The sequence below is a fragment of the Leguminivora glycinivorella genome, chromosome 26 (assembly GCF_023078275.1).
Source record: "Leguminivora glycinivorella isolate SPB_JAAS2020 chromosome 26, LegGlyc_1.1, whole genome shotgun sequence".
NCBI classification, from domain to species: Eukaryota; Metazoa; Arthropoda; class Insecta; order Lepidoptera; family Tortricidae; genus Leguminivora; species Leguminivora glycinivorella.
The window spans coordinates 3941308-4065416 of record NC_062996.1 but is presented as its reverse complement, the minus strand read 5'-3'; the positions used below and the strand labels follow the sequence as shown (position 1 = coordinate 4065416).

Below are 124109 nucleotides of genomic sequence, written 5' to 3'. Positions count from 1 at the left end.
AGAGGAGTCGTACGAGTGCGAGATATGCGAATCTTTATTCTTCGATGAAGCCAGTTTAATAACTCATGTTAATACTCATGCGGGCAGAGTAGCTAAAATTTAAGGAGTAGGTTGTTAGGTAGGCAACTCTGCATAAGTATGGATCTGTTGGTGGAGTATTGTGGTCAATCACAGTTAGGGCTTGCATTCCGGAATTCCGGAATCTCGAAATTCCGGAATTTCGGACAATTTTTCCAATTGAAACACATAATCTCAAAAATTCCGGAATTGAAAAAAGATATATTTTTGGACGAAAACGTGTAATATCAGCCTGGTTATTTTACAAAACTACCACCGCGTCTATAAAAGATATTATGTAAATTCATTAAGTTAAGACACTCCTCGGATTCAGTAGTGCCTATTTTATGACCAAAAGGTTGCATCCAGGGCTAGTTAGAGCGAGATAGTGTAGTTTTAACCCGCTAATATTATACCATTGTCACTTTCTGGTTTTGCTTTCAATTGTTTTAGCTAATAAGTGAAATATAATCATTTTAAAGTAAATATTTGCTATCAAAAGTTTTGTTTTGTGATAATTTAAAATTACTAGACGGGAGTTGAGTGTTATGCTCGAATACTGAAGGACAATTAAACATGAATAACATTAGGTACATTATTAATATTATTATTTTATTGGCGTTATTTATGCTCAATTTATTAGATCGAACTTAAATTTCAGTAATAATCTAAATTAATCGGTATTAAAGCGGCATAAAATTTTACTTCTTTTCTCATAGCACTGAATATTTTAGGCATAAAGTATTAAGTTCAGAAGCAAATCGTAGTATTTGGTATTACATTCATTCACAAGCATAACGTCGTAGTTACTTTATTCACTTTTCACAAAGACGTGTGCATATTTTACTAAACTCTATAAGTCTATTACCACTTACCACAAAATCAAAAGATTTGAGAAGCAAATGTATGGAAAATTATGAATATAAAAGAATGATTATTTTTGTTTTACCTAGGAATAAATCATAAAATCTGTCTTTTTGGGATAGCTTGGATATCTTTTGTGCCTACTCGAGTCTGATAAAGGTAATTTGATATTACTTATATTACAGTTATGTGAATAAGACGTTATGCAATTCTTGTAAATTATTACTTTTATATTATTTCGATGCTCAATGGATAAAAAAAAAACTTTAACGTTGACCACTATCAGAAAACTGGCACTAAAACCTCGTTGGTATCGTTAACTGTAGTTCGAAATACCTTGCAAGACCGATTTTGACGCAAAATGGGCTTTCCTGTAAAATTACTAAAATGAAAATTTCAGTGTTATATTTATATGCTTTTCAGGTACGGAGTTATTGTCTTAAACGTCGATTTATAACAAATTTCAGTTTAAAATTGTATTATTTCATCAAATATCCACCAGAAAACCAAACCAAAAAAAATTGTTCAGTTCCGGAACTAGTTCCGGAATTCCGGAATTGAAGTCCAATCTCGAAAACCAGTTCCGGAATTGAAAACCGTCCGATATTGCAAGCCCTAATCACAATCTTTTTAGTCGTTTATTTCGTAGAATGAATGACCTTTATATATTTTTCTTTTATTCTTCCGGCACCGTTCGTAAAATATATATGTAACGTCGTCCTCTGTGCCATTATTTAAAACCATTGGTTATATAAGGAAATTTAATGTAAAACTACGTCGGTTTTATTCCATAAATTACATTTCTTACTATCTTTGGTTTATCTTTAAGCTTACCCTTTGTTTTGTACTATCCCACCTACCAGTCCACATAACTCATGAAATGTAGTTTTAATGGGTTTATACTTTCAAGTCAAATAAATCTCAACATGTTTCGACCCAGTTATTTATTTATCGTAAGTATGGAATTTAGACGTCTTACTAGATTTCAATGACATAATATGGAGTTTTAAAATTATGCTCATTTAGAGCATAGAATCATCAAATTATTAACTACTACTGTTATCCTGTTATCCGAAAACCGGACAATCCTATCCGGGATTGTGGCAGTACAGAATAATATGACAAACATTTGTGGCCCGCCGCTGATGTCTCTACTTAGTGGATGTGGCCATGGTGATATTGGCGATGCATGTGCTAACACTGCTAACCCATGTATCTTAAGTAGTGATAACTCCGTATATTTATGTGAGAGCGAGAAACGAATAACTCTTTCTCGCTTCTACTAAAAGGACAGTAGTACCTAATTGGATGACCTTAGTGCACAGAATTATAATTAAACCAGAATGAGTTGTTAGGCCAAAAAGTGTGTCCACGTGAGAGGTTAAAGTTGGGGCTGGTGTCCCTCTCGCACTTATTACCACTATCAAAATCATTTGAATGACGTCATCACTGTCATCATTTGGGGATACCAGTCAATATTCAAAGTTACTACCAAATCTACTAATACCCAATTAAAGGTTTTTAATAATTGCGCAATTTTTTGGTTTTATGGCTTCATAATAATGACTTACTAATTCGTTACAAGGTATTAATACCCTTGCCTCGATATAATACGAAAATAATTTAAGAAGTTTATAAACTTAGTTATCATACAGGTAGAAATACTACTACTATAGTAATTTTTTAACACTGGTCACACGTGCGAGAGGGACACCCATCGACCTACAATAGGGACTGAGCTCACACTTTTTTTGACATACTAAATTGAACCTTATCACCGGCGCATAAAGGCGTTCTTGACAGACTAGCAAAAGTGTGTCCACATGAGAGGGTCAAAGTTGGGGCTGGTGTCCCTCTCGCACGTGTGAACAGTGTTAAAAAATTACTATAGTAGTAGTATTTTTACCTGTATGATAACTAAGTTTATAAACTTCTTAAATTATTTTCGTATTATATCGAGGCAAGGGTATTACTACCTTGTAACGAATTGGTAAGTCATTATTATGAAGCCATAAAACCAAAAAATTGCGCAATTATTAAAAACCTTTAATTGGGTATTAGTAGATTTGGTAGTAACTTTGAATATTGACTGGTATCCCCAAATGATGACAGTGATGACGTCATTCAAATGATTTTGATACTGGTAATAAGTGCGAGAGGGACACCAGCCCCAACTTTAACCTCTCATGTGGACACACTTTTTGGCCTAACTACTCATTCTGGTTTAATTATAATTCTGTGGGGACACCAGCCCCAACTTTGACCCTCTCATGTGGACACACTTTTGCTAATCTGTCAAGAACGCCTTTATGCGCGGGTGATAAGGTTCAATTTAGTATGGCAAAAAAAGTGTGAGCTCAGTCCCTATTGTAGGTCGATGTATCATCGATTGTCATCTGTCAGTGTGACTGTCACTTTAACGAATTTCGGTAAAAGTTAACAGCGAAATCTATAAATAATAATGAATAACACCATAAAAATGAGTAAAGTAAGTGCTGTAAATTAATTAGATTTAATAAAAAAGAAACCATATTATCAATGTGTTGCCAGCTCCAATTTTTTTGAAATTGCCACGTTTTTTCGGGCTCAACCTTCATTAGCCAGACGTGAGCCAGACTCTAAAAATTCATAATCTTAGAAAAGATTTGTATGCAAACTGACACTGACAGATCTGTCAGTGTCAGTTTGCAATTGCATACAAATCTTTTTTAAGATTATGAATTTTTAAGACTGTCTGTTGCCGGCCTATAAAAGATTTTGTATGCAATCTTGGTTCAATCTGAAAATTCTGTCAGTTTGAGCTGACAGTTGCATACAATTTTTTTTTAGATTATAAATTTTTCAGACTGTCTGTGGCGTGCCTTCAAATAAAATAATATTAAAGTTAAAGTCGTAGTTTCGTCTTTTTTCTACAATATAGTTATTAATTCTGTAGACGTATGAGCCAAACGCAAAAAACCGATACCGCTAACCTGGCGTTTCGCATCCCTAGTCAGCAAAAAACACAAGCGTCACTGTCACATTTCTTGTTATTGTTATTACCGAGTGAGGTGTGAGTAATAAAATCCCCAAGAACAGCATTCTTGGGGATTTTATTATTTTGTTCGTGATGGGGCCGCTGACCCCGTGTGGCTGCTGCCTGCTGCGCGCCGCGGACAAGGAGCTGCAGGCGCCGTACACCCGGCTCGGCGCGACCGAGGTCTACGCCTACATGCTCCGAGAATGCTTCGGCATTCACGTAAGAGTTTGTTGAAATGATTTAGGTTTAGTTTTGTAGAATAACAACGTTACGTTTTTAACTTTACAGACAATCAGAATACAAAGTCCCAAAGTTTTTAAACGAAATTACATTTTGTCTGATATCACATATAGACTTGGCTCCGCAATGTTACCTATAAAATAATAGCAAATTGGGCAGAATTTTTTGTATCAGAGCCGAAGAGAGTACAATGATGAATATGTCGCTCTAAATAAGGATATTACAACATCACAAATGCAATTACTCATGCTTAAAAATGCTGAAATTTCGATCTATAAATCCAGTTTGGTAAAATAAATCAAAAACGAATGACGTGATATAATGGACACCCCTTAAGCTAGCAAAACAATTATAACTAATGAATGAGGACTTCCGGTACGGGTGCCATCTTAGCGGTATTGTGTCGTGAATAATTTCTTCTTTTGCTCATAATGTTGTTTAAAGTAATATTGATAGCTTATTATGCAGTAAACTAATGTTATAAAGAGAAGCTGATGAAGAATTAATCTCGAAACGCGTTTAGCCCCTTTTTTGTCATCAACGGCCGATAGTCCACATGCCCTTGCAAAATCTAGTTATCAATTTACAAGTGCCAACTACCGAACGACGTCATACTTACCGTACCAAAATCTAAAACAAGTAGCTTATATCACCTTGACACTGGCAAAATAGTCCCACCAATGGGACTGAGGCCATGAATGAAAAAAAAAAAACTAATGAATGAATTACACGATACACTAAGAAGAAAAAAATCAATTTTGTTACACTGTTTAGTTAATCTGAATTACAATTAATTGTAGAGTTTGTTTTTAGATGGAAATAATTACACTTGCTCATAATTATATGGGTGCGTCCCACGAGATATAACGTTAATATATATAATTTCATGTTACTAACGTTCAGCAGCAATAATGAACGTTAGATATAACACCAACATCAATACTTTTGTAAGAAATAACACTGAATTGCCATAATATTAGTTTTACATAACGTTTTTTAATATAACGTTTACGTTACTTAATATCAGTTTATATACCATACACTACGTATACCGTTCACCATGCATAACATTTCTTAATATAATGTTTAAATTAGCTAATTTCAGTTTATATACCATACACTAAGTATACCGTCCACCATAAATAACATTACTTAATATAACGATTATGTTAGCTTAATATCAGTTTATACCATACCGTTCTCCATATATTATAACATTTAACTGTTGCTAAGAAAGTAGGTTTAGGTTAGGTTAGAACTGCGACCCCCACACAAAACTGTTGCTAAGAAAGTAGGTTTAGGTTAGGTTAGAACTGCGACCCCCATACAAAACTGTTGCTAAGAGAGTAGGTTTAGGTTAGGTTAGAACTGCGACCCCCACACAAAACTGTTGCTAAGAAAGTAGGTTTAGGTTAGGTTAGAACTGCGACCCCCACACAAAACTGTTGCTAAGAAAGTGGGTTTAGGTTAGGTTAGAACTGCGACCCCCATACAAAACTGTTGCTAAAAGAGTAGGTTTAGGTTAGGTTAGAACTGCGACCCCCACACAAAACTGTTGCTAAGAAAGTAGGTTTAGGTTAGGTTAGAACTGCGACCCCCATACAAAACTGTTGCTAAGATAGTAGGTTTAGGTTAGGTTTTAGAACTGCGACCCCCACATAAAACTGTTGCTAAGAAAGTAGGTTTAGTTTAGGTTAGGTTAGAACTGCGACCCCCATACAAAACTGTTGTTAAGAGAGTAGGTTTAGGTTAGGTTAGAACTGCGACCCCCACACAAAACTGTTGCTAAGAAAGTAGGTTTAGGTTAGGTTAGAACTGCGACCCCCATACAAAACTGTTGATAAGAAAGTGGGTTAGGTTAGGTTATTATGCATTTAAAATCTTACACACAGAATGAACATTACGCCTTTTGAAGTTAGATTAATTGAAAAATATATGTTATTAATATTAGGTATCCCAAACGTTATAAACATAGATCTTAGATATTATGAACATTACACCTTTTGATGTTAGAATAATTGATTAATATGTGTTATAAATATTAGGTATCCTTAACGTTATATACATTAATCTTTATATACACTGATATTATAGAGAATAAGCATTATCCACTTCGAAATTAGATGATTTGCTATTATCGATTTTGAGCATTATAACCAGTGAACGTTATGCTGAACAAGCTGTTAAGTTGTTTTAGAACGCAGCCAATCTTTTTTTTTTTTTTATCCGTCGCCTCTGGCGCCTTTTTACTTGTCATCTGTCACTTGCTTGTCAATTGCTGTGAAATATACCGTTAGTCAAGAATGCTAGTTTTCTTTCTCTAAAATCTCCGAATAAAACCACGAATAATCCTTCATGGTAGCAGAGCGTGGTTCAAGATCAGTAATTGAAGGAAAATCCGAAGTATTTCAAGAAAAACAAGAATATATATTGTTCGTACAGTACGACGAAACAGTCGCCGGGCATATCGTCTGCAGATCGTCGTAATACAACGAAACAGCTATTATACCGATAATTGAACATCAATATGGGCACAAACTTGTTCAATTTAGAGAAATTGACAGGCCGGGACAACTTTGCTACCTGGAAATTTAGTATGAGGACGTACCTGGAACATGAAGATCTTTGGGAGTGTGTGAAACCAAGTGACGACAAGAAAGCCATAGACGCCAAAAAGGACATGAAAGCCAAAGCGAAATTGATTCTGCTGTTGGATCCTCAGAATTATATTCATGTACAAGATTGCAAAACGTCAAAAGAAGTGTGGGCAAATCTAAAAAAGGCCTTTGATGACAATGGTTTGACAAGGAAAGTGGGTTTGCTGAAGGACTTGGTGAACACATCTTTAGAATCAAGCAATAGTGTTGAAGATTATATCAATAAGATTATGACAACCGCTCACAAACTTCGCAATATAGGGTTCGATGTAAACGACGAGTGGCTGGGCACACTAATGCTAGCTGGTTTACCAGAAGTCTACATGCCTATGATAATGGGACTCGAAAGTTCAGGTGTAACAATTAGTGCTGATCTTGTGAAAACAAAACTTTTACAAGAAATTAAATCTACAGACTCAGGCGCTGCCTTGTACACAAACTTTAAGAAGACTAAACAGGACCAACCTAGCAAACCGAAGGGTCCTAGATGTTACAGCTGCAATAAGCATGGCCATTATGCTAAGTTCTGCAAGAATCCTAAGAAAACAACACACAAACAGCATAAGAATGGAGATAGTACAAATTTTGTGGCAGCGTTTTCTGCATCATTGGGAGGTGAAGATAGTAATAAGTGGTTTATCGACTCAGGAGCTTCGAAGACCATGACAGCAAGGAAGGACTTAATGTATAACTTAAGTAAGCCACCATTTGATTCAATCACTGTGGCTAACAAAGAAACATTACCTATATTAGGAAACGGGTGTGTTAACGTCAAGTTAAGCAAAGGCGGGATTCTTCAGTTGAAAGACGTCTTATATGCCCCTGGACTTGCCTCCAATTTGATATCAGTGAGCAGTATTACAAAGAATGGTTATGAAGTTAGATTTTTTGAAAAAGGGTGCCATGTTTTGGATGCAAAAGGGAAGATCATCTGTTCAGGAACGCAGATAAACAGGCTCTATTTGCTAGATACAGCAAATACCATTGAAACTGCTCAATTTACCACAGCCAGAGGTAACGTTGATAATACCTTTTTATGGCATTTAAGAATGTCACATTTAAATGTATCAGATGTCAACAAGCTGCCTACTGCTGCCGAAGGTGTGATTATTGAAACAAAAAGTGACAGTATCAGATGTACTCACTGTGCCGAAGGAAAACAGACAAGACTGCCGTTCAACAAGGTGGGTTCCAGAGCCAAACAGCCCCTCGAGCTGATACATTCTGACTTATGTGGGCCAATGGAGCACCTGTCAGTCTCAGGTATGAAATATTTTATCACTTTTGTAGATGACTACACTCGTATGTTTCATGTGTATTTTTTGAAAGATAAATTGAATATTTTAGAAGTGTTTAAAGATTTCAAGGCTAGAGTTGAACTACAGCTTGAAAGAAAGATTAAGATGATTCGCACCGATGGAGGCAAAGAGTACTGCAATAATAATTTTGAAAAATATTTAAGTAGTAATGGTATCATCCATCAGACCACGACACCCTACACCGCTGAACATAATGGATTGGCAGAACGCGGAAACCGCACACTCGTAGAACGGGCAAGGTGTATGCTATTTTATGCCAAATTAGAGCCAAGGTATTGGGCCGAAGCCATAGCCACAGCTGCCTATATCACAAATCGCTCCCCGTCCAGGAGCCTGGAAGGTAGAACTCCTTATGAAATGTGGTATGGGCGTAAACCTAACTTGTCCCATATTAGAATATTTGGCACGGAGGCTATGGTCCATATACCCAAGCAGAAAAGACAAAAATGGGACAAGAAATCTATAAAGTTAATACTCGTGGGATACTGTGAAGACTCAAAAGGATACCGGCTACTAGATCCAACCAGTAGAAAAATCATAAAGAGCAGGGATTGTATTTTTCATGAAAATTATCAATATATTTATGAAAACACTGTTTCAGTTGACATCCATGAAGAAAACCTGCCGTCAGTCAGCTCCAGTACTGTTCCCGAGGAAAAGGAGAGTCCAGGGACCAGCAACGACAGCGCTAAAGCTGGCACCGAAGACCAATCGAGTTCCATGAGGGTCATCGGTACACCTTGCAGCGAAGGTAAGGCAAAAGAGCCTATTGAGGATAGTAACAGTGAAGACTCTAGTACTGAATATCAAACTGATACAGATGATCTTGATGAGACCTACTATCCCCCTGTAAAAACCAGTTTGCCGCAAACCCAAGATACGAAAATGAATCTGAGGCCCCGTAAAAGACAAAAGGAAAATAGTCTATTCTGTTTATTTACTAATTTATCTGATCCACAGTCAGTAGAAGAAGCCATGTCGTCCCCACACGCTGCTGAATGGAAAAAGGCCATGGACGAAGAGTATAGCTCCTTAATGAAGAACAACACATGGAGCTTGACTGAACTTCCAACCAATAAGAAAGCCTTACCCTCCAAATGGGTGTTCAAAACCAAAACTGACCAAGCTGGAAAAGTTACACGTTTTAAGGCCAGACTTGTCATAAAAGGATTTGCTCAAAGGAAAGGGATAGACTATGAGGAGATCTACTCGCCAGTAGTGAGGTATACAACTATACGTTTTCTGTTTGCCTTAGCGGCAAAATATAGCATGGATATAGACCAGATGGATGCCGTTTCTGCATTTCTACAGGGAGAAATAGACACTGATATTTACATGGTACAACCAGAACTATATGTACGAGGATCTCAAGTGTGCTGTTTACATAAGTCAATATATGGCCTAAAGCAAGCCAGCCGCTTATGGAACATGAAACTAAATTATGTACTACAAAATATAGGGATGCAGCAGTCCAAGACTGATCCATGTGTATATTTCAATGAAGAAAGGAACACTTTCATTGCAGTGTGGGTCGATGACCTACTTATTTTTACTTCTCAACAAGATGTCAAGGATATGTTGAAGAAGAAGTTGATGAAACATTTTGAGATGAAAGATCTAGGAAAAGCTAGTCAGTGCCTAGGATTCAACATTACGAGGCAAGAAGATACAGTTATGTTGGATCAGAAAAAGTATATTAATGAGGTACTAGATAGATTTGGGATGTCAGAGTGCAAAGCGGTAAAAACGCCTATAGAGCCTGCTATCAAGTTTAGCCAAGATGCAGAACCAGACCATAAGTATCCATACAGGCAAGTCATTGGCTGTCTTCTCTACATAGCCCAAGCAACGAGACCCGATATCTCATTTGCAGTCAATGCATTGAGCCGGTACAATGCTGAACCAAAGACGGACCATGTGACCGCAGTCAAAAGACTATTGAGATACTTGCAAGGCACTAAAGATCTCAGACTAAGTTATACCAAGAGTGGTGTCTCGAATATTACAGGATATTGTGATGCTGATTGGGCTGCAGATGTGGTAGACCGCAAATCCTGCACGGGCTACATCTTCATGTTACAGGGCGGTGCAATTTCATGGTCGTCGCGTAAGCAGCAGACTGTGGCCCTATCTACGGCCGAAGCGGAGTACATGGCAATGTCCTCAGCCACTCAAGAGGCACTGTGGCTAAGACAACTTAGCGCAGAGCTTGGTCAAAGTCTGGGCGAGCCACTCATCATTTTCAGTGATAATCAAAGTGCGATAAAATTATCATTAAATGATTGTTATTTGCCTAGGTCTAGACATATAGATATTCGTTTTCACTTTCTCAAAGAACATGTTTGTAATTCTAAGATAAAATTTTGTTATTGTAAGGGTGATGAAATGTTAGCAGACATTTTAACAAAAGGTGTAACTACCAATAAGATGTTGTATTGTTTAGCAAGAGTAGGCTTGCGTTCTAGGGGTGGGTGTTAAGTTGTTTTAGAACGCAGCCAATCTTTTTTTTTTTTTTATCCGTCGCCTCTGGCGCCTTTTTACTTGTCATCTGTCACTTGCTTGTCAATTGCTGTGAAATATACCGTTAGTCAAGAATGCTAGTTTTCTTTCTCTAAAATCTCCGAATAAAACCACGAATAATCCTTCACAAGCTTATACAAAGTGAGCGTATATTTTATAAGTAATATACGATATGTTCTTATATCTCGTATTACTTACCCTGAGTATATATATCAGTTTAACCTAATGGTTGCAGGTGGCACTGAGTAGTGAAGACTCTTATGGGATCTGCTCGGTGTGCGTGGGCCGCCTGCAAGATGCAAGTGACTTCAAGCTGCAAGTGCTGCATACTCAGGCGGAGCTGCAGGCGGGGCTGCAACAAGAGGCGCATGTTAAAAGTTAGCTAGTCATATTTATACCTGTTAAATTGTTTTCTGATTTTTATTACATTAAAACGAACAAGTTAATGAGTTTAATTAGCAAAATTAAGAAGGTGTTTTAGCCTAGTTGGAGGCGACAATGCTTGCAAAGCTTGAGGTCCTGTCTACAAGTCGTTTCAAGGACATAGTTTGTCAGCCATTCTTGACTTTTTGTAGTGACCTACGTATAGATCATAGAATACTTTTTGAAAATTTTCAATAAAATTGCACTGTTGTTCCAAGGCCACAGGTTCAAGTCCTGCATGAGGTGGGAATTTTCTAAAAATCTATTATCTTTCCCAGAGGTTTCAACATGATTAAAAGTGTATAAACAAATGTGTCAATGGAGTTTTGCGGTTATGAAATACATTGAGTGTATTGTGTTTGTTTGTTCTAGACAAAGAATTAATAGTGGACTCGGAAACAGAGCATGGAGATGTAGCCGGTGACGAGCCGGTGTCGGGTAAGTAATAATATAAAACTTGACTCCGCTAAAGCCGCGTATCGACTGCGCGCGGCAAACCATCGAACATTGGCTCGCGAGGCAGCCGCGCGCAGTCGATATCAGAATGTAGCCAACTTAGTTTTATCCATGTGCCACACGAAAGAGCTTGTGTTAGTCATTACCCCTGCCACAGCCAGTATTGGAACCCTGTCTCTTCATCTTGAGTGAAGTCTATTGCCATTGCTACATAGTACAGCCAAATTAGACTTGAAAAAATAAGATGAAACTATGTCTATTATTTCAGACAGGACCATCACCTATAGCTTTATTTATATTTGACAACCGGTCTGGCTCAGTCGGTAGTGACTCGAGTCCGAATCCCAGTAAGGGCATTTATTTGTGTGATGAGCACAGATATTTGTTCCTGAGTCATGGATGTTTTCTATGTATATATAGTTAATTATGTACTTATTTATATATTTAAGTATGTATATCGTTGCTTAGCACCCATAATACAAGCTTTGCTGAGTTTGGGGCTAATAAAGTTGATCTGTGTAAAGTGTCCCCAATATTTATTATATATTGTAAGTTTTAAATCAAGCCAGACCCATATTAGACAGTGTGTAATTCTAATAAAATAATGCAGCCTGCCATGTAACGGAGACACACACGCGTTAACGCTCGTTGACTGTTATAGGTTTTAAAAACTTATATCGCTTATGTTATGTCATTAACTGCTATCGCAAACATATTTACATTACATTGCTGTTGAGAAATTTTTCAAAAAATAATTATGCTGTGAAAACGAACTTAAAAACACCTCATAATTAATTGTAACACTAATAAATTAAGTAAGTATATCTAAATGTATAAAAGAAGAAACTGACTGACTGACATATGAACGCACAGCCGAAACCGCTGGTCCTAGAGATTTCAAATTTGACACGTAGGTTCCTTATATAGTGTAGAAGAGCACTAAGAAAGGATTTTTCAAAATTCACCTCCTAAGGGGGTCAAATGGGGGTTCAAAGTTTGTATGGGGAAACAAGATTAGTTTGACTATTTTATTCGAAACTTCACAGGATTCCTAAAGACATGCATGACTAAGCACGTGTTTCAGGTTTTTTGAAAATTTTACCCCTAAAGGGGTGAAAAGGGGTGATAAAGTCAAAAAAACAATATGGGTATCGTTTTTATGGTTCATCGGGTCGCTGATCACGATTAATACAACGCTTTTAAAATCTAACGAGGCGGAAGTGAAAAACCTTCTCCTCTGTTGTGGTGCAATATCAAATAAATGTGGTAATCAATGTGGTGGGTTTAAATATCAAAAAAATATAATTATACATGTGCCGCTCTTGGCAAATAAGGGGTTGAAAGAAAACGAAACTGTGACATTGCAGTGACAGGTTGCCAGCCTCTCGCCTACGCCACAATTTAACCCGTATCCCATAGTCGCCTTCTACGACTCCCACGGGAAGAAAGGGGTGGTGAAATTCTTAACCCGTCACCACACAGGCTAAAAAAATATATAAAAGAAGAAATTGACTGACTGACTGACATATTAACGCGCAACCAAAACCGCTGGTCCTAGAGATTTTAAATTTGGCACGTAGGTTTCTTATATAGTGTAGAAAAGCACTAAAAAAGGATTTTTCAAAATTCACCTCCTAAGGGGGTCAAATGGGGGTCAAAGTTTGTATGGGGAAACAAGATTAGTTTGACTATTTTATTCGAAACTTCACAGGAGGATTCCTAAAGACACATGACTAAGTACGTGTTTCTGGTTGTTGAAAATGTAACCCCTAAAAGGGTGAAAAGGGGGTGATAAATTCAAAAAACCAATGTAGGTATCGTTTTTATGGTTTATCGGGTCGCCGATACGATAAATAACGCTTTTAAAATCTAACGAGGCGGAAGTGAAATACCTTTTCTTCTGTTGTGATGCAGTGGGGTTTAAACATCATAGCTGGGCTAATGCCCTAATGAACGAATTAATGAGTTAATACTCGTTAATTCGTTAATCGTTAATTAACGAAGTTAACATTTCGATTAACGGATTGACTTTTAAGTTAACTTTAAAAAATGTTAACGGATTCGTTATCTTCCGTTAAATTTATCCTAGTCCATTAATCGTTAATGGACTAGGATGGCATGGCAGGCGCCAGCGGCGCATCGAAAAGCACGTTGTAAACGCTACTGAAAAAACCCGATGTCGATCGTTAAAAATACGAAATATATAAGCTAGTATTGTTCTCTTCGCTTCGCTTTTTACCAACGTTGACTCAGTGAATCCTAGGTTTTTACCATGGCGATTGTATCAGGGCCGCTAATTGGAGCACAATTTATGACCACATTCCCTTCAAAACGATATTTGTGAGTGTGAAAACGTCCCACTTTGTCGATTGCTCTAAAGCCACTTTGTCAGTATATTCATATAAATATGTACATGTAAATCTCGCCTTAATGGTAACCGACAAAGAGGGACGTTTTAATAAACACACTCGCATTTGTGAACATTTCGGGCTTTGAGCTATTGACATCAGGGATATATGTTTTGAGAGGCTTTGCTGTACTGTACAGTAACATAATAGCATAATACAATATAATGGATAATTGATGCAAGTAAAATTCAATTTTTGTCACGTGTTAACGGATTATCAATTAACTTTAACTTCCGTTAAACTTGTCGAAATGTATCGCTTTAACGATTAACGAAGTTAACTTTTTTAGTAACGGATTAACGATCATCGAAGTTAACTATTTGATTAAGAGGCCGTCAATATCAAAAAGTAGAAAATCGTAAAATTGGTAGTTTTCTACGTCCGGTTTTAGTTTCAGTATATACTTATTGATAAGAAAAGCACTTGTTTGAAACAGCGCGTATTCTTATCTACAAAATCAGTAGTTAACATCAAGGAAAAGTTACTCTCTGAATTAATTATGAATTTTTTCCTGACGCTAGTTTAAGAAAACCCGCAAATAGTGCTCACGTCTGAGTGAGCTGAGCTCAATTTTGTATACTTTAGACTGCTAAAATTGATGTTGTCACATTACTTATATCCTAAACTAAAAATTCAGTAGTTTACATGTGTGTTATCATGCTACTAAAATACAGTAAATGGAAGTTAAACGACATCAATATTTGTCTAAAAATACTTCGAATCAAATGGCAATTACTTCGAAAACCTTTTAGGCAAACAAAAGGCTTTCTTGATAATTATAAACTTTAAGTATGTGTATGAAAAATAGTGTGTAATACAAATCAGGAAACACTTCCAATTTTAGATACATACTTACTTAAAGTTGTAACTAAAATGCGGTCGGCCCCTGTCGGTATCTTCATAAATTTGAATATGTACGACCGTGTTTTAGTTTTAAAATAATGTTATTTTATAAGCTAGATAACTGGACTACAGAATTATTACCTTTTTATATTTTTCCTTACAAAGAGAAATAATAAAATCAATGTTGAATATAAACTTTCGTAAATTTTCCATACAAACGTCAAAACTGCGAACAGATTCTATTGAGTCAGACGCCCGATCGGTAATACCTGCAGAACAATATAAGAAAATGACTAACAAAAATTACTTATTCTAAACAAACATTCTTTTGATCATAATATTATTATAATTTAATACAAAAACAAACATTTATGTTCAACACTAAGTAAAAAAGGTGCCTTTTAAAGGACAATATTGTTTTTGACATAAATTTACTTATAGCATACACCACTTCATTATTACTAGTTAGGTACAACAATGAAGACATATTAGTAGGTAAAGGTACAGTCGAGGTCAAAAATATCTTTACAGTTGAGTGTTACAAAAATACCTTTACATTTAAATAGTTTTACACACTGCATGACAAAAACATGCTTCCAACACACATGACAGATTCATCTTTTCACTTATCGCACCAAAGTTCAGTTTACAATCTGTCTTCCATAGAAACATTGTCACAAATTGTGACATAATAGGTTTACATTGCATGTTACAGAATAAGATTTCCTGTGAATGTGCCGTAAATATGTTTACATTTGCAGTAACATTATAAACTTTACGTTCTAGCTTACTTTTCGTTTACTTACACCTATTGCTACATAAACATCTTTACAGATTTGATTGGTCTGTTAATAATTTGAATATTGACATCTTATCGTCATAAATATCAATATATTTTGTTTTGTAAACTGGTTTCCAATGCAGAATAGTGTTTATTTTGAACTAATTCATATGGATATAAAATATATGAATTAAAATATTTGTTACTAGCTGTCACCCGCGGCTTTGCTCGCGTGGTAATTATCATTTTCCCCGCGGTAAAAAGTAGCCTATATGTTATTCTAGGTCATATTATTTATGTATACCTACCAAGTTTCATCAAAATCGGTCAAGCCGTTTAAGCGTGAAAGAGCAACAAACAAACAAATTTACATCCTCACAAACTTTCACGTTTATAATATTAGTAGGATAGTTTGACATTCAAGGTCACCTCACATACGTCAGATAGCTAACAAGTGTGCGTGGTATTATTAAATCCTGGATCTTAGAAATTTCCCCGACCTTACAGTGCGATTAAAATCAGTTAACTATTCGGCTTTCCCCCTTTCTCGCACGCTCTTATCGAGATCGCATAAGTGCGAGCAAGATAAATGTACAATCCAAATCGTTAACTGATATTAATCGTACTGTACTACCTTACTTAACTAGATAACCAATAGGTACCCGTTAAGCAAGCAGAACTTGCGGTAACATTGCTCAATGCTACATCTGGGAGCTTGAAACTTACAATTGCAAGCTTGAAACGTTTGAGCAACGTTTGAGCCATATTGATGTTAAACGCTTTCGGCCGCGCTGTAGATAAACCCTGTAAGTTTCCCAGATCGGATTTTTACAACTTTCTATAACTTTGAATAGCAATGTTGCTGATACATTGAAATATAAACTTACTAGAAAGTTATGACGAAAACTTTTAAGAAGTTCATTTTTGTACATTGCATCAATAGCACATTATGCAACTTGTCCGTAACATACATGCTATTCATTGCGGCAATGTTACATTCATAATACACCAAAAAGTTTGATGTTGTATATTGTATTGACTTTTCACCGATACCTTTCAATGCGTTACAAATATAACATTGCTTTAATAACTCTAATGAAGTTCCTTGCAAGTTACGCATGTAATGTACCTAAAAGTAGCTCTCATAATGTTTCATTTGAAACTTCTGGAAATGATTATATTTGGTATGTTGTGTCAACAAATCACTGGTAACTTTTGTGAAAGTTACTTGTGAACCGTTCACACAATATTTCATAGGGATATTTCAGGGAACGTGATTTTTGTGGTTGGTAGGACGTCACAAATATAACTGCCCGCAAGGTGCTCTGCAAGCTGCGTGAGCCTGAGCGAGCCTCGTGCGGCTGCCAGCTGCCGGTTCAAAGAGAACTCGCTTGATTCGATCGCGATTCTATTGAAACAAGCTAGATTCTCTCCAAAAGCCGACAGCCAAAGGCTAGCGCGCGAGTACGCTCGACAGGTTCGGATCCGTGCGCAGCTTACAGATACTACCCAGCATAATTTTAATGATTATGTATGATTAAAATAACTATAAACGAAAAAGTCAAACTTAAAAAATACCTCACACAAAAATCATTGATTGTAAAACAAAAACATGGATATACAGACAACATAATTATTTTATTTAAAGTTTTTTCTTCAGACCGCAAAAACAGCACCATACTAATGAAAAATTATATGAATACTTATGTAGAGTTAGACATTTGAATTGAACATAAATGTTATCATAATACACACAAACACTATTTTAAAACACTGCGTGAATACTACGACGGTTAAGAGCCCGCAGGACCCGAGCTCCTTCTCATATTTGAGGAGACCACCCGTCGCGCTGAAGAGGCGTCACTAAGGCCGTTCGCAGACGCACCTTCTCAAGTCCTCCTCGCCTCAAGTGACATACCTGCAAAAAAATAAATTCATTCAATCTATAATTCTGATTGTACACATGAAACATGAGTTTGCCGCTGATGAGATGAAGGATTTATGATAATTATTTTGTATGATTTAACTTATTGATTATTTGTTTGTCCTTTCCAGTACTCGGGACCATGGGGTCCCGGACATTTGGGAGGCATGTGTGGGGCCGAAGCCAACAGCACGGCCTCTGTGCTGTTGGCTTCGGCTGTGCTTTCTAGACAATTTACTCTAAATGTAATGTGACACTACCCGGCGATTATCCCTGTCCGCACTATAGTAATGCACCCAAGGACAAGCGCCGGTTAGTGTAGAACTATTGATAGAAAAAGGTAAATAAAAGAAACCGGGCTATTAGGTTGAATTGCTGGTGGACTTGTAACCGGTACTATGGGAGACTATGGCACCTGCCTTGATCATATTATGTTATAAAAACATGAAAAAATAGGCAGGCGGTGACTAGCCAATTATTATTATTTGCCTGCTCTCATCCTGCACAGTCTCCAATACGTCTGCACGATTTCTTAGAAACTGATAAGTCTTCAAGAGGAGACTTTGCAGTGTGGTTTTGTACATGGAATTTTCCTGTACTTAAAATATTTTATACCATACAAAATTACAAATGAAGCATTAGATAATTATAAGAAACACATTGGCAAAAGTTATTTTTAAATCAAATTTCTATTGAATATGTCTGATAGCGTACATTGGGGTAATTTCGAAAGTCACAGAAAAATCACCATTATTTCCATCATATCAATGTTCCCCTTTCGAAATTACCAGAGCATTTCTGTGGTTCGAAATTGCCCCAACGCACCCTAAATGAGTTGACGTCACTAAACACGAAAGTCGTACTATTTCCATAATTAGCAAACTTAAAAAGAAGCTGATTTGTGTGCTACTCTGCGGCGGCGGCATATGTACGTATGATGTTTATGACTATACCTATACTGCCCTGCTAAGCCGAGTGGCGCTGTCTCAAAACCAAATGATTTTGGAAACGTAAACGTCAGTGATATTATTATTTATTTAGGTAATCACAAACATAAATCTCTAATTAATTTACATAGTATCGTTAAACCAATAAGGTTTGTCTCGATACCTATTCCACAGATACCTATAGATACTTTATAAGTTAATTATGGATTTTCGTTTAAGATAGCGCTTTTCGGCTTAGGCCTCCTAAGTATAGGGGGAAACGAAATAATGGGCTTTGAGCGTGGAAGGAACAAATCTCCGTCTCACTTACCTGTACACCTGGCATAATAGTTCATAAGGTTCAGGTGTAATGCGGAATTACTGAAAGTAATGATTTTTTCAATACGTACATAATAAACGACATTTGTACATCAATTTCCATAAGAAAAAAGTAAATAATGTAGATTCTATCTATGAGTACTGATACAATCAAAGCCCATTATTTCGTTTCTCCCTATAGGTGCAGTCATAAACATCATACGTACATATTGTACGTTATACGTAATTACGTACATCATTTTACCATATAGTTAGTTGAAGTTCATTATGAAGGCGCCGCCGCCGCCGCCGCGCCGCAGAGTAGCACACGCTGAATTGACTAAAAGGAAAGTAGACTATTCTTTCCACTTAATGCTAGTATTGCTAGTGACGCCGTGTCTTGCGAGGGCGACGGTCGCCGTCGCGTCTCACACTTCCATATCGATAAGGTTTGATTTCGTATACGTCGCATCGCCCACGCAAGACACGGCGTTAGTTACACTGTCCAGTTTTTGGACAACTATATATATTATAAGAGTGACCCACAGGTCAGTGCGTTCCCTAAGCGAATTCAAGGCTCTCAAATTTGTTGAAACATGGTCTACAATAGGGTGGTCCACATTTGTATGGAAGAAAAATAAATATGACTAATCCTTTCTCCACATGGTTCCCTTTGTTCTATTATGAATTAGTAGTTTATGTACCAAATTTTAACCCATTTGCTCATTATTTACAGGTCGCTCAAGATACATTTAAAATTGGATATCTCCTATAATAAAATAAAAACCGAAATAATTAAAACATTGCAAACTGCCCGGTTCATGTTTTATTTAGCTCTAATGAAATAGGGAAAAATATAATTAAACCATTAAAATACCTCCATGTAAGATTTTTTCTTTAGTCAAGTTCATTTCATACATTTCAGTATGGCATTATTGCTTTATTTTGAGCGACCTCTAAATAAAGTCTGATTGTTCTCAAAATTGGTTGACATGATTTTAATAAGTTTTCGTGTAGAAATAACCATGTGGAGCTCAAACAATAAAAAACATTTTTTTTTGGACCACCCTAGTCTACAATAAATTTAATCGACTTATGAGATTTGTTATTCATAGTAAAGTGTAAAAATAACCGGCCTAGAGCGTGTCGGGCCACGCTCAGTGTAGGGTTCCGTAGTTTTCCGTATTTTTTATTAAAAACAACTGAACCTATCAACTTCAAAACAATTTTCCTAGAAAGTCTTTATAAAGTTCTACATTATAAACTGAAATAAATGTCATATACAAAGAAAAAATGACCAAGGCATTCTATATTTCCTATGAAATAATTTAATTTGGTCTTAGAGTGAAGTTCTACATTTGTATTTTTTTTTTTTAAACATATGGTTCAAAAGTTAGAGAGGGGACACACTTTTTTCCTTTAGGAGCGATTATTTCCGAAAATATTGATATTATCAGAAAACGATTTTAGTAAACCCGTATTGATTTTTAAATACCTATCCAACAATATATCACATGTTGGGATTGGAATGAAAAAAATCAGTCCCCACTTTACCCTAACAAAACATTTTTTTCCGCTTCTTATTTTACCACTTTGTCGGCGTAATTGATATACATAATTACATATTGGCACCAAATTTCAGCTTTCTAGTGCTAACGGTTACTGAGATTATCCGCGGACGGACGGACGGACAGACAGACAGACAGACAGACAGACATGGCGAAACTATAAGGGTTGCTAGTTGACTATAGAATTCTAAAAATGATGTGAGATTGAGATGATTATTTATCAATACATTTTTATTATAGGCTACTTTCCTTCTAGTAAAATCAGTTTCTTTTTAAGAACTCTCAAAACGAATTTGAATGATTTGCTGATATGGAAATTAAACGAAAACGTGTCGACTGACGTCACGGTCAACTCCTATGATCATTATAAATTTCAATGAGATTTAAATAGAAATTGGGTTTAAAAATATGGCAGATTATTTTTAAAGGAAATTTCTATTTAAGTTTTGCTTCGTCAATATCCTCGCTCTTGTTATCACTACTGTCATTGTTGACATTTTGTATTTACTGAATGAAAATACAGAAATAAATTAATGAAGAGAAGGGTAAAATGTGCAAGCTAACCAAATTCCACCGGGCCAAACAAGGTGAGTGAGTGCACTGTCGCGCTGACACGTAGATCTGCAGTTGGAGAATGGCCTGTGGCACGAAGTAGCAGAGCACTGCGCCACAACCATCTGAAATGTCCGGTGCGTGAGCTAAGCAAGTGAAAATAACAGGGAGAAGCAAATATGCAGTGTTAGTTAATGAGGTGCAGAAACAGTTAATAAGAAAACCCAGGAATATTTATGAACACACACAAATAATTAGCAATTAAATGAACCCAAATGCTTAATTTACACAAATCTCTTGGGTTAATTAAACTGAGCTTGGACTATCAAAGGGTCATGTGGGACTATTTACGTGACGTGACGTTTTTATACTTGGTACACAATGAAACACAAAATAAATGTTGTAGACAAGATACAAATATTGTACCCTCGACGGCTTTATATTGTCAAGTTGTAATATCAGGCAATCACAACTGACTATATACCTAAGGGTCACTTGCACCACCGAAAATGGAGGGTTGACCCGAGGCTAACCCACCATTTCATATGGAATTTGACAGTTGATAGCCCACTAACCTTGAGTTAAGCAGTTGGTACAAGTGGCCCTAAATGAATTTATGCTTAACTGGGCCCTAAATATCTGACGGAGGCACTAAAGATTCGATAAATCTGATTCTGTATCTGTACGTATTTACGTAGGTGGATAACTACAACTTTATAAAGTAGCAGACACTGAACAAAGAAACACTATTTTTTTTTCATAAACATTCAGTTTATCTTTAAATTTATATGCATGTAAATAACAAGTTACTTGGAAACTTGAAAACAACTCTGTGTTGATAAATTAGAACCAAATACAACCTTTGCAATTACGTACCGACAACTGTACTAGATTAACTGTATGTCACTTACGATTTTACAAGCTTTGATAATACTAAGTAACACTAATTATTATGCCACGAACTCACGACAATATTCACAAGTCAAAAAGGAAATCAAAGTAGACGTATAAATGGAACGCGCAACTACATACCTTTCTAAGCTTAAGAGAGATCTGCCGCGTCATTTGTAACCGACGAGTCCGACGACGACAGCGTGATGACTTGATAATAATACAGGCACTGGGATAGACTTCACTGGCCATTGCACGCAGGCCGGATCCTGTTGTTGATCGCCAACTTGTCCAGGATCGCGGCAGATGATGGGGCATGGGCAAAAACAACCCTGAACCTGAACACAGTATAAAAATATATTGATTTATAATGTTAAAAATAATTCGCGGATGCGACATGTAGGTCGTCGATTCAAGTGGGGCGCGAAGGCGGCGTAAGCGCTACCCGCGACGTGACGAGCCGTTTTTCTGTAATATGATATATTACACAAACCAACCTAGTCCCACAATAAACTATCTAACAGTTAACTGCCACATAGGCTGTAAATTGGTAATTAAATAGCAAATCTCACCATATTTCCGTCAGCTAACTCACAGAAGGACGCGCACCACGATAGAATAAATAAAAGATGGCGTCGCGTCGCGGTCCGGGGTTGCCAACTCTAAAACCGTGTTCAGAAACCGAGGGAAAATTATATTTAATATTATTTAGTTCCGTTACCGTCAGTGGCGAAAATGCATATCGTGATTTCGCTAGGACGGGTATATACAGGGTGTAAACCTAATACGGGCGAACAGTATAATAAGTTGTATTTGATAAGAAACGGCCCCTCTTAGTAATTAGTCTCTGGCATATAATTTATAAGTATTTAAAGAAGAAAATATTAATTTACGTGAAATGATCAATTAATGGTCCAAGACTTCCAAGAGCTGGCAGGATTTTGGAGTAGGTACTTGAGGCAACCTGTAAAGGTGCTCAGATGCTTCTCTGATCATAACCAACATCAGGTCTGCAAGTCTGGCAGCTGGGGAGTGGGGCTTTATCGAGCTATGAATTATTAAAGATTTAATTTTTTGGGGCCCATAAAAGGTGTTTGAGGCAACCTGGAATTATTAAAAAGTGAAAGTAGAGTTCCTCAGATGTCGCATAGTATTTATGCCAGATCATTTGGCCGGGTCCTTCACCGAGCCAGAACAGTGCAAAGTGGTAAAAAAAGAATTCCAAAAAGGTTCTTGCGGCAATCTGTCATTTTTACCAGTAAAATATGAGGGTCTAAATAGCCATCGAAAAATAATGCCATGACATGAGGTGGGGTCTGTACCCTGCCATTCGATCTTGAAAGTATTTTTTTTAGTTTTTCGTAAATAACTCGTAAACGGTAGCCCACAGCAAAAAAATATGTCAAACAGAAAATATGTACATAAAATTTTCTACAAGAAAGGTTATATACATTTTTTCGATAGGATCAATATAGAAAAGGATAATTTAGTAAGAAAGTTTTTTTAATCGATTAAATGCTCCGTTTTTCGTCCATACCTCGTAAACGGTGGCCCACAGCAAATAACTATGTTAAACAGAAAATATCTACATAAAATTTCCTATAAAAAAGGTTATATAAGATTTTTCGCTAGGATCATTTTTTTAGTTGGAATGTATTTTTAAATAGATTACATGGGCCGTTTTTTGTTGATAACTTAAAAACGGTGGCTCACAGCTAAAAAAAAATAATGTTACACGGAATTAATCTACATAATATTTCCTACAAGAAAGGTTCTATAAGATTTTTCGCTAGGATCAATATTTTAGTAGGTAAGTTTTTTTAAATAGATTAATTTTAGTTGGAAAGTATTTTTAAATAGCTTACGTAGGACGCTTTTTGTTAATAACTCGAAATCGGAGGCTCACAGCCAAAAATAATGTTATACATAATTAATCTTCATAATATTTCCTACAAGAAAGTTTCTATAAGATTTTTCGCTAGGATCAATATTTTAGTTAGAAAGTATTTTTAAATAGATTTCATGGGCCGTTTTTTGTAAATACCTCGTAAACGGTGGCTCACAGCTAAATAAAATGTTCACAAGAAAATATCTTCATAAAATTTCCTACAAGAAAGGTCCTATACATTTTTTCGCTAGGATCAATGTGTGAGTGTGTTTGTCGGTTACCATTAAGGCGAGATTTACTTGTATCTTTTATGCATTTAAACTGACAAAGTGGCTTTATAGCAATCGACAAAGTGGGACGTTTTCACGTCCACACTCACATATTTTAGTTGAAAGTATTTTTAAATAGATTGCATGGGAAGTTTTTTGTTGATAACTCAAAAACGGTGGCTCACAGCCCAAAATAATGGTATACAGAAATAATCTACATAATATTTCCTACAAGAAAGGTTTTATAAGAGTTTTCGCTAGGATCAATATTAGTTGGAAATTATTTTTAAATAGATTTCATTGGCCGTTTTTGTAAATACCTCGTAAACGGTGGCCCACAGCTAAATAAAATGTTCACGAGAAAAAATTTAAATAAAATTTTCTATAAGAAAGGTTCTATACGTTTTTTCGCTAGGATCAATTTTTTAGTTGGAAAGTATTTTTAAATAGATTACATGGGCCGCTTTTTGTAAATAATTCGAAAACGGTGGCTCATAACCGGAAATAATCTATATAATATTGCCTACTAGAAAGGATATATAAGAATTTTCGCTGGGATCAATATTTTAGTAGGAAAGTTTGTCTTATAATTCTTTCTGAAGTGCAAATTTAGGAGTTTCAACTCAAATCTCAAAATCGATCAACAAAAAGCGGCCCATTTAATGTCGCCAGTATCCTTGGTACAATGCCTCAAGGGCCTATTTTAGACATTAGCTAGCTTTTAAGTTTAGTCTTAGTTTCTTATATAATTATGTAAATATGTTCATGTAAATCTTATACTTTTAAACGAGCAATTCTTGTATATTTATTTATTTATTTATTTATTTATTTATATATATATTTATTTACACTGACGATCTCGGAAACCGCTCTAACGATTTCGCAGAAATTTGTTATGTGGGGGTTTTTGGGGGTGAAAAATCGGTCTAACTTATCCTTAGGTCCCGGAAAACGCGAATTTTCGAGTTTTCATGCGTTTTTCTCGCGCGCCATCTCGTGTGCAGTAGTTGTACTGTTAAGACAGAATTCTTTCGGTCGATGTAAGTACTATTTATTGCAAACACTAGATGGCGACACAGGTCAAGGCTAAAACGAATAGAAAATACACTATTTGAGTTTTTGTGGCGAAATGCGCGCCATCTCGTGTGGAGTAGTTGTGTTGTTAAGGCTGAGAATTCTTTCGCTCGATGTAGGTACTATTCATTTTTGAACTAGATGGCGACACATGTCAAGGATACGAAACAGAACCGAGCGAAGCTCGGTTGCCCAGATATTAAAGAGATAAAAACATTAAAAAAAAAATGTTATCTGCAAAAGTATTGTTTGACTAGAAGACTATTATGCTCATCAACATTATGACAAGAAACAATTCGGTATTACAAAAATCTGCGAAATGATTTATGCCAAAGCATATTCTGCGTAAGGTGTTTCTGCCAAACGTGACTTCTGCCAAGAATCAAATGAGTAAAAAGTTTCTGCCAGAGAATAGTGAACCTATATAAGTTTTTTCGCTAGGATCAATTTTTTAGTTGGAAAGTATTTTTAAATAGACTACATGGGCAGTTTTTTGTTGATAACTCAAAAATGGTGGCACACAGCCAAAAATGATGTTACACAGAATTAATCTACATAATATTTCCTACAAGAAAGGTTCTATAAGATTTTTCGCTAGGATCAATGTTTTAGTAGGTAAGTTTTTTGAAATAGATTACATGAAATAGATAACATTTGTGCATAATATGTAGGAGGCATAAAGTTGCAATTCGCTATTTGATAGCGAGTTGGATGTGTTTGGGATGCAAGATACCTAACACTCCTCCTCGCTTCGCTCGTCGTCGTACCTAATAGTGACTCTGGGGCAGTTTTTCTTTTTTGATAGCGTGTAATAATTCTGCTATTGTAATATTATGCTATAAGATTATTATGGTACATACAATCACGCTAAATCAAATTTGACCAAAGTAATGTTCTGTAAAACAATATTCTGCCAAATGTATCTTATGCGTGGTAGTAATAATGCCAACTAAGTTTTCTGCGAAATTACCATTCGACCGAATGTTTTTTCTGCGAAACATGTTATGCTAAGTGTGTTTTTGGCCAAAATTATTCTGCCAGATGAGGGTAACCCTTTTATGATATGTGTATGAGGGTGGATTTGAATAATTCATCTAATCAACCATACATTTTGATCCTTGAGGCAATCAAACCATATTTAAAGGTGGTGCAAAGTTACCCATGGGGGAGCAAAATACCTCCGTTTTACTGTATTGTAACAAACAAACAATTCGACTGAAAGTGTTACTGCGAAACATGTTATGCGAAGTGTGTTTCGGACTAAAATTATTCTGCCAGATGAGGGTAACCCCTTATAATAACCTTTCTTATAGGAAATTTTATGTAGATATTTTCTGTTTAACAAAGTTTTTTGCTGTGTGCCACCGTTTACGAGGTATTGACGAAAAACGGAGCATGTAATCGATTAAAAAAAACTTTCTTACTAAATTATCCACTTATATATTGTTCCTATCGAAAAAACGTACATAACCTTTCTTGTAGACAATTTAATGTAGATATTTTCTGTTTACCATATTTTTTTGCTGTGGGCCACCGTTTACGAGTTATTTACGGAAAACTAAAAAATTGACTTTCAAGATCGAATGGCTGGGTATGGACCCCACCTCATGTCATGGCATTATTTTTCCATGGCTATTTAGACCCTCATCTTTTACTGGTAAAAATGACAAATTGCCTCAAGAACCTTTTTTGGATTATTTTTTTAACACTTTGCACTGTTCTGGCACGGTGAAGGACCCGGCCAAATGATCTAGAATAAATACTATGCGACTTCTGAGGAACTCTACTTTCACGTTGCCTCAAACACCTTTTTTGGGCCTCAAAAAATTAAAGACGAGAGAAGTTATCAGTAGAGACCTGAAATGTGGTACCAATATGTATATCAATCACGCCGACAATGTAGTAAAATTAAAAGTGAAAAAAAATATAATTATATTAGAATACCCTCCCGTACATGTAAAGTGGGGAGTGAATTTTTTTTTTTTCATTTCAATCCTAACGTGTGATATATTGTTCGATAAGTATTTAAAAATGAATAGGGGTTTACAAAAATATTTTTTTTGACATTTTTAATATTAAATTAATTTTTATTAAGCAGAAACGTCTGCTAACGATTCTAAACATTTTTTTTTTTTTTTTTTTTTTTTTTTTTTTTTAATGCGGGTTCAAGTCCCGCCGGAAGCGTAAATTTTTCCATTTTTTCCTTTAATATAAAAATATTTTTAATATTTTCATAAATAATGGCTCTAAAAAGAAAAAAATAAGTGTGCCCCCCTCTAACTTTTGAACAACAACTTGAAAAAGTCTTTCTAGTATAATTATTTTCAACTTGATAGGTTAAACAGGTTTTGAAAAAAATATACGGGAAACTACGGAACCCTATACTGAGCGTGACCCGACACGCTCTTGGCCGGTTTTTAGGATCGGTGATCCAATTTGTGTGCGCCCTGTAAGCTAGCAAGCCAATCCAATGCGACCCCCCGAATCCCCCAATGTTCTAGCTTTTTGAGTAGGATGGTAAGGTAACTGAGACAGTGTCAAAGGCCTTGCTTCTTGTATATCTTAATTCCCTTTATACACCCTGGGAGTGAATAAGCCGAAATATACTATTTAACCACCCATTTTTTGTGTAAATCAAAAAAAAGATATTACATGAATTTTGTTTCTGAATGTATTTTCACGTAAAAAGTAAATGTTTTTCATAAAACTAGCACTTGAAACGAGTTTTAACTTTTTTTTCTAAAAACTTCATTCTTGAAAGATTTTACTTTTTACTTTTTGACATTTATCAATGAGGATAGTGACGCCGTGGCTTGCGTGGGCGATGGTCGCGCGACGGCGATGCGACGCAAACGAAATCAAATCTTATCGATATGGAAGTAGACGATGCGATGAGACCATAATCTCCATAGTGGCATCAACTCCCGTAAAGGATCTTTTTACTGACTAACAATAACATCTTTTTTCAATTGGTAATAACTCTGAAGCTAGGCAATATCCAGAAAAGTATAAGTACATAACATTATAGTCTCTAAAAGTGGTCAGGAATACACTGTTAAAATCTTTTGACGATGTTAAAAATATTTAGGGTCTGTTTAACAATGTCTTACTAAAGTATAGCTAATCAATAAATTATTTTACCAAATAAAAATTGTCAATTTGTTAATTGCACAAACTACTAAGAAGATACTACGTTAATTGTAAGTTACAGCTGGCAACATTGTATATTGACGTTTCTCACGTTTCGATTTACGGAATACGTGGTCCATATTATAACGCCTTTTGAAATTTTGCACATTTTATTGATTTTATACATGATTATGTATTTAATATTGATTACTTTAAATGTATATTCTTCCTACAACATTGTTCAATGATACAACTTTTTTAAGAAATTTTATGTGGATGAAGATGAAACGTAATGCAAATGTCAAAGAAAGAAAATAATTTTATGAATCATAAACATACTGCTAAAAATTCTAAACTTCAGGTCTAATAATATAAACTACATCTAAGTATTTTGCAGTCCACAGGATAATTGAGGGAAGTTAGTTCTGAGATGATGAAAATAATATATGGTCTCAAAGGAAGTCGGCCTCATTGTGAACAAGACGAAATCCCGCTTTATGTAAGTTATTATATGTTAATATGACATGTCTGGCCAGTGTAGTGACCCTGCTTAAAGCTTCGGGCTATATTAATAGACTACATAGTGTCCCACTGCTGGGAAAAGGCCTCACCCATGGATCTCCATTTGTCACGGTCTTGAGCAATCTCTGACTCGTCGCATTGTGGCAATTTTTGCTCAACTCTGTGTGTGCATGAGACAGACATTGTCCGGCCCATCCATACTAATGGGAAAGTGTGTGTATCTGTTTGTTTGTCCGTCCTTCACAGCAAAATGGAGTGACAAATTGATGTGATTTTTTAAGTGGAAATAGTGGAAGAGACAGAGAGTGACTTATGCGAAGCCTCGGGCAAAAGCTAGTAATATTTATTTTATATACTATCAATTTTTTTCCCATTGTTTTTATGCAATTCTATTCTGAAACATTACTTTGTTATAGATAAACCAAGGCAGGTTGGAAAAGTCCAGAAGCAAATTTTAGAAGAAAAATATTGTACTGAATAACTACAATGGGCCATTGAAGAAGAGAAGACGGCACAAGAGGGAAATATGGGCCTTAGAAAAAGATATCACGCCTCTATCCCATAAAGAGGTAGGCAGAGCACATGAACTACTAAGTTTCTGTGCCACTCTTGGCAAAAAGGGGTGGAAAGAAATCCAAATTATGACATTGAAGAAGTGAAGACTAAATAAGTAAACCAAAGGCCCCAAGAATATAAAAGACTGCAATGAAATTGTCAAGAAGAGGGTGCGAGAGCAGAACATATGGGCTACTTGCTATGGAATGATGAATTCTACCTTCAAGTGGATGGCGTGACAATGGGGTCTCCTGTGTCTTCAGTAGTTGCCGACATCTTTATGGAGGACTTCGAGGAGACAGCACTCTCATTGGCTGCCGTCCAGCCGAAGATATTCAAAAGATATGTAGATGGCACTTTTACTATGCTTCCTAAAAGTAGTGTTTCAACTTTCTTCATAGTTCACTATGGATAGAATTTAAATGGTCATACGATACAATTTACTATGGATAAAGACTGTTCTCGTCCCTTCATGAATGTTCTCATTTTGAGGAATCCTGATAATAGCTTAGGTTGCACTGTGTATAGAAAACCTACTCATACTGATAGGTACATAAATGGCCAATCTCACCACCATCCCTGTCAACTAGCTACTATGGGCAAATCTTTGTTTCAGGGAGCTCAGAGGATATGTGACAACCAGAATTTGGCCGCGGAGCTTCGACATGCCAGGCAGGCGCTGTTGACGAAAAAGCTCAAGATACTGCATGTCAAGCAGAAGGCCTGTTTGAAGATCCCTACAGTCGAGCGCCAGCTTGCTATTTTGCCTTTTCTTAGAGGGGTCACATATAGGATCAGTCACATCTTGAAACGGACTTTCATTAAAACTTATTTGAAGCCCATGAAGAAGATGTCACAATTCCTGAGGTCTATGAAGTGTCAAACTCCTCTACAAAATGCAGGAGGGTACAGGTTAGACTGTGAGTGCGGCCTGTCATATGTAGGGCAGACGAAACGAAGTATTTCCACATGGGTGAAGGAACACATAGCGGATGTCAAGCACCGTTGGCAAAGGTCTGCAGTCTCTGAACATGTCATGGATAAAGTCAATCACGCTATAAAGTTTGATAAGCTGTTTCTTGCTAAGGAGAAGCGGTATCTACCCAGAATGTATGGTGTTGGACATTCGCCATTTGGTTTTGCAAATTTTGTGTAGATTAACTAATTAATTGTTTTTACATACCTAGTAATGTAAAATTTGTTAAATATTGTATAACTAGCTTTATTAACTGTGTCTTCATTAATATTTCTTGTATGTGGGTAGCTTTTGCACATTGTAATTTTTCCTCAGTTGACCACAAATGCTGTAAAGTGTTCGAAACGTCGGGATGAATTGTAAATTCATTATACGCGATATAATCCGTTTCCATAGTTTTATTGTGTCTAAATGAATTCAACAAATAATCTCTATAATACTGTCTTCGGTTACTACATTACTTATTTATGACAATAATCCTAGAATCTATATGTAATATGGATATTATAAGATAACGGATATCGAATGATGAAAGTGATAGAAACCAAATAAGCAACAAATAGTTTATCGTTAGGCCTGATTTAGACGGCGTGCGAACTCGCATGCGATTTTAATCACATTGCGGACTGTTGATGTTACATACAATTATGCACAGCCATCAAATACAGCAATGTAATAAAACTCGTATGCGAGTTCTCGTACGTATGTATGTAATATGTATGTATGAAGTTCAGGGAGCATTATAAAGTGGCGCGGACGACAACATCAACTTCAGTCGCGCGGACCGTCCGCGTGACACTAAAACCAGCCTTAATGCTAGTGGCATAGGACTATGAATTTCGTAGAATACCAGTAGCATGTATTGTAATGTGTGATTAAGATAATGTTTACTGGCATAGTATAGGCAATTCAGTAAAACAGTACCGGGGCGAACGTGTTAAGATGTAAAAGAAATACGTATGGCGAGTTTCTTGTCAGTCCCATAGTTGAATACTGTAAAACAGTTTAAGAAATTTAAATTTTCTCGAGTCAGTTATGGAGGGTTAGGGGTCTTAGAGCCAGTGTAAAGACTGATTCGGAAAAAAAAAGCAGCAGCACCGATTTTAGATTATTTATTTTGTGATCATTTTAAAGCAGTGCATTTTTATAATAATCTGTAGTTCGGTAGATCCTATTGTGTAAAATTAAATATAATCGTATGTATTCTAAGTAAAAGATCGAATTCAAGTTTCCACCTATTATATTACCTTATCTCCAACATTTATGAACGACGCGACGCGACGTCTTCTGAAATAGTTTATGAGGTAAGTATTTTCTTTTAGTTTATGAGTCACTTAATGTTGAATGAGTTTATGAGTAGCTACGTTGATAAATTTTATTGTCTGTTTGCCATCTTTACATGAATTGTATCCCATACAAAAACGTGTGTTACGCTTGCTTGGAAAGGCTTCTTAACTACCCAAGATAAGATCCAGTTAGTTAATAGCGTACCTATGGCGTAAGGTCGCAATTCCGATCACACGTTGTATCTTTCCTAGTAAGTCCGTTTTCACATTATCCGATCCGATATCGGATGTCGGAAGGATTTCGATGAAAACAATCCAAGATGGCGCCTGTAATGTATGCGATATCGGTCTTGCCTCCGATATCGGACCCTTTTCAGTCCACCCGCTGCCGTCGCGGCCATAGTCAAAGTGCAGTTCAGTGTAAGCAAAGACAGTGTACAGATATACCACTTACGGTATTAGTGTTAGATAGTACCTACTAATGAATCCTATTGCTGTTGTTCTAATTAGCCAGGCCTGAACCCTTCACCGTCTTTTAAGAGTGCCAACTTATTGGGAACCTCAAGCTAAATAGTCTGCGCTCAGTAAAGGGAACACCATCACACCCTTTACCAGTTCCACAATATATATAATATTAATGTGGTCTGTGGTTTGGCTCGAACCCCACTGATGCACACGCCGCTACGTACGGGATGCGCACGTTATACTCGTAGGTACCTAATAATACCTAAGAAAATTTCAAATAAATAGTAGTTGAAACAAAATTACTCGAACTAAATTTTCGATGATTTGTTGTCGATGAAAAGTTTATCGGCGAAACAAGGGTACATGTGTGCCATGCCTAGGAATACCGCCTTTTCCATCTGACCTATTCATCAGGGTCTACAGAACCTAACTTCAAGTTGGGGAGTAGTACTCCCCAGTCGGACCCCTTTAAACCCATATTTCTGGTAAACTACATGTACAGTACATTTAATTTCCGACGAGGTACAAGAGGTACGTCAGAGGTATATTCCACCATGGTAATCTGAGCACAATAAAGCGAGGTGGTACGGCTGCAGAGTATCACGCCGTGGCTTCGGCTGATGAAAACATCCAGCGAGCCCGATTTCGATCGAACGTCCATGCGCTCAAGGCCACGTCCACGACCTTCGACCGATAGTTTGCACGGTTAAGTGTATATTCATTATCCAGATCCGCGTCCACGGTCGCGCGACGACGGACGTCCGCGTAGTATGTTCCTAGCTTTAATCTCAGAACAGAAAACTATTACAGCTAGGAACATACTACGCGGACGTCCGCCGTCGAGCGACCGCGACCGCGACCGATCAGTGTGCACGGTCTTCGGGACGTGGCTTCGGCTGACCAAAACATCCAGCGAGCCAGATTTCGATCGGACGTCCATGCGCTCAAGGCCACGTCTGCGACCGTCGACCGATAATTTGCACGGTTAAGTGTATATTCATTGTCCAGATCTGCGTCCGCCGTCTAGCGACCGCACCTAAAGAATAGGATGCATATAGTTTACTTTGTTCTTATTTATTGACAGACTTGTTTGACAGACTATAGTTTAATCAAGAAATAACAATTTTGAATTTTCTCGAGAATAACCGAATGTGAAATCTCCAAAAGAGGAGTAGAAAAACAATGTAAAAAAATCTAGCTTAAACATTTACACTGTTTATAATTTACCGTAATGTTATGCCCTTATAAATAGACTCATTGAAAGAGTGCTAATTTTGTGATATCGCAGCAAAATTATCAAACGTATATTTAAAACGGTCAATGACTGTAATGTTGATGTGAAATGTTCAATAAACGTAAATATTACAAATTGGTGCAACATTGAGAAATGAATTCTTTAAAAAAAGCAATTGCTGTGACATTGTATTTATAATTATCTGTAATGTTACAAAAAAATATATACCGGTTATATCAAAAGGTTTTATTGAAGTAAATCTTAATTTGTGATATTGCAGCAACTGCATAAAACCAATATTTCAAGTGGTCAGTTGCAGTAATATTGATTTTGAACATTTGGGAAACTTTAAGTTTAGACATTGAAGTAACATTGAAAACTTGATGTTTAAAAGTTAATGTTGCTGTAACGTTGCATATGTAATATAGCTAATACCTTGTTGCAGCAATGTAATAAATGAACATTTAAATAACTTGTAATCAAAACATCCTTGCAATATTATAATATTAGTTTTCATTTGTCATGTTACAATAATATAGCACTACTAATTTTCTGAAAGTTTCAAATTACCAATAAGTTGAATGTTGTTGTCATATTTCTCCGACCTTACATTCTAAACTTACAAATGTGAGGTATGTAAACTTACTGCAAGTTATTGTAAGTTTCATGCTCAGTGGGTATGGAAAACGTAAATCCATTGAAGAGAGCATACTATACCTAGTAGAACAAAATAAATGTCCCTTTAACGGGTGCTATGAAGTGAATCTCTATCGGCCGTCAGATTTCCATAAGGCGATGTTGCTGTGCAAATTTAATTTGTATTTACCCCCTCACACGAAATTGTGCCTCCGTCACATGGACACTGAAGAATGGAGTGATATGGGAGTGATGATATTACAACCGCTGCAATTCCTACAGAATGTAGGTATGTAATGTGAAATACCTTCTCACTCCATCACACCATCCGCATCCCTACCCAACCGATTCATGACTATGTTTTCCTCGCAATCCCTACTCACTCCATTTCACGGTACTTATTAGTTATTAATCATTGTAAGTTGTGTTGTAATCTGTAAGTAATAAAAAAATGGTACAGTCAGCGTTATAACCATGGTAGCATTCACAGTAGTCAACAAGTTCGTTACTCCATAGAATTTATCCATATAACGAACGTATTTACTATTTCCAATGTTACCAAGGTTATGACGCTGACTGTACATTTTTTTATTGCAAATTAATCGTCTTATTTTAATCGGTAATCGTTAGTCGTTTACTTTTTGCCCAACTCTGCTACTTCCAATGCTACCAAGGTTATGCCGCTGACTGTACAGGCTTTTATTGCAAACTGTACTTTTTTGCACAATCATCAATAACTCATCGAGAGGATAATAACTAGGCCAAACACGACGAATGAAAGAGATAGGTTATTTGACAGTATGGTACTGTTTTCGGTGATCGTCATTATTCAAATTAAGAATCAAATCCCAATGAAATATGTAAAGATGTTTATGTAGCAATAGGTGTAAGTAAACGAAAAGTAAGCTATAACGTAAAGTTTATAATGCTACTGCAAATGTAAACATATTTACGGCACATTCACAGGAAATCTTATTCTGTAACATGCAATGTAAACCTATTATGTCACAATTTGTGACAATGTTTCTATGGAAGACAGATTGTAAACTGAACTTTGGTGCGATAAGTGAAAAGATGAATTTGTCATGTGTGTTGGAAGCATGTTTTTGTCATGCAGTGTGTAAAACTATTTAAATGTAAAGGTATTTTTGTAACACTCAACTGTAAAGGTATTTTTGACCTCGACTGTACATTAATATTTGGAAGGTAGGAATAAAGATCAGGAGATTTGTTATTCAGCGGACAGTTAAAGAAAATATGATCAATATTACCAACTTCAGTACCACAGTCGCATATAGGAGAATCTTTCATTTTAAAACTATGTAATTGCTCGGACGAACAAACACGACCTAATCTGAGTCTAATAATAATGCTAGTGTGTCTTTTCGAAAGAGATCTATTTTTGAAAAACCATGGACGGGATGGGATAGATGACTGAATTTCAGAAAAGAAGCATTTCTTAGCACGGGTCCATCGGGTAGCCCATTTTTTCTTCATGAACTCGAAGGGGATGTTCAGAATATCAGGCGAATATATTTAAAAAAACCGGCCAAGAGCGTGTCGGGACACGCTCAGTGTAGGGTTCCGTAGTTTTCCGTATTTTTCTCAAAAACTACTGAACCTATCAAGTTCAAAACAATTTTCCTAGAAAGTATTTATAAAGTTCTACTTTTGTGATTTTTTTCATATTTTTTAAACATATGGTTCAAAAGTTAGAGGGGGGGGACGCACTTTTTTTTCCTTTAGGAGCGATTATTTCCGAAAATATTAATAATATCAAAAAACGATCTTAGCAAACCCTTATTCATTTTTAAATACCTATCCAACAATATATCACACGTTGGGGTTGGAATGAAAAAAAAAATCAGCCCCCATTTTACATGTAGGGGGAGTACCCTAATAAAACATTTTTTTCCATTTTTTATTTTTGCACTTTGTTGGCGTGATTGCTATACATATTGGTACCAAATTTCAGCTTTCTAGTGCTAACGGTTACTGAGATTATCCGCGGACGGACGGACGGACGGACAGACAGACATGGCGAAACTATAAGGGTTCCTAGTTGACTACGGAACCCTAAAAAGGAGTCATCCCCATCAAGAACAGCTTCTTTGGCGGCTATGTCCGCCTTCTCATTACCTACAATGCCCGAGTGACTAGGGATCCAAACAAATACTATCTCTAAGCCAGCAGAATGGCATTCAAAAATTTTGTTTTTTAGTTGACAAATAAGATAGCTACGTGCGAAATTCTTGAAAGGGCGTAACATAATAGACTGAATTGCACTGAGACAGTCAGAAAAAATTACGCATTTTGGCAACTTATGGACAAAGATATATTCTAGAGCTTTTAAGAGGGCCAAGCATTCACCAGAAAATACTGACGCTTCAGGAGAAAGTTTAAATTTTGCTAAGATATCCGAGTTTGATATGAGAAAAGCTGCCCCTACACAACCCTGATCCGATAATTTAGATGCATCAGTAAAAAAGAGCCGATGACCTGAATAGTATGAGTGAACAAACTTAGAGAAAGTCGAATTAGCAGAAGGAGACCCTTTATCTATGCCAATATTAGTTACGACTTTGGGTACATGCGTAAGAGCCTCGAAAGGAACAGAATAAATAGGTAGAGTAGAAGATTTCATAATAGGGGGTTTAAGAGCTGCTATTTTCACTAGACTATTAACCAAATTGGGTTGATCTTTATTACGCCAGTATGCTTTGCTTGACCCATATAATTGAAGAAGACGCAGTTTTGGAAGAAGAGGGTGAGAAGATAGTGCAGAGATACTAAATAAAAAGCGGTCTGCAAGAAGTTGCCGTCTTAAATCCAACGGAGGATCCACACATTCAACCTGGATAGCTCTGTTTGGAGAAGGCTTCATGGCACCCGTAACAATTCTGAGAGCCCTCATTTGAATACGTTCTAGCACAGTGAGAGCTGATTTATTACAGGGTTCGAATATAAAAGTACCAAAATCTAAAAGGCTGCGGATTAAAGCGTTATATAACAATTTTTGGGAATATGGGTGGGCTCCCCACCAAGCACCTGATAGGGCCTTAAGAATGTTAATATTCCTTTCGCATTTTTTAGCTATATAAGAAAGATGAGAAGAGCCCACAAATCGCCGATCAAAGAACACTCCAAGAAATTTAACAGAATCTACTAAGGGGATAGGCTCCTCATTAAAAACAAAACGACAGGCTGGAGTAATCAGACTTCTAGAGAACACAATGGCCGAACTTTTAGCTGAAGATAAGGAGAGACCATGCATATTTAACCATGAACCTAATGATACTAAAGCCCCATTAACCATTTCCACAGCACGAAGTGGACTTTTATCTGAGCAGTAGAGGACTACATCATCTGCATATTGTAACAATCTGCAAGCCCAATTTACCGACTTATCAAGGTCAAACGAATAAATATTAAAAGAATCGGGCTCAGGACTGAGCCCTGAGGTAGGCCTTTCCATGTGTGACGTACAGCCTTAACTTCACCCTGCCATCTCACGTTGATAATTCTGAACATCAGCAAATTACAAATAAAATTGACTACCTTAGGAGAGATATTCAGTTGGGACAATTTATCTCTAAGTACAGATAGAAGAACATTATCATACGCGGATGAGATGTCAAGAAAAACTGCAGCCATAGACTCACCCCTAGAGAATGATAACCGAATGTCAGTAGATAATATACTGTGACTATCAGTGATACTTTTTCCCTTACTAAAACCAAACTGGAAACGAGGAAGAATACCTCGACTTTCCAAAAACCAATCCAGACGGTTTTTCAACAGATGCTCCATAATCTTACAAAGAGTGGACGAAAGGGCAATAGGGCGGTAAGATGAACCAAGATTGGAGTCCTTGCTGGGTTTAGGAATCGGGATGACAAATTGTTCCTTCCAGGAGTCGGGGACAAGTCCAGAGCTAAAGAAGGTGTTAATAAGATCTAAGTAATAAGAGACAGCCGTCATACTAGATCTGGTTAAAAAGGAATATGAGAGACCATCGGGGCCGGGAGAAGAATCAGAAAGGGAGTTCATGACAAGTTGTAATTCGGAAAGATGAAAAGGAGAAGATAAGAAGTCATCATAATTAGGGAGTTCAGTATTCTTAGATGGAAGTTCAGACCAGTTAGGCACATAAGGAGGAGCCAGTTTATCGGAAAATTCATACAGCCAAGAAGGACAGTTAGAAAAGGACGAGGGCGGAGACGACGAGGAGCAGGCATTTCTGAAAGATTTAATACTGCGCCATACAACTGAAGGATGAGTGGCTGGAGATAAAGATTCGCAGAACTTTGTCCAACCATCTCTTTTTTTCGAAAGCAGTATTTTTTTAGTTTTGGCTTGCACCCTTTTTAAGTTCAGATAATTTTCCATGGTCATCTCAGACGAGAAAGCCCTTTCTGCAGATTTTCTATCCTTAACCAGAGAGGTACACTCGGAATCCCACCAGGGAGGAGAAGGGCGACGATTAGAAGAAACATTCTTGAGGGGTATGGCTACTTCGGCTGAATCCAATAAAACCTGGCAAAAAAGGTTATAGCAATGTAGACAGTTGGATCGAGAGACAGGCGGCAAAGACTTCATTTTATTTTTTGTAAGAATAGAGAAAAGGGGCCAGTCAGCCATAGCTAACTTAAACTTTTGAAGAGGAGGGGGAGCCGAAGGAGGTTGGAAGCTAGAAGAATAAGTAATAAGCAAAGGAAAGTGGTCACTCCCAAAACTAAAAGGCAGAACATCCCAGGAAAGAAGAGAAGACAGGGAAGGTGAACAAATAGAGATGTCAACTGCTGAGGGATTCTGAGACGGAGCGGTGCGTCGAGTAGGACGACCATCGTTTAGAACACACAAATTAAACGAGTCCATAAACTGGAGCATTTTTCGACCTGATGCACTGGTGAGATGAGAACCCCAAAGAGAGTGGTGGCAATTGAAATCACCTAACATAAGATAAGGACCAGGGACATTATCCAAGAGAGACCAAAAGTCATTAATAATAGTAGCAGAGGGGTGAGGAATATATACAGATATTACTGTAAAGTTGAAAATTTTACATGCAACGATATAAAGAGAAGGGTGAGATGGGATGTTAAAGAGGGAGAAGTCAATATCTTTCCGAATCAAAAGGGCACAGCCATCGTGACCTTTTGGATTATCCTGTCTTAGACATACATAATTTGGACAGTTAAAATGAGAATCAGGTTTTAACCAGGTTTCAGAAATAGCTAAACAGACAGGATTGTATTTCCGAATGACATACAGAAGATCAGTCTTGTTACGACTGATGCTCCTGATGTTCCACTGGATAAAATTGACCGCCATTTTCATAAGGCCCACAGACAGGGCCACTGGAAAGGAAGGGAGATAAATCCTTTAAAATACTGGCAACGTTGGACGGTAGAGAGATAGCATTTTGCTGAAGAGTAGAGACGAGAGACGAGATCACCGAATAGAGCGTAGGTAAAATATGGACCAAAGAAAACAGTTCAGTCGGCGCTGGTGCAACTGGAGAAGAACATTGGCTACTAAATGGACCATTCCTAAACATAACCCCATTAGCAGGTTGAGGAGCATTGTAGTCTGCTACTAAGGCCCTGTGAGATTTCTCATCATACCCATGAGGATTAGATGGGGCAGGAGTTTTTTTTGAATTAAAACAGTTTTTTTATAAGACTTCGTTTGAGCAGCTTCATTGTACGGTCTGCGAGCTTTAGGAATCTTTCTAACCGCCTCCTGATAGGATAAACTTTCATCTCCCATTATTCTTTTTATCTGTTGTTGCCTGATGAATTCGGAACAAACCTTGTCCGTAGCATAATGTTTACCTAAGCAGTTAAGGCAGGATGGGACAGCCGAACAGGTACTGCCTTCATGAGGCTGAGCACATTTGGAACAACGAGGACGAGACCGGCATTGCGCCCGAACATGGCCGAAGCGACAGCACTTGAAACATTGCACAGTAGGGAAATAATATTGAACCACGTCCAATGCACAGCTGAATAAAAACACTTTGTCCGGGAGAATTTGGCCGTCAAACGTCAGAACTACAGTTTCTGATGGGGCCCATTGAGTGGAATTGTCGGAAGGATTCCTTTTTTTAAAGTTTAATCGTCTCGCCTTTACAACCTTACCACAACCGAAAGGAGTGGAAATTAAATTTGGTAGGTCCTCGTTCGATAAGTCAGTCGGGATGTTACGTGCAATACCCGTTTTGGTGACGTGGTATGAAGGAATGAATTTCTTGCAATTATTAGTGGCCAATGAGCACGACAAAAACTGATTAGCCCCGGCAGCGGATAAAAATTCTACACTCAGCCTATTTCTTCCAATTTTTTTAATTCCACCATCCTTCAGGTTAGATATGCCATTTGTATACAGAAATTGGCCAAATTTCACCGGATGCATGTAGGCACCGGAGTCCGCCTCCGAAGCCTCGCGAGCCACATGCACGATGTATGGACCTTTATCTGAGTCATTGTATAGGTTTCTGGACTGAAACTGAGGAACAGATCTGTCCGAAGATTTCTTTTCCGAGTTTTCTCTAACAGGCTCACTATCAGAAGAAATTGGGATGTTCGACTGAGCAACTATTTCAGAAGGCGGATGTTGGTCGGTACGAGGAATCTTACATGAATCGTCATGTTCGTCCGAGTTAGAAATGTCAGATTTCATATCCCTTTTTTTTAGATCTATGGTCCTTGTTGGTGTGAGTAATATTAGAAGAGGAGGATGATTTAATTATCTTACCTAACGAAACGACAGCCTGAGTTTCTTCCACCTCCATATGACATGCCGGTGAAGGCGGGTTTACAATAATCCCAAGGATCCCTGGGTCAAACTGATCTGACTCCATTTTAGAGAGAGGAAAGAAGAGGGCAACTGCCTCACATCCGAGAAGTTGCCGTCTTCTCCCGATAACTTAAATAACTACACTATTAACACTAAAACTAATATTATACAATACAATAATAACAAAACACAGACAAAACAGGTATTACCCTTTAAAAAGACCGCTTTTGGTCAAAAAATCCAAAATTTAGTTTTCCCGCGCGTGCACCACTCGAACGCCCGAAGCAGAAAAAAAAACCGATCGGGCTCGTTCAGAGCAGACGTGTCGCCAAATTTGCTTCAATGACATTTGTTTTTGACACTGGAAATCATATACGGATACAAAAAGATTGCCAGTGCTATGAATGTATTCAAAAGGAATAAGGTAAATAAATATCGTCACGTCTAAAAGAGTCTCGGTTTAAAATCGTTTTTTTTGTGTTGTTTACTACTTATTATTGTTGAGAAATAAAAAAATATATGTAACTTTAATACAATGATAAGAAATATAGGTATTTTTTGTCTTCTAAACTTCATTAAAATGAAAGAGTTTTAAAATTAATTTTAACTTGTTGGACTTTATTTTCATTATACTGGTCACATTATTTAGTGTGTCAGTGTGAGTAACATTCTCTTTCCCGAAGAGACATTCAGTGTGGCGTATGAAAAAACTAACAGAACTATTATTTACTAGTCATACTAGTTATGAAAAAAAAGCTGCACTTTTAGATGGAAGCAAGCCGCTTTGCATGGTGATAGTAGACATCATAGTAAACGATTTTTTTCGAGGATATCGAAATTTCATCCCTTAGGAAGCCGAGCGCAGCGAGGTGTTTTATGAAAATGAATAAAATTTTATCTTTTTATCATATGGTCCGATTTTGACAAATCGTATCTCAAATGAAAGGTATTGATTTGAGTAATTTAAAAAAAAATACAAAGAAAAAAAATTTGAAAGAAAAGTAACAAAAAAATTGAAAAATGTAAATTTACGTCTCGCACTGAATAACTTCAAAGAATGACAGACAAAATGTACAATGTCGATATACGAGTTTTTTTTAATCGAAGACAGATAAATTCATAATTGAAAACTAAAAACCGCATCGAAATCGGATCAGTAGTTTTCAAGGTACAAGTTGCCAAAGTTGGAAAAGTTTAGTTTATATGATCACTTTGCAATTCCTTTGCCAGAAAGTCAGAAATAATCTATTTTTCTTAGACATAAAAGTACACAGTGACAGTACACCTCAAAATAAAAGTTTTTTTCTCGAGGATATCATAATTTAAGCCCTTAGAAGGACGAGCGTAGTGAGGACTATTAAAAACTGTTAAAAAAAATCTATTATTTTTGTGCTTTGTCCGATTTTGACAAAAAATTTGTCAATTGAAAGGTATTGTTTAATGTAATCGAAAAAAAAATTAAAAACAAAATTGCTAAAAACGTGTAAGAAAAAATTAAAAAAAACTTAAATTTTCGTATCACGCTGAATAACTGCTAAGAACGACAGATAAGATATACAATGTCGATATATGAGTTTTTACAATCAAAGACAAATAAATTCATAATTATAAACTGAAAACCGAATCGAAATCGGATCAGTAGTTTTTAAGATACAAGTTGCCAAAGTTGGCTTAGTTTGTTTATATGGTCGCTTTTAAATTACATACATACATACATACATACAATCACGCCTGTATCCCATGAAGGGGTAGGCAGAGCACATGAAACTAATGTTTCAGTGCCACTCTTGGCAAATAAAGGGTTTATAGAAAACGAAACTGTGACATTGCAGTGACAGGCTTTTAAATTATTCAGCCAAAAAGTCAGAAATAATATATTTTTTAATACAGTTGCTCAAAAAGAGCCCGTTTTTTGGCTGTTTAGCGTGCGAGAAGTTGTATTTTACGAACTAGTGCGTAAAAAGTATATACGTTCCATTTCACGACTACTTACCGAACTGTTTTCATATTAGTCTAGTTTTAGTAAACTAGATTATTAATTATTAATTAATTATTGCGATTATTGTCTTAGTAGACAGAATAAAACTATAAACATACTATTAAGTGATTAATATTTAAAACGTTAATATTTCATATGTAATTGTTTACTTTTAGTCATACTAAACATAATTTATAAAATGGTTTATACTTTGAAAAATCGGTCATAATGAGTCGTGTAAACAGAACATGATTGGAACGAAACGCGTCTTCTACTGTCAAAGTAGAGGCGTCTACCATGTTTTAACTTAATGCACGTTCAAAAAACCTCAATATGTTACGCGATTTGTCATAATTATTTTACGTTATTTGCAATACGTCGGGGCATAAATGGATCGATTAAATTAAAATGTAGTTGTACATTAAACAATCGTCCCAAATCGTAAATGTTTATGTTTTTATGGCACCCAATGAAATAAATTATGTTAGATGAATAGCAAACTCGAAAATATGCACGCAAGTTTAAAAGCTTCAAAAATACGCCTTTGAATTGTCAAATAATCCGTCAATGTCCATGGGAAAAGTGATAGTTCGTATGGTTCGGATTGTTTTATTTCGTTGTAACGTATGCGGAATGAAATCTGGACAAAATTCAATGTCTTATAAAATTAATATAACATAGTTTATTTTTGATATCTTTCGTGATTTTAATTATGTATTGAATATCGATAAATAAAAGAGTTAGTTTTCGCCAATGTGAGGCTTCTAACAGAACTTGTGATACTTTATGTCCATCGGTGTCGACAAAACCAATGTTAGCATTTTTTAAGGTCCAAATTTATCTTCCATGTGATAACTTTTTAAAGAAGCTTCGTATGCTCGACACTTTTCACATTCTTGTCCGTAGGATCATTAGTGTTCTCAAAATAATAGTTTTCTTGTCGTGAAATTCCATTTACTCGACATATTATTAGTCATTAATAAACCCAGAAATGCAAAAGCAGCTGTTTTTTACATTTTTTCACTTAACGGCGTAGCAGCATTTTCAAAGTTGTTTATTTTATTTTTGAAGACTATAGGCCTAACTTTTTTTGAGTGTGTATAGATACTCATGTCTTCAAGATAATTTTTATCACTTTCGCTGCCCCATTCGAATGCTGTCTCGAGCTCTCTGTGAGATTTTGTGCCTTAGGGGGCCGACATTTCTTTTAATCAAATCTCTCCCAGAAAACTTGCCAATGCTGTAATGTTTTCTTGGACCACGCTTTGTTGCGGTAGTTTTTGTAAAGAAAAAGGACGCAAAAATATTATAAATTGACTGTTAGCTTCTAACCCTTCCTACAAAACTTTCCTCGGGCTTTGCATTCGGTCACAGAAAATTGGTATGTAGAAATTACAAACAGTTTCGCTAGGTCGTCCTTCTCGATTGGCCATCATTTCGAGAAAAGGAATCCAATACTCATGAAACTTACCAGTTTAAATGACAGATATGTAAACTTTAATCTGGCATTTATACATTATTTTAGTTTATTTATTTACTTACTCTGTACGATATCAAAACTTTGTCCAGATTTCATTCCGCATACGTTAAGTAAGTAGTAGTGTTTTTTCGCAACTGTATTAAAAAACTTCGTTCGTCACACGTGCGAGAATGTCATTCTTCACTCGTCCCGAGATTTGCCACTCGCGTGCCGCTCGTGGCAAAATGTCTCGGGACTCGTGTAGTAATGACATACTTCTCGCACTTATAACGAAATGTACTATTTCTTACACTAAGAGTATGTATTGATAGAAGACATCATAATAAATGATTTTCGCTGAGGATATAAAAAATTCATCCCTTGGAAAGCCGAGCGTAGCGATGTCTGTTACGAAAAACAAAAAAAAGGCAGTTTTTTTTAATTGGATCGTCTTTCTAAGGGTTTCTAAGGAATGAAATTTTTATATCCTTGTAAAAAAATGTTTACAATGATGTCTGTTACCTATGCATACTTTTAACTGTAAGAAAAATATAATGTTTCTGACTTTCTGGCTAAGGAATTTATAAGCGACCATATAAACAAACTAAGCCAACTTTGACAACTTGCATCTTAAAAACTACTGATTCGATTTCGATTCGGTTTTTAGTTTATAATTGTGCATTTATTTGTCTTTAATTTAAAAAAATCATATATTGAAATTATACACCGTGTCTACCGTTTTTTGCGATTATTCAGTGTTATACGAAAATTAAGGTTTTTTTTTTATAAAAAATCTTACATTTTTTTCCAATTTTTTTCAATATTTTTTTTAAGTTACATAAAGCAATACCTTTCAAATGAAACATGTTTTGTCAAAATCGGACGACGTACAAAAAAATGAAATTTTTTTTTCGGTTTTCGTAACCGACCTCGCTACGCTCGTCGTTCTAAGGGATGAAATTATAATATCCTCTGAATTTTTAATTTTATTTTGATGTATACTGTTACTATGTATTTTTCTGTGTCAGAAAAACATATTATTTCTGACTTTCTGGCAAAAGAATTTCAAAGTGGCCATATAAAGCGATCTTTCCCGACTTTGGCAACTTGTATCTTAAAAAATGCTAATCTGATTTCGATGCGGTCTTCAGTTTTCAACTAAAAATTTATCTGTCTTCGATTAAAAAAAACTCATATATCGACATTGTACATTTTGTCTGTCATTCTTTGAAGTTATTCAGTGAGAGACGAAAATTTACTTTTTTTATTTTTTTCTTACTTTTCTTTCAATTTTTTTTTCTTTGTATTTTTTTTTAAATTACTCAAATCAATACCTTTCATTTGAGATACGTTTTGTCAAAATCGAACGATACAATAAAAAGATAGAATTTTTTTAATTTTCATAAAACACCTCGCTACGCTCGGCTTCCTAAGGGATGAAATTTCGATATCCTCAGAAAAAATCGTTTACTATGATGTCTACTATCACCATGCAAAGCGGCTTGCTTCCATCCAAAAGTGCAGCTTTTGGCCAAAAATTCTCCATAACAAGTATGACTATACGTAAATGGCGAAATTATATTCTGTCAAACAAGTCTGTCAGTAAATAAGAACTAAGAAAACTATAGGTATCCTTTTCTCTAGCACTCTAAAGAAAAGGATGCATATAGTTTTCTTTGTTCTTATTTACTGACAGACTTGGTTGACAGAGTATATTAATTGTAATAATATATTATCTTATCACAAAATTGTTCTGTATGATTTACCTTCTTACGTTCAATATAATTTTTAAATGGTGTTTGCACACGGGGCAAATAACCTTAGATTCAGACAACTTTAACTAAATTTTGAAAATTATTATTTTAATGAATAATTCTGTATATGGCAACAATTTTACATGTAAACTGACTGTCAACCTCTGTTCATACATAACCTCAACCTTTGTCTCAGTGCATTTATAACGGATGTTATAATGGCTAAACCGATCAGGAACAGTGAATTATTTTAATTCATTCGGAAAAGGGTTTAACCATTTATAATTAGAATAAACGAAGCACTGTTTTTACACCAGAGTTGTTTTGATTTTATATGGTGTTTGCACAAATTTATTTTGAAAAATAATCGGAGTCAATTCGTGTGAGATGGTAATACTAAATTGACACTGTCCGCAATCTAAACACGCGGAAGCGTGTCAAGTCAAGTTCAAGTAACCGAACTGGCAGACAACATCGTGTGTAATTATGGAATGTAGAATTTAAAGGAAGCCTAACTGTCGAAGTAGAACAGTCGCAAAAATGACCGGCTGTCAGTGTTAAACTGAAGTTACAAATCTCTCCGCTAGGAGCGCATGTGTCACTCAATGGACAGGAACATGACATGACATTAGACGTTCGTTTCTGTAGGCTGATTTCGTCAAGTTGTACATGTCAAGACGTAGTCCCGTGGTAGTGCGCTTGCTTCGTATGCAGATGTAACCAGGTTCGATCCTGACAAGCGGTCTTTTTGTTATTATTTTTATTTTATTTGAATTATCTTTTTGTATATTTTAATTGTGTTTAGTTACTGTTTTATTTATGATATGTCTATTTACATTGTTTGTCCCATCCTAGGTAATGTTGTAAGTCTTTCGAATGAAATTTCCTTTATTTTCGCATAAATTTAATTTTAATGTTGTAACAAGATTTATGGATAATAATAAAATAAGGAAAAAATATCTGTAGAAAAACATATAAAAAACCCTCATCAGGATTTGAACCCGGGACCTCTTGCTCCGTAGGCGGGGTTACTACCGAGAAGGCTAAGAGATTGTCAAATCCTTATGTACCAGCGATTGCCGCGCCACCTATCTCCTCTTTTATATGTGCACATTTGATAGTTAAAGATATCGCTCCTCCCTCTAATCTCCATATGTGTAATATTACACGAACTATTTGGAGTCTCTATGGGCGTCCTCACAACAAAAACTATTTCAAATAAACGTCTTAAATTTGGCTCTTATATTTGTGACATACATATTATGTGCCTGTCGTGTTTGTTTCACCGGATGGTCTGATCGGAAGATTAGACCATTTCGTTGGATCTCCTTCTTGTTTATGTCTTATTATTTGTAACGTTTATTTTGTGTGTGTGTTAACGAATAAATTAATTATATTCTATTCTATTATAAAAGTTATAAGAAATGATATTTTATGTCATCAATTGTCATAAAACATTTGGAGGACTGCCATTGAACTTGGCACCCGTTTAGATCTCACTGCTTTTGTCGTTGACGCCAACAACCAAGGCATATATAATATTGAACTTGGCTCATATTTCCCTTTTTTGGTTTTGATGGGATTTTAACGTTACAACTGATCTTCAGTGAAACTATAGACCTGTCTTAAGTTCCTCTCACTTAGGTCACTGACCTCTTCCAGTAAATTGCGGTAGTGTGCGAAAAGTATGTTGGTGAGTGTGACGTGCGTTAGTGTGTGTAAATGGGGTAATTTGACAGATACTGAATTTTTACCCATCGTGACGGGCTCTTAACGGTGCCCAGCTATGGGCATGGGGTCTCATCCGGAACAGTGCAAAATTATTTCCAAATAGAAATCATAGATGGCGCTAAGTGTCACGATTGACGATTATTATTTTTTTATCAAATAGATTTAAAGGTATTTGAAGCGTCATAAATTAAGTACATTATAAATTAAATACAAACATCGATGACAACACAAATTTAATGCATTATTTTAGAAATTTTCAAAGAAATAATATCACGTAATATATTGCTACTGACTATGACGCAACAACGTGAACAACCTGCGCGCGACAGTATCGAGCTACCTAAATTTTATTGCATATTGTCACTAGATGGAGCTGTCACTATCTACAGTATACTGCCAACGAAACGGTGCGATTGTGTGCGTTCCGTTCATTGAGATATATGTACTACGTACTATAGGCGACGTTGCCAGACGGAAACTCTGCACAAGCTGACAAATGCGCGGAGTGCGCGAAGCGGTAATTTACGCATAGAGTAGCAAGTCCACCATCAGATGTGACACATTATTATATTCCGCCTGTCAAAATTATTTATTTATTTATTTACAACTTAAAAAATACAAAGTAAGCGATCACTGCCGCCCATGGACACCCGAAACACCAGGGGTGTTGGAGATGCGTTGCCGGCCTTTAAGATGGGTGTACGCTCTTTTCTTGAAGATATATCTTCTTCCTTAAAATACAAATATATACTTATATATAATAATATATATATAGTGCGGTGCTAAAAGTACAATTTTACTCAATAACTATTAACAATCAATAAACAAATTAACTTTTTTTTTATATTATAGTAACATAATTCATAAAGTAGTAAGTAGTTACCTAATAATTTTCCAAATTGAAATAAATATATTTCGCAAATCTATTAGAGGTGAGACACATTAGTAGGAACAATGAAAATGGCACATCTGCGCGGTTAACTTTTTAGTCTATGATTGCGTCACCAAAATCGCGCAGCCTCGCTCCCGCTCGCGTGTTCGTAGAATATTCAGCTGTCAGCCGATAATATTTGTTTGTGTACGTTGTACGTTAATAATGTAGGTATACGTTTGTAGTAGTGTGCGTGACAAAAATGTCGTCTATTTCTATTAAACAGCTGCCAATGATCGAAATTCAAATTAGTTGAACAATTTCCATTGAAAAAAAAAAGTTTGTAATGCATCGGTCCGAATTGTGGATACTAGTTTTATCATCTTTTAGTAGATACAATTGAATGTAAAATTATTTATTTTGCCTGACACTCTTGAGTATTTTTTATGCCGTTATTTTAATTTTACAATATAATATTTGGAAGATAGTGCTTATAATTATTAAATATAAAACATTTTTTAAATACTTTTTGATACAAAATCATACTTCATTGATTTGGAACAATGCTTTTTATCGGACCTACAGTCAACCAATTGGAACCCTAGGCCACTGTAGAACTATGTCATAGTAACGTTATAAATCAGATTGTAAGAAACCTCTTACTGCTTGTCATTTTGACATGGTTGTAGAGTGGCCTAGGGTTCCAATTGGTTGACTGTACATCCGACACTATCGGAAGCGTTTATCGGATGTAGAATGTCGATCTGACACCCGATATCGGATCGGATAATGTGAAAACGGCCTAAGCATTAACCGTTAGTGCGTTTTCACACTATCCGATCCGATATCGGATGTAGGACCGATATCCCATACATTGAAGCCGCCATCTTTGATTTTTGCCTTTGAAATCCTTCCGACATTTGCCACATGCACGACCGATGCGATGCATGCGAAATCAAACCTTATCGATATGGAAGTATGAGACGCGACGATTGCCGACTGGCTAGGATTTCCGAACGCACACGAATGCGCGCTCGGTCGCCGATCTGCGGCGGAGTGGGCCTAGACCTCGACGCGACGCCGCACTTGCGTCGCGCGAAGCGCAACAGCATTTTAAAACATTATTATTGTACAAATATAATTATTTATTAACCACATCAGCCCCCCCCGACCAAACCAAACCAAAACACACTACATTTTTGCATTTTTCCCCTCGCTAGGTCGGAAACACGCGTTTTGTCCTTCAATACCAGCAGGTAAAAACCCACTAGTGGATAAAGTAATTTGACCTTGAATATAGTCATATAGTGAATCTAGTGATGACGATGTTTTACCACCTGTGGAACTCCTGGAAGCAGTGATAAACGCGTTTTTTGCGTTGTACTTTCCTCGCTATAGTGAGGGAAAATGTTGTGTATCGTGGTTCAACTATAGAATACTTTCGCTTGCTCGTTTTTCAATTCCACACTCGCCGTTAAAATAAAACTTTGCACTCTTGTATAACAAATAACTATGTATTTTATATTTTTGAATATATTTTTTCAAACTGGCACTTAAAAAGAGTTTAAACGTTTTTTTTTTCTAAAAAACTAAATTTTTCAACAAAGGTTTTACTTTTCACTTTTCGTCATTTATCAATGAGAAAGGACCTTTTGTAGTAAGAAACAATACGATTTTTTTTATGTAAAAACGATAATGTAAAAACGGCCTAAGGGTTACCAAGGCTCGATCGGCGCGCCCATAGTTCTGTGGGCGCGCCTAGTGGACGCCAGGCTTAAATTGTCTGGTCTTGGTGTTTTAATAATTTTATGTGTTTATAGTCGTAATTTATTTGCGAAGTATTAATTTTATATCTGTATTTTTAAATTACACTATGTTGTGGTACCGGGAAGCATATTTTAACTTAAAAGGACGTAATGACAACATTTCATACCATGTTTCAGAAAATAAATAGTTTCGGAGTTTAAATTAAGTTTGCAGTGTTTGCACAATTTTATGAATAAAAATATTACTCTCGAAAATGTTTTATCAAATACGTACTTCACATTTTGTTCATTATGTTTACTACATGTACATTCTTAGCTATTATACTTATGTATTTCTTACATAATAATATTCATTTCCATATTTCTACGCGGCTACTTTAGAGTGCTTTAAATTTTAACAAATCAATGCATCCTTTGGTCGGGGGCTGGGGCCTCTCAACTCAAGGTCGCCGGCGCCGTGGTCGCGGGGCGTGGGGCGCGGGGTGGGGCGCCGCGGATCTCGTTCATTCAATTCCGCTTGCATGTGTTGCGGACAGAGCGAGTATATTATACGTACGCGGCGAGCACACATACAAGCCGCACGGCAACGCCATCTAGTAATGTTCGACTTTAAACGTCCATGTGACGTTATAGGTTTAGTGCGTGAAAGCTAAAACAGATGTCGCAAGATGTTGCAGTTTGATGACTATTTCGACGTAGGATACTGATAAGAGTTTTGTTGGCCACGCGTGGCTACTGGCGCCATCTAGCTCTGAGTGTGGATTAAATTTAGCCTACAGGTCTAGAATACTTAGGACGGCGCCCATTTTTAGTATGGGATTAGGTATCTGTACTAGTATTATTTGATCTGTGCTATGGGTTTAAATATCAAAAATAGCCTTATAGACCGTTTCGTTTTCATGTTTACTTCTGATTCAAGAGAGGGACGGGACAGGGAGAAGGGATAGGGATTTTTACATGTCTCTGTTTAGCCCGATGGTTGACTGGTAGAGAATGCCATTAGGCATTAAGTACGCCATTTGTACATTTTTGTTTTATTTCACTCTCTTCAGTCCACATACGTTCCCTTCTTGTGGCCTACATCGGAGGGTTTCGCTTGGCTCTCCTAACCAGCCACTCCTGTATGTATATGCGGACTTGACGCGGCGCAGCCTCGCCGCCCGCCGCCGCTGTCGTCCAACCGTCTAACCAAACTCAGCGTCAACTCAAATCCAGACATGCTTTTGTTTCAGTCTCCCCGCGCGCGAGCCAACCCGTCACTGTGCAGCGAGAGCCCCGCACACAACGCTACATTTGCGACACTTGCCAGGCGCACTTCACTCACAAGTCTATGTTACTGACACATATACAGAACCTTTGCAAACAAAGAAACAAACGTGAAACCCTCTTAGTTAAACACAATGAAAAGAAACCATATGTATGTAACGTGTGTAACAAGCGCTTTGCTCAAAGAAGGAGTTTACAATGTCATGAGAACGCACACAGAGGAGTAAAGCCACATGTATGTAAGATTTGTAACAAGAGATTTACTCATAAAGTGAGTTTAAAATATCATGAGAGTACTCACAGTGGAGTGAAGCCATATGTATGTACGGTTTGCAACAAGCAGTTTAAAACTACAGGGCATTTAAAAAATCATGAGAATATTCACAGTGAAGTGAAGCCATATGAATGTAAAGTTTGTAACAAGCGGTTTACATCTACATCTAATTTAAAAAGTCATGAGACTACTCACAGTGGAGTGAAGCCATATGTATGTAAGGTTTGTAACAAGGGGTTTAGATCTACAGGGCATTTAAAAAGTCATGAGAATATTCACAGTGAAGTGAAGCCATATGAATGTAAAGTTTGTAACAAGCGGTTTATATCTACATCTAATTTAAAATATCATGAGAGTACTCACAGTGGAGTGAAGCCATATGTATGTACGGTTTGCAACAAGCAGTTTTAAACTACAGGGCATTTAAAAAATCATGAGAATATTCACAGTGAAGTGAAGCCATATGAATGTAAAGTTTGTAACAAGCGGTTTACATCTACATCTAATTTAAAAAGTCATGAGACTACTCACAGTGGAGTGAAGCCATATGTATGTAAGGTTTGTAACAAGGGGTTTAGATCTACAGGGCATTTAAAAAATCATGAGAATACTCACAGTGAAGTGAAACCATGTGTATGTACGGTTTGTAACAAGGGGTTTGCATCAACAAGTGAATTAAAACGTCATGAGAATATTCACAGTGAAGTGAATCCATATGTATGTAAAGTTTGTAACAAGCCGTTTACATCTATATGGAATTTAAAAAGTCATGAGAATACTCACAGTGGAGTGAAGGCACATGTATGTAAGGTTTGTAACAAGGGGTTTACACTAAAGTCGAGTTTAAAACGTCATGGGATAACGCACCATGTTGTCAAAGCACATACAGCACAAGAAAAGAGAGGAATTAAATCATACAGTTGTGAAGAATGTAATGAAGGATTTACAAGAGAAGTTTATTTAGATATACATAGGAAAAGAGTCCACGATGGAGCCATGTCATACAAAGGTTTAGCCTATGACGTGCATTTAACACGAAAAGAGGCTACAGAAAATCATGAATCAACTCGGCCGAATAATGAAAAAAGTAACAAACATACATATGATGGAAATAGTTCAGATACACATATTGGAGTGAAGCCATACACTTGTGAAGAGTGTAAGAACCAGTTTCCATCACAGTCGGAGTTAGACAGACACAAGAGGATCCACTCCGGAGAGGAGTCGTACGAGTGCGAGATATGCGAATCTTTATTCTTCGATGAAGCCAGTTTAATAACTCATGTTAATTCCCATGCGGGCAGAATCGCAAAAAAGTAATGAGTTGGTTCTTAAAATAGTAAGGCAACTCTGCTTAATGGGACCAGACATCCTAGTGTTGGTCGATTACTCAGATCAAACACTATATTTTGCTGTCGTCGTGTTCAAAAGCATGCGTGGGATCATAGCTCCCGAACGGATGAACCAATTTAGTTTGTTTTTGTTTCATAGTTGTCGACTCGTTGCGTTTGTATGTATGTTTACTTTACATAGTGTGCCTTACAGAAATAGTAACCTAACATAACCACAAAATTAAAATTTAGATAAATCCCACGATCGCGACATAGTGGACCGATTTTCATGAAACATGGCTAAGAACGTCACTCCCGACTAACTCGGCTTTCAGACAAAAAAAAAACTAAATAAAATTGGTTCATCCAATTGAGAGCTACGATGCCACAGACAGACACGTCAAAGTTATAACACCCCGTCGTTTTTGCGTCGGGGGTTAAAAATTGGAAAACCAAGGTTTCGGAATAATGTTTATAACATATGTTTACGTTGGTACCTATTATTTAAGCTTATTTAATGCTAATACAATTTTTCGGAAATGCAAAGGGTTTTTAGTATTTTTTTTTGTCGTTTTTAGCACCACCGTACCGCACCGTACCAAAAAGGTACGAAAGGAAACCCTTTTGGCGACGCTCTGTCCGTCTGTCTGTCTGTCTGTCACATTTCTATATATCTCGAGAACTATTTATGCTATCGATTTGGAATTTGGAACAGTTATAAACATTTTAAACCTCTACAAGCTATTATTATATAGTATTATTAAAAAAAAAAAATAATTTATAGAAAATGGCCAAAATGGAAGGGGGGCAAACTGTAAATGTCAAGTTACTAGGTGAAGTGGGGTATCTTTAGAAAGAGCTCAAATTGGTCATATCAAAACTATTTTTTATAATTTTTTTGTTATGAAAAAAAAGTAATTACGAAGGAAAATGTAAAAAATAAATACCGCCCCGATAGAACATTTCTTACCAGAGGCCCATTTCTTAAAACTGAAAGTTACAACCGAAAGTTTCTTTCCAACTTAAACATATTAATATCTGGGCAACCGAGCTTCGCTCGGTTCTGTTTCGTATCCTTGACATGTGTCGCCATCTAGTTCAAAAATGAATAGTACCTACATCGAGCGAAAGAATTCTCAGCCTTAACAACACAACTACTCGACACGAGATGGCGCGCATTTCGCCACAAAAACTCAAATAGTGTATTTTTCTATTCGTTTTAGCCTTGACCTGTGTCGCCATCTAGTGTTTGCAATAAATAGTACTTACATCAACCGAAAGAATTCTGTCTTAACAGTACAACTACTGCACACGAGATGGCGCGCGAAGAAAAACGCATGAAAACTCGAAAATTCGCGTTTTCCGGGACCTAAGGATAATTTAGACCGATTTTTCACCCCCAAAAACCCCCACATAACAAATTTCTGCGAAATCGTTAGAGCGGTTTCCGAGATCGTCAGTGTAAATAAATATATATATAAATAAATAAATAAATAAATATACAAGAATTGCTCGTTTAAAAGTATAAGATACATAATATTAGACATTGACAACCACTTGTAAATTGTAACTTGTAGCTTCAAGAAATTGCCCCGTGAAACTCAAAACTGAAAGTTACAAGCGGAAGTCTCTGTCCAACTTGTCATATTAGACATTGATGTATCATAGGTATATAGTCTAAGCATATTAGACATTGACTTGTAGCTTCGAGAAATGGGACCCAGGTCGCAACTTCTTAAGGCCATAAGTACTTTAAAAAAACGTACGATACACGTGTGAAGAGTGCATTCGTAGCTCTTGTCAATACATATATAATACATTTCCATCTGTCGTGTTTTAATTTATCGCCACTCGTTACTAACTTGCTCTCTTTCGCACTGGTACCGTAATCCTACTAATTATTTTGTTTAGAATTTGAAACATCATAGATTTTTTTGTTATTTAGTTAAAAAGCTAATGCAGTTGGCAATGACGACTTGAGTAGGTTAATGATTATCTGCATCTTAGAATGTATTCTCCCGGTTATCACTTCTCTCATTAACTCTTCTATGTTCAGTGGGGTTTTTCCGTCAATATGGCGGAATGCCCATGTTATCCCTTTTGCCCAAAATTTCTAGTCCCGTTTCGCTTAAGGCTGCTTTCAAAAAATACGTCAAAATAATGTAAAATTGATAGTTTTAGTCGGTGAAATACTACACTTTCCGTTATCCAATAGATTTATTTAATTCAAGTTCCAGTTAGAGCATCTTATTGTCTTGATTTTTATAAGACTGGATTTTTGAAAACTAACTCACTAAATTAATTATGAATTTTTCTCTAATGCACGTTTAGAAAAACGCACGTATAGAGCTGAATCAGTCGATCTTATTTGTAAAATTTGGACAATTTTTAATATTAAAACGGGTAAATTTATAATTCGTATATCCTGTACCACAATCATTTCAGACTAGATTTTTATTTTAAGTTTTTGAAAAAGAGTAAACTAGCCTAAGGCGAATTCAATTTTTTCAGAAATTACCTAAAATTAAGTGACAATTTCTTTGAAAATCTACATCACATCGAAGTAAGTTTTGTACTAAATTAATCTGCAACGTTTACTTAAATTGCTGTTATGCCTTAGTGATTATAAACTGCTATTATTGATTTTTGCCAATTTTTTGAAAACGAGCCTTCACCGGTACAATTATTACCACTTTTGGACATTTTCTCATATTTTGTTAGACCAAGTAGAAAAAGTCCTATAATGTGATATATATTTATAAACTACTCGCAAAGCCCTTTAATTTGATACCACACACGGTATGATCGAGCGCTCGGTTGCGATTTCACAATTTTTAACACGAAAGCCCTCTTAAAGACTTTCGGCCTATATCAATTCTTCCGTTCATGTCAAAAATCCTGGAAGCAGTGGTTCATAAACAATTATCTGCCCACATCTACTCCAACCAGCTACTGTCGCCTTTTCAATCTGGTTTTCGACCTGGCCACAGTACCTCGACAGCTTTGGTAGTTGAGGATGTAAGGCATGGTATGGAAAACTCCATGCTGACTGTATTAGTTTTAATAGATTTTTCCAACGCCTTTAATGCAGTTGATCATGATCTTCTACTTGCTACTCTCAAACAATTGAATATCTCATCATCGGTGGCAGAGTGGTTCTCTTCTTACCTCAAAAACCGACGGCAGACGGTCCGCTCTGGTCAGTGTTTTTCTGACTGGCTGGAGCTGACCTCTGGTGTCCCACAGGGTGGTATATTGTCTCCTCTTCTGTTCTCCGTTACACGTAGCCTTAGCTGTTCTTACCACCTGTATGCTGATGACTTGCAACTCTATACGCAAGCGAGTATTAATGATATCGGGTGTGCAATCTCCAAAATAAACGATAATCTTAACCGCATCTCTATTTGGTCCCGTGATTTCGGAATTGCCGTTAACCCCACTATATGCCAAGCGATTGTTTTGGGAAGCCCCCGCTTGCTTGCGTCAACAGATCTGGCTCATATTTCACCGATCCTCTTCGAGAACACGTTGATCCCTCTGTCAACACAGGTTAAAAATTATCACCGGGTGCCTTACTGGTAAATAAACTTAAAGCTCCGGCTGTACAAAATTAAGGACACAAGTGATAATAATAGAAAAAATTACAGAAACTGAAAATAATAAAAACGGTGTCGAAATAAGCTTGCTAGGGGAAATCTAGGTGGAGATAAATAATTTAAAATTGTTTATATTTTATAACATTTATTTATATGGAAAATTCTTGCCAAAGTGCGTTGTATAGTTGGTTCTTAATTTAGTTACTTACTGCGCTAACCGTGTGAAAACTGACCTATAATTCTCTTGTTCGACACCAATGAAATGTACAGAGCTCAGCGGGAAGCTAGGTCGCTTAAAAGGGTTCAAAGTAAATTTTCACACAAGTTATCTTAATTTTTAACTAGAAATTATACTACTAAAATACCTAGGTACCAGTTCTCAAAAATATCTGCTTGCTCTAAATTACTGACTCTATGAATTTAACTAAATTGCAGACAGGCGCAGATGCCCTGACTATTAGAAGGATAAATCGGACCGACCTCTAAAATGGTGAACCTTCGGGAAAGCTGTGGAACGTGTCACAGGACCTCCCGGGCATGTTGGCAGCTCTGCGGTGACTTGTCAACCCAGAACGCGTGCCACGTGGACACCGAGGCAAATGCGGCAGCGGCAGGCCATCCTCCAGCCAACAAGACCCAAAACGTGCGCCGGTCACAAGGATCTCAAAGAAGGACTTCCATAGTAGTATAAGATTTGAAATAAGAATCATAATTAATGATCAAAATTTATCCCGGCTCCTGAAAGCGACATAAGAATACATTAGTCTAATGCTCTCAAGACCAGCATGACAAAATAGAAGAAAATCTGATTAATTTGCTCACCGCTGAAGGTCAAAAATATTTCCTAGCGGAGCGCTCCCAATCCCACAGCAGAAGACAGATCATCCCTGTGAATAACCAAGCACATGGTTAGGAACAAACCCATAACATTTCACGCCATTATGGAGTTGATCTGAACAATTCAAATACTCACTCGAATCGAGGATTATTGCAGGCCTTCTGCTTCCACGTTTTCGACCACCATGAGGTTGGTCTTATGGAGAAAGTGCGTGCGCACCCGAAAGGGTCAAAAAAGGAAATGGACCACCCATGATCATTAACCTATTTGCATATCGATCAATCAAGGACATAGGGTGACAGACCCAGGAAGACATAATATATCGAATTAATATAATATATTTATTTGAGACTCCATCAGAGTCATGAAAGATTTATTATGATGTACATAGCAAGATTGTCACTCCAGACAGGCCTCTTATTTAGAGTATTAATATTACAGTATTTAGTTATGTATTTAAGATAATTTTCTGCATTATTTCTATATAATTATATTAATTTAATTTATCAAAATGTACTGGAGTAACAATTAAAAATCTCATAAAATGCGTTATTTTTAGCTGTCTGGCAACCCGTGCACAGATTATGCAGAAAAGTGCATACATGTCTGGATGCAAGTATTTTTGCACCAAGACAGGATTGCAACTTTTGAAAGAAAATAAAATTAATGAAATTTCGATTTTTGATTTATAAAAAAATGTATTTCTTACGACCAAGAAAATTGTACTACGTTACAAAATCTCGGTCTCATTATTGACAGTGGTTTGACATGGGAGCCTCTCGTAACAGACATTAGTAAGAAGGTGACAAACATATTACGGGCGCTTTACCGACACAAACATTTTTTACCGGTCAGCACTAAAACGCTTCTCGTACAGTCGCTGATACTGCCAATTATTGACTACGCTGATGTATGTTGCACCAACATTACACAAGCCTCGCTGTCCAAGCTTGATCGTCTCCTAAATAACTGTATAAGATTCGCTTTTAATCTTCGCAAATATGACCATGTCTCCGCCTTTCGCCGTAAACTTAATTGGCTCCCAATTCGTGAACGTAGGTCATTGCGAATCTTGTGTGCTCTTTATTCGATCCTATTTGACCCAGCTGCGCCCAATTATCTCAGGACCAACTTTCAGTTCGTAGTGGCTCGGCCGGGTTGTGAGCTGCGTCCTTCTCGTGCGCTGAAACTGGCTGTCCTCCCTCATCGCACTGGATTCTTGTCCAACTCTTTCAGCTGTCAGGCGATTCGTCTATGGAATGCCCTCCCTCTGCCTATCAGGCAAGCTCAGAGTAAACTCTCTTTTAAAAGCAAGTTGCGTAAGCACTTATTTGCAAGCATTCGAAATTAAATTCTACTTGATATCTCGCACTAGGTACATTTATTTATTTATGTATGTGTATTTTATTTATATATTTGTATTATACTAATATATATGTAGGTTTATTTTATAATAGTAGGTATCGACTTGTATTTGCCCTGAAAACCAGTGCCGCGTCTATAATACACGGTATTCGCTGAGTGGCATCCTATTTGGTGTACTAGTTATTAAGTATTATGTACTTGTTTTTATTATGTATCTGTATGCCAAATAAATATTTTCTTTCTTTCTTTCTTTCTTTCTTTCTATTTAATTAATCATTACAATCTCATACTGACTCTATAATATTGTGCACCAAACTAACTATCTCTGTTTTGCCCAATGGTTGACTGGTAGAGAATGCCTTAAGGCGTTAAGTCCGCTATTTGTACTTTTTATTGATAATTTGTGCAATAAAGTTTAAATAAATAAATAAAAGCCATACCTACTTGTGAAATAGTAATTCTATCAAAGGTACAGTACAGTCTGGCACGAAGAGTTCTTTGCCAGGTTGTACGTATATTGATTTGATTCTCGAAGTTCCGTATAGCTAGCCGCTAAAAACCGATACTGCTCATCAGACATCCCACATCCCTAGTGTTAAAAAAAATAAAACGTCACTGTCATTAGTGTCATTTCATATTAGTAACGCGAGAAGGGCGGGAACTTCGAGGAGATCAGGCGGAATTTTTGAAATTATTTTCAAAAGTATTACATTTAGCCCTTTTATCATCCAGTTACCAATTTTAGAAGCTTTTTTGAATTAACTAACTACATGGGGGATGAAGAAAGGGAGTGGTGGTAAGGCGGCCGCCGCCAAACGTAAATCTGGGGAGGCTGCCGAAGACGAGCAGTCTCCAACAAAAATGGCGGCGAATTATATTCAGAACAAAAGGGGGTTATTTAAAGATTACACCCACATATACACCGAAGACAACAAAAAGGAGTACCCTATCTTACTGTCCATGTCGCAACCTAACACAAAAATCGACGTGCTTCAAGCCACAGGTATTCTTAAACAGTGCTTAGGCCTCTGCTATGTAAAACCAATTGGTAACTTTATGCTGAAAGTTTTCTTCTCGAACAAAAAGGATGCAAACAACTTCCTGCTCAATACACAGCTGATGGAAAAACACAACTGGCAAGCCAAAATACCTTACGATCACCTTGAGTGTTTAGGTGTGGCTAAAGTGCCTATAGAAATTACTGAGGAAGAACTATTAACCAGTCTAAAGTCCAGTTCTGACATTATTGGAGTAAAGCGATTCACCAGGAAAAATACTACAGATGGATCTACTGTACCTACACCCACAGTACTCATAACTTTCTTGGGTTCTCAACGACCGGACCATGTAACATTCGACTACATCTGGCTAGATGTTAAAGAATATATTAAGCCAATCCGTCAGTGTTTTGTTTGCTACAAATTTGGTCATGGACGTGGCTCCTGCAAAAGCACTCAAGTTTGCTCCTTTTGTGGGGCAGGCCATATATTCAAAGATTGTCCGGATACGTCAAACTTAAAATGCGTCAACTGCAGCGGACCTCACATGGCAGTCAGCAATAGCTGCCCTATTAAGGCTGCAAAAAATCAGGAAATTAAAGATAGGATTAGCGGTAAGAGCACCTATGCAACAGTGTCTGCTAAGTCTTCATCTTCAGCCCCAACAAATTCAAGACCCATTCACACTAATCCCAAGAAGTCTAGTCCTCAATCAAGAGCTCTGTTCACAGACTTGATCAATTCCGATGAGGTAATAAACATTTTTACCAAAACAATGATGGAATTGATTAAATCTAAACAGCTGCATAGTGATGCTATTATTTCAAGTAAGCTGATAAAAGAATCACTAATTAATAATCTATCTGCTCAATAATGTATACTGACCCTATTATTACTAACCTTAATATCTTTCATTGGAATTCGCGTAGCATTATAACTAAAATGGATCAATTAAAACACTTTATTTCTTGTAATGACATTGATATAATTTTACTTAATGAAACATGGTTGGAACCTTCAAAATCTTTTAAGCTTCCTGGTTATAGGATTGTTCGTCGGGACTCTGATCGCCCCCATGGAGGCATTGCAGTTGCAGTTAAAGCTAAGTTTTCTTTCACTATCATTAACACACCTTCCAGTTATCATTTTCAAAACCTATTATTGTCCTTAAACATTGGCTCTACTATTATTGAAATTCTTTGTCTATATATACCTCCTCCTCCTAATGGTAAGTTTAATATAGAAATGTTACAAAATTCCTTTTCTAAAATCACTAGTAGGAACCACTTGCTAATAGGCGATTTTAATGCTCATAATTCTGCTTGGGGATGTCGCCGTAATAATAGTAGAGGCAATGCTGTTTGTTCTTTTGTAGACAAATATAACCTAGTTTGTTTAAATGACTTTTCAGACACCACTTTTGCCCCGTTTGGTCAGCAAGGTAACACTCTTGATTTAGTATTTGCTTCTCCTGCAGTAAGCTCTAGTTGCTCGTTTTCTATTCACGATGATCTCTTAAGCAGTAATCACTTCCCAATTCTAATTAGTGTTATGTTTAATGATTCAGGCCGTTCTTCTTCACAACATTCAGATTTTGACTCTCCAACCGATACAGCTTCCATTTCAAATGTTAACTTTAATAAGGTCAACTGGGAAACGTTTACTAAACTTTGTACTGAAAAATTTGAGTCTTTCGTTTTAGCACTTAAGAGGCCTTATTCCTAAAGACGAGCGTTTTTTGCAAAATAGAACCTTTTTCATTCAAAATTATAAAGAAACTATAAATGATTATTAAAAAAATGATAATGTTCCTAAAAGTACATATCTTAAGCTAGAAAGTCAATTGGTACTACTTTAAAATATGTCTTCTTATACTTCCGAAAAATCACTTTTTTCGGAAGACGTTTTCAAATTTCGTAGTGGAATAGCTCGTTTAGAATCGTGATTGTGCTGTTAAAAATGTTATTTGGGGTAATAAATGATCACAATCCTATTTGTTATATCCTGTATGAGTTAGCTAATACTTTGACATTTTAAGATTTACTTGAAATGGTGGATAAATAACCTTCCGTATCCTCCCCATTTTTTCGATAAAAAGAGGTTTACATTATGTATTTTTCCTGCGATTCCTGCATTTTTTGTAACTCTTAAATAATATTATCCTAAACTAGAACTTCTTATTGACCTATAAAAAAAAAATCATACATATAAGACATACCTTTCTGTCGATAGATATGTTTTTAAAACACCTAAAATTCGAATAAAAGACACTGTGCTAACGCGAGCCCGCTCAGTCTGCGCCGAGCGCTCGAAGACAACGGACCTGCGTTTGATCGTCCGGCGCACCTAGCTTTCGTAAGCAGCGCGATAGTTCCGAGAAGTGCCGTAAACTGCGACTAAACAAATCTTGATCCTTTTTACACCTTATGCAATTTTAGCATTCGACATGCTTTTCATATGATTTTGGATTTTAAGTTATACGTGAAGTTTGTCGAGAGTTTGAATTATTATTATATTTTGGGACCAGGATGAGGTTCTGGTTCTCATGATGATGGAGTCAGGCAGGAGATGTTCAACAGAACTGCTATTCTACTTATCATAACTCCACCATGTTTGGGCTCATTAGATTTGGGCTGATGAGCACCATCGATCTAGATGAGGTCCAAGGTCTCATGATGGAGTCAGGAGGTGGTCAACAGAACTGCTATTCTCCTCATCATAACCCCATCATATTTGGGCTCATTAGATTTGGGCTGACGAGCACCATCGAACTAGATGAGGTCCAAGGTCTCATGACGGGGTCAGGAGGTGGCCAACAGAACTGCTATTCTCCTCATCATAACCCCATCATGTTCGGGCTCATTAGATTTGGGCTGACGAGCACCATCGAACTAGATGAGGTCCAAGGTCTCATGATGGAGTCAGGAGGTGGTCAACAGAACTGCTATTCTCCTCATCATAACCCCATCATGTTTGGGCTCATTAGATTTGGGCTGACGAGCACCATCGAACTAGACGAAGTCCAAGGTCTCATGATGGAGTCAGGAGGTGGTCAACAGAACTGCTATTCTCCTCATCATAACCCCATCATGTTTGGGCTCATTAGATTTGGGCCGACGAGCACCATCGAACTAGATGAGGTCCAAGGTCTCATGATGGAGTCAGGAGGTGGTCAACAGAACTGCTATTCTCCTCATCATAACCCCATCATGTTTGGGCTCATTAGATTTGGGCTGACGAGCACCATCGATCTAGACGAAGTCCAAGGTCTCATGATGGAGTCAGGAGGTGGTCAACAGAACTGCTATTCTCCTCATTATAACCCCATCATGTTTGGGCTCATTAGATTTGGGCCGACGAGCACCATCGAACTAGATGAGGTCCAAGGTCTCATGATGGAGTCAGGAGGTGGTCAACAGAACTGCTATTCTATTCATAAGACTGCTTGCACTTACATTGACATTATACTTTACATAATGCTATTAAACCTAATGAAGCGTTGTTTTATTACCTAAATCTCAAAACCCTCTAAATAAAATATGTATAGTAAGGAAGGAGCAAAAATTTAACCGCAGGCTTTCCAAACCGACGATGTTTGATCAGCTACTTTTAGAACGAACATGTACATAATTTGATTTTCACCCTTTCAAATGTTTCTAAGACGCAATGTTTTGCACAGGTCACGTCATGCACAGTTAAACTGTGGAATGAATTGTTGCCAGCGGTATTTCCGGACCGATGCGACCTTCAAACCTTCAAGAAAAGAACGTACATCCATCTTAAAGGCCGGCAACGCACCAACACTTCTGGTGCTTCGGGTGTCCATAGCCGGCAGTGATCGCTTACCATCAGGCAACTTGTCTGCTCGTTTGCCTCCTATCCCATAAAAAAAACGTTTAATAATTTTTAAGAAAAAAAAACCGCCGCCTTTTGGGTTCTGATGAAAGCTACTTGCGAATGTTGGATTATGTACAAATACATACATACAATCACGCCTGTATCCCATAAAGGGGTAGGCAGAGCACATGTAGAAATGTGTAGGTATTTTTAAAACTGCTTTTAATGCTTTAATTATTAAATTTTTTAAATCGGTCCAGTAACGACGGAGATATCGAGGAACAAACAAAAAAAAACAGACTAATTGAGAACCGTCCTTCCTTGAGAGATTTGAGGCGATGGTTAAAAAGTGACACAACATCATGAGCAGTTCCACTGCACCAAATGTCACTATTCTGGACGTAAGTGCATGCTGTTCTTATAAAAATATGAAAGTCACTATAACTGTGCCGTTTAGATTTAGGGAGTTCCGGTCTGACCATCATCAACAGTTCCACTGCACCAAATGTCATTGTTCCGTACGTAAATGCATGCTATTCATATAAAAACACAAAAATCGCTATATGTATGCCTTTCAGACTTGAGGAGTTCCCTGGATTTCTCCAGGATCCCATCATCAGAACTGGGTTCTGATAAAAATGGGACCAATCAGTATGCATATACATTCAATAAAAAAACAGAAATCACTATTAAACTATTCTCTAATTTCAAGTTCCTAACTAAAATTTTCCTAATAAAAAAAAAAAAAATTGATCCCGATACAAACTTTCACCCCCTTTTTCCCTCTACTAGGGGTGTAAATTTTCATAATCGATTCTTATCTCTTCGAAATTTTGTTAATGCAATCTATACAAATTTCGACTTTCTAGCTTTCGATAGAAGGGGCGGCTCACTCCGCGATTCTATCGCCGCGCTACAAGTACATGCTGGCGGCCGCGAGTTCGCGGCCTAATCAGGGGTGGCGTGCGTTCTCACGGCGTTCCGTTCGCACTTTCTATTGTTACTTTACGTCGCGAGTCTTTTTTTAAGGTTCATATGCGATGTCCGCGTGTGGAATGGCTAATAATGCTTAGTTAAATAGACATCATGAATAAAATAGGACAATCTAAAACAGATCTACTATTGATTAAGTCCCACGGAAAAGTTCAATAAGGCTTGTAATTTTGGGACTTAAACAAATGTATATAAATAGCATATATACTTAGAAAGTACCCAAAAATTGAATATAATATTATAAAAAATGTTCTGAGTGTTAATTCGTTTTAATCCATAGGCAACCCTATCGTCCGACGCCGCGCACGTGCGGCTCGTTTCTTTGTTAGAATTTTGTAGGCATTTAAAAAGGCGGCATTTCGTGAACATCAAAGCAGTGGGCCTTCTGTACTTGTACTATTATATATTCTGTGCTTATACTCTTATTATGTTGGGTTGAACTTTGTTCTTCTTTTAATAGAATGACTCCTTTACAACGTATTTGGGACCATGTTAAAAGATTTAAGTTAGCTAAATTAAACAATAGTAATTTTAGATCCAAATTTTTCGACGACCCATCTAATGCCAATGATTTTTTAGATAAAATTGCACCTTCTAACTGCGTTGACTCGGATCGTAATTCTTTAGACTTATATTTCGCGTCTGAAGGCTCCGAATCATCTCAATGGATTCTCAACTCCTTTGAATATGATGAATTTGAAGCTTCCTTGGAAAACAAAAAAAACACAACACCTGGCCCGGATTTCGTTCCGTATTCGGTTATTAAAACATTACCTGTTAACGTAAAAAAAATTTTACTCTGTATTTACAATCAACTTTGGTCACATAAGGAAATCCCGTGTATCTGGAAAGTTCAAAATGTAGTTCCCATTTTAAAACCGAACAAGGATTCGAATAGTTTAGATGCTTATCGTCCCATTTCTCTTACTTCATGTTTTGCTAAGTTATTTGAAACTATGTTAAAGAATCGGATTGAGTGGTTTATTGAACATAATTCTTTAATTCCAGATTTACAATACGGTTTTCGCAAAGGCAAAAATACTATGTATAATTTAGGTTGCTTATTAGGTGATATCAGAAACAACATGAGGAATAATAAATTAACATTAACTGTTTTTCTGGACATAAAAGGGGCCTTTGATAATATTAATCATGAATATTTGATCAAAAGCCTACACAATCTTGGTATTCCTGGACCTGTTTTATATTGGATTTTCAATTTTCTAAATGATCGCAGTGTCTCACTTAAAATAAAAAATAATTTCTATGGCCCAAAATCTACTTTCAAAGGAACCCCACAAGGATCTGTTATTTCTCCTTTAGTATTTATTTTAAGTCTCGTTGATTTTATGAAACATATTCCAAAGTATATCAAGTATTCATTTTACGCCGACGACTTAGTTTTATATTTAGATTGTGATGATATATGCAGCCGGTGAGACTATAATGAATCAGTGTTTATTAGTTGTGCATAACTTACTTCATAATGAACTCAAACTAGAAGTTAATGTCCAAAAAAGTTCGGTTATGATATTTAGTCCTACTTGCTTATTTCAACCCAAAGTTTATTATAACAATATACTGTTACCATTTAGTACTTCCGAACGATACTTAGGTTTAATTTTAGATTCTGAGTTATCTTGGACTCAACATATTGAGTATATTTGTAAAAAGCTGAGCTTCGCTTAAACGTCTTGAAGTCACTGGTTGGCGTTACTTGGGGCTCTGACCCTAAGATATTAAAAACTTTATATATTTCCTTAGTTCGTAGTCAATTCGATTATGGGTGCATCTTCTATGCTAGCGCGTCAAATAACTTGCTTAAAAAGCTTGATATCATTCAAAATAAAGCCTTACGTGTTATAACCGGTGCCATGATTTCTTCCCCTATAAATTCTTTAGAAGTTGAATCCGGTGTTTCACCGCTATTTATAAGGAGAACTTATCTTACTGACAAATTCTGCCTTTCCTTAGTGAGCTCTGATAACGTTCTTGTGAGTCGGTATTTGGAAGATTTTACTGTTCCTAACTATAACTTAACATCTATGCCTTTTAGTAATACCGTTGCTGAATCGATTACATATTTAAATTTTGAGTTTCAAGATACTGTTTATTGGCACAATCTATTACCCTGTTATACTTACAGCTATCAATGTTTGATGAAAGATATTCCGGTTACTATAATTCATTTTAGATGTAAGTTTGAATTCTTTGAGTTTTTAAATGAAAAGTCAAACTACATTAAGATATATACGGACGGTTCTAAAACTAGTAGTCGCACTAGCTTTGCTTTTTATGATTCCTCTGCTAAAATAGGCAAAGTGTTCTCTTGCAATAATCTTTTTTCAATTTATTCAGCTGAAATTTTAGGTATGATTTATGCTTTGAAGTATATAAAATGTAATCATTTTGAATCTTACAATTTTTTGATTTTATCTGATTCTATGAGTGCTCTTCAAGCTATTACTAGAAAAGAAATTAAAGCAAATGCCAATTATTTAATTTATGAGTTACGTAAATTATTTGATGACCTCATTAAATGTAATATTAATATAGAGTTCTGCTGGGTACCCGGTCATTCAGGCGTACTCGGCAATGAAATTGTTGACACTCTAGCTAGACAGGCAGTAAATCCCCAAATTTGTAATTTTAAAGTTCCACGTACTGATTTGTTTAAACCCCTTAAAGATATGATGTTAAAGCGTTGGAATGTTTCTTTGATTGCTTCCAGAAACATTAAAGGGAAATGGCTGGCTGAGATTCAGTCTATTCCATCCACTTCGGCCTGGTTTGAAAAAGGAAAGATATACTCAGGCAGAGAGTTCATTAAAAGCTTATGTAGACTGCGTCTCGGCCATTGCCATTTTCCAGCTCATCTTTTTAGATTAAGAATGTCTAATGACGCCATTTGTGGCTTTTGTGCTGCTGAGGATTGCAATTTGGATCATTTGTTTTTTGTTTGTCCTTATTTCAATTTGCAGAGATTACTCTTTGTTTGTAATTGTAAAGATATATTAAAGGACAAGAAGTTTCCTACTTCCGTACAGGAACTTCTAAAGCATTATGATTTGTATAGAGTAGTTTATGAGTTTACCAAGCATACCTTCGGCCTGTTGTAAATTACTAATTTGTTTGTTGTTGTTTATGTATTTTTTGTATCTTTGTTATGTCTCTGTTTGAGCTGATGGCCGTGTTGCCAATGCTCTAAATAAATTAAAAAAAAAAAAAAAAAATTAGTAACGCGAGTGGTGTGGGTTGCAATTACATGGGATCGGCGTGTTGATTCTATTGTTTTGAACGTATATTTGTTGGTGATGGGGCCGCTGACCCCGTGTGGCTGCTGCCAGCTGCGCGCCGCGGACAAGGAGCTGCAGGCGCCGTACACCCGGCTCGGCGCGACCGAGGTCTACGCCCACATGCTCCGAGAATGCTTCGGCATTCACGTAAGTTTGTTGAAGTGATTTGGGTGTAGTTTTGTTGAATAACACGTACAAATATACACTTTATTTTCTTAACTTTACACAATCTACTTTGTATTGAGATTGTGTAAAGTTAGAGTTTTTAAATTAGGCTTGTGCCGTTTCGTTCTTTGATCGGAACGCTCCGATCTCGTTCAATCTCTTCCACGAACTAGTTCGCTCTTTTAGGTCTTTTGCTCATTTAGTTCAGCCAGACCAGCAACCACTGCGGTCGGAAAGATCAGAACGAATGGGACCGAATAGTGTCAAAATGATACGAATAGTCCACAGACAGTAAAATTCCGGGCCGAAAGGTTGTAAGTAACCCAAGTTTAATATGAAAATTGACGTTTTTTTGTTGGTCTGCTAAGTAGCTCTATTCTCGGTCGGTGCAGTCACACACTCGTTCTCGATCCAAACCGCTCGCGCTCGCCGATCCTATACTGAACTAAATGAGCAAAGACCGATTCTCAGGTCATTGATGGGATTTTATTCCTAACAGTTCATAGTTTGTGAACGACACAAGCCTATTTTAAATGAAATTATATTTTGTATGAAATCACATATACGATTTGGCGCCTCAATGTTACCTATAAAACAATAGCGAATTGCGCAGAATTTCTTGTTACAGAGCTGAAGAGAGTATAATGGTGAATATGTTGATCCAAATCCCCTAAGGTAGCTCGTACAATTACAAATACAATCACTGACACACAAACACACACCCATACAACAGATACCTACACATACGCTCACACAGCGAGAGTGTGTGTGTGTATCGTACGTCAGATTTAAAATAAAAATACTTAATACTGTAAATAGAAAATAATACTATTTTGTATTAAATCTTTAGTTTAGTATGAACTTTGCATGTTTATTTTATTTTCACATTTTTGCTTCTTTTTCTATTGTACATACATACATACATACAATCACGCCTGTATCCCATAAAGGGCTAGGCAGAGCACATGAAACTACTAAAGCTTCAGGGCTACTCTTGGCAAATAAGGGGTTAAAAGAAAACAAAACTGTGGCATTGCAGTGACAGGTTGCCAGCCTCTCGCCTACACCACAATTTAACCCATATCCCATAGTCGCCTTCTACGACACCCACGGGAAAAAAGGGGGTGGTGAAATTCTTAACCCGTCACCACACAGGCTTTTTCTATTGTAATGTAATAATTGTCTAAAGGATAGGATGCCCCTAAATATATTATGTAGAAATTTCTGTAGAACGGTCACCACAACACAGGCCTCGCCTAGTGTGGGACCATGGATATAGTAAAATCGTATGTTATTTCTTCTAATAATTGTTTATTTTTTATTTTAAATAATGATACTCTACCATCAGAAATGCTAATTAGTGATGGTTGCTGAAAAAGTGTAAAGTAAACCAAAAACATATGACAAGATATAATTGAGATAGCAAAACAATCTCTATGACTAATGAATGAATTACATGATACACTAAGAAGATGTTCAATTTTATTATCAGGGTTCGAAAATATCTGATAAATATAATAAATATCGGATATATATCAACTTTGATATATATCCAATTTGTATGGAGGGCATATTATTATTTTGTTGAATTATTTATGAATACTACTTTAGACAAGGAGAAATCTACTAATAACAAACATCTAGTAGAACACAGTAACAAACACAAAAAAAACTGTATTTTTAACAATGTTATATTTTTTTAAAACCACTTTTGTATTGCAATATTTATAAAAACGTGATATACTTCAGATATTTATATCCATTGATATATATCGTCAAACCCAGCTGGATATATATCCTATATATATATATCCTATATATATATTAGTTCAGTTTTGTCTAATAAAATTAGATTAGATTTTTAAAATTACATGGCCTCAGTCCCATTGGTGGGACTATTTTGCCAGTGTCAAGGTGGTATAAGCTAATTGTTTTAGATTTTGGTACGGTAAGTACGACAGTGTTCGGTAGTTGGCACTTGTAAATTGATAGCTAGATTTTACAAGGGCACGTGGACTATCGGCCGTTGACGACAAAAAAGGGGCTAAACGCGTTTCGAGATTAATTCTTCATCAGCTTCTCACTATAACATTAGTTTACTGCATAATAAGCTATCGATATTACACTTTAAACAAAATTAATGAGCAAAAGAAGGAGAAATTATTCACGACACGATACCGCTAAGATGGCGCCCGTACCGGAAGTCCGTCTAATAAAATAAATCTACGTTTTTATCTTGCTTCCAACTGTCAGCTGTCACAGTTGTCATTAATGTCAATGTCACTTCATATTTTAGTCTATGCTCAATGTTTGCTGTTTGAGATCCATTTTTAATCACCATTTTCTACTGAGTAATTTTCTTGCAATGGACTATTCCGTTATCTTTAAGTTATGATCTATGTCTATTTTAAAGCCGCAGACAGAAAAGTTCCGCTTCTTATAACGAATGTACATAAAGACACGACGCAAGAGGACGTAATACAGTACATATGTAGGCACACCAACGATTCTGTGTTCTTACGAGAAATACACGCAAAAAACAGACGCGACTATAAGGCTTTTAAAGTGTTCGTATCTGAAAATAAACTCCATATGTACCTAGATGAGAAAATATGGCCTGAAAATATTATCTTTAGACGTTTTGTTAATGATAAGTATAAATATGCGAACAGAACTAACTCTGACGTGACCAGCATGAATAAAAATAATAACAAATAACAGTGACAAGAACAGTACCTATAGTTGTTGTAAGTTTGCAAGTTTTAATTGCAAGTCGGTAAAACGTTCTATAAATGGAGTAAGGGAATTGTGCCGTACATGTGATGTGATTGCGCTACAGGAAATATGGTTGACAGAGGAGGAGATTCCTTATCTAAGCACCATAGATTGCTTATTTGGATACACAGGAACATCGGCAATGGACACGTCATCGGGAATCCTAAGAGGCAGGCCGTATGGCGGTGTGGCTTTGCTATGGAGAAATAGTGTGTTTACCAACGTATCAGTGATAAACTGTCATAGTAAAAGAGTATGTGCGATTAAGGTGTCAGTGAAAGATAGTCCCATAGTTATTATGAGTGTGTATATGCCTACGAATTCAACTATTAATCTGCCGGAATTCACCGACTGTCTGGGTACGGTAAGTGCTATTATAGACGAATACAACGTAGATTCTGTGTATATTTTAGGAGATTTTAATGCGACCCCGGGGGAGCTCTTTTATACAGAACTAATGCATTTTTGCGGTGAACAAAATTGGTCTTGTATTGACATTGATACTCTAGGTTTAACGTCAAGTACCTACACTTTTATTAGTGAAGCGCACGGAACGCCTAGCTGGCTCGACCACTGTATACTGACCCAGGCGGCGGTGAATTCTGTGCGTAATGTATATGTTAAATACGACTGTTTCTGGTCAGATCATTTTCCTTTAATTGTTGAGTGTGATTTGCGAATTGTGTCACCTAAACAATCAAATGTAACCGTGACGGATAAAAAGGTTGTGTGGGGTGAAAGAAATGAGAAGCAGATAGCATTATATTGTAAAGAGGTACATATTAGACTAAGATGTATAGACTTTGATAGGGAATTTACTAAATGTGCAGATTGTTATTGTAACGACATCGCTCATACACGTGCCTTAGACAAAATGTATAACAATATTGTGACAGCATTATGTGAGGCAGCGGTCTGTGGGAGGGGTAGCAGAGGTAGGGGGTAAAGGTCCACGTGTGGTGGGATGGAATAAACACGTGGCCGATGCTCATCGGGTGGCTAGGTTGAGTTTCATAGAATGGGTTTCTTGCGGAAGGCCTAGATCTGGCACAGTATATAAGGAGATGTGTGACAGTCGTAAGGTGTTTAAATCAAGACTGAAATGGTGTCAAAACCACGAAGATCAACTTAAAATGAACGCCTTAGCGGAACAGCACTCTAAAGGAAATTTTCGTGGTTTTTGGAAAAACACTAAAAAGATGAACGTGCGGCCTGGCCTCCCGATGAGTGTTGACGGGGTGAGTGACTCGAAAGGCATAGCAGAAGTTTTCAAGGATCACTTTCATGTACAATCACCGTTGGGACTGTCCTGTATTAAACCCGGTGCTCCGACCATCAATGACGCAGTAGGGATAAGATTTACAGCCAAAAATGTGGCTAATGCTATTAAATCGATCTCAAGAGGTAAATCTCCTGGTCATGATGGTCTGAGCATTGAGCATCTTCAGCATGCTGGTCCACACATATCACGAGTCCTAGCAATGTTCTATAATTTGTGTATGAGTCATTCATATCTGCCACCAAGCATGCTGAAAACAATAGTGGTGCCGATAGTGAAAAATAAAACTGGTAATTTGTCAGATAAGAGTAACTATCGGCCCATTTCTCTTGCGACAGTCATTGCAAAAGTTTTTGACGCTATGCTTAATACAGAGTTAGGCAAATACTTAAAGCTACATGATAACCAGTTTGGATTTCGACCTCAATTGTCTACAGAAAGTGCCATACTGAGTCTTAAACATACTGTCAAGTATTATACTGACCGAGAGACCCCGGTATTTGCGTGCTTCCTTGACCTCTCCAGGGCTTTTGACCTGGTGTCCTACGAAGTGCTATGGAAAAAGTTGGAGTCGATTAACTTGCCGCTAGAACTAATTAATATCCTTAAGTACTGGTATGGACATCAGGTAAATGCTGTCAGGTGGGCAGGAGCAGTGTCTGACGAGTATGGGTTGGAATGCGGGGTGAGACAGGGCGGTCTAACTTCTCCCGCACTGTTCAACCTGTATATGAACGACTTAATTGAGGCGCTCAGCAGTCAACATGCAGGATGTCAGGTAGACGGGGTCTGCGTTAATAATTTGAGCTACGCAGATGACATGGTGCTGTTGAGCGCATCAGTCTGTGGTCTCAGGCGGTTGTTAAAAATATGTGAAGCGTACGCAGTCAGTCACGGCTTGAGGTACAATGTGGCAAAAAGTAAATACATGGTCTTTGAGGCCCGCAATAGCGATGTTTCAAATGTACCTGCCGTTAGGCTTAACGGAACCCTTTTAGACAGAGTTCAGAGTTTTAAGTACTTAGGGCACATTGTCACTGCGGACCTCAAGGACGATGTTGATATGGAACGGGAGCGGAGAGCGTTGTGCGTCAGGGCGAACATGTTGGCTCGCAGGTTTGCTCGTTGTAGTAGTGAGGTGAAGGTAACGCTTTTTAAAGCGTACTGCACCTCGCTGTACACGTGCGGCCTGTGGGCGGACTACACGCAGAAGGCGTACAATGCTCTCCGCGTCCAGTATAATAACGCGTTCAGGGCGGTGTTGGGGTTACCCCGATACTGTAGCGCCTCGGGAATGTTTGCGGAGGCCCGCACGGCCTGTTTCCACACCACCATGCGATTGCGCGCCGCTGCGATGGTGCAGCGCGTGAGGGCCAGCTCTAACACTGTCTTGGCAATGATTGCTGACCGTCTTGACTGCCCGTACATAGTCCACTGTTGTAACAGGCATGTACGGACTGGGGTCGGTTAATATTATTTTTATGTAAATATAAATGTAAATTGTTTTCATTTTAATTTAATATAATGTTAATTAGTAAATTTAATTTAATGTAATTTAATTATAAGTTTTAATTTATTTATAATATAAGATTGTATTGGAATCAACCTGTATGAGCAATAATTGGCTTGAAATAAATGAATTTTATTTATTTATTTATGTAATCTCACACAGGTAAACCGGCAGGATTAGCAGGATTGTAAGATTGTCTTGTGCTGTTAATGTTTGTTATTTATTGTAGGTATTTCCATTACTTTTATTAATTTTATTTTATTTATTTATCTGTATTTATTCACTGAATGTCTCAAGATGATACTTTTTACTCTGCCAGCAATAACAGTTCGACGTTTTTATCCCTAAATTCTTTTAATACTTCACGCACATTAAATCATATTTTAACTCATGAATTCGATACTCGTCATTTTAACGTGTGCCACATCAATGCCCAAAGCATACCGTCACATTACACGGACCTTATTGATACGTTCCAGACTGACCTTGTTCATGCGGTTCTGGTGTCAGAAAGTTGGTTAAAACCATCTCTGGACTCAATATCTTACGCTCTGCCGGGATATGTTTTAATTAGGAATGACCGTACAGGAAAGGGGGGCGGTGGTGTGGCTATTTACCTCAAGAGCTCTATTCCATATAAAATCTTATACTCCTCACAATCTCTCTATTCTGGGTCTGGAGAATGGATGTTTCTTGAGGTAAATGTTAAGGGGGTCAAAGCCGTTCTCGGCGTAATCTACTGTCCTCCAACGATCGACTATTTTTCGAGCTTGGAACAAGTCCTTGAGTCCTTGAGCACAGATTACACGCATCACTTGATAATGGGTGACCTTAATACCGACCTTTGCAAGGATACGACCCACAGCCGAAAATTGAAGGCGTTGATTCAATCTGTCAACTTCTCTGCTTCCTCTGGCTCCAACTCATCACACTTCCACTACTGACACGTGGTTAGACGTTATTATGGTGTCTTCTCCTGATCTTGTTGTGAAGCACGGCCAACATCTTGCCCCCGGTTTCTCTCACCACGACTTGATATACGTGTGTTACAAAATCAAGCCCCCCAAGTACATGCCTGCACTTATAAGCATGCGCTGCTTTACCAAAATAGATACTAATACTCTATCTAGGGATGCAGCGGCTATTGACTGGACACGTGTATATTCTGCTCCCTCTATTGATGACAAGGTATCACTCTTCAATGCTGTCGTACTAGAACTTTTCGACAAACATGCACCATTACGTGATGTTCGTGTCAGGCGTCCCCCGGCACCGTGGATTACCGATGGCGTACGTATGGCTATGAGGAGAAGGGACCGTGCCTTCAGAATATATAAGCATGACCGGACTGAGGAAAACTGGATGTTGTTTAAACAAGCTCGCAATCGGTGCAACCAGTTGGTGCGTGCGGCGAAGCGTCGCTTCATTCACCAAAATGTGTCCTCTTCCTCTATGGCCGATGTATGGAAGTTTCTGAAATCACTAGGCATAGGGAAACAACACAGTAGCTATGATGGCACTCCTTTCTCACTGGATCAACTGAATAAACACTTTTCCTCTGCTCGTTCAGTTAACGACGGTGTCAAGACAATCACTCTCTCGATTATTTCGTCCCTACCCTCTTCTTTGTCCGCATTTTTTTGTTTTAACCCTACCTCTCAAACAGAAGTAAAACATATTATTCGGGCCATCAAATCTAAGGCCGTTGGATGCGATGATGTGAGTCGTTACATGATAGTCTCAATTCTTGATTGTGTACTGCCTGTGGTTACTCACATCATTAATTTCTCTCTGGTGAATGGCCAATTTCCTGAGCTTTGGCGAAAGGCACTTGTGATCCCACTTCCTAAAACTAAAAACCCCACTTTGCTTAGTAATTTTCGACCAATTTCAATACTTCCTTTTCTATCAAAGATCGCTGAAGCTGTCGCCCACAAACAACTCTCAAACTTTATACATACACACAAATTGCTAAGTCCGCTTCAGTCTGGTTTTCGACCTAGCCATAGTACATGTACTGCTTTAATTAAGGTAACTGAAGACATAAGACAGGGCATGGAGGATCAAATGGTCACAGTCCTTATTTTAGTTGATTTCTCTAACGCATTTAATACTGTTGATCATGACATTCTTCTTGCTCTTCTTAACCATATAAATGTTTCGCCCCAAGCTCTAAGATGGTTTTCTGCCTACCTTGGGGGACGCAAGCAAGCCGTCCGAGCTGACCGGTCCTTGTCGGACTGGTGCGACCTAGTCACCGGCGTTCCTCAGGGTGGTATTCTCTCTCCTCTCCTCTTCTCTACATTTATAAACTTTATCACCCCTGAGTTAGGCTGTGCATACCATCTGTACGCGGATGATCTGCAACTTTACGAGAAATGCCATGTAACAGACATAACAAATGCCATTGATAAATTAAATGGGGATCTCCTGCATGTTCAACGATGGTCGGAGAAGTTTGGCTTATTTGTGAATCCCGCAAAGTGTCAGGCTATTGTCCTGGGTAGTTCGCGACAACTTGCCAAGCTGGACCTAGATTCGGTTAGGCCGGTGCACTTCAATGGCGCTCCTATTTCTTTTAGCCCGAGCGTCAAGGACCTGGGAGTGTACTTGGACTGCACACTGAGTTGGAGACCGCACGTTGCGGAGATCAGTCGGAAGGTTACTGGCACCCTTCATGCACTCAACCGGCTTAGACACTTCTTGCCAGTAAAAACCAAGATATTGTTAGTCAACACCTTGATTTTACCCATTATCGATTATGGTGATGTGTGTTACCCGGACTTAAACGTAGAACTTCTTAATAAGTTGGACCGGCTCCTTAATAATTGTATTCGCTTTATCTTCTGCCTCCGGAAATACGACCACGTGTCCTCATTTCGCACACAGCTCGGCTGGCTCCCTATTCGGCAACGGCGGAATATTCGCATGCTCTGCACACTCTATTCCATTCTCAATGACCCTCACTCCCCTGAATATCTAAAGTCCTTGTTTCACTTTTTTGGTGCCTCTCGTGATCGTAATCTTCGTTCAACTGGCAATCTCTCTCTCTCAATCCCTCTTCATCGTACGGGCTTCATGTCCAATTGCTTTGCTGTTCAGGTGGCCCGCCTCTGGAATGGTCTTCCCCTAGCATCAGGAAAGCACCCAATAAGACTACATTCAAAAGATCTGTGCGTAATTTCTTTGCTGGTAGTTCCACATAATATAAAATAGTACAAGTTGGTAGTTCAAAGTAGAATTAAGTATCTATCTAACAAGTTTTAAATGTATATATTAATTATGTATATATGAGTATATTTATATATCATTAAATTATATTTATGTATTATATGTATTTATGTATTATTTGATGTAAGTATGTTTTAAATTTCTGATTTTCTTTTTCTGTTCTTTTGTTTTCAATGCACCGCCTACAATCTTCTCTGCTTTGCCTTAAGGTTGACTGGTAGAGAATGCCACATGGCATTAAGTTCGCCTTTTGTACATTAAGTTTGTCTTTTGTGCAATAAAGTTTAAATAAATAAATAAATATATCTTGATTATTGATATACATCCATTGATATAAATATCGTCGAACCCTGTTTATTATACTGTTGGTTTAACTTCTAAATTAGAATCAATTGTAGAGTTAGTTTGTTGGATGGAAACAATTACGTTTGCTAGTAACTTTACATATGTCAGTTAAACCTAATGGTTGCAGGTGGCACTGAGCAGTGAAGACTCTTATGGGATCTGCTCGGTGTGCGTGGGCCGCCTGCAAGATGCAAGTGACTTCAAGCTGCAAGTGCTGCATACTCAGGCGGAGCTGCAGGCGGGGCTGCAACAAGAGGCGCATGTTAAAAGTTAGCTAGTCATATTTATACCTGTTAAATTGTATTCTGTTACATAACAACAAAAGAGTTAATGAGTTTAATTAGCAAAATTAAGAAGGTGTTTTAGCCTAGTTGGAGGCGACAATGCATGCAAAGCTTGAGGTCCTGTCTACAAGTCGTTCCAAGGACATTTTTTGTCAGCTATTCTTGACTTTTTGTAGTGACCTACATATTGATCATAGAATATTTTTTGATAATTTTAAATAAAATTGCTCTGGTGGCACAAATTGCACTCGCAAGGCCACAAGTTCAGGTCCTGCATGAGGTGGGAATTTTCTAAAAATCTATTATCTTTCACATGATTAAAAGTATATAAATAAATGTGTCAATGAGTTTTGCGGTTATCAAGTACATTGAGTGTATTGTGTTTGTTTGTTCTAGAAGAAGAATTAATACTGGAGTCAGAAACGGAGTATGGAGATGTGGCCGGTGACGAGCCGGTGTCGGGTAAGTGATAAAACTTGAGACCGCTAAAAGAAATATCAGAATGGAGCCAACTTAGTTTTATCCATGTGCCACATGAAAGAGCTTGGGTTAGTCATTACTCCTGCCACAGCCAGTATCGGAACCCTGTCTCTTCATCTTGAGTGAAGTCTATTGCCATTGCTACATAGTACAGCCAAATAAGACTTGAAAAAAATAAGATGAAACTATGTCTATCAGATCATTATTTCAGACAGGACCACCCATAGCTTTATTTATATTTGATGACCGGTCTGGCTCAGTCGGTAGTGACCCAAGTTCGAATCCCAGTAAGGACATTTATTTGTGTTTTGAGCACAGATATTTGTTCCTGAGTCATGGATGTTTTCTATGTATATATACGTAGGTACTTAATTATCTATTTAAGTATGTATATCGTCGCTTAGCACCCATAGTACATGCTTTGCTTAGTTTGGGGCTATAAAGTTGATCTGTGTAAAGTGTCTCCAATATTTATTATTTATTTATATATAAATCAAGCTAGACCCATAGACAGTGTGTAATTCTAATAGAATAATGCAGCTTGCCTTGTTATGTAACGGAGACACACGCGTTAACGCTCGTTGACTGTTAGGTTCTTTTAAAAGCTCATATCGCTTATGTTATGTCATTAATTGTTATCGCAAACATATTTACATTACATTGCTGTTGATACATTTTCCAAAAAATAATTATGCTGTGAAAACTAACTGAAAAACACCTCATGATTAATGGTAACACTAATAAATTATATCTACTATCTAAATATATAAAAGAAGAAACTGACTGACTGACATATCAACGCACAGCCGAAACCGCTGGTCCGAGAGATTTCAAATTTGGCACGTAGGTTATTTATATAGTGTAGAGGAGCCCTAAGAAATAATTTTTCAAAATTCACCTCCTAAGGGGGTCAAATGGGGGTTATAAGTTTGTATGGGGAAACAAGATTAGTTTGACTGTTTTATTCGAAACTTCACAGGAGTATTCCTAAAGACATGACTAAATACGTGTTTCAGGTTTCTTGAAAAGGTACCCCCTAAAAGGGTGAAAAGGGGATGATAATCTCAAAAAATCTATGTAGGTATCGTCTTTATAGTTTATCGGGTCGCTGATCAGGGTAAATACAACGCTTTTAAAATCTAACGATACGGAAGTGAAGTACCTTTTCCCCTGTTGTGGTGCAATGGGGTTTAAATATCTAAAGTAGCCTTATGGGTTTCGTTTTTATGTTTACTTCTGATTCAGGAGAGGGACGGGACGGGACGGGACGAGACGGATAGGGATTTTTATATGTCTCTGTTTAGCCCGATGGTTGACTGGTAGAGAATGCCATTAGGCGTTAAGTTCGCCATTTGTACAGTTTTGTTTTATTTGTGCAATAAAGTTTATACACCCTGTTTTTATTGAATTCTGTTAACTTTAAGGGAAAGTTCTTTGGATCAAATACAATTTTAATTTCTCTAAGAAACTAGCGTCTTAACTCTTACGGTTATCGATTTATTCAAAAATAAAGATAATTACTGAACACGTGTGTGACAATCTGTACCAATTCCTAATGTAATTTGTTTTGACATATGCCGTCAATCACTTGACACTAACTTGAATGTTCTTCTTAAGGGTCTCACACACTAATAAATTCATTTATTATGATTTATGTATGAAAATGATGATTTTTTTTGCGAATTTAACTTAAAGGGTGGTCCCTGATAATGAACCTAGCTACGTGTCGAATTTAACGGAAAACAAAAACGAAACGGTGTATAAATAAATAAATAATCGGTCGGCAATCGGTATCTAGATAGTGCAAAAAGCAGGTGACTCAGTGGGAAGGGATTAGTAGGTAGGCATCGGCGAGTGTCCTCCTGCTGCATCCCTAATAACTATTACATTCAGTGTGCTGAAAGAAGATAGTTGTTTGCTTGCTTTTTATAATTTTACGTTTGCAATAAATATAAGGCAAAATTGTAAGCGAATTAAGTAGGTACTTTTTACCCACCGACCATAGTGTCGAAATACGGGCTATGTGGGTTGTTTATGAAGGTTTCCCCTACTCATACTAGCTCATACCTACTACCTACGCTGTGGTCGAATGTGTAACATTTCTACAATCATTGCATGCATTTTTTAAAAAACAATAGTAATGTATGTGTCATCGAAATAATCGCAGACAAATAAATGTACCTACAGAAAAACCTACGGATCCAAATGAAAATCTTAATTTTTGTATACGTTTGTATAAGAATACTTTTAGTACGCGGGCGAAGCCGCGGGTAAAAGCTATTGTAATGAACACAAGTTAAATTATAATCTATTGAAAATATTTCAACTTGTGCTATCTTAAAGTAGTCACACTACTATGTATATAAATTAAAACCGAAATAAATTACACATATGAAAGAAAAAGTGACAAAGTCCTCTGGTGCCTGAGGCTGAAATCGAACCAGCGTACCCTCCAATCGCGGGAGATGCCTCTTAATCCGCTCGGCCACCCAGGTCACAGCTGTCCAGGGCACCAGAGGACTTGGTCACTTTTTCTTTCATATGTGTAATTTATTTCGGTTTTAATAAAAGCTATTGTCTCTATATGTAATGTGTCTGTTTGTAATTTAGCGCCCGTATAAGGCTTACACACTGAAATATTTACCTTAATACATTACAGACTACCATACATAACTATTCAATTTCATGAGCATTACTAATAGACCGCGTACCAGCCGAAAAATTCGTTAAACCTTGCCTCAGTCCATCATACGTTCCCTTCTTGTGGCCTACATCGGAGGGTTTCGCTTGGCTCTGCTAACCAGCCACTTCCTGTATATGCGGACTTGACACGGCGCAGCCTCGCGGCCCGCCGCCGCTGTCGTCCAACCGTCTAACCAAACTCAGCGTCAAGTCAAATCCAGTCATGCTTTTGTTTCAGTTGCGTTAGACGGCGCGGCTGGAGCGGACGCGGAGCCGGCGCCGTCAGTGTCTTTGCGCGCCAGACAGCAGCTCGCGATGGCTTGCTGCGTGAGGCTCGCGCGCCTCCGCGACTCCCCGCGCGCGGGCCAGCCGTGCCCCGCGCCGCCGCCCGCCACTGTGCAGCGAGAGCCCCGCACACAACCCTACACCTGCGACACTTGCCAGGCGCACTTCACGCACAAGTCCACCTTACTCACACATATACAGAACCTTTGCGAACGAAGAAACAAACGTGAAACCTCCTTAAAACTGTTTACACATAAAGAGAAAGTCAAAACAAATGAGAATACTCAGACTGCAGTTAAACTATACGAATGTAAGGAATGTATGAAGCGATTTAGTCGAAAGTATAACTTACGTATACATGAAAAATATCACAGCAGACGGAAACCTTATGTATGTAAGGTTTGTAACAAGCGGTTTACACAAAAAGGGGATTTAAAACGTCATGAGATAACTCACGGTGGAGTAAAGCCATATATTTGTAAAGTTTGTAACAAGGGGTTTACTCAAAAAGGGAATTTGAACAATCATGAGAATATTCACAGTGGAGTGAAGCCATATGTATGTAAGGTTTGTAACAAGCGGTTTACAGGGGGCTTTAAAACGTCATGAGAATACTCACAGTGGAGTGAAGCCACATGTATGTAAGATTTGTAACAAACGATTTATTCGAAAAGACAGTTTAAAATATCATGAGGGTACTCACAGTGGAGTGAAGCCATATATATGTGCGGTTTGCAACGAGCGGTTTAGATCTATATGGCATTTAAAAAGTCATGAGAATACTCACAGTGGAGTGAAGCCATATGTATGTACGGTTTGTAACAAGCGGTTTACACAAAAAGGGGATTTAAAACGTCATGAGATAACTCACGGTGGAGTAAAGCCATATATTTGTAAAGTTTGTAACAAGGGGTTTACTCAAAAAGGGAATTTGAACAATCATGAGAATATTCACAGTGGAGTGAAGCCATATGTATGTAAGGTTTGTAACAAGCGGTTTACAGAAAAAGGGGCTTTAAAACGTCATGAGAATACTCACAGTGGAGTGAAGCCACATGTATGTAAGATTTGTAACAAACGATTTATTCGAAAAGATAGTTTAAAATATCATGAGGGTACTTTACATTAAAATAATTAACTTTAAATATAAATTAAGAAATCTTTTCATGTAACTTTTTTGATTTCATTTTCCTAACAAAAAAATTAATTATAATTTCGTCTAAAAAAAATCATCATGTGCATTATTACATGTCACAATAACACTGTCTGTCATGTCAACAATTGTTTCATAATTGTTTGTTGTAAATGTCGTAAAGGTTCGGCGGGAAAACTGCACATGTCATTGAAGTGGCCAGTTACAGTTAAGTGGTACGTAAAAGAGGTACTAGAATCTGATCAATGAGTTTTCATTTAATAATTACATAAACAGGGTGTTTTTACGTAGCAAATTTGTTTTTTTGTTTTCTCCAAAAAAACATCATAAAAGCTATAATGTTTCACGGTTTAATATACTCCAGAGACCGAGTACTATCAGCTGTAAAAATATCTGCATCTAATAAATTAGGACCTTATATATGTGCGGTTTGCAACGAGCGGTTTAGATCTATATGGCATTTAAAAAGTCATGAGAATACTCACAGTGGAGTGAAACCTTATGTATGTAAGGTTTGTAACAAGCGGTTTACACAAAAAGGGGATTTAAAACGTCATGAGATAACTCACGGTGGAGTAAAGCCATATATTTGTAAAGTTTGTAACAAGGGGTTTACTCAAAAAGGGAATTTGAACAATCATGAGAATATTCACAGTGGAGTGAAGCCATATGTATGTAAGGTTTGTAACAAGCGGTTTACAGAAAAAGGGGCTTTAAAACGTCATGAGAATACTCACAGTGGAGTGAAGCCACATGTATGTAAGATTTGTAACAAACGATTTATTCGAAAAGACAGTTTAAAATATCATGAGGGTACTCACAGTGGAGTAAAGCCATATATATGTGCGGTTTGCAACGAGCGGTTTAGATCTATATGGCATTTAAAAAGTCATGAGAATACTCACAGTGGAGTGAAGCCATATGTACGAGTATGTACGGTTTGTAACAAGCGGTTTAGATCTACAGGGCATTTAGAAAGTCATGAAAATACTCACAGAGGAGTGAAGCCATATTCATGTAAGGTATGTAACAAGCGGCTTACACAAAAAGGGGGTTTAAAATATCATGAGAATACTCACAGTGGAGTGACGGCATATGTATGTAATATTTGTAACAAGCGATTTACTCAAAAAGACAGTTTAAAATATCATGAGGGTACTCACGGAGTGAAGCCATATATATGTACGGTTTGTAACAAGGGGTTTGTAAAAACAGGGGATTTAAAACGTCATGAGAATACTCACAGTGGAGTGAAGCCATATGTATGTAAAGTTTGTAACAAGCGGTTTACATTTACATCTAATTTAAAAAGTCATGAGACTACTCACAGTGGAGTGAAGCCACATGTATGTAAGGTTTGTAACAAGGGGTTTGCACTAAAGTCGACTTTAAAACGTCATGAGATAACTCACCGTGGTGTCAAAGCACATACAGCACAAAAAAAGAGAGGAATAAAACCATACGGTTGTGAGGAATGTAATGAAGGGTTTACAAGAAAAGTTTATTTAGATACACATAGAAAAAGAGCCCACGATGGAGCCATGTCATATAAAGGTTTAGCCTATGACATGCATTTAACACGAAAAGGGGCTACAGAAAATCATGAAACAACTCAGCCGAATAATGAAAAAAGTAACAAACATACAGATGATGGAAATAGTTCAGATAGGCATATTGGAGTGAAGCCATACACTTGTGAAGAATGTAAGAACCAGTTTGCATCACAGTCGGAGTTAGACAGACACAAGAGGATCCACTCCGGAGAGGAGTCGTACGAGTGCGAGATATGCGAATCTTTATTCTTTGATGAAGCCAGTTTAATAACTCATGTTAATACTCATGCAGCCAGAATCGCAAAAAAGTAATGAGTTGGTTCTTAAAATAGTAAGGCAACTCTGCTTAATGGGACCAGACATCCTAGTGTTGGTCGATTACTCAGATCAAACACTATATTTTGCTGTCGTCGTGTTCAAAAGCATGCGTGGGATCATAGCTTCCGAACGGATGAACCAATTTAGTTTGTTTTTGTTTCATAGTTGTCGACTCGTTGCGTTTGTATGTATGTTTACTTTACATAGTGTGCCTTACAGAAATAGTAACCTAACATAACCACAAAATTAAAATTTAGATAAATCCCACGATCGCGACATAGTGGACCGATATTCATGAAACATGGCTAAGAACGTCACTCCCGACTAACTCGGCTTTCAGACAAAAAAAAAACTAAATAAAATTGGTTCATCCATTCGAGAGCTACGATGCCACAGACAGACACGTCAAAGTTATAACACCCCGTCGTTTTTGCGTCGGGGGTTAAAAATTGGAAAACCAAGGTTTCGGAATAATGTTTATAACATATGTTTACGTTGGTACCTATTATTTAAGCTTATTTAATGCTAATACAATTTTTCGGAAATGCAAAGGGTTTTTAGTATTTTTTTTTGTCGTTTTTAGGGTTCCGTACCAAAAAGGTACGAAAGGAAACCCTTATGGCGACGCTCTGTCCGTCTGTCTGTCACATTTCTAAATATCTCGAGAACTATTTATGCTATCGATTTGGAATTTGGAACAGTTATAAACATTTTAAACCTGTACAAGCTATTATTATATAGTATTATTTAAAAAATATATTAATTATAGAAAATGGCCATAATGGAAGGGGGGCAAACTGTAAATGTCTAGTTACTAGGTGAAGTGGGGTATCTTTAGAAAGAGCTCAAATTGGTCATATCAAAACTATTTTTTATAATTTTTTTGTTATGAAAAAAAGTAATTACGAAGGAAAATGTAAGAAAAATACCGCCCGCCGATAATACATTTCTTACCAGAGGCTCATTTCTTAAAACTGAAAGTTACAACCGGAAGTTTCTTTCCAACTTAAACATATTATACATATATATATTAGACATTGACAACCAATCAATATAAGTCAATATAATCTAATCAATATAAGTCTAATGAAAATAACCGTGAATCATTCAAAACTCTCATTGACAACCACTTGTAAATTGTAACTTGTAGCTTCGAGAAATTGGCCCCTGAAACTCAAAACTGAAAGTTACAAGCGGAAGTCTCTGTCCAACTTGTCATATTAGCATTGATGTATCATAGGTATACAGGGTGTCCCAAGACTATGGGACATGAACGGAAAGTACCTTAAATATCGTAGATAGGGTATTTTGCTACAAGAAGACTTTATTTTATTTTTAAAACTAAGTAAAACTCCATTCATAGATTTTTAAATAATTACATGGTTAAACCGGGAATCAAACCCGCTACACGAGAAAAAAAAAACATCCTGTAATTTTGTCATACCGATCGATAGGCTTCATCATAAAGATTATCTTTCTCTAAATAACATAGTGTCGGAGATAAAAGGAAGACCATGAATTTTAACATTTTACATGGCAGACTCCTTAGCCTTAAAATTTGTCCATACATTAAAAAAAAAAAAAAAAATTTTTTTTGAATGCAGTTTTACCAAGTTTTAAAAATAAAATAAAGTCTTCTTTCAGCAATATATCCTATCTGTGATATTTTAGGTACTTTCCTTCATGTCCCATGGTCTTGGGACACCCTGTATAGTCTAAGCATATTAGACATTGACTTGTAGCTTCGAGAAATGGGCCCCAGGTCGCAACTTCTAAAGGCCATAAGTACTTTAAAAAAACGTACGATACACGTGTGAAGAGTGCATTCGTAGCTCTTGTCAATACATATATAATACATTTCCATCTGTCGTGTTTTAATTTATCGCCACTCGTTACTAACTTGCTCTCTTTCGCACTGGTACCGTAATCCTACTAATTATTTTGTTTAGAATTTGAAACATCATAGATTTTTTGTTATTTAGTTAAAAAGCCATACTTGTGAAATAGTAATTCTATCAAAGGCACAGTACAGTCTGGCACGAAGAGTTCTTTGCCAGGTTGTACGTATATTGATTTGATTCTCGAAGTTCCGTATAGCTAGCCGCTAAAAACCGATACTGCTCACCAGACATCTCACATCCCTAGTGTTAAAAAATAAAACGTCACTGTCATTAGTGTCATTTCATATTAGTAACGCGAGTGGTGTGGGTTGCAATTACATGGGACCGGCGTGTTGATTTTATTGTTTTGAACGTATATTTGTTGGTGATGGGGCCGCTGACCCCGTGTGGCTGCTGCCAGCTGCGCGCCGCGGACAAGGAGCTGCAGGCGCCGTACACCCGGCTCGGCGCGACTGAGGTCTACGCCCACATGCTCCGAGAATGCTTCGGCATCCACGTAAGTTTTTGAAGTGATTTGGGTGTAGTTTTGTTGAATAAAACGTACAAATATACACTTTATTTTCTTAACTTTACACAATCTCAATACAAAGTCCCAGAGTTTTTAAATTAGGCTTGTGCCGTTTCGTTCTTTGATCGGAACGCTCCGATCTCGTTCAATCTCTCCCACGAACTAGTTTGCTCTTCTAGGTCTTTTGCTCATTTAGTTCAGCCAGACCAGCGACCACTGCGGTCGGAAAGATCAGAACGAATGGGACCGAATAGTGTCAAAATGATACGAATAGTCCACAGACAGTAAAATTCCGGGCCGAAAGGCTGTAAGTAACCGAAGTTTAATATGAAAACTTGACGTTTTTTTGTTGCTCTGCTAAGTAGCTCTATTCTCGGTCAGTGCAGTCACACACTCATTCTCGATCCAAACCGCTTGCGCTCACCGATCCTATACCGAACTAAATGAGCAAAGACCGATTCTCAGGTCATTGATGGGATTTTATTCCTAACAGTTCATAGTTCGTGAACGACACAAGCCTATTTTAAATGAAATTATATTTTGTATGAAATCATATATACGATTTGGCGCCTCAATGTTACCTATAAAACAATAGCGAATTGCGCAGAATTTCTTGTTACAGAGCTGAAGAGAGTATAATGGTGAATATGTTGATCCAAATCCCCTAAGGTCGCTCATACAATTACAAATACAATCACTGACACACAAACACACACCCATACAACAGATACCTACACATACGCTCACACAGCGAGAGAGTGTGTGTGTGTGTGTGTCGTACATCAGATTTAAAATAAAAATACTTAATACTGTAAATAGAAAATAATACTATTTTGTATTAAATCTTTAGTTTAGTATGAACTTTGCATGTTTATTTTATTTTCACATTTTCGCTTCTTTTTCTATTGTACATACATACATACAATCACGAGCACATGAAACTACTAAAGCTTCAGGGCTACTCTTGGCAAATAAAGGGTTAAAAGAAAACGAAACTGTGGCATTGCAGTGACAGGTTGCCAGCCTCTCGCCTACACCACAATTTAACCCATATCCCATAGTCGCCTTCTACGACACCCACGGGAAATAAGGGGGTGGTGAAAACATTCTTAACCCATCACCACACAGGCTGTCTAAAGGATAGGATGCCCCTAAATATATTATGTAGAAATTTCTGTAGAACAGTCACCACGACACAGGCCTCGCCTAGTGTGGGACCATGGATATAGTAAAATCGTATGTTATTTCTTCTAATAATTGTTTATTTTTTATTTTTTTTATTTTAAATAATGATACTGTACCATCAGAAATGCTAATTAGTGATGCTTGCTGAAATTTGCTGAAAAAGTGTAAAGTAAACCAAAAACATATGACGTGATATAATTGAGATAGCAAAACAATCTCTATGACTAATGAATGAATTACACAATACACTAAGAAGATGTTCAATTTTATTATCAGGGTTCGAAAATATCTGATAAATATAATAAATATCAAAATATCGGATATTTATGATATATATCAACTTTGATATATATCCAAGAAGAAGGTCGCGCGCGCCGCACGACAAGCACCGATTACGAGTGCTCGCGTATAAATTTATTTGCAAAAAATTGAAAGATGTCGAAATCCACGGTTGACGCATTAGAAAAAGTAATTAAGAAATATATGACACCCATAGAGACTAAAATAGGAAGTGTTCTCACCGAGCTTAAAAAGTTAGAACAGAAAATAATTAAAATCGAAAGTGCTCAGCAACAGTGTAAAAAGTGCCGTCCGTGTTCACCAAGCGATTGTAGCCCAAACGGATCGACGACTCCCCAGACGCGCGGAGAAAATCCCGTAGCAGCGACCATGCCGACAGTTATCGCTAACAGAAACTTACCCGCGAGATCGAGCGTGAGCGCTAACGATCGCCGCACGTCGCTACCCGCTAAAGTGGACAAAGCGGAGAAGACCCCGGTACGCATTCCTGATGATGATGTCGTGAATCTATCTAAATATATAAAAGAAGAAGCTGACTGACTGACTGACTGACTGACTGACATATCAACGCACAGCCGAAACCGCTGGTCCTAGAGATTTCAAATTTGGCACGTAGGTTCCTTATGTAGTGTAGAGGAGCACTAAGAAAGGATTTTCCAAAATTCACCTCCTAAGGGGGTCAAATGGGGGTTCAATGTTTGTATGGGGAAACAAGATTAGATTGACTATTTTATTCGAAACTTCACAGAAAGATTCCTTAAGACATATGACTGAATACGTGTTTCAGGTTTTTTGAAAATTTGACCCCTAAAAGGGTGTAAAGGGGGTGATAAAGTCAAAAAATCAAAATGGGTATCGTTTTTATGGTTTATCGGGTCGCTGATCACGATAAATACAACGTTTTTAAAATCTAAAGAGGCGGAAGTGAAATACCTTCTCCCCTGCTGTGGTGCAATGGGGTTTAAATATCAAAAATATATATAAAAGATGATATTGACTGACTGACTGACATATCAACGCACAGCCGAAACCGCTGGTCCTAGAGATGTCAAATTTGGCACGTAGGTTCTCTATATAGTTTAAAGGAGCACTAAGAAAGGATTTTTCAAAATTCGCCTCCTAAGGGACTCAAATGGGGGTTCAAAGTTTGTATGGGGAAACAAGATTTGTTTGACTATTTTATACGAAACTTCACAGGAGGATTCCTAAAGACATATGACTAAATACATGTTTCAGGTTTTTTGAAAATTTGACCCCTAAAGGGGTGCAAAGGGGGTAAAGTCAAAAACACAATATGGGTATCGTTTTTATGGTTTATCGGGTCGCTGATTACGATAAATACAACGATTTTAAAATCTAATGAGGTGGAAAAGAAATTTTCTCCCCTGTTGTAGTGCAATAGGGTTAAAATATCCAAAATAGCCGTAAGAGGAGCATTAAGAAAGGATTTTTCAAAGTTCACCTCCTAGCATGATAATTTGACAGGGGCAAGGACATGGACAGGGACAGAGACAGGAACGGGATAGGGTTAGGGATATGGATAGGGATAGGGATAGGGATAAGGATAGGTATAGATAGGGATAGGGATAGAAATAGGGATAGGAATAGGGGACGGGGACGGGGATAGGGATAGGGGTGGGGATGGGATAGAGATAGGGATAGGGATCGGGATAGGGATAGGGATCGGGATAGGGATAAAGATAGGGATAGGGGACGGGGACGGGGACGGGGACAGAGACAGGGACAGGGATAGGCATAGGTATAGATAGGGATAGGAATAGGGGACGGGGACGGGGATAGGGATAGGGATAGGGGAGGGACGGGGACAGGGACGGGACGGGAACGGGGACGGGGACGAGGACAAGGACAGAGATAGGGACGGGGATAAGAATAGGGATTGGGGTCGGAATAATCGGCCGGCAATCGATACCTAGGCAGTGTAAAATGCAGGTGGCTCAGTGGGAAGGGATTAGTAAGTAGGCATCGGCGATTATCCTGCATCCGTGATAACTATTATATTCAATGTGCTGTAAGAAGATCGTTGTTTGCTTGCCTTTTATATTATATGTTTATGTTTGCAATAAGTATAAGCAAAATGGAAAAAATTGTAAGCGATAATGCAAGGAAGTACTTTTTACCCTACCGACCATAGCGTAGAGATACTGGCTTTGTGGGTTGTATGAAGTTTCCCCAGTATAAATATTTATATAGGTAAAATACATACATATTCGTACCTACTACCTACGCTGTGGTCGCTGTGTAACAATTCTACAATCATTGCAAGAATTTCTTTTAAAACAATAGTAATATGTGTAAGGTACAGTCAGCCAAAAAGCAGTGTAAGGTTCTTGGCTGACCGTACAGCAAATAGATCAGTTACAATGGCCCCCCAGTCGAGAATTGCCCCGCTTTACCTTAATCGAAATAATCACGGACAGATGTACCTACAAAGAAACCTACGGATCCAAATGAAAATCTTATTTTTTGTAAACGTTTCAATAAGAATACTTTTATTACGCGGGCGAAGCCGCGGGTAAAAGCTAGTGAAAATATAACACCGACACCACCGATACAGGTGGTTGACTTAAATAATTCATTACACTATAAAAACAACACACCTGACCCGACTCAACCACCCGAAGACTTGTGCAATGAGAAATGGAACATCGCATCATATTCTAAAGGCCGCATGCGATAGAAACCAACGCGCGTCTCGATAACAGGCACCGGACTCTTAGATATAAACCTAAAAACGTCTGAGCGAGTCAAAAAACTACATACTTGTTTTTTTAAAGAAGACACCACCGCTGAGGCGATCAAATCATACATAACAAAGAAAACGGGCAGTACAGACTGTACTGTTATTAAGTTACAGCTTAAACACAATCATTATGCGTCTTTCGCAATAACGGCCCCGCAGAGCTTATTTGACAGTCTTATGTCCGCCGAAATGTGGCCATCCGGGACAGAAGTCAGCGAGTGGTTTCGAGGCGGCACCGGGCGCGCGAGGCGCGCTCGCCCCTCCCGCCGCGCCCCCGCCACATCCAACACCAGCGCGGCCTTATCAGCGCAAAGCATCCCAAGAAGTTATAACTACATGTCACCACAATATTAGAGGCCTTAATAGTAAAACTAGACAATTAGAAGTATTGCTGGCTGACGAGCTACTCTGTGACGTGCTAATTCTAACCGAACATTTTTTACGCGACTACGAAATTATATCTGTAACATTAACTAATTTCGACCTTATTTCGTACTACTGTAGACCGAATATCGAACGCGGAGGTAGCTGCATTTACGTTAAGTCGCATATCAAGGCTATAAATAGACCCGATTATTGTGATTTATCCCGGGAACAAATATTCGATGTATGTGCTATATATCTCGTAAACGAAAATATTTTAATTGTGGGAATATATCACTCTAATCTCACTAGCCATACTGAATACTTAAAATTGTTCGACGCGTTACTAACCAAGATTAACGACGACAAATTATCAGCAATAATAATGGGTGATATAAACATCGATTTACTGAACAATACTTCGATAAAAAGACAGCTGTTAGACATACTTAGTTCACACGGTTTCAGTCAGTACGTCCAAGATGTGACCAGGCGAGACGGTACAAGTGCTACCTTACTGGACCACGCGTACTGTAACATTCGCGACGACCGAGTAGCCGCCACCTGTATAGACACTAATCTGAGCGACCACGTAGCTCAAAGGTTAACCGTCCCGCGGCCCCCCCGCCATGCAACACCTGCACCGATAACAAAACGAGTTTACAGTAATAAAAACAGAGAATCTTTTGTTTCCGCATTGGATTCTATAGATTGGAATAGGATAGTAACTACTTATCTTAGTGACTGTAACACCTTTGCTAAAAAAATAATAATAATTTTAACAAACTTACTGGATATCCACATACCATTAAAAAAGATCATACCACAACGTAAAGTCTGCCCCTGGATAGATTCTGAAATAATTGAACTCAGACTTTTATCAAATGAACTGAGTAACCTATCAAAAAAATTCCCTCATAACACCTCATTGATTCAGTCCTCCGAGAAAAAACTAAACTCTTACAACCGGGAACTTAAAGCTAAACGTACTGCTTATTTCAACTCTGTAATCACTAACAACCCTAATAAAAGCAAGGCTATGTGGTCAGCCATAAATACTGAATTAGCTCGGAAGGTTCGGGAGCGCGTCGATTACACCGAGCTGCTGGTGGACAGCGCCAACCGCCCGTTCGCGACCAAACTCGTGATTGAGGGCGTCCACCGCCCTCAATCACGAGTTCGTATCGGCCGCTGCCGCGTGCGGAGCGCCCGCGGCCAACCGCGGCCGTTGTATAACCGCACTATCGCGCGGGTATGGCGCAAGTGACTCTTCCATGAGACTTAAGCCATTCACTCACGACGAGGTTGAAAGCATTTTTAAAAACTTAATTGCCTCTAAAAATAGCACAGACACTTACGGCCTATCCTCCAAGTTATTAAAACAAGCCAGCCCTTCAATAAGTCACGTACTCGACCAATTGTACAACAGTTGCATGCGATCGGGGGTGTACCCGGATAGCATGAAAAAGGTTAAAATATGCCCATTATACAAAGGAAAAGGTAAAAAATCGGCTATCAAGTCGTACCGCCCAATATCCTTAGTACCAGGCCTTAGTAAATGTTTTGAAGTTGGCATAAATAAAAGGTTGCTTAATTTCTGGACACCAAGAAACGTACTATCCGATAACCAATACGCCTACCTTAGCGGCCGGTCCACCACCGATCTAGTGCGAAAAGTGGTGCGCTGTGTGATGAGCGCCCGCGAGGCAAGACGACCGGTAGCGGTCATATGCTGCGATCTCTCGCGCGCGTTCGACACTGCGGACCACTCGCTTATCGCTGACAAACTCGCCCACTACGGGATCCGCGGTCCGGCGAGTCAACTGATACTCTCCTTCATGACAAACAGAGCCCAAGTTGTTGTCGGGGACGGGGGTCACGTCGTGTCCTCGGAACTGCGAAACCTGATGGGAGTGCCCCAGGGATCCTGTCTCTCCAATACCTTATTCACTATACTACTGAACGACTTGCCAATGGCAATACAAGGCGCGGAGTTATTTATGTACGCCGATGATGTCACGGCTGTCGTCAGCACTTCCGCCGAGCAGGACCTGGGAGAGGCGCTAAATCACGTGATGGAACAGCTCCATGAGTGGTTCCAATCGAACGGTCTGGCACTCAACAAGGACAAAACGTGCTACATGACATTTAAATTAAACGGGCACACAAGCGAAACTTTGAGGGTGTGTGCGGGCGGCACAGCTATACAGCACCTGTCATGCACGCGCCTCCTTGGTTTTCAGCTTGACGACGCGCTGACGTGGGAGCCGCACATAGATGAACTGTGCGGCAGGCTGGGGCGCGCGTGTTTCGCTCTACGGCGCCTGGTGCACACCGCGGGTAGGGACGCAGTGCGTGAGTGTTACTTCGCAACAGTGCACTCCCTCCTTACCTACGGTGTTGACAAGCGCGGATCCAGCTTCGTGCCCAGGGGGGGGTCACGTGGTAAAGGCCCGGGCCCCAGGGGGGGGTCACATGGTCTATTTGTATGGCCAACTCAGGCTCCAGGGGGGGGTCATGACCCCCATGACCCCCCCCCCTGGATCCGCGCATGGGTGTTGAGCTTTGGGCGCGCGCCTCTGACTGGAACCGTGCGTTCGTTATGCAAAAGCGAGCGGTCCGCGCAATGTCCGGCAAGCCTGCGGACGCTCCAGCACGACCACTTTTTCATGACCTTAGAATTTTGCCGTTACCTTGCTTATTCATATATCAAGTAGCAATGTTTACGCGAACGAACATCGAGATATTTAAACGAAAGGGTACCAATTCCAAGTACAATCTCCGCAGCAATAAACACCATAACAGACTTGTTGCCGAAGCGCACAGACTTGCTAAGTCAAAAAGACATATTTACCACCTAGGACCCGCCGTGTATAACCGCTTGCCTCACAATATAAGAGATGCAGCTACCACCGCCATTTTTAAAGCCAGATTAAAAAAGTGGCTATTGCTTGAATTGTTTTACGATTACGACGAATTCTTTGAATTGCCGTTGACACTTTAATAGTACGATAAATATGTGATAAATATAAATAAATATACATAAATATAAATAATTATAACTGTATACTATAACTATAATATAGTTTAACATACATATTGTTTATACCAAATGAAATAAATATATTTGAGTTTAATACACAATAATAACATAATATATTATTTAGTACTGACATGTAACGATCTGTTATCAAATAAATTTCATTTCATTTCATTCATTTCATTTCATTTCCAATTTGTATGGAGGGCATATTATTATTTTGTTGCATTATTTATGAATACTACTTTAGACAAGGAGAAATCTACTAATAACAAACATCTAGTAGAACACAGTAACAAACACAAAAAAAACTGTATTTTTAACAATGTTATATTTTTTTTAAACCACTTTTGTATTGCAATATTTATAAAAACGTGATATTTAACTTCAGATATTTATATCCATTGGTATATATCGTCAAACCCAGCTGGATATATATCCTATATATATATATCTTGAATATTGATATACATCCATTGATATAAATATCCTTGAACCCTGTTTATTATACTGTTGGTTTAACTTCTAAATTAGAATCAATTGTAGAGTTAGTTTGTTGGATGGAAACAATTACGTTTGCTAGTAACTTTACATATGTCAGTTAAACCTAATGGTTGCAGGTGGCACTGAGTAGTGAAGACTCTTATGGGATCTGCTCGGTGTGCGTGGGCCGCCTGCAAGATGCAAGTGACTTCAAGCTGCAGGTGCTGCGTACTCAGGCGGAGCTGCAGGCGGGGCTGCAACAAGAGGCGCATGTTAAAAGTTAGCTAGTCATATTTATACCTGTTAAATTGTTTTCTGATTATTATAACATTACAACAAACAAGTTAATGAGTTTAATTAGCAGAACACAGTGACAATGCTTGCAAAGCTTGAGGTCCTGTCTACAAGTCGTTCCAAGGACATTGTTTGTCAGTTATTCTTGACTTTTTGTAGTGACCTACATATTGATCATAGAATATTTTTTGATAATTTTAAATAAAATTGCTCTGGTGGCACAAATTGCACTCCAAGGCCACAAGTTCAGGTCCTGCATGAGGTGGGAATTTTCTAAAAATCTATTATCTTTCACATGATTAAAAGTATATAAATAAATGTGTCAATGAGTTTTGCGGTTATCAAGTACATTGAGTGTATTGTGTTCGTTTGTTCTAGAAGAAGAATTAATAGTGGAGTCAGAAACGGAGTATGGAGATGTGGCCGGTGACGAGCCGGTGTCGGGTAAGTGATAAAACTTGAGACCGCTAAAAGAAATATCAGAATGGAGCCAACTTATTTTTTTCCATGTGCCACATGAAAGAGCTTGGGTTAGTCAGTACTCCTGCCGGGTTACCCTCATCTGGCAGAATAATTTTAGTCCGAAACAAACTTTGCATAACATGTTTCGCAGAAACACTTTCAGTCGAATGGTAATTTTGCAGAAAACTTAATTGGCATTATTACTACCACGCATAAGACACATTTGGCAGAATATTGTTTTACAGAACATTACTTTGGTCGACTTTGATTTAGCACAATTGTATGTACCATAATAATCTCATAGCATAGGTAAGGGTCCCCCCACATCTGGCGTCTCGCGAGCGTCGCGTCGGGCCAACTGTATGGGCAAAGCCTGACGCCGCGTCGACGTCGCGTCGACGCGGCGTCTTTTTCCATACAGTTGGCCCGACGCGACGCTCGCGAGACGCCAGATGTGGGGACCCTAATATTACATTAGCAGAATTATTACTCGCTATCAAAAAAGAAATGCTGCCCCAGAGTCACCGTTAGGTACGACGACGAGCGAAGCGAGGAGGAGTGTTAGGTATCTTGCATCCCCAAAACATCCAACTCGCTATCAAATAGCAAATTGAAACTTTATGCCGCCTAAATATTATGCACAAATATTCTCTGCAAAAGTATTGTTCGACTAGAAGACTATTATGGTCATCAACATTATGACAACAGACGATTCGGTATTACAAAAATCTGCGAAATGATTTATGCCAAAGCCTATTCTGCGTAAGGTGTTTCTGCCAAACGTGACTTCTGCCAAGAACTATTATACGAATCAAATATATGCGTAAAAAGTTTCTGCCAGATAATAGTGAACCACTCCTGCCACAGCCAGTATCGGAACCCTGTCTCTTCATCTTGAGTGAAGTCTATTGCCATTGCTACATAGTACAGCCAAATAAGACTTGAAAAAAATAAGATGAAACTATGTCTTATCAGATCATTATTTTAGACAGGACCACCCATAGCTTTATTTATATTTGACGACCGGTTTGGCTCAGTCGGTAGTGACCCAAGTTCGAATCCCAGTAAGGGCATTTATTTGTGTTTTGAGCACAGATATTTGTTCCTTAGTCATGGATGTTTTCTATGTATATATAAGTAGGTACTTAATTATCTATTTAAGTATGTATATCGTCGCTTAGCACCCATAGTACATGCTTTGCTTAGTTTGGGGCTATAAAGTTGATCTGTGTAAAGTGTCCCCAATATTTATTATTTATTTATATATAAATCAAGCTAGACCCATAGACACACGCGTTAACGCTCGTTGACTGTTAGGTTCTTTTTTCTACTCCCGAACCGTTATTCGTCATTTACAGGGTCGTGCCTAGATCTTTAAAACCCTACATAAAGGTCTATTCTCCAAAGCCAGCGTCCGCCGGCTTTCCGCGCATGCGCGCAGTATCGAAAAAACTGAAAACGCATTGTTTGGCTCTGTAACCATGGCAACGCCTTATAACGACACTGCGCGAGTGCGCGGAAAGGCTTTGGGCAGCCGAGCTGACAGTGCAAACCTTTGCGTCAAAATACAGGAAGCAGTGTGAATTTTACGAAAGTTATTCAAGAAAACTATTTAAAAACTAAGTGCATGGTCGTAGAAAAAGTATTGTATGCAACGGTGTTTAACTGAGTCAAAAAATGCTCGTGGCGTCTCAATAACAATTTTCGGCTTCGCCTCAAATTGTTACCCACGCCACTCGTCTTTTTTGACCTCCTTTAAACGCCTGTTGCATAAAATACTATTAAAAGCTCATATCGCTTATGTTATGTCATTAACTGTTATCGCAAACATATTAACATTAAATTGCTGTTGAGAAATTTTCCAAAAATTAATTATGCTGTGAAAACTAACTTAAAAACACCTCATAATTAATGGTAACACTAATAAATTATATCTATCTAAATATATAAAAGAAGAAACTGACTGACTGACATATCAACGCACAGCCGAAACCGCTGGTCCGAGAGATTTCAAATTTGGCACGTAGGTTATTTATATAGTGTAGAGGAGCCCTAAGAAATAATTTTTCAAAATTCACCTCCTAAGGGGGTCAAATGGGGGTAATAAGTTTGTATGGGGAAACAAGATTAGTTTGACTGTTTTATTCGAAACTTCACAGGAGGATTCCTAAAGACATGACTAAATACGTGTTTCAGGTTTCTTGAAAAGGTACCTCCTAAAAGGGTGAAAAGGGGATGATAATCTCAAAAAATCTATGTAGGTATCGTCTTTATAGTTTATCGGGTCGCTGATCAGGGAAAATTCAACGCTTTTAAAATCTAACGATACGGAAGTGAAGTACCTTTTCCCCTGTTGTGGTGCAATGGGGTTTAAATATCTAAAGTAGCCTTATGGGTTTCGTTTTTATGTTTACTTCTGAAGTTCTGATTCAGGAGAGGGACGGGACGGGACGGGACGAGACAGGGATAGGGATTTTTATATGTCTCTGTTTAGCCCGATGGTTGACTGGTAGAGAATGCCATTAGGCGTTAAGTTCGCCATTTGTACAGTTTTGTTTTATTTGTGCAATAAAGTTTATACACCCTGTTTTTATTGAATTCCGTTTACTTTAAGGTAAGGTTCTTTGGATCACCACGCCCTTTCTTCCCGTGGGTGTCGTAGAAGGCGACTATGGGATATGGGTTAAATTGTGGCGTAGGCGAGAGACTGGCAACCTGTCACTGCAATGCCACAGTTTCGTTTTCTTTCAACCCCTTATTTGCCAAGAGTGGCACTGAAGCTTTAGTAGTTTCATGTGTTCTGCCTACCCCTTTATGGGATACAGGCGTGACTGTATGTATGTTCTTTGGATCAAATACAATTAATTTCTCTAAGAAACTAGCGTCTTAACTCTTACGGTTATCGATTTATTCAAAAAATAAAGATAATTACTGAACACGTGTGTGACAACTTTTACCAATTCCTAATGTAATTTGTTTTGACATATGTCGTCAATCACTTGACACTAACTTGAATGTTCTTCTTAAGGGTCTCACACACTAACAAATTCATTTATTTTGATTTATATATGAAAATGATTTTTTTTGCGAATTTAACTTAAAGGGTGGTCCCTGATAATGAACCTAGCTACGTGTCGAATTTAACGGAAAACAAAAACGACACGGTGTATAAATAAATAAATAATCGGTCGGCAATCGGTATCTAGATAGTGCAAAAAGCAGGTGACTCAGTGGGAAGGGATTAGTAGGTAGGCATCGGCGAGTGTCCTCCTGCTGCATCCCTAATAACAATTACATTCAGTGTGCTGAAAGAAGATAGTTGTTTGCTTGCTTTTTATAATTTGACGTTTGCAATAAATATAAGCAAAATTGTAAGCGAATTAAGTAGGTACTTTTTACCCACCGACCATAGTGTCGGAATACGGGCTATGTGGGTTGTTTATGAAGGTCTCCCCTACTCATACCAGCTCATACCTACTACCTACGCGGTGGTCGAATGTGTAACATTTCTGCAATCATTGCATTCATTTTTTAAAAAACAATAGTAATAGTAATATATGTGTCATCGAAATAATCGCAGACAAATGTACCTACAGAAAAACCTACGGATCCAAATGAAAATCTTAATTTTTGTATACGTTTGAATAAGAATACTTTTAGTACGCGGGCGAAGCCGCGGGTACAAACCAGTGTCTCTATATGTAATGTATCTGTTTGTAATTTATCGCCCGTATAAGGCTTACACACTGAAATATTTACATTAATACATTACACACTACCATACATAACTATTCAATTTCATGAGCATTACTAATAGACCGCGTACCAGCCGAAAAATTCGTTAAACCTTGCCTCAGTCCACATACGTTCCCTTCTTGTGGCCTACATCGGAGGGTTTCGCTTGGCTCTACTAACCAGCCACTTCCTGTATATGCGGACTTGACACGGCGCAGCCTCGCGGCCCGCCGCCGCTGTCGTCCAACCGTCTAACCAAACTCGGCGTCGACTCAAATCCAGACATGCTTTTGTTTCAGTAGCATTAGTCGGCGCGGCTGGAGCGGACCCGGAGCCGGCGCCGTCAGTGTCCTTGCGCGCCAGACAGCAGCTCGCGATGGCTTGCTGCGTGAGGCTCGCGCGCCTCCGCGACTCCCCGCGCGCGAGCCAGCCGTGCCCCGCGCCGCCGCCCGCCACTGTGCAGCGAGAGCCCCGCACACAACTCTACACCTGCGACACTTGCCAGGCGCACTTCACACACAAGTCCACCTTACTCACACATATACAGAACCTTTGCGAACGAAGAAACAAACGTGAAACCTCCTTAAAACTGTTTACACATAAAGGGAAAGTTAAAACAAATGAGAATACTCAGACTGAAGTTAAACTATACGAATGTAAGGAATGTATGAAGCGATTTAGTCGAAAGTATAACTTACGTATACATGAAAAATATCACAGTGGACTGAAACCTTATGTATGTAAGGTTTGTAACAAGCGGTTTACACAAAAACGGGATTTAAAACGTCATGAGATAACTCACGGTGGAGTGAAGCCATATATTTGTAAAGTTTGTAACAAGGGGTTTGCTCAAAAAGGGAGTTTGAACAATCATGAGAATATTCACAGTGGAGTGAAGCCATATGTATGTAAGGTTTGTAACAAGCGGTTTACACAAAAAGGGGATTTAAAACGTCATGAGATAACTCACGGTGGAGTGAAGCCATATATTTGTAAAATTTGTAACAAGGGATTTACTCAAAAAGGGAGTTTGAACAATCATGAGAATATTCACAGTGGAGTGAAGCCATATGTATGTAAGGTTTGTAACAAGCGGTTTATTCATAAAAGGAACTTAAAATATCATGAGAATACTCACAGTGGAGTGAAGCCATATGTATGTAAGGTTTGTAACAAGCGGTTTATTCATAAAAGGAACTTAAAATATCATGAAAATACTCACAGAGGAGTGAAGCCATATGCATGTAAGGTATGTAACAAGCAGTTTACACAAAAAGGGGGTTTAAAATATCATGAGAATACTCACAGTGGAGTGACGGCATATGTATGTAATATTTGTAACAAGCGATTTACTCAAAAATACAGTTTAAAATATCATGAGGGTACTCACGGAGTGAAGCCATATGTATGTACGGTTTGTAACAAGGGGTTTGTAAAAACAGGGGATTTAAAAAATCATGAGAATACTCACAGTGGAGTGAAGCCATATGTATGTAAAGTTTGTAACAAGCGGTTTACATTTACATCTAATTTAAAAAGTCATGAGACTACTCACAGTGGAGTGAAGCCACATGTATGTAAGGTTTGTAACAAGGGGTTTGCACTTAAGTCGACTTTAAAACGTCATGAGATTACTCACCGTGGTGTCAAAGCACATACAGCACAAAAAAAGAGAGGAATGAAACCATACGGTTGTGAGGAATGTAATGAAGGATTTACAAGAGAAGTTTATTTAGATATACATAGGAAAAGAGTCCACGATGGAGCCATGTCATACAAAGGTTTAGCCTATGACGTGCATTTAACACGAAAAGAGGCTACAGAAAATCATGAATCACCTCGGCCGAATAATGAAAAAAGTAACAAACATACATATGATGGAAATAGTTCAGATAGCCATATTGGAGTGAAGCCATACACTTGTGAAGAGTGTAAGAACCAGTTTCCATCACAGTCGGAGTTAGACAGACACAAGAGGATCCACTCCGGAGAGGAGTCGTACGAGTGCGAGATATGCGAATCTTTATTCTTCGATGAAGCCAGTTTAATAACTCATGTTAATTCCCATGCGGGCAGAATCGCAAAAAAGTAATGAGTTGGTTCTTAAAATAGTAAGGCAACTCTGCTTAATGGGACCAGACATCCTAGTGTTGGTCGATTACTCAGATCAAACACTATATTTTGCTGTCGTCGTGTTCAAAAGCATGCGTGGGATCATAGCTTCCGAACGGATGAACCAATTTAGTTTGTTTTTGTTTCATAGTTGTCAACTCGTTGCGTTTGTATGTATGTTTACTTTACATAGTGTGCCTTACAGAAATAGTAACCTAACATAACCACAAAATTAAAATTTAGATAAATCCCACGATCGCGACATAGTGGACCGATTTTCATGAAACATGGCTAAGAACGTCACTCCCGACTAACTCGGCTTTCAGACAAAAAAAAAACTAAATAAAATTGGTTCATCCATTCGAGAGCTACGATGCCACAGACAGACACGTCAAAGTTATAACACCCCGTCGTTTTTGCGTCGGGGGTTAAAAATTGGAAAACCAAGGTTTCGGAATAATGTTTATAACATATGTTTATTGTTTACGTTGGTACCTATTATTTAAGCTTATTTAATGCTAATACAATTTTTCGGAAATGCAAAGTGTTTTTAGTATTTTTTTTTTGTCGTTTTTAGGGTTCCGTACCAAAAAGGTACGAAAGGAAACCCTTATGGCGACGCTCTGTCCGTCTGTCTGTCACATTTCTAAATATCTCGAGAACTATTTATGCTATCGATTTGGAATTGGAACAGTTATAAACATTTTAAACCTCTACAAGCTGTTATTATATAGTATTATTTAAAAAAATATTAATTATAGAAAATGGCCATAATGGAAGGGGGGCAAACTGTAAATGTCAAGTTACTAGGTGAAGTGGGGTATCTTTAGAAAGAGCTCAAATTGGTCATATCAAAACTATTTTTTATAATTTTTTTGTTATGAAAAAAAAAAAAATTACGAAGGAAAATGTAAAAAATAAATACCGCCCCGATGGAACATTTCTTACCAGAGGCCCATTTCTTAAAACTGAAAGTTACAACCGAAAGTTTCTTTCCAACTTAAACATATTATACATGTCGGGTCCCCGTCTGGGTTCCCATTATTATCGATTTCATCCATTTTAGGCACACAACTATTTTTCGATAAAAACAGAAACGAATTCCAAAATAAAACTTGGTAACGTTGGATAAGATTTTTATAATTAGATTCCAATTCAAACAATACAAAAATCAACTATGATTACTTAGATGTAAGCGGATTAGAATTTAAGTAGACACAATTTTATTCTAAGAAACGCGGTGCGTTCGTCACAGAGCTAGCTTAGCGTGCACTCGCCACGATCGTCACGACCCGAATGTCGTTGCCGTCGTCATCCGGGACGACCACGTGGAGGGGACCATTCGACGGTTGGCCTACCTGACACTTCCCCTTTGTCCGGTTTGCCAACCTAACGAATTACCAGCGCTAGCTCTGCATCGACCACACCCAAGCTTACCGCTTGGCGTTTCTAGCGGTCACCGGTAGATGGCGATAAAATCAATTGGCAAGAAATCAATGCAGGTTACCATAGATGGCGCTGCTCTGCTCAGAAAGTAATTAATTGACCCTTAAATCTAGTACGAGTTGCGATACCAGCTAACTCGTCGACACGGCCATCTTGACATCTCACACGTCCTCGTGTGACGTACCTGAAAAAGAAAACAAACTTTCAACAGCAAGCACTCTACGTCTCGGCCAACCTGACCATTTTTAGAGTGATTTGATGTAAAATAAAATGGCCGTGTCCCCGAGTTTACAGAACCCATCAAAATAACATTGGGACATGTAAAACAGATAATAACTAAGACACATAAACAATCTACAGTTGCTTCCATGTGGTAACTCTGGGACAACTCTTGGGGACGTCTATTGGTTATCTCTATTTGACTGCCAATAAATTATCCCTTAGAGCGACCGATCATAACAAAAAAATACACCTGGACAATCCTTACAGGCGACCGATGGTTGCTCTTGCTGACAACCCCGTGGACAACCCATAAGGACGACCGACATTCGCCTCCATCCGGCTTCTCCTGGACAATCTCTATAGGCGACCGATGGGTTACCTCTTGGCAACCCCATGGACAACCCATAAAGACGACCGATATTCGCCTCCATCCGGCTTTTCCTGGACAACCCCTAGAGGCGACCGATGGTCATCGACATGACCTCATGGACAACCTCCAAGGGCGACCGATAATAACAACCAGCTAATATTTAATATCCAATAAATAATTACGCTTACATTAGCTATACCAACATAAATACAAGTTCAATTCAGTTCTAAAGACAAAGAATCTGTTTGTGCATCGGAATCGTCATTATCATTACTGTCAATGTCATCTTCTTGTACACTATTGTCTGGCATTTTTCGAAGTCTGTCATGCGCGTACTTGTAGGTCCGGTTTGAATTCAGGGCTTTTAAGGTATAGCGATCACCTTCTAGAATCTCGATGATTTGAAAGGGGCCTTTATATTTCGGGTCAAGTTTTGTCTGATTTCGTTCTTCATTTTGGAGAAGAACAAAATCACCAATGGCAAATGGAGTGAAATTTGCTTTTGTTTTATCGAACCGGGCCTTGTCATAAGCAGCTCCTTTCTCTATGTTTTCCAACGCTTGACTCCTTACTTCTTCTATGTCAACTTCAATTTCTGTTTCATCGACTGGTGCTACAGACAAAGGTCTAGCAACTTTACCAATGAAGAGTTCTAGTGGACTACACTTAGTGACGCGATTATGAGTGCAGTTTATTGCGAGTTGTATATCGGATAGAGCGTCCTGCCAAGAACGACCGGTTGCCTCTGCCGATGTGAGCATATTTTTTAGAGTCCCCATTACGCTTTCTACCTGACCGTTAGCTCTAGCACTTCCTGTCGCGATCAGATGTAGTTTGATACTATGTTTGTCACAATACTCCTTAAATTCTTTACTAGCGAAACAACGACCTTGATCTGCAATGACGCGCATCGGTGCACCAAATAAGGAAACGCTAGCTTTGAGCGCTTTAATGCTATTGACAGCATCTATATGCAGGGTGTGATGAAGCAAGACATATTTAGTAAACGCATCTATTAAAACAAATACGTACTCTTTTTTGTTGTTTCGGCCGCTTAGTTTCCCAGTTGCATCAATATGTATTGTGTGCCAAGGGATACCTATTTTTGCGATTGGATGCATTTCTGCTTGCACTTTGCCAGAGTGAGACTTGGAAACCTTGCACGTCACGCAATTTGTGACAAGCTTTTTAACATACCTAGGCATGTTTTCGAACCAGTATAATTCGAAAACCTTTTCCAGTGTCTTTTGCCATCCTAGATGCATAAGGCTTTCATGCACGTTGTTGATAATTGTCCATCGGAGGGAACGAGGTATAATTGGTAAGGAGCGGGTCTTACCTCGGCGTTGTATTTTTCGATGTAATATACGAGCCCGCAGCTCATAAGTTTTTGCAATGTTTTCAGGCAGCCTATTTTCCTGCAGGTCGGCTATAATCTTGCTTAACTCGGCGTCCTGGTATTGTTCAGCAAGAAGCCAGTTGTCGGATATTTCAGTGACGTCAATCCGCTTTATCTCGGTTTTTTCAACCTCAACTGTAGGATCATCAGGCAGCGGGTTTCTTGAGAAAAAGTCTGCATGAGACATGCGCTTACCGTCTACATGAACGATGTCGAAGTCGAAGCTTTGAAGGAATGCCCACCACCTATGAACTCTTGGTGTTAAGTCGAGCTTCTTCCTAGTGGCACGAAGGGAGCTGCAATCCGTGACAACTAAAAATTTGCGGCCATGCAAAAAGTGCCTGAAGTGTTTTACGGCATTGACGACCGCGAGAGTTTCCAATTCGTATGAATGATACATTGACTCCGCGGCCGATGTGCGCTTGCTAAAATAGGCAATTGCGCGCAACTTACCTTCTTTTCTCTGCATTAGAACGGCACCGTACCCTATAGCGCTTGCGTCGGTATGCAGTTCTACGTCTAAACTGGGGTCAAAGATCATCAGCACCTGCTCGTTTGTAAGGCTTTTAATTATACGCTGTCTTACCTCCTCGTGGTCCTGCTGCCAATTAAGTTTGCCACTGCCTTGTGCGGTAAGGGCATAAAGGGGTGCCATAATTTGGGAGAACTGAGGTACAAATTGGCGAAAATAAGACGCTAGTCCGATGAACTGCCGCAGTTGTCTTACGGTTTCGGGTGGTGGAAGAGCTGTTAATGCCTGGATCTTACGAGGATTTGGACGCACCTCACCTTGACAAACTTCGAACCCTAGGTACTCTACCTTTTTTTTAAGAAATTGACATTTCTTGATGTTAAGAGAAAAACCTTTTTCAGTGAGAGTTTTCAGGACTATTTCGAGGCGTTCAATGGCCTGATCTGCACTATCCGCAACAATTAAGACGTCGTCCATATAAACTAGGGTGTTTCATTTTTCCAAAATTTTGATTTATCTTTGACTTCGCTTTTCTTCTTGTTTCTACACCTATACAGAGCCCATATACCAAAAATCAGGGAAATCGGACAATATTTAGAGGTCGCACACTGTGGCAACTTTTGTCTGAAGAAGTTAGTATGGGCGCAGGAAAGGCTAGAAACAAAATTTATGTCACTTTTTGTAGTAGGTGGTTTAAAAGTGATTTTAATGAAAAGTTTTTATATTGAAGCAAGTTCTTTTAAAAAAAAATACTAGTTGACGTGGCATTTAGTTTCTAGGCAAGGTTTCTTATGGTATTTTTTTGGACGCTCGACTTCCTTCTAAGGAACAAGTTTTTTTTAGTTTTTTGTCCTGTTTTTGGCATGAAGCAGTGGTCTCTCGGCCCTCTCGGGGCACTGATAAGAGGATAGGTGGATGATATCAAGCGGTACATTGGCTATCATCAGGGTGGCTAGCCGAATGGCACAATCGCTCACGAAACGCTCACGAAACGAAGCGCTAGTAGATATCTATCTCTATCGCACTTGCGTATTGGCGCGACAGAGCCAGCGGCGTATCGCTTTCGTTTGGCGTCGGAGAAATGCCATTCGGCTCCGTAGCCGACCAGGCCGGTCCGTGGCCTGGTCCGCCATGGACCGGCTCGGCAAAATATGGAGAATCTTCATCACAAATGCCACTAAAATGCGACTTGTCAGGGCATTAGTATCTCCCAACTTTCCCATATTTCTTTACGGTGCTGAGACGTGGACTTCAAGGGAAAAGAAGATAGATTTCCTAGAAATGTGGTGCTGCAGAAGAAAGCTAAGAGTATCCTGCAGAAGGTTCAGATGCGATGGACCAGCCAAGTCAAGGCTGCACTTAGTGGCCCACTCTACGAATGCGTAAGGAATGTCGATGCATTGTTAAGCTTGCTACCACCCCTGATGTGACGGCCACGACCACTCTGCCAAGAGTGTGACGACAAAGAAGAAAACAAGATCGTTCTTTGACTTAAGTATATTGATCGGGATATAGACCCTACTTACATTTTTGATTTTTATCTTAGAACTATTTAATGTTCAGGATGTTAGCGATTATTGTAGCCCTAACACCAGACTTGGTCGATAGTCTAACAATAGTCTATCATACCGCAAAGAAGAGTAAGTATACCTATATATTTAATAAAAAAATTAACGCTCCAGTCAAAGATGAAGAGCAAAACGGTTCTCGCTGAAAGTCGTCGAACATCACAGAAAATGCGTTACTACTTGCGAACAAAAGATAAGGTTGCGGCTTACACATGTAAGCTAAATGATGATGATGATGACTTATTTTATGAAGAATGGATGTTACAACTGTTGTATTTTAAGTTTAGTTTTACTTTCAAATAAGTTACAACTACTCTATTGTTTTATTTGAAAATAAAATTGAGTAACATTACTTTTTAGCGACTTTTTTTCAAACTGTTCATGTGTGCGACCTCTAAACAACGTCCAAATCACTTGAAAATTGGTATATAGGCGTTTAAGATAAGCTAGAACCGAAAGCCGAGCGAAATCAGAAAAAATATCACAATTTTTTTTTTCCCATACAAATATGAAACACCCTAATATAAACGACAACAAAAGTGTTAACGAGGTCACCTAGTGCCTTTATAATGGCTCGTTGGAAGACTGATGGCGCGTTGCGTAACCCAAATGGCATGGAGAGGTACTCAAACTGGCCTTCAGGGGTCACGAAAGCCGTACGCTCAATTGAATCAGGATCGATTGGGATTTGGTGAAACCCTGAAGCCATGTCTAAGATGGTAAAGTACTGACCTCCATGTAATTTTGCTATTTGGTCCGATATAAGGGGCAGCGGAAACCTGTCAGGTATTGTGTTGTCATTTAATTCGCGATAGTCTACGCACATCCTATCAGAGCCGTCTTTCTTTTTAACTAGGAGGATTGGACTAGCGAAAGGAGAAGCACTAGGTCTGATGACACCTGCATTGAGTAACTCGCTTATTTTGTTACGAACTATCTGTCTTTCTTCGGGGCTTAATCTATATGGTCGGCGATTCACGGTTTTATGGGGGTCCTTAAGGCGGATCTGCATTGGATCTGTATCAGCTCGGGTAGTCGGCACACCCGTTATAAATGAAGCTTTAAAAGGTCTTAATGTCTCTATGAGCGACTCCCGTTTATCTAGAGGAACGTCAGTATTTAGGGAATCGAAATCTATCGCGCTGTTCGCTGTGACTGGGCATGATTCTATTACTTTCAACTTAGTGAACTGTAATTTTTTAGATGTCATTTGAACAGATAAATCCTGAGCTAATATCTCGCGTCCCACCAGTACACTATGACGAAGATAAATGTCTGGTAAGACATGAAACAGAATCTCCAAACTAATTCCATCGATTTCAACAATCGTCAATATTTGTGTGGTAGAGTTTACGTCAGTCTGCCCTATACCAGTCATAGTCACAACGTCATGAAGTCGTTTCCCGCTAAACTTGCATGCAACAGATTCTTTGACTAGTGAACATTCAGCTCCAGAGTCATAACAGAATGAAAAGTGCTCACCGGATAGTCGCATGAGTCCAGTTGGGTTAGCAACGACGCATAAGTCCACTCGTTTCTTCTTGGCGGCTGTCGGCTCGGTGCTGCTCTCCCCTGGTGCACTCCTCTTCGGACAGCTGCTCGCGTAGTGGCCCTGCTCGCGGCACGAGAAGCAAGTGATTGGCCTCTCTGCAGTTGGATCCTTCCTGATAGCGTCAATCTTCAGTCGGTTTTCTTCTTTTCTTTTTGAAAAACACTGATTTGACTTGTGTCCTAATTTTCCACAAAAGTAGCACTTAATGTTTGTGTTGACTCCAGCTATTTGACTCTTCTTAGGCTCAGGCTCATCGTCGTCATTATTCGATGAAGATTTCCGTTTCAAAAACGAGACTGCCTTAAGCTCCTGTTGTAGTTGATTTCGGGTCTTGATATCCGTTGTAAATGACAACCGTTGAACACGTGGCTCAAAACGTGATAAGTGATTCAAAACAGTAGCGATGGCTATTTGCTCGGTAGTAAGTCCTTTCCATCTTGACATAAGTGACGACATTAAACCGGATGCGTAGGAAGCGAGGCATTCTTTTTCGTCTGGTTTCTTCGAATTCAGATTAATTAAGAAAGCAGCTGCTGTTTCACATGAGTCATACCTTGTAATAAAAAGTTCTTTGAAGTCGCTCCATTTCATTCCTGGGAAGGCGACGGTGGCAAGCCAGGTGGACGCTTGCTTCTTAAGCGCTCGACTCAGTGCCATCATTAAAGGTGTTCCTTGGCATTGTGGATCATCGATGCACATGCCGGCGGTGGATACCCAGGCTCGTGCGTCGACATCTGGTTTGTCAGGATCAAATTCTGGCAGACGAATTTCCTTTGATGTTGACTGTTGCGGCTTGTTCAAAGTTTCCAATAGAGCTAAGAAATTCCGATTCTGCTGTTCCATCAATAGCCGCCACTTTTGATCACCACTTCGTCTTGCCGGCAGGCGCGGAGATTGCGGGCGATTGGATCCCACCACTTCGGATGTCGGGTCCCCGTCTGGGTTCCCATTATTATCGATTTCATCCATTTTAGGCACACAACTATTTTTCGATAAAAACCGAAACGAATTCCAAAATAAAACTTGGTAACGTTGGATAAGATTTTTATAATTAGATTCCAATTCAAACAATACAAAAATCAACTATGATTACTTAGATGTAAGCGGATTAGAATTTAAGTAGACACAATTTTATTCTAAGAAACGCGGTGCGTTCGTCACAGAGCTAGCTTAGCGTGCACTCGCCACGATCGTCACGACCCGAATGTCGTTGCCGTCGTCATCCGGGACGACCACGTGGAGGGGACCATTCGACGGTTGGCCTACCTGACACTTCCCCTTTGTCCGGTTTGCCAACCTAACGAATTACCAGCGCTAGCTCTGCATCGACCACACCCAAGCTTACCGCTTGGCGTTTCTAGCGGTCACCGGTAGATGGCGATAAAATCAATTGGCAAGAAATCAATGCAGGTTACCATAGATGGCGCTGCTCTGCTCAGAAAGTAATTAATTGACCCTTAAATCTAGTACGAGTTGCGATACCAGCTAACTCGTCGACATACATATATATTAGACATTGACAACCACTTGTAAATTGTAACTTGTAGCTTCGAGAAATTGGCCCCTGAAACTCAAAACTGAAAGTTACAAGCGGAAGTCTCTGTCCAACTTGTCATATTAGACATTGATGTATCATAGGTATATAGTCTAAGCATATTAGACATTGACTTGTAGCTTCGAGAAATGGGACCCAGGTCGCAACTTCTTAAGGCCATAAGTACTTTAAAAAAACGTACGATACACGTGTGAAGAGTGCATTCGTAGCTCTTGTCAATACATATATAATACATTTCCATCTGTCGTGTTTTAATTTATCGCCACTCGTTACTAACTTGCTCTCTTTCGCACTGGTACCGTAATCCTACTAATTATTTTGTTTAGAATTTGAAACATCATAGATTTTTTTGTTATTTAGTTAAAAAGCTAATGCAGTTGGCAATGACGACTTGAGTAGGTTAATGGTTATCTGCATCTTAGAATGTATTCTCCCGGTTATCACTTCTCTCATTAACTCTTCTATGTTCAGTGGGGTTTTTCCGTCAATATGGCGGAATGCCCATGTTATCCCTTTTGCCCAAAATTTCTAGTCCCGTTTCGCTTAAGGCTGCTTTCAAAAAATACGTCAAAATAATGTAAAATTGATAGTTTTAGTCGGTGAAATACTACACTTTCCGTTATCCAATAGATTTATTTAATTCAAGTTCCAGTTAGAGCATCTTATTGTCTTGATTTTTATAAGACTGGATTTTTGAAAACTAACTCACTAAATTAATTATGAATTTTTCTCTAATGCACGTTTAGAAAAACGCACGTATAGAGCTGAATCAGTCGATCTTATTTGTAAAATTTGGACAATTTTTAATATTAAAACGGGTAAATTTATAATTCGTATATCCTGTACCACAATCATTTCAGACTAGATTTTTATTTTAAGTTTTTGAAAAAGAGTAAACTAGCCTAAGGCGAATTCAATTTTTTCAGAAATTACCTAAAATTAAGTGACAATTTCTTTGAAAATCTACATCACATCGAAGTAAGTTTTGTACTAAATTAATCTGCAACGTTTACTTAAATTGCTGTTATGCCTTAGTGATTATAAACTGCTATTATTGATTTTTGCCAATTTTTTGAAAACGAGCCTTCACCGGTACAATTATTACCACTTTTGGACATTTTCTCATATTTTGTTAGACCAAGTAGAAAAAGTCCTATAATGTGATATATATTTATAAACTACTCGCAAAGCCCTTTAATTTGATACCACACACGGTATGATCGAGCGCTCGGTTGCGATTTCACAATTTTTAACACGAAAGCCCTCTTAAAGACTTTCGGCCTATATCAATTCTTCCGTTCATGTCAAAAATCCTGGAAGCAGTGGTTCATAAACAATTATCTGCCCACATCTACTCCAACCAGCTACTGTCGCCTTTTCAATCTGGTTTTCGACCTGGCCACAGTACCTCGACAGCTTTGCTTAAGGTAGTTGAGGATGTAAGGCATGGTATGGAAAACTCCATGGTGACTGTATTAGTTTTAATAGATTTTTCCAACGCCTTTAATGCAGTTGATCATGATCTTCTACTTGCAACTCTCAAACAATTGAATATCTCATCATCGGTGGCAGAGTGGTTCTCTTCCTACCTCAAAAACCGACGGCAGACGGTCCGCTCTGGTCAGTGTTTTTCTGACTGGCTGGAGCTGACCTCTGGTGTCCCACAGGGTGGTATATTGTCTCCTCTTCTGTTCTCCGTTACACGTAGCCTTAGCTGTTCTTACCACCTGTATGCTGTTGACTTGCAACTCTATACGCAAGCGAGTATTAATGATATCGGGTGTGCAATCTCCAAAATAAACGATAATCTTAATCGCATCTCTATTTGGTCCCGTGATTTCGGAATTGCCGTTAACCCCACTAAATGCCAAGCGATTGTTTTGGGAAGCCCCCGCTTGCTTGCGTCAACAGATCTGGCTCATATTTCACCGATCCTCTTCGAGAACACGTTGATCCCTCTGTCAACACAGGTTAAAAATCTCGGTCTCATTATTGACAGTGGTTTGACATGGGAGCCTCTCGTAACAGACATTAGTAAGAAGGTGACAAACATATTACGGGCGCTTTACCGACACAAACATTTTTTACCGGTCAGCACTAAAACGCTTCTCGTACAGTCGCTGATACTGCCAATTATTGACTACGCTGATGTATGTTGCACCAACATTACACAAGCCTCGCTGTCCAAGCTTGATCGTCTCCTAAATAACTGTATAAGATTCGTTTTTAATCTTCGCAAATATGACCATGTCTCCGCCTTTCGCCGTAAACTTAATTGGCTCCCAATTCGTGAACGTAGGTCATTGCGAATCTTGTGTGCTCTTTATTCGATCCTATTTGACCCAGCTGCGCCCAATTATCTCAGGACCAACTTTCAGTTCGTAGTGGCTCGGCCGGGTTGTGAGCTGCGTCCTTCTCGTGTGCTGAAACTGGCTGTCCTCCCTCATCGCACTGGATTCTTGTCCAACTCTTTCAGCTGTCAGGCGATTCGTCTATGGAATGCCCTCCCTCTGCCTATCAGGCAAGCTCAGAGTAAACTCTCTTTTAAAAGCAAGTTGCGTAAGCACTTATTTGCAAGCATTCGAAATTAAATTCTACTTGATATCTCGCACTAGGTACATTTATTTATTTATGTATGTGTATTTTATTTATATATTTGTATTATACTAATATATATGTAGGTTTATTTTATAATAGTAGGTATCGACTTGTATTTGCCCTGAAAACCAGTGCCGCGTCTATAAGACACGGTATTCGCTGAGTGGCATCCTATTTGGTGTACTAGTTATTAAGTATTATGTACTTGTTTTTATTATGTATCTGTATGCCAAATAAATATTTTCTTTCTTTCTTTCTTTCTTTCTTTCTTTTCTATTTAATTAATCATTACAATCTCATACTGACTCTATAATATTGTGCACCAAACTAACTATCTCTGTTTTGCCCAATGGTTGACTGGTAGAGAATGCCTTAAGGCGTTAAGTCCGCTATTTGTACTTTTTATTGATAATTTGTGCAATAAAGTTTAAATAAATAAATAAAAGCCATACCTACTTGTGAAATAGTAATTCTATCAAAGGTACAGTACAGTCTGGCACGAAGAGTTCTTTGCCAGGTTGTACGTATATTGATTTGATTCTCGAAGTTCCGTATAGCTAGCCGCTAAAAACCGATACTGCTCATCAGACATCCCACATCCCTAGTGTTAAAAAAATAAAACGTCACTGTCATTAGTGTCATTTCATATTAGTAACGCGAGTGGTGTGGGTTGCAATTACATGGGATCGGCGTGTTGATTCTATTGTTTTGAACGTATATTTGTTGGTGATGGGGCCGCTGACCCCGTGTGGCTGCTGCCAGCTGCGCGCCGCGGACAAGGAGCTGCAGGCGCCGTACACCCGGCTCGGCGCGACCGAGGTCTACGCCCACATGCTCCGAGAATGCTTCGGCATTCACGTAAGTTTGTTGAAGTGATTTGGGTGTAGTTTTGTTGAATAACACGTACAAATATACACTTTATTTTCTTAACTTTACACAATCTACTTTGTATTGAGATTGTGTAAAGTTAGAGTTTTTAAATTAGGCTTGTGCCGTTTCGTTCTTTGATCGGAACGCTCCGATCTCGTTCAATCTCTTCCACGAACTAGTTCGCTCTTTTAGGTCTTTTGCTCATTTAGTTCAGCCAGACCAGCAACCACTGCGGTCGGAAAGATCAGAACAAATGGGACCGAATAGTGTCAAAATGATACGAATAGTCCACAGACAGTAAAATTCCGGGCCGAAAGGTTGTAAGTAACCCAAGTTTAATATGAAAATTGACGTTTTTTGTTGGTCTGCTAAGTAGCTCTATTCTCGGTCGGTGCAGTCACACACTCGTTCTCGATCCAAACCGCTCGCGCTCGCCGATCCTATACTGAACTAAATGAGCAAAGACCGATTCTCAGGTCATTGATGGGATTTTATTCCTAACAGTTCATAGTTTGTGAACGACACAAGCCTATTTTAAATGAAATTATATTTTGTATGAAATCACATATACGATTTGGCGCCTCAATGTTACCTATAAAACAATAGCGAATTGCGCAGAATTTCTTGTTACAGAGCTGAAGAGAGTATAATGGTGAATATGTTGATCCAAATCCCCTAAGGTAGCTCGTACAATTACAAATACAATCACTGACACACAAACACACACCCATACAACAGATACCTACACATACGCTCACACAGCGAGAGTGTGTGTGTGTGTATCGTACGTCAGATTTAAAATAAAAATACTTAATACTGTAAATAGAAAATAATACTATTTTGTATTAAATCTTTAGTTTAGTATGAACTTTGCATGTTTATTTTATTTTCACATTTTTGCTTCTTTTTCTATTGTACATACATACATACATACAATCACGCCTGTATCCCATAAAGGGCTAGGCAGAGCACATAAAACTACTAAAGCTTCAGGGCTACTCTTGGCAAATAAGGGGTTAAAAGAAAACGAAACTGTGGCATTGCAGTGACAGGTTGCCAGCCTCTCGCCTACACCACAATTTAACCCATATCCCATAGTCGCCTTCTACGACACCCACGGGAAAAAAGGGGGTGGTGAAATTCTTAACCCGTCACCACACAGGCTTTTTCTATTGTAATGTAATAATTGTCTAAAGGATAGGATGCCCCTAAATATATTATGTAGAAATTTCTGTAGAACGGTCACCACAACACAGGCCTCGCCTAGTGTGGGACCATGGATATAGTAAAATCGTATGTTATTTCTTCTAATAATTGTTTATTTTTTATTTTAAATAATGATACTCTACCATCAGAAATCCTAATTAGTGATGGTTGCTGAAAAAGTGTAAAGTAAACCAAAAACATATGACAAGATATAATTGAGATAGCAAAACAATCTCTATGACTAATGAATGAATTACATGATACACTAAGAAGATGTTCAATTTTATTATCAGGGTTCGAAAATATCTGATAAATATAATAAATATCGGATATATATATCAACTTTGATATATATCCAATTTGTATGGAGGGCATATTATTATTTTGTTGAATTATTTATGAATACTACTTTAGACAAGGAGAAATCTACTAATAACAAACATCTAGTAGAACACAGTAACAAACACAAAAAAAAACTGTATTTTTAACAATGTTATATTTTTTTAAAACCACTTTTGTATTGCAATATTTATAAAAACGTGATATACTTCAGATATTTATATCCATTGATATATATCGTCAAACCCAGCTGGATATATATCCTATATATATATCTTGATTATTGATATACATCCATTGATATAAATATCGTCGAACCCTGTTTATTATACTGTTGGTTTAACTTCTAAATTAGAATCAATTGTAGAGTTAGTTTGTTGGATGGAAACAATTACGTTTGCTAGTAACTTTACATATGTCAGTTAAACCTAATGGTTGCAGGTGGCACTGAGCAGTGAAGACTCTTATGGGATCTGCTCGGTGTGCGTGGGCCGCCTGCAAGATGCAAGTGACTTCAAGCTGCAAGTGCTGCGTACTCAGGCGGAGCTGCAGGCGGGGCTGCAACAAGAGGCGCATGTTAAAAGTTAGCTAGTCATATTTATACCTGTTAAATTGTATTCTGTTTCATAACAACAAAAGAGTTAATGAGTTTAATTAGCAAAATTAAGAAGGTGTTTTAGCCTAGTTGGAGGCGACAATGCTTGCAAAGCTTGAGGTCCTGTCTACAAGTCGTTCCAAGGACATTGTTTGTCAGCTATTCTTGACTTTTTGTAGTGACCTACATATTGATCATAGAATATTTTTTGATAATTTTAAATAAAATTGCTCTGGTGGCACAAATTGCACTCGCAAGGCCACAAGTTCAGGTCCTGCATGAGGTGGGAATTTTCTAAAAATCTATTATCTTTCACATGATTAAAAGTATATAAATAAATGTGTCAATAAGTTTTGCGGTTATCAAGTACATTGAGTGTATTGTGTTTGTTTGTTCTAGAAGAAGAATTAATAGTGGAGTCAGAAACGGAGTATGGAGATGTGGCCGGTGACGAGCCGGTGTCGGGTAAGTGATAAAACTTGAGACCGCTAAAAGAAATATCAGAATGGAGCCAACTTATTTTTTTCCATGTGCCGCATGAAAGAGCTTGGGTTAGTCATTACTCCTGCCACAGCCAGTATCGGAACCCTGTCTCTTCATCTTGAGTGAAGTCTATTGCCATTGCTACATAGTACAGCCAAATAAGACTTGAAAAAAATAAGATGAAACTATGTCTATCAGATCATTATTTCAGACAGGACCACCCATAGCTTTATTTATATTTGACGACCGGTCTGGCTCAGTCGGTAGTGACCCAAGTTTGAATCCCAGTAAGGGCATTTAGTTGTGTTTTGAGCACAGATATTTGTTCCTGAGTCATGGATGTTTTCTATGTATATATACGTAGGTACTTAATTATCTATTTAAGTATGTATATCGTCGCTTAGCACCCATAGTACATGCTTTGCTTAGTTTGGGGCTATAAAGTTGATCTGTGTAAAGTGTCTCCAATATTTATTATTTATTTATATATAAATCAAGCTAGACCCAAAGACAGTGTGTAATTCTAATAAAATAATGCAGCCTGCCTTGTATCGGAGACACACACGCGTTAACGCTCGTTGACTGTTAGGTTCTTTTAAAAGCTCATATCGCTTATGTTATGTCATTAACTGTTATCGCAAACATATTTACATTACATTGCTGTTGATAAATTTTCCAAAAATTAATTATGCTGTGAAAACTAACTGAAAAACACCTCATGATTAATGGTAACACTAATAAATTATATCTATCTAAATACAGGGTGGGCCAGAAATTCTTGCATATTTGAAACATCGATAGAAATGAAACTATATGTGTTATTTAAAATCTAATTTATTCAACATAATAACAATGAAATGCAATTTATTTTTTAAAAATTACGTCATCTAGATGACCTCCGTCTCGTCGTTGGCACTCTTGCAATCGGCTACGCAAACTTTGAAAAACTCGCTGGCACATGCTGCGGGGTATCGCGGATATCTCATCCCGAATGTTTTGCTTTAATTGAGGTATAGTCGTTGGTTTGTTAACGTAAACTCGACTCTTAAGATATCCCCACAGGAAAAAATCGCAAGGTGTGAGATCGGGGCTCCTCGGCGGCCATGGATGTCACCTCTGCGAGAAATCAATTTGTTCGGAAACATTTATTTGACTATGGGTAAACTCATGTTTGACGTATGGCACGTTGCTCCTTCTTGTTGCATCCATGTCCTGCTATTGTATCCTTGAAATTCTTTCAACTGTGGTCCCAAACATTCTTGCAACATCTTCACATATTCCACTGAATTGACAGTTACGTTTTTTCCTTCATTATTTTCAAAGAAATACGGACCAATTACATACATATTTGACCAGTCACATAGAAACCGTCGTTTTTATAAAACTGCTTAACACAAAAAGCACACTGTTTTCCCGAGAAACGCTCCATTTAAAAAAAAACTGCACTTAGTGACACATGGTTTCCCGCCATTTTCCCGCCTCTAGCTCTGATAGTTAAAAAAAAATTCAGTCTTGCTATTTGCAAAAATTATTGGCCCACCCTGTATATAAAAGAAGAAACTGACTGACTGACATATCAACGCACAGCCGAAACCGCTGGTCCTAGAGATTTCAAATTTGACACGTAGGTTATTTATATAGTGTAGAGGAGCCCTAAGAAAGAATTTTTCAAAATTCACCTCCTAAGGGGGTCAAATGGGGGTTATAAGTTTGTATGGGGAAACAAAATTAGTTTGACTGTTTTATTCGGAACTTCACAGGAGGATTCCTAAAGACATGACTAAATTAACTAAATACGTGTTTCAGGTTTCTTGAAAAGGTACCCCTAAAAGGGTGAAAGGGGGATGATAATCTCAAAAAATCTATGTAGGTATCGTCTTTATAGTTTATCGGGTCGCTGATCAGGGTAAATACAACGCTTTTAAAATCTAACGATACGGAAGTGAAGTACCTTTTCCCCTGTTGTGGTGCAATGGGGTTTAAATATCTAAAGTAGCCTTATGGGTTTCGTTTTTATGTTTACTTCTGATTCAGGAGAGGGACGGGACGAGACGGATAGGGATTTTTCTATGTCTCTGTTTAGCCCGATGGTTGACTGGTAGAGAATGCCATTAGGCATTAAGTCCGCCAATTGTACAGTTTTGTTTTATTTGTGCAATAAAGTTTATACACCCTGTTTTTATTGAATTCCGTTAACTTTAAGGGGAGGTTCTTTGGATCAAATACAATTAATTTCTCTAAGAAACTAGCGTCTTAACTCTTACGGTTATCGATTTATTCAAAAATAAAGATAATTACTGAACACGTGTGTGACAACTTTTACCAATTCCTAATGTAATTTGTTTTGACATATGTCGTCAATCACTTGACACTAACTTGAATGTCTTAAGGGTCTCACACACTAACAAATTCATTTATTTTGATTTATATATGAAAATGATTTTTTTTTGCGAATTTAACTTAAAGGGTGGTCCCTGATAATTAACCTAGCTACGTGTCGAATTTAACGGAAAACAAAAACGACACGGTGTATAAATAAATAAATAATCGGTCGGCAATCGGTATCTAGATAGTGCAAAAAGCAGGTGACTCAGTGGGAAGGGATTAGTAGGTAGGTAGGCATCGGCGAGTGTCCTCCTGCATTCCTAATAACTATTACATTCAGTGTGCTGAAAGAAGATAGTTGTTTGCTTGCTTTTTATAATTTTACGTTTGCAATAAATATAAGCAAAATTGTAAGCGAATTAAGTAGGTACATTTTACCCACCGACCATAGTGTCGGAATACGGGCTATGTGGGTTGTTTATGAAGGTCTCCCCTACTCATACCTCACCTACCTACGCTGTGGTCGAATGTGTAACATTTCTGCAATCATTGCATTCATTTTTTAAAAAACAATAGTAGTAGTAATATATGTGTCATCGAAATAATCGCAGACAAATGTACCTACAGAAAAACCTACGGATCCAAATGAAAATCTTAATTTTTGTATACGTTTGAATAAGAATACTTTTAGTACGCGGGCGAAGCCGCGGGTACAACTAGTGTCTCTATATGTAATGTTTCTGTTTGTAATTTATCGCCCGTATAAGGCTTCCACACTGAAATATTTACATGAATACATTACAGACTACCATACATAACTGTTCAATTTCATTGCTAATAAACCTTACCAGCCTTAAAATTCGTTAAACCTTGCCTCAGTCCATCATACGTTCCCTTCTTGTGGTCTACATCGAAAGGTTTCGCTTGGCTCTCCTAACCAGCCACTTCCTGTATATGCGGACTTGACACGGCGCAGCCTCGCCGCCCGCCGCCGCTGTCGTCCAACCGTCTAACCAAACTCGGCGTCGACTCAAATCCAGACATGCTTTTGTTTCAGTAGCATTAGTCGGCGCGGCTGGAGCGGACCCGGAGCCGGCGCCGTCAGTGTCCTTGCGCGCCAGACAGCAGCTCGCGATGGCTTGCTGCGTGAGGCTCGCGCGCCTCCGCGACTCCCCGCGCGCGAGCCAGCCGTGCCCCGCGCCGCCGCCCGCCACTGTGCAGCGAGAGCCCCGCACACAACCCTACACCTGCGACACTTGCCAGGCGCACTTCACACACAAGTCTAGATTAATTACACATATACAGAACCTTTGCGAACGAAGAAACAAAAGTGAAACCTCCTTAAAACTGTTTACACATAAAGGGAAAGTCAAAACAAATGAGAATACTCAGACTGAAGTTAAACTATACGAATGTAAGGAATGTATGAAGCGATTTAGTCGAAAGCACTACTTACGTATACATGAAAGATATCACAGTAGAGTGAAACCTTATGTATGTAAGGTTTGTAACAAGCGATTTACAGAAAAAGGGGCTTTAAAACGTCATGAGATAACTCACGGTGGAGTGAAGCCATATATTTGTAAAGTTTGTAACAAGGGGTTTGCTCAAAAAGGGAGTTTGAACATTCATGAGAATATTCACAGTGGAGTGAAGCCATATGTATGTAAGGTTTGTAACAAGCGGTTTACACAAAAAGGGGCTTTAATTTAAAACGTCATGAGATAACTCACGGTGGAGTGAAGCCATATATTTGTAAAATTTGTAACAAGGGATTTATTAAAAAAGGGAGTTTGAACAATCATGAGAATATTCACAGTGGAGTGAAGCCATATGTATGTAAGGTTTGTAACAAGCGGTTTATTCATAAAAGGAACTTAAAATATCATGAGAATACTCACAGTGGAGTGAAGCCATATGTATGTAAGGTTTGTAACAAGCGGTTTATTCATAAAAGGAACTTAAAATATCATGAAAATACTCACAGAGGAGTGAAGCCATATGCATGTAAGGTATGTAACAAGCGGTTTAGATCTACAGGGCATTTAGAAAGTCATGAAAATACTCACAGAGGAGTGAAGCCATATGCATGTAAGGTATGTAACAAGCAGTTTACACAAAAAGGGGGTTTAAAATATCATGAGAATACTCACAGTGGAGTGACGGCATATGTATGTAATATTTGTAACAAGCGATTTACTCAAAAATACAGTTTAAAATATCATGAGCGTACTCACAGTGGAGTGAAGCCATATGTATGTAGGGTTTGTAACAAGGGGTTTACATCTACATCTAATTTAAAAAGTCATGAGACTACTCACAGTGGAGTGAAGCCACATGTATGTAAGGTTTGTAACAAGGGGTTTGCACTAAAGTCGACTTTAAAACGTCATGAGATAACTCACCGTGGTGTCAAAGCACATACAGCACAAAAAAAAAGAGGAATGAAACCATACGGTTGTGAGGAATGTAATGAAGGGTTTACAAGAAAAGTTTATTTAGATACACATAGAAAAAGAGCCCACGATGGAGCCATGTCATATAAAGGTTTAGCCTATGACATGCATTTAACACGAAAAGGGGCTACAGAAAATCATGAAACAACTCAGCCGAATAATGAAAAAAGTAACAAACATACATATGATGGAAATAGTTCAGATAGGCATATTGGAGTGAAGCCATACACTTGTGAAGAATGTAAGAACCAGTTTCCATCACAGTCGGAGTTAGACAGACACAAGAGGATCCACTCCGGAGAGGAGTCGTACGAGTGCGAGATATGCGAATCTTTATTCTTCGATGAAGCCAGTTTAATAACTCATGTTAATACTCATGCGGGCAGAGTAGAAAATTGTTGATGATGGTTGTTAGGGACGCCCGTTGCGCGTCCCGAGACACGCGACGCTCTGGTGTGGCCGATCACTTAGATAATGTTAAATAAATAAATAAATAAAAAAATGTTTATTTATCAGCTCACAAAGGATTCCGAATTTTACACTAAAATTAACTAAATTAACAATTTAATAGGTGAATCAAGTTGTTGAAAATCCTTTGTGAGAGACTGGAGTCTGAACTAGGTTTAGACCTGTATTACAGATCACCAGGCTCTCACCCCGGAGAAAAAATACTACACCTACACTATCATGTACTTAAAGACTAAGTACAAGCATATAGGTAATTACAACAGAACTGATAACAGAATAAAAACATACAAAAAATAACAAGAAATGAAAGAAGAAGGAAAAGCAAGAAAAATAAAATACTGAAATAACAAATAATTAACACTTATGCATGCTACAATATTTAAAACAGGAGAATGTGAGTTAAAATGTAAAAGTGGGTAGTGAAGAGGGTCGTGTGATGTTAATGATATGCTACAATTGCTACATAATTCTCAATCTCGTCATAGGTTAACGTTTGTAGAAAATCAGTGACTTTCTGCTTACATTCTCTTAGTGTAAGAGCGTATATATCAATAAGTTCGTTAACCTTATTGTACAATTTAGAACCAATATAGTCAACATGGCGTCCAGCAACTGCAAGGCGAAATTTTTTTACATCACAAACACGGACTCGCCGTCTATTCGTATTATTTAAGAGACTCTTATCAAATGTGATAGACTTATGTTTTTTAATAATGACTTGGCGAATAAACAAACTTCTCACTGACAATACTTTACTCTCCCTGTAAAGATCAATAGTGGGATACCTGAAGGGTTTTCTATAAATTACTTTTAAGACTGCACGTTGCGCCCTTTCTAAGCTCAAGAGGAGAGTTTTCGCAGCACCGCCCCATACACTAATGCAATACGTTAGCAATGATTGTGCCAAGGCAAAGTACACCATTTTTATTGTCTGTAGACATAGCTGGGCATTAACTCGTTAATCCGTTAATCGTTAATTAACGAAGTTAACATTTCGATTAACGGATTAACTTTTAAGTTAACTTGAAAAAATGTTAACGGATTCGTTAACTTCCGTTAAATTTCTCCGAGTCCGTTAATCGTTAATCTAGTAGGGCACAGGCGCCATCTGCGCTGCGAAAAACACGTTCTGAACGCTACTATAAAAGCCCGAAGTACGGCAAATCCTATGATTTGCCGGTAAATCCTAGGTTTTACCGATGTCGATTGCTAAAAGTCCGAAATTTTACCTAAAAAAGTATTCTTCACGTGGATTTGCTTTTACTAACTTTGATTCGGTGAATCCTAAGCTTTACCATGGCGATTGTTGTAGTGATAGGGCAGCAAATTCCAGCCCTATTTCCGACCACATTCGCTTCCCTATCCTCTACCGCCCAAAGTGCCACAACAGTCCCGTCACCGCCAGCATCTCTCCTGACACAGCTCTTGGCAGTAGCTCAGGCGATCACTGCCTTCCACGTGCAGCCTAGAGTTCAATAGGCTAGATGTACTTCGGCCTTTTACAGAAATATAATACGTTATAGTGGATACTGATGCAACTAAATATTTAAAGAAAAGTTCATTTTTTTTCACGTGTTAACGGATTAACGATTAACTTTAACTTACGTTAAATTTGTCGAAATGTATCGCTTTAACGATTAACGAAGTTAACTTTTTTAATAACGGATTAGCGATTAACGAAGTTAACTATTTGATTAACGGTGCCCAGTGTTGAATTACAATGTATGTACATCCCCTTTTTTTCTATTATTATTGTTTAATCTATGGATAAGTCTATGGTGTACTTACTCTGTGGCCGTTGCGATGGTGCACAAGAAAAAGCTAAATAATGTTTGGGTTATTAATTAAAAGTGTATGCAGAAACTAAATAAAACTACAGTTATTAAATATGGTGTTTAATTCGAACTAAAACTTAACAGTGGTAGCAGATCGTGGTTGTGCGTCTTTCGACGAGAATTGTAAAAAATTGTGACGAACAGAACTTTGTAGAAAAAACCGGCCAAGTGCGAGTCGGGCTCGCGCACAAAGGGTTCCGTAGCAGCAAACCAAAATTACAGTTAAATCAACCTATCTCAAAAACTATAAGAGATACTTTGATCAAACCAAAAATCGTTGAAAGAGTTAATTAGCATGCATCACCTCTATTTTTTTTAGAATTTTATACCCCGTAGTTATAAAAATAGAGGGGGGGGGACATACTTTTTACGACTTTGAGAGCTGATATCTCAAAAACCGTTCACTTTAAGAAAAATGTTTTTTAGAAAACTTTATATCATTTTAAAAGACCTTTCCATTGATACCCCACACGGGTATGTACATCGAAAAAAAAATTTTCATCCCTCAGTTACATGTATGGGGGGCCCCACCCCCAATTCTTTTTTTTACTATTTAGTGTCATAATTTTGTAGCGGTTCATACAACACATATTCCCATCAAATTTCATCACTGTAGTACTTATAGTTTCCGAGTAAATCGGCTGTGACAGACGGACAGACGGACAGACGGACAGACGGACATGACGAAACTATAAGGGTTCCGTTTTTGCCATTTTGGCTACGGAACCCTAAAAATGGCGTCGTCATCGTCCGAGGCAAGTTTTAATTCGATTAAGATAAAGCAATTTGCTGGTGAAGACTTTGCCATATGGAAGTTTAGGATAAGCAGCATTTTGAGGCAGTTTGATTGCCTAAAAGCCATAGAAACGGAGACCTTCGCAGCCGGCGCAGATAACAAAAATACGGAGGCCAAAGCACAGGCGATAATTATAAATGGCGTAGCGGACAGCCACATAGAGTATATACAATGCGAGAACACAGCATTCAAAATGATGCAAAAGTTGGAGAACCAATTTATGAAGAAAGGAACTAGAAGCAAATTATTTTTGAGGCGTCAACTTAATGACAGTAAATACAAAGAGGGCACGCCCATGTTAGAGCACTTCGTTTTTATGTCAAAAATATTCAATCAGTTAAAGGATGCAGGCAGCGAAATATCGGACGAAGAAAAAATTAATTTCCTGTTATTATC

General features: G+C 38.0%; 5 protein-coding genes and 2 long non-coding RNA genes across 7 annotated transcripts; 5 read left to right on the top strand and 2 right to left on the bottom strand.

Annotated features, from left to right (window-relative positions):
• The first annotated feature begins 3972 nt into the window (after positions 1-3972).
• On the top strand, positions 3973-53380 carry LOC125239631 (gastrula zinc finger protein XlCGF52.1-like). The gene is made up of 4 exons (XM_048147249.1): positions 3973-4159; positions 10912-11053; positions 11472-11537; positions 51393-53380. Exons 1-4 carry the CDS (start codon positions 4031-4033, stop codon positions 52109-52111), a joined length of 1056 nt encoding a protein of 351 aa, XP_048003206.1. The 5' UTR covers positions 3973-4030; the 3' UTR covers positions 52112-53380.
• On the bottom strand, positions 17207-22736 carry LOC125239632. Its single transcript, XR_007178542.1, has 4 exons — positions 22339-22736; positions 21908-22104; positions 20888-21000; positions 17207-17505 (listed from the first exon to the last, which is right to left on the bottom strand). It is a non-coding gene; the product is annotated as an uncharacterized LOC125239632 (long non-coding RNA).
• Positions 28454-29387, top strand: LOC125239633. Its single transcript, XR_007178543.1, has 2 exons — positions 28454-28625; positions 29065-29387. It is a non-coding gene; the product is annotated as an uncharacterized LOC125239633 (long non-coding RNA).
• Positions 53381-67904: 14524 nt separating the features above from the next.
• On the top strand, positions 67905-84322 carry LOC125240102 (gastrula zinc finger protein XlCGF58.1-like). The gene is made up of 5 exons (XM_048147948.1): positions 67905-68101; positions 77387-77528; positions 77940-78005; positions 80944-81592; positions 82541-84322. The coding sequence occupies exons 1-5, from the start codon at positions 67973-67975 to the stop codon at positions 84006-84008; spliced, it is 2454 nt and encodes an 817-aa protein (XP_048003905.1). The 5' UTR covers positions 67905-67972; the 3' UTR covers positions 84009-84322.
• A 1874-nt stretch (positions 84323-86196) lies between these two features.
• On the top strand, positions 86197-101496 carry LOC125239940 (zinc finger protein 883-like). Its single transcript, XM_048147721.1, has 4 exons — positions 86197-86411; positions 94693-94834; positions 95228-95293; positions 99346-101496. The coding sequence occupies exons 1-4, from the start codon at positions 86283-86285 to the stop codon at positions 101136-101138; spliced, it is 2130 nt and encodes a 709-aa protein (XP_048003678.1). The 5' UTR covers positions 86197-86282; the 3' UTR covers positions 101139-101496.
• An 818-nt stretch (positions 101497-102314) lies between these two features.
• LOC125240101 lies at positions 102315-109156 on the bottom strand. The gene is made up of 2 exons (XM_048147946.1): positions 108118-109156; positions 102315-102788 (listed from the first exon to the last, which is right to left on the bottom strand). The coding sequence occupies exons 1-2, from the start codon at positions 109154-109156 to the stop codon at positions 102766-102768; spliced, it is 1062 nt and encodes a 353-aa protein (XP_048003903.1). The 3' UTR covers positions 102315-102765.
• A 3747-nt stretch (positions 109157-112903) lies between these two features.
• LOC125240100 (zinc finger protein 431-like) lies at positions 112904-121713 on the top strand. Its single transcript, XM_048147945.1, has 5 exons — positions 112904-113198; positions 115197-115338; positions 115750-115815; positions 119216-119843; positions 119951-121713. The coding sequence occupies exons 1-5, from the start codon at positions 113070-113072 to the stop codon at positions 121014-121016; spliced, it is 2031 nt and encodes a 676-aa protein (XP_048003902.1). The 5' UTR covers positions 112904-113069; the 3' UTR covers positions 121017-121713.
• Positions 121714-124109: the final 2396 nt, after the last annotated feature.

Excerpts from the sequence above, each read along its gene's own strand:
- LOC125239631 (XM_048147249.1), top strand. The coding sequence starts at position 4,031 with ATGGGGCCGCTGACCCCGTGTGGCTGCTGCCTGCTGCGCGCCGCGGAC. Across the intron at positions 4,160-10,911 it reads GAGAATGCTTCGGCATTCAC|GTGGCACTGAGTAGTGAAGA; the intron begins GTAAGAGTTTGT and ends TAATGGTTGCAG. Across the intron at positions 11,054-11,471 it reads ACAAGAGGCGCATGTTAAAA|ACAAAGAATTAATAGTGGAC; the intron begins GTTAGCTAGTCA and ends TGTTTGTTCTAG.
- LOC125240100 (XM_048147945.1), top strand. The coding sequence starts at position 113,070 with ATGGGGCCGCTGACCCCGTGTGGCTGCTGCCAGCTGCGCGCCGCGGAC. Across the intron at positions 115,339-115,749 it reads ACAAGAGGCGCATGTTAAAA|AAGAAGAATTAATAGTGGAG; the intron begins GTTAGCTAGTCA and ends TGTTTGTTCTAG. Across the intron at positions 115,816-119,215 it reads CGGTGACGAGCCGGTGTCGG|TAGCATTAGTCGGCGCGGCT; the intron begins GTAAGTGATAAA and ends CTTTTGTTTCAG.
- LOC125240101 (XM_048147946.1), bottom strand. The coding sequence starts at position 109,156 with ATGGATGAAATCGATAATAATGGGAACCCAGACGGGGACCCGACATCC. Across the intron at positions 102,789-108,117 it reads TGGACTCATGCGACTATCCG|GTACGTCACACGAGGACGTG; the intron begins GTGAGCACTTTT and ends TTTCTTTTTCAG.
- LOC125239940 (XM_048147721.1), top strand. The coding sequence starts at position 86,283 with ATGGGGCCGCTGACCCCGTGTGGCTGCTGCCAGCTGCGCGCCGCGGAC. Across the intron at positions 86,412-94,692 it reads GAGAATGCTTCGGCATCCAC|GTGGCACTGAGTAGTGAAGA; the intron begins GTAAGTTTTTGA and ends TAATGGTTGCAG. Across the intron at positions 94,835-95,227 it reads ACAAGAGGCGCATGTTAAAA|AAGAAGAATTAATAGTGGAG; the intron begins GTTAGCTAGTCA and ends CGTTTGTTCTAG.
- LOC125240102 (XM_048147948.1), top strand. The coding sequence starts at position 67,973 with ATGGGGCCGCTGACCCCGTGTGGCTGCTGCCAGCTGCGCGCCGCGGAC. Across the intron at positions 68,102-77,386 it reads GAGAATGCTTCGGCATTCAC|GTGGCACTGAGCAGTGAAGA; the intron begins GTAAGTTTGTTG and ends TAATGGTTGCAG. Across the intron at positions 77,529-77,939 it reads ACAAGAGGCGCATGTTAAAA|AAGAAGAATTAATACTGGAG; the intron begins GTTAGCTAGTCA and ends TGTTTGTTCTAG.